This window comes from Phacochoerus africanus, chromosome 6, assembly GCF_016906955.1.
Source record: "Phacochoerus africanus isolate WHEZ1 chromosome 6, ROS_Pafr_v1, whole genome shotgun sequence".
Classification (NCBI taxonomy): Eukaryota; Metazoa; Chordata; class Mammalia; order Artiodactyla; family Suidae; genus Phacochoerus; species Phacochoerus africanus.
Genome location: NC_062549.1, coordinates 38,900,700 through 39,044,878, shown reverse-complemented (window position 1 = coordinate 39,044,878; position 144,179 = coordinate 38,900,700). Strand labels below are relative to the sequence as shown.

At 41.6% G+C, this 144,179-nt stretch overlaps 1 protein-coding gene across 3 annotated transcripts; it reads left to right on the top strand.

The window, feature by feature from the left end:
• The first annotated feature begins 66,301 nt into the window (after positions 1-66,301).
• On the top strand, positions 66,302-127,264 carry MTDH (metadherin). 3 transcript variants are annotated; one of them, XM_047783556.1, is made up of 13 exons: positions 66,320-67,000; positions 79,452-79,553; positions 93,389-93,473; positions 94,196-94,372; positions 95,831-95,896; positions 97,517-97,753; positions 100,407-100,496; positions 102,892-102,990; positions 110,446-110,570; positions 118,339-118,446; positions 120,309-120,449; positions 122,838-122,994; positions 124,156-127,264. In XM_047783556.1, the coding sequence occupies exons 1-13, from the start codon at positions 66,620-66,622 to the stop codon at positions 124,224-124,226; spliced, it is 1,839 nt and encodes a 612-aa protein (XP_047639512.1). In that variant the 5' UTR covers positions 66,320-66,619; the 3' UTR covers positions 124,227-127,264. The 3 variants fall into 3 exon arrangements, with proteins under 3 accessions (XP_047639513.1, XP_047639512.1, XP_047639514.1); XM_047783557.1 differs by lacking the exon at positions 100,407-100,496 and having other exon boundaries at positions 66,302-67,000; XM_047783558.1 differs by lacking the exons at positions 100,407-100,496; positions 102,892-102,990 and having other exon boundaries at positions 66,321-67,000.
• Positions 127,265-144,179: the final 16,915 nt, after the last annotated feature.

Genomic DNA, 144,179 nt, shown 5'->3' with positions numbered 1-144,179 from the left:
AATCTGACTAGTATCCATGAGGACGAAGGTTTGATCCCTGGCCTCGCTCAGTGGGTTAAAGATCTGGCATTGCCGTGAGCTGTGGTGTAGTTCACCGATGCAGCTCAGATCTGGCGTGGCTGTGGCTGTGGCGTAGGCCAGTGGCTACAGCTCCAGTTCGACCCTTAGCCTGGGAACCTCCATATGCCACAGGTGTAGCCCTAAAAAGACAAAAGAAATAAAAAAAAAAAAAGAATCCGACTGCAGGGGCTGCAGAGGTGCTGTTCAATCTGTGGCCCAACTCAGTGGGTTAAAGGATCTGGCTTTGCTGCAGCTGCGGTATAGGTCGCAGCTGCCGCTTGGATTCAGTTCCTAGCATGGGAACTTCCATATGCCACGGGTACTGCCATTAAAACAAACAAACAAACAAAAAAAAAAAACCCTAGAACATACATTAATGAAAAACTCTCTTTGTCATGAAGGCATCATGCTCCATCTATTGGTGATGGAGAATGAATGAATGAATGGGTTAAACAAAGCCCCATCTTCTCTGCCCAAACAACCGCAGCTTCAGGAAAAGCTGAGGATGCTGCTGACCTTCTTAGGGCAACTAGGAAGCCATTCTTCAAGGGCCTGGAGTTACAGGGTGGGACCACAAACCAGAATCACAGGATTTGAAAATAGTACAAAGGGATCATCTTAACAAACTTTTTCATTTTAAAGATAAAATAAGACCCAAGAAGATTGAGTTACATGCCTAAGGTCACATAGCTTTTGTCCCTTAGCTGGGTCCAGGCTTCCAGACATCCTTCGGTGCTCTTTTAACTCAATCTCATTTCTTCATACTGTCATACACACATGCACACAGCCACACACGTATCTGTAACCCTGTGACATCAGGAGAAAATGATGTCAAGATGTCTAATAGGCATGCCCACTGAAGATGGCTAAAACAGATTTTTTGTTCCTCAAAATGTGTCTCTCCCCGTCTCCCTTATACCATACAGGGTCTGTCCACCCACACCCTGGAAATCCTCCTTGGTGTCCCTCTCACACCTTCCCATCCAATACTCCATCCATCAGCCAGTCTCCTTGGCTCTGCCTTCAGAGCATGCCCAGGAAAAGACCTCATTCCAGCACCCTGGCCTGAGTACCCTGGTTTCTTTCCTAAATGGCTGCAACAGCCTCCTGGCTGAGGTCCCTACTTCTAGTTTTCTCTTTACTGTCACAGCAGCCAGAGGGATTTTTATTTTTCCAAATGTGGAGTTCCCATCGTGGCTCAGCAGTTAATGAACCCAACTAGCATCCATGAGGACACGGGTTTGATCCCTGGCCTTGCTCAGTGGGTTAGGGATCCGGCATTGCCGTGGGCTGTGGTGTAGGTCGCAGATGCGGCTCGGATCCTGTGTTGCTGTGGCTCTGGTGTAGCCAGCGGCTACAGCTCTGATTCAACCCCTAGCCTGGGAACCTCCATATAAGACAAAAAAAAAAAAAGATTTTTCAAAATGTAAGCCAGATTATGTCTCTCCTCTGCTCAAAACCCTCCAGTGGCTTCCCATCACATTGAGAATAAAATCCAAATTCTTTGCTATGTTCCATGGGTCTCCACGTACACTTCAACCTCATCTTAAACTCTCAGACCCACTCATTTCACTCTACCCATCAATCTTTGAGCGGCTCTTCAAACACTTCAAGTTCATTCCTAGCTCAGAGTCTTCACAAATGCCGTTCTCTCTGCCTGAATGTGCTTCCCGGAGATTTTTCACATGATTTCCTCCCTTGCTTCTTTTACGTCATCTCTGCTGAAACGTTACCTCTTCCCTGGCCACATTATCTAAAATAGAGATCTCGGAGTTCCTACTGTGACTCAGCAGGTTAAGGACCTGATGTTGTCTCTCTGAGGATGCTGGTTCAAGCCCTGGCCTCGCCTAGTAGGTGGCAGATGCCACTCAGATCCGGGGTTGCCATGGCTATGGCAGCTCAGCTGCAGCTCCAATTCGAATCCTAGCCCAGGAACTTCCATATGTCACAGGTTTGGCTGTAAAAAGAAAACAAACAAACAAATAAATAAATAAATAAATGGTAAAAATAAATAGAGATCCCTGCAAAGACATAAAAAACAAACATGGAGGGATTTTGTTCACTAAAATATGTTCAATGTCTTAAAAGCCCCTGGTCCATGGGACGTATCCCAAAAATGTTTGTTGAATAAATCAGTTAGGATTGAATCCTAAGGTCCAGATATACTCAAATGGCATTATTATGTTTAGCCAAATAGAAGTTAATCCAGAGACTTAGCAGAAACTAAAAGCAGAAATGTCATGGTCACTGCTACATTCAATCTAGTCGCCTTTGGTTTTGAAGACAGTGCATCACAGCAGCCCTGAAAGCTTTGTTTAAGATGAAACCCCAGGAGTTTCCGTTGTGGCTCAGTGGTTAACGAATCCGACTAGGAACCATGACATTGCAGGTTCGATCCCTGGCCTTGCTCAGTGGGTTAAGGATCCGGCGTTGCTGTGAGGTGTGGTGTAGGTCGCAGACGCAGCTCGGATCCCGCGTTGCTGTGGCTCTGGTGTAGGCTAGCGGCTACAGCTCCGATTCAACCCCTAGCCTGGGAACCTCCATATGCCGCAGGAAGCGGCCCTAGAAAAAAAGGCAAAAAGACATTAAAAAAAAATATATGAAACCCCAGCCCACTAATATGCTCAGGAGCCAGTGACCCTGAAAAGACAGGAGGTGATAACAGGAAAACCAAAACTCATTACTGCTCAAAATTAACAGCTCTGGCCATATATCGATAGTATTTACTGAGCCTTTTCCTTTCCTAGACAGGCTGGTGGGACATTAGAGACGTCAACTCAGCCAAAAAGCAATAAAGGGCATTGTTATAAGGGATCCAATTCCTCTAATTCTTTCATTCATATATTGATGTTTTCCTTTCATTCAGCACTTTCACTGAGTGGATTGTAGGCTATCATCCTTTCTGGAATAAATCGTGGTTGCTGTTGTCTTTGTTCCAGAGATGACAGTTCTGGTCCATCCCCATCACCGTCATCTTCATCACTATCCATGCCATGTCGGAGGCATGTGAAGGCCATCGTGGGAGCCCAAGGAAAGCCATCTAGATATCTATCTGCTGGCTCACATTTCCTACCATGGGGAGGGATGGTGACATTTCCCGAGAAGTCTCACCTATGCCTCCCAGCAAGTTATTTTATCCTAAGACTCCATCTATCTTGGACAACATAACTTAAGTCACCTGAGTCATGGCGGTGAGGGGGAACAATTGGGCTTATTTCAGAGAAGAAACTCCTCATTTTGACAATATTTTCCCAGTTATAATTTAATCCTCAGCATCCATAAGAACCTTAGTTAGGATGAGGCTAGATAAATGAATGGCTGCAGTACATCCAATCCCTATTTTCCTTCCAAGAGTTTTTCCTAGGTGGGTACGACTTTTTAGCTTTTCGCATCATCTTTTCCAACAGAGCATGAGACAACAGAAACTACTTAGGAGACCAGAAGATGCCAACCCCGTTACGTGCCTTTAGAAATAGTCTGTTGATGACCCAGGAGAAATCAGACGATTAATTTTTACAACGTTTTTCAAAGACCTTCAGTATAGCCTCATACCTTCAAAACTAAATGAAAGAAAAAGGAGGATGTGCCTGTGCCAACACTTGGACAAAGGAACAACGGAAAGCAATCTTTGAAGCCATCAAACAAGCCACTCCTGACTGATCTCACCAAGAACTCCTTATAGATCCTCGGATTTCTGGCTTCCTTCCAAACAGCCACAGGACTTCCCTTTAGTCCCAGGTAGGCCTGTTCTCACCAAGAGTGCCAAACATGATGTATTCATTTCCTTGGGCTGCGGTCATAAACTACCACAAACCCGGAGGCTTAAAACAATATTTCATTCTCTCCCGGTTCTAATGGCGAGATGTCTCAAAGGAAGGGCCATGCTCTGGAGTTCTCATCGTGGCTCAGTGGTTAATGAATCTGACTAGGAACCATGAGGTTGCAGGTTCGATCCCTGGCCTTGCTCAGTGGGTTAAGGATCCAGCTTTGCCGTGAGCTGGGGTATAGGTTGCAAATACGGCTCGGATCCCATGTTGCTGTGGCTCTGGCATAGGCTGGTGGCTACAGCTCCGATTCGACCCCTCGCCTGGGGACCTCCATATGCCACGGGTGCGGCCCAAGAAATGGCAAAAAGACAAAAAAAAAAAAAAGGAAGGGCCATGCTCTCTTTGAAGGCTCCAGGCAAGAACCCTTCCTTGCCTCTTCCAGCATCCTTGGCATGGCTTGACTTGTAGGTGCATCACTCCAGGTTCTGCCAGTCATCACGGGGTCATCACAGGGTCACCCCCCTCCCCCCACTCTGGGTCTCTGTGACCAAATATCCTTTTCCAAATATCCTTTGAGTCTAGGGCCCATTCGAATCCAGTGTGAACTCATCTTAACTTGACCACCCCTGCAAAGACCCTATTTCCAAATAAGGTCACATTCGCAGGTACCAGGGCATTAGAATTTCAATGTGTCATTTTAGGAGTTTCTGCCATGGCTCAGCGATAAGGAATCCGACTAGTACCCATGAGGATGCAGGTCCAATCCCTGGCCTCACTCAGTAGGTTAAGGATCCGACGTTGCCATGAGCTATGGCAGACCCAGCTCTGATCTGGCATTGTTGTGGCTGTGGTGTAGGCCAACAGCTGCAGCTCCAATTCAGCCCCTAAGCCTGGGAACCTCCATGTGCCATGGGTGCAGCCCTAAAAAAAGACAATGTGTCATTTTGGAGGACACAGTTCAACTCCCCAAAATGCCCAAACTCCAAGTCTTCTGCTCTGAGAAAATTCTACCAGATGGCATTAGAAATGGCCTTCCCTCTTTGCTTCTTCTTTCTTTCCTTCCTCCCTTCTTTTTACAAAGATTTATATTTACCATGGGATCACCCTGTGTCACACTATGGAAAGTAGAAAGATGAAGTGAGATTCTCACGTTCAAAAGATTTAGACCCACGTAGGAGGAAGATTCTCCTGTACATACAAATCATAATACGATCGTGGTAATGGCCATGAGAGTCGTAAACACAGTGACCCCCAAAATACAGAGAAAATAAATCAATTCCTGCTGGGGAGAATCAAGCAAGATATTTGAGCTTGACCTCGAAGACAATCTTGGATGTGGATTTTCAGAAACTAGAAAAACAGTCTCCAACTGAGCGGGGTGAGCAAAGACACAGAGACAAGAAAACACAGCATGTTCATACATTTCTCTCTCTCTCTCTCTCTCTTTTTTTTTTTTTTTTTTGTCTTTTTAGGGCCACACACGCAGCACGTGGATGTTCCCAGGCTAGGGACTGAATCGGAGCTGTAGCCACAACCTACACCATGGGCCAGATCTGAGACCTACACCACAGCTCACAGCAATGAAATGCTGGATCCCTAATCCACTGAGCAAGGCCAGGGACTGAACCTGCATCCTCATGGATACTAGTTAGATTCATTTCCTCTGAGCCACGATGGGAACTCCAGGTTCATACATTTCTCAGTATGTCAAAGACCCTCCTATGTCACTGCTCCAGATACATTTCAGAAGGATTAATGGAAAGGAGATACCAAGATAAAGCACCAAAAATCAAATGAACAGTGATCATCTCTGGGAGGTGAATATTTCCATTGTGTTTTTAAATTTTTTTCTACTTGTCTTCAATGCTTATACATTATTTTCAATGTGGAATTTTTTTTTTTTTTGTCTCTTTGCCATTTCTTGGGCTGCTCCCGCAGAATATGGAGGTTCCAGCCTAGGGGTCTAATCGAAGCTGTAGCCATCAGCCTACGTCACAGCCACAGCAACTCGGGATCCAAACCGAGTCTGCAACCTACACCACAGCTCACGGCAACACCAGATCCTTAACCCACTGAGCAAGGCCAGGGATCGAACCTGCAACCTTATGGTTCCTAGTCAGATTCATTAACCACTGAGCCACAACGAGAACTCCAAGAAAGATTTTCAAATCACCTCAACATAGTTGTCTCCATAAAAGAAGAGAAATCAAATCTTCCCTGATATAGAATTATAGCAGCACAAGACAACTTCAATCATGTCACTTATGACGTGGACGGAGAAAATGACCAGGAGAGGTAGTTGATCAATCTGTGGGTTCCTGCAGGTCCTGGCATTGCCTACGTGGGCATACTTGACCGCCGAGGGAACAGTGTTTTCCTTTAGGTAAGCAATGCCTGCCCTCTGCTGGTGATTCAAAAGTTAGCTAACGAGAGCCCAGGTTTTTCTTACCCTGTCTTCCTAAAACAAAGTGATGAAAAGACAAGAAATATGAACTCATCATTCTGATGGCAAAGCCATATGTTTCATTATTTTGCTGAGTCTTGAATTACTTTACGTATAGGGGAGAAAAGTCTGTTGGTTCACTTTTCTTCTTGTGCCAATAGCACAGCCACTCTTCGGGCTGGAACTTTGAAACACCCTGTCCCCAAGTCAGAGGGATTTGCTCAGTTGGCAGGAAGGAGGGTATTCAGTTTGTAGGGTGTAAGGGAGCCCAGTGTCTGCAGGGGGTTAGGGGGTTTGCACAAAGTGACGAGGAGAAGCTCTGATAGGAGTTCCCATCATGGCGCAGTGGTTACCGAATCCAACTAGGAACCATGAGGTTGCAGGTTCAATCCCTGGCCTTGCTCAGTGGGCTAAGGATCTGGCGTTGCCATGAGCTGTGGTGTAGGTTGCAGATGCAGCTCAGATCCTGCGTTGCTATGGCTGTGGTATAGGCCGGCGGCTACAGCTCCGATTCGACCCCTAGCCTGGGAACCTCCATATGCCACAGGAAGCGGCCCTAGAAAAGGCAAAAAGACAAAAAAAAGAAAAAAAAGAAGCTCTGATACCAAAGGGGATCAGATGCTCTCCTAACTCAAGAAGTTTGATTCAGGCTTTTTCTGCTTTAAGCTTAAATGGGTGATTTAAGCTTTAAACCACCATTTCTCAACCTCAGCACCACTGACGTTCAGGGCTGGCTGATTCTTGGTCACAGGGCTGTCCTGTGCTTTGCAGTGTGTGGAGCGGCGTCCCTCACCTCTTATTAGATGCCAGAAACCCTCCTGGCAAGTGGTGACAACCGAAAACTCCTCCAGACATTGCCAAGGACGCAGGTTCGATCCCCGGCCTAGCACAGTAGGTGAAAGGATCTGGCATTGCCACAGCTGCAGGCGCAGTTTGAAGCTGCAGCTCAAGTCTGATCCCTGGCCTGGGGAAGCCGAAAAGCAGGGGGTCAGGTCTGATCCCTGGCCTGGGGCAGCCAAAAAGCAGCGGGGGTGGGGTGAGGGGGGGAGGATGTGTTTACTTTAAACCAGAGCTTGATAGCACATTGCCACCAACTGCAACTTCTCAACCTTCAAAGGAATCCTCACCTCCTTGCCTTGGTTCTCTACTCCCATTTATTCACTCGAAAGCATTTGCTGAACCTGCATTATGTGCCAAATGCTAGTGCCAGGTGATGAGAACAAACACATGAATTAGACGTGGTCCCGCCTTGGCAACATCTTGACCCTTGGACAACAGGCTGACATTTTTGGCTGTTGTTGTCCACTTTGTGAACAAAAGCGATTTTTGATTTCCCCTAAGTTTGTGGCCTAAAGAAGGGTGAGCTAACGAGGGCCTGCCAGCCAGTTACCCATCCTTACAAATAAAGTTTTACCAGAACACAGCCACTAGTGGTTTATGTGATGTCACCCGGGCTTTTGCACGTCACAGGCAGAGTTCGGTTTGCTCTGAGTACACAGAAGAAACCATATGACTCGCAAAGCGTAAAATATTTCCTAAAAGGCTTTTAAAGAAGAAGTTCCCCAACCGCTAGGTTGAAGGGTAGCTGGTGGGGTTGTGGCAGGGAAAGCTGTAAAAGGAGATAAAAGGCAGGAAATTGCTGATTCAAGCCCCTGAGAAGAACGGCAAACTTGGGAAGCATCGTGGTGCAGCGGAAACGAATCTGACTAGGAACCATGAGGTTGCAGGTTCGATTCCTGGCCTTGCTCAGTGGGTTAAGGATCCGGCATTGCCGTGAAGCAGTGGAGTAGGCCGGCAGCTGTAGCTCCAATTCGACCCCTAGCCTGGGAACTTCCATATGCCATGGGTGCGGCCCTAAAAAAAAAAAAAGAACAGCAAACTGGCAGTGTGTAAGCTAGCACACAGTTCAGCGGCATGTATCAGAAAACCCAATCTTAGGCTTAAACAAAATAAAGCCTTCATTTCTCCTCTGTAAAAGAAGTCCAAGGTCGTTTGGGTGGCTCCATGATCATCAGGGCCATAGTTTCTTTTACCATAGTTTCTTTTATCTCTCTGTTCTCCATCAGCCTTAGCAGGAGCTTTTCCTCCAGGTGGTTTCATGGCTCAACATAGCTACTGTAGCTCCAGTAATTATATCTGTGTTCCCAACCAACAAAGAAAGGGCAGGGCAAAAGGATCTACCTTCTACCTGAGTTCATTCCCTTTAAGAAAATGACCTGTGGGAGTTCCCATCATGGCACAGTGGTTGACGAATCCGACTAGGAACCATGAGGTTGTGGGTTCGATCCCTGGCCTTGCTCAGTGGGTTGAGGATCTGGCGTTGCCATGAGCTGTGGTGTAGGTCACAGACACAGCTCGGATCCTGCATTGCTGTGGCTGTGGTGTAGGCCAGTGGCTAAAGCTCTAATTTGACCCCTAGCCTGGGAGCCTCCATATGCCACGGGAGCGGCTCAAGGGAAGGCAAAAAGATGGAAAAAAAGAAAAGAAAAGGAAAATGACCTGGGGAGTTCCCTAGTGGCTGAGCAGGTTAAGGATCTGGTGTTGTCACCTGGTTACTGCTGTGGCACAGGTCTATTCCCTGGCCTGGGAATTTCTCCATGCCATGAGCATGGATTACAAAGAAAGAAAAGAAAGAAAGAAAGAAAGAGGGAGGAAGGGAAGGAAGGAAGAAAGAAAAAGGAAACGACCTGGACTCCCTACTCTACTCTTCCGTTTCCAGCTCAGTGACCACTCCTATAAGGAAGATGGAAATATCACCCACAGCTCCCTGCTCATGAACCCTTCGCATTTTTCCCCACTGAATTATAAAAGGGAGTATGGATGTTAACATGGGCATTGCTAGGATGCTCACAGGGAATAGGTAAATGCCTTCTCTGATCTTGCTATTAATGGATTTGTTCATTCCTCAAATATGTTAAGCCTCTACTGTGTACTAGATCCTGTACTTGCCACCATAACTTTTTCTTCCTTTTTTTCTTTTGTTTTTTGATATATCAGTATTCTTTTTTTTTTTTTTTGCTATTTCAGAAAATGGCAGGAGAAAAGGATTTTTTTTTTTTGTCTTTTTGTCTTTTTGTCTTTTTAGGGCTGCACCCACAGCATATGGGAAGTTCCTAGGCTAGGGGTCAAATAAGAGCTGAAGCTGCCGGCCTACACCACAGCCACAGCATATCCGAGCCGAATCTGCTTGCTGCAACCCCGGATCCTAAACCCACTGAGTGAGGCCAGGGATCCAACTGGAATCCTCATGGATATGAGTCGGGTTCTTAATCTGCTGAGCCACAAAGAGAACTCCAGAAGGAAAATTTAAAATATCCAAACCAGAGTTCCCATCGTGGCACAGTGGTTAATGAATCTGACTAGGAACCATGAGGTTGCGGGTTCGATCCCTGGCCTTGCTCAGTGGGTTAAGGATCCGGTGTTGCCGTGAGCTGTGGTGTAGGTTGCAGACTCGGCTCAGATCCCGCACTGCTGTGGCTCTGGCATAGGCCGGTGGCTACAGCTCCGATTGGGCCCCTAGTCTGGGAACTTCCATATGCCATGGGAGCGGCCCAAGAAATGGCAAAAGGTCAAAAAATAAAAAAATAAAAATAAAATAAAATATCCAAACCAATGAATGATTTGATAATTAACAGATGTGAGTTTACTTTCCTTTACATGATATACATGGGTAGTTATTAGCAAGTGGTATATGTCCTTAGATAGCATGACCAAGTTATACGGGGTAAAGTAGTCTTGTGTTATAGTTAATATAAAGTGCTCATCCACTGTAACTATTTGCTAATGTTTCTCTTTCCCCACTAGACTATCTCCTCTTTAAGAACCTCTTTGTGCTTGCTAACCGCAGGTGCTTAATAAATGTTTGATGAGGGAATGAAAGAATGATCTTCCCACCTTGCAGCTAAGGATTCTTTGCCTTTATAACTGTGCTCAGTGACTGCTTCCTATTCTCTTGAGCCAGATGGCAGGGATGCAGGTAAGACTTGCATATGGGCAGAACCTTACAATTTTCCAGGTATTCTCACGTATATTAAAAAATCATCTTGGGAGTTCCAGTTGTGGCACGGTAGAAATGAATCCAACTAGGAACCATGAGGTTGCAAGTTCAATCCCTGGCCTCGCTCAGTGGGTTAAGGATCCAGTGTTGCCATGATGGTGTAGGTCACAGACGCGACTCGGATCGGATCTGGCATTGCTGTGGCTGTGGTGTAGGCTGGCAGCTGTAGCTCTGATTAGACCCCTAGCCTGGGAAACTCCATTTGCCACAGGTGCGGCCCTAAAAATACCAAATATATATATATTTTTTTAATTTAATTAATCCAAAAAAATATACCTTGGCCACAGGTGTGGTAGCCAGTTTCCCTTTTACACTGACTCATGTTAGGAGAAGGTATCTCCTTCCCTCCAACTGGTCCACTAAATTGGCCTTTAAATGCAGAATTTGAAAGTGTGGATTTCAGGTGCTAGAAGCATCACTACCTTCTTCAACTAAAGAAAAACCAAGTAAAGAATTTAAACAGCATTAACAGCAGTCCAGGTTGGGACTTAGTCAAATTTTGTTGAACATAAAATATGTGAAGCTGTAGGATGCTTTCCTAAAAGAGGTACAGAATCAGAGTTCCCGTCGTGGTGCAGCAGAAACGAATCCAACTAGGAACCATGAGGTTTCGGGTTCGATCCCTGGCCTCGCTCAGTGGGTTAGGGATCCGGCGTTGCTGTGAGCTGTGGTGTAGGTCACAGGTGAGGCTCGGATCTGGCGTTGCTGTTGCTGTGGCTGTGGTGTAGGCCGGCAGCAACAGCTCTGATTAGACCTCTAGCCTGGGAATCTCCACATGCCATGGGTGTGGCCCTAAAATGACAAAAGACCAAAAAAAAGAGGGTACAGAATCACCGCAAAAATGATGGTTCCAAAATTACTCCCCTCACACGGTTTTGGTTTTGGTTTTTTGTGGGGAAACCTGCAGGAAAATATTTGGCCACCAGAGGGTGCGCTACCAAAAAAATCCAGCGGGACTCCCTCAGCCAGCTCCCTATAAAACGCTCAGGTATTGAAAACCTACCAAGGGCCAGTCTCAAAGCTTTCTTGGTAGTTTTCCCAAGTAATTCTCCTTAAACTCTATGGGAAAGCACCGTTCCTTCAGCTCTAAATTTCCAGATCAAGACACCATTTCTTAGAGGCAGGGAGTCACATGGGACCAGAGTTGCCCTAGACTGGAGCTCTGTGTTAGCTATAACGCTTTGTACTGAGACCAGCCCAATTCTTGCATCTGCTCATGAATATAGAAATTTACATATGGTTAATTTATGTTCCCCACTTCTCTTAAGTACACTGGTGATGAATAAATCAGAACAATATGAGAACATACGACGCTGTTCTATTTAATTTAGCAATTAATAGCTAAGATTAAGAACTGTTTGTCATTTAGAAACACCAGGATTAATCCTTTTAATTACCATCTGGATTTCTTGTAAATTATCTGATTTGTTTAATCCTTGTTTACTCTCATTCAAAAGCCCTCAAGTTTCACTAATTTGGCGCACCAGATATTCAGCTAATCGCCTTAGGAGAAAACAAAACAAAATATAAAAGAACTTAGCAGTGGAATCACTCTGGTGGTGGGCGAAGGATGGTGAGTGGGAGAGACCCAGCCTCCAATCCCCATTAGACTCCAATTACCGGTGGGATCCTGGGCGAGTCTCTTCCTGCCCCTAAACCTCATTCTCTTCCCTCGGAAAATGAGAGGGGGCTGGACTGGAGCAGAGGGGCTTACTTTCTAAGTGAACACTTCCTCTGTAATGGAAGGGGAATATGCTAACATTTCCTGGCTCTGGGGAGATAGCAAATGGGTTCCCGTCGTATTCTCCCAAATACAGGGGATTTTCCCTTCCACATCATCCCCCCTCCATCATGGGGGTGGGCTCATATGAGCAGGACAGGTATTCCCACTGGAGCTGTCCACACAAAGTGAGAGTCATGGGGCCCAAGTGTGCTCAATTACATGTTTCAGAAGCTACATAGTGGATAAAGTGAGGAATTTATTTTCCTCGTGCAACAAGGAAACTGAGTAGCAGGGAGCCAGCTCAAGGACCAGGCTCCCTCTACCTCTCGGCTCTGCCATCCTCAGCAAGTGGTCACAAACTGTCTGCAGCATCTCTGGGCATCATGTCTCCATGTCAGGCAGAAAAAGAAGGGAAAGGAGAGAGCAAAGAGCCCAGACCAGCTGAGTCCATGCATTTTTATTAGGAGAGCAATAGCTTTCTCGGAAGCCTCATCCAGTGGAAGATGGACACCTGTCATTCACATCTCATTGGCCAGAACCATTGGCATGACCCTTGAAGGAAGCTTGGGACTTTCAGGATGGGCACACGGCCCTCCTGAACCACGTTGGAAATATAGCAGCAAGGGAAAGAGGTGAATGGAAATTGACTAGGTTGCTAGCTGCCCATGCCACAGGAACGAGAAAGTATTGGGACATACAAGGAGGTCCTTGTGTTAATCACTGGATGACATGTAGATGGCTGTCTAAAAGAAGTCCTCACCATGGAGTTCCCATGGTGGCGTGGTGGTTAACGAATCTGACTAGGAACCATGAGGTTGCAGGTTCAATCCTTGGCCTCCCTCAGTGGGTTAAGGATCCGGCATTGCCCTGAGCTGTGGTGTAGGTTGCAGACGTGGCTCAGATCCCATGTTGCTATGGCTCTGGTGTAGGTCGGCGGCTACAGCTCCGATTCGACCCCTAGCCTGGGAACCTCCATATGCCGTGGGAGTGGCCCTAGGAAAGGCAAAAAAAATAAAATAAAATAAAATAAAAAATAAAAGGAATCCTCACCAGACACCAAGAAATCCATTACCAAAGCTCCTCCTTGTGGGGGATGCAGCTCACACTCCAGTGGAGTCTTGATTCCTTTGACACCCAACACAGATGAGTCGTTTGTCAGTGACTTAGATGCTGACGGGCCTGGCAGTTGCAAAATGCTGACTGATTCTGCACCTATCAGAGTCTGGCCCCTCACCCAGGCCCTGCTGACCTCCCCCCTATTCACTCCCCATCTCTCCCAGCTCCGAGTCCATCCTAAGGCAAGATTCTTTGCTTCCCCTCACCTCCTAAACTGCTGTTCTATACACAGGAATCTGCCCCAGCTTATGAAATTTACAACCAAAGAATGCGTTCCTTCCTTTGTCCCTGTTTTCTCTAAGTCATCTTCTCCTATAAGGCAGTGAACCCAGAAAGCCATGCTCCCTGAATGGGTCGAGGACACATTTATACCCTGTATACAAGGGTATAAGGAAAACCAGAAACTAAAAACAATTTAGACTTTAAAACACCATCCCTACGTTCTTCACGTGAAATCTCATCCAGAAACCGAAGATGTAAGACAGATTTAAAGAAAAAAACAAAACCCAGCATGGTTAAGGGGTGGATGGGTGATAGGAGGACCTCCCCATGACGCCTGAGAGAAGTCAGCCAAGGAAAGTTTGAAAATTCACCAAACTGGAAACATCTCTATGGTTTCCTCCAGCCTGAAAGTTCTACGATTCCATGTTAAAGGGTAAACTTTTGATCTCTTTTCCCCAAATTTGAAAGAGCCCCACATAAAAAGGGTGACAGGTGAAATAAAGGATGATGAAGGTGGGTGTGTTCCTAGCCTTTCCTTAATCCTGACCCGACTCTTTGGCCTGTTTCAGATGTTTCAGCTTCCCCAAGCTCACGGTAGGATTTTTTGATGAGGAATTGGCGTGGAAACATGAGAAGAGACACCAAAAGTTAAGCAAAGAAATACTGTTAGATCTAGCAATTCCACTCCAAGGTATAGACCCCAAAGCACTGAAAGCCATTCAAACCAACCTTGGACATTCATGTTCACTGCAGCCCTATTCACAATAGCTGAGAGTTCAAAAACAGCCTAAATGTCCATCAACAGATGAATGAATAAATTGTGGTACATAACAATGGAAGGTTATTCAGCCATCAAAAAGAAGAAAGCACCTGCCGGATGGACCTCAAAACCATTATTGGAAAGAAACCAGACCCAAAAGGCCACATATGGGAAGGTTCCATTGATATGAAATACCCAGAGGAGTGAATCTACAGAGACAAAGCCGGTCAGTGAGCGCCCGGGGCTGGGGGAGGGGAGGAAGGGGAGTGGCTGACTCCTGGATACCTGGTTTGGGAGGATGAAATGCTTCAGAACTAGAGAGAGGTAGCGGTTGCGCAATATTATGAATTTATTCAATGCCACTGAATTCACTTTAAAATGGTTTTGTACTGGAATTCCCGTCATGGCGCAGTGGTTAACGAATCCGACTGGGAACCATGAGGTTTTGGGTTTGATCCCTGGCCTTGCTCAGTGGGTTAACCATCCGGTGTTGCTGTGAGCTGTGGTGTAGGTCGCAGATGCGGCTCGGATCCCGAGTTGCTGTGGCACTGGTGTAGGCCGGCGGCTACAGCTCCCATTGGACCCCTAGCCTGGGAATCTCCATATGCCGCGGGAGCGGCCCTAGAAAAGGCAAAAAGGCAAAAAAAAAAATGTTTTTGTACTTATGTCACCAAGGAGCAGGCGGGGAGAGGGATGGACTGGAGGTCTGGGATTGACATATGCACACTGAGGTTTATGGAAGGATTGGCCTATGGGGACCTGCTATATAGCACAGAGAACTCTACCAAATACTCTGTGATAATCTATGTGGAAAAAGAATCTAAAAGAGAATGGATGTGTGTACACATATAACTGAATCACTTTGTACGGCAGAAATTATCACAATCTTGTAAATCAACTATACTGCAATAAAACTTTAAAAAATGAAAAAAAAAAATAGGAGTTCCTGTTGTGGCTCAGCGGGTTGAGAACCCAACTAGTATCTGTGAGGATTCCTGTTCAATCCCTGGCTTCACTCATTGGGTTAAAGATGCGGCATTGCCTCACGATTCTGCATGGGTCACAGAGGCAGCTTGGATTTGGCGTTGCTATGACTGTGGTGTAGACCGGCAGTGGCAGCTCCAATTCGACTCCTGGTCCAGGAGGGTCCATATTGCAGTGGGTACAGCAATAGAAAGGAAAAAAAAAAAAGAAAAGACAATGATTTTGTGAATTTCATCTCAATTTAAAAAAAAAAAAAATCAGTTGAAGAAAAGAAAAAGAACGAAGTTCCCGTTGTGGCTCAGTGGTTAACGAATCCAACTAGGAACCATGAGGTTGCGGATTTGATCCCTGGCCTCGCTCAGTGGGTTAAGGATCCGGTGTTGCCGTGAGCTGTGGTGTAGGTCATAGACACAGCTCAGATCTGGCGTTGCTGTGGCTGTGGGGTAGGCTGGCGGCTACAGCTCCAATTAGACCCCTAGCTTGGGAACCTCCATATGCTGCAGGAGCCGCCCTAGAAAAAGGCAAAAAGACAAAAAAAGGAGGGGGGGGGGGTAAGTGAATTAATCGGTACAAAGCCCTTGGAAGAGTGGGGCCATCACAAGCCTTCAGTGACCACTACCTCGTGTGTGTTGTTATCTGTTTGGCTCATGGATCGTTCTCGTTGACCAAACCATTCTAGAAATGAGCTGTGTCCATTGTGCTTTATAAATCTTATATCAACGTTCACCTATTCAACGATTTTTTTTTTTCTTTTTAGGGCTGCACCTGCAGCATATGGAAGTTCCCAGGCAAGGGGTCGAAACAGAGCCACAGCTGCTGGCCTACACTACAGCCACAGCAACAAGGGATCCCAGCCTTGTCTGCAACGTAAACCACAGCTTGTGGCAACACCAGATCCTTAAACTACTGAGTGAGGCCAGGGATGGAACCAGCATCCTCATGGATACTAGTCCACCACAACGGGAATTCCACCGGTCCTATGATTGTGTAATGCAAACTTTGAGATAATTATAAATACCATCACCTCCCAAAAAAGATGTTTAGTTTCCTAGGGGTGATGTGAGAAGGTACCACAATCTGGGTGGCTTGGAACAACAGAAATGTAATCTCTCACAGTCTCACAATACTGGAGGCTAGAAGTCAGAAGTCAGGGTGTCGGCAGGGCCATGTTCCCTCTAAAGCCTCTAGGGGAGGATCCTTTCTGGCTTCTTCCAGCTTCTGGTGGCCTCAGGCCTTCCGTGGCTTGTGGCTGCATCACTCCAGTCTCTGCTGCCACTTTTACATGGTCATCTTCCTGGATGTCTTCATATCACCTTCCCTCTTTGGGTGCCTGTGTTCAGATTTTTCTCTCTTTTTTCTTTTTAAGGCTGCACCCACAGCATATGGAAGTTCCCAGGCTAGGGGTTGAATCGGAGCTACAGCTGCCGGCCTCCACCACAGCCACAGTAATGAGGGGTCAGAGCTGCGTCTGTGAGCTACACCACAGCTCACGATAATGCCGGATCCTTAACCCACTGAGCCAGGCCAGGAATCGAACCCGCATCTTCAGGAATACTAGTCGAGTTCATTACCACTGAGCCACAATGAGAACACCCCAGATTTTTCTCTTAATATAAGGACACCAGAAGTTAAATAACTTGGACAACATCAAAGCTAGTGAGAATGAGAAACAGGATTTGAATCCAGACAACCTAACTACTTTTCTCCACATACATATCTTTTTAGGGCCGCACCCACGGCATATGGAGGTTTCCAGGCTAGGGGTCGAATCAGAGCTGTTGCTGCTGGCCTACACCACAGCCACAGACACGCCAGATCAGAGCCGCATCTGCCACCTACACCAGAGCTCATGGCAACACCAGATCCCTAACTCACTGAGCGAGGCCAGGGATCGAACCCGCGTCTTCATGGATACTCGTCAGATTTGTTTCTGCTGGGCCACGACGGGAACTCCCAGACAACCTAACTACTTTTAAGATAAAAATATCCAAAACAGGGAAACAAAGGACGGCTGCCCACCTTTCCAATGTCATGCATTACGGAGCCACTCCAGAATGATCCTAGTCTCCAAGGGGTGTACCTTAATGACTTGCTCTTAACTATTTTTTTTTTCTTTTGTCTTTATGCCTTTTCTAGAGCTGCACCCGTGGCACGTGGAGGTTCCCAGGCTAGGGGTCGAATCGGAGCTATAGCCACCAGCCTATGCCAGAGCCACAGCAACACAGGATCCAAGCCGCGTCTGAGAGCTACACCACAGCTCACAGCAACACCGGATCCTTAACCCACTGAGCAAGGCCAGGGATCGAACCCGAAACCTCGTGATTCCTAGTCAGATTTGTTAACCACTGAGCCATGGCGGGAACTCCAAACTTGCTCTTAAGTCTTGACCAGGATATTCTATAACTTTATAAGAGAAGACGTTCACCTGTAGAAAGCGGAGAGGGATTCAAATGATTCTGGACCTAGAGAAGTGCCAGTTTCTCTCCAGTGGAAAAAGATAATTCCAAAGGGTACAGTTTTATTGTTCTCTAGGAGATTAGCCAGTTTAGCAGTCTCATTCCTGCATTCTTTCCGTCAGTGACTGTAAATAGTTCTTTCTCAACTGTAATTCTTTGCATCCTGATTTGTTTGGTCTTTTTAATTTTTTTATGGCCACACCCATAGCATCTGGAAGTTCCTGGGCCAGGGATTGAATCCAAGCTGCAGCTGTGACCTGTGCCACAGCTAGAGCAATGCCAGATACTTAACCCACTGCACCAGGCCAGGGATCAGACATGCACCTCCATAGTGACCTGAGCCACTGCAGTCAGGCTCTTAAACCAGTGGGAACTCTCTTTGAATCCTGTTTACTGTCCTGCTAGCTCCCTCACTGATGAGTCAATTAAGTCTGTGGCACATGTTCATTCCCTATTTGTATGAGAGTTATATTTTTAATGTTCTGGAAATTTTACATGGCACGCCAAAGCCCACATGCTTAACCATTATACTAGAGTGAATGAATGAATGAAATTGAATCTGAGAATATAGGTTAAAAAAAGAAAATATATGTTGATTATGCTTAAGGGAATGCAGGGGGTAGGGGAGGGATGGATTGGGAGTTTTGGATTAGCAAACTAGTATATACAGAATGAATAATGAACAAGGTCCCACTTATAGCACGGAGAACTATATTCAATATTCCATGATAAACCATTATGAAAAAGAATGTATAGGGGTTCCCGTTGTGGCTCAGTGGTGAACGAACCACTGAGGATGCGGGTTCGATCCCTGGCCTCTCTCAGTGGGTCAAGGATCCAGCGTTGCCGTGAGCTATGGTGTAGGCCATCGGCTACAGCTCTGATTAGACCCCTAGCCTGGGAACCTCCATATGCCGCAGGTGTGGCCCTGAAAAAACAAAAAGACCAGAAAAAAATTAAAAAGAAAGAAGAGAAGAGAAAAGAAAAAGAATGCATATATATGTGTATAACTGAATCACTTTTGCTGTACAGCAAAAATTAATACATTGTAAATCAACTATACCTCAGTAAAGTAAAATTTTAAAAAGAGGGGTGATGAGTACAAACCACAACTGGAACCCATCAGTCTCTGAAAGAGCAATGAGTAAACTGATGTGAGAGAGAATTACGTGTATATATATTACACACACATATATATATGGTTTAAGATGTATATAATATATCCCACAAAAGACTGTTAAGCCCAGAACAGCAGAAAGTGCTCTGGGGAAATCTTGTCTGTTGGTTTTTTTGAGAACTTGGTAGAAGTGAGACACAACTTTGAGACCAAGACTGGGACTTACCAAAAAGCCAGATGCTTCCCAGGAGAGTGAACTGTGTGTCTTTCAAAGGGTGTGCTAAAAAACAAACTGAAGGGAGTTCCCATTGGGGCTCAGTGGGTTAAGAAACTGACTAGTATCCATGAGGATACAGGTTCAATCCCTAGCCTTGCTCAGTGGGTTAAAGGATCCAGCGTTGCAGTGAGCTGTGGTATAGATTGCAGACACGGCTCGGATCTGGTGTTGCTGTGGCTGTGGTATAGGCTGGCAGTTGCAGCTCTGATTGGACCCCCAGCCTGGGAACTTCCATATGCCGCAAGTGCAGCTGTGAAAAAGGGGAAAAATGAAATTAAATTTAAAACAAACTGAGTAAAGTTTAAAGACCTTATTGGATTTATTCAACAATATATGAATCAACACCATCCAATCCAGTAGACAGAAAAGAGCTTCGAGGAACTATACAGAAGGAAAGACTTTTACAGCCAGAAGGGAGCAGGAAGAAGAATGTTATATTAGGCAAAAAAAAGCAGGTTGGTTATTGTAAGATCACGTTCCTTCAGGGGACAGCAGGGAACATCAAGCAGATTACCTGACCAGTGCTGATCAGGCCATTCCTGACTGACTGATTTAAGATTCCACTTCGAGGAGAGCCGAAACTGTAATTAAGTCAAGTCTCAGTTTGATGATGTGGGGCTTAGCACAAGCAATTCCATTTTGGGGACTGTTGTCTTGTTTTTAACAGGTGTAACCTCCTGGGGAGTCTTAAAGGGGAAAATAATTAATACCTTTACCAAGGGCCTGGCTCAGCAAAAACCGAATACCCTAATTTGAGATGGCTAATAGAAGTTAATAAATGAAATAACTAAAACACAGTGAGTGATACTGCTGCTTGGAATATAGAAGATGCTTAATAAATATTGTATGGGTTGAAAAATTGACCCCCGATGCAAAGAAATCATTTCTGCAAAAAAACAAAGCTGAGTTGAACCAATTCAGTCAAAGACATCTTACGGAGTTATTAGTCATTTCTTTTATATGGGGAAAGATTATGAGACACATACTTAGCTCCAACTCACTACTAATAACTTGCTAGCAGTGCTAATGAAGTTTTTAATTATACGGGAAAGACTATGAATGACCCGTTTTCTAAGGATTCAAGAACGGAGCCATATATTAAAAATCCACTGTGTTTCTGTGTTTCTTCTGCTTCTCTTTTCCGGGATGGTTATGGGCATTTGTGGTTTCTATTTATAGAAGGACACCACCCGCACAGCAGAGAAGGAAGATTCCAGGCAGTATTGAGGGACAGCCTTATAAAAATGTTGGTAGGCTTCCTGAAATATGTCACTGGTTAAGCAACATACTTACTGATTCATCCAAGGGTCTCTTCTAAGCAGTAGGGATATAGCAATAAACAAAAGACACAAACTGTCGTGCTATCTTAGAGTTTATATGCTCACAGAAAGAAACACACATGAGAAAATAAAAAAGGAATGCACATAGTAAGATAGATGGTGACCAGCGCTGTGAACTAAAGTAACACAGGGACAGTGAAGAGGAATCTCCAAGTGGGGGCTGAGAGAGGAGCTAGCAATTTCAAATACGAGCTTCAAGAGTTCCCAGTGTGACTCAGCAGGTTAAGAACCCAACGGCATTGTCTCTGTGAGAAGGCAGGTTGGATCCTTGGCCTCACTCAGTGGGTGAAGGATCAGGTGTCGCCACAAGATGCAGGCATAAGTCAAAGATGTAGTTCAGATCTGATGTTGCTGTGGCTGTGGTGCAGGCTGGCAGCTGCAGCTCCGATTAGACCCCTGGCCCAGGAACTCCCATAAGCTGTGGGTGTGGCTATAAAAAGAAAAAAATTATGCTAGTCAAGGATAGTCTCAATGAGTAAAGACTTTAAAGGATGTGAGACAGCAGAGAATATGGATATTTGGGGAAAGGGCATTCTTGGAAGAGGAAAGAGTAAGGCAAAGCCCTAAGGCGGGAGCATGCCTGGTGTGTTTGAGGAATAAGCAAATCCGTGAGGAAGTAGAGGAGGGAGGGAAATAGCAGAGAGAGGAGAGAGTGGGAGAACAGATCGGGTGGGGTCTGGGGGAAGAGGACTCTGATGATCCGCTGATGTCTTACCAGGATCACCCTGGCTGCTGGATTGAGAACAGATTGGAGGTGTCAGGACCAGAGCAGGAAGATGGGTTAAGGGCTGTTGCCCTCACTGAATGGAAGCCCACCTTCCCAACAGCTTCTCCTCCAAACGTCCGGCGGCTTGAAAGTGTGTCCAGCCTGCTCTTGCAATGTCATCTTGCAGTGATCAGATTTAATCTCTGCTCCATAAGAGAATGTTCAAAAGAGAACAGAAAATAGGGTGGTATAGTTTCCCAGGAAATGAGGGGTATAGTTTCCCAGGAAATGAGAAGATAAATAAAATTGCAATTTGCATTTTTGACAGTTGGGGAAATGGAGTGGACTCATCCCCTCAGGAAGAAGAAAAGCTAATGTTAGTACGTTAAAAATAACAATGAGATACAGAGTGTGCTGGAATAATTAGCCTGGAAAAGGGGTTGCCCCAGTGATCTCATTACATTTCCTTGGATGACTTTCCCAAGCGGGGGCGGGTGAGGAATAGGAAGCCATTGGATGGCAGGCACAACGGTCTAGTTTTAAAAACCTCTAATTTGATGTTGAAATAAATGGCAGAGCCCCCAAACATCAAGATCAATTAGATGATAGTTAAAGAATCTGCACTAGTGTCCTATAAAAAACTCTCTTGGGATTTATAAATGCTATCATGCTGTCCTTTCCTTCAGTCAAGAGCATGAGTGGCCAGTATCCTTGGACACCTGCCAATTGCCTGGACATTCCCGCATGTTTAAATTGTACAGCACCCATTCAGCTTAGATACAGAAGGTCTGTGGGTTTTTTTTTTTTTTTCTACACGCACGTATGGACCAAAAAACCAAGACCCACTGCTTGGAAGGCTAATGCTTTGCTGCAGGTCAGTGCTTTGTTCGCCCTGCCTGCTGTCTTGGGTGAGCGGAAACAAAAACCAATTACTCTCCAAGATCAAAATCTTCAGAGGCCTCGGGAGCTGTTTTAATTTCATTTTAGAATTATGAGCTGGCTTTCTCCCTCACCTCTTGGTGTCAGATGGAGCCAAATTAAAAACATCGCCAAGGAATGGAAAGTTACTTAAATCTTTCTCTTATGACTGTTTTCTCTTTACAACCCTTATGGTCATTCTCAGGCTGGCCACAGACATTTCTTTTAAAACAGAATGCCCCTTGGCTCATTTTGAGCTATTTTCTCACCCTCTTTATTGACCTCTATCCCTTTAGCTCATTCCTTTGGAAGCCTGAACCTCAATTCTATAAATACATTAAAAAATAAAACTGATCTCGTTTGGCATGAGGTCATATCATTGACTTTATTTTCAGATCACATCACAACAAACAATTCTTGTTTGCTCCACAATGTGCTTAGAATCGAGGTGTGAGCGGGCTTAAAGCTCCTGGCATCCCTAGTGTTCAGAAGGGCTCACTCAAGCTGTACTATCCCTTCACCATCTCAGCTGATCCCTGCCTTGGTCCTGCCTGTGCCCCAGGATTGACTGTCTTGCCATCTCTCAGCAGGTGAGCTGGCTGCTACCCACTTAGCATGACAAGCACTCACCAAAAGAGATATTGGTCCCTGCCCATGACTCTACTCAATTCAGCATCTCAGAAACCAGCTTCTGCAGAATGGGCTGGTCTCCAACCTCAACCCAAGAATCCTTCTACATATATCTGCTCATTAATTCATTTTCTTGAAGACCTACTGTGGGCAAGGCATTGGGCCAGACCTAGGAGAGTCAATGGTCTACAGACAGCTCCATCTTCTGTTCCTCCCTGAGCTACCTCTAACATACACTGTTTTCCTGGAGCCCCCAGCTGCAACACCTTCCTCATCTCTCTTAGTGGTGACCTTGCCAATTTCAGAGAAGGACTGCTTCAACTCTGTACATATCCTGACATCTGCACACAGATCAGCACCTTGCCTATCTTTCCCTCCTTCCTTCCCACCTCATCGGGAAAGATGTGATCTGGGTTCCATTATTTCCACTGGAGACATAGTTTCCATTTCCTTCGGGGTCTGACTCCACCACCTTTCCCTTCTCTCTTTTCTACCTTCGATCCTGCCAGTAGTTCTTTTCCAAGAATATTTTTACATGTTCAGGCCTATCTCAAGTATAAAAATTCATAAATAAGTGATTTTCCCTCTAAGTCATTCATTAGCATTCGACCTATCTCTGTCTCCTCATGGCCAAGGGTCTAGAAAGAATCCACATATTCGACCCCCACGGCATCATCCCAGCAACAACATTGAGGTAACTGGTTTCTGGATGTGAATCTATGTCTTAGATTCTCCCATATGTGCTCAAAGACCTACTGGATGTATCACCCGTTGGCTGGCCTGCAAGTGAGCCCATCGACTTCCTTAGACTGTAAGGATTTGGATCCCATCTCCATCACTTACTGGCCGAGTGACTTTGGACAAGTTAATGAGCCATTTGTCTTTTAATGTCCTCGTTTGAGAGCATCAAAAACTGTGAAGAATCTGAGATGTTACCCTGCTTGCAAACCAACAAATTAGCCTGTCAGAGTTTCATAGACGCTATTCAAATATACAAAACTCCTGGGTCAGAAATGAATGACAGTAATAAACAACCGCAAGAAGAACCAGGGTGTCAGTGTCAGCATGTTTCCTTGAGCCTAAGTCCCACAGGAAAAATGCAAAAATCTGCACATTCAGTGTGATTACAGGAAAGGAACTTGAGTTTAGGGAAATTGCTCTTTGCTCCACAGAGACACAGTACACCTCCTAGGGCTGCTCGCTATATGTTCAATAAAATGTGGGCAATGTTATAGTAGCTCAATCCCAGGTTGTTGTATGAAATGTGTTTTTAAAAAGTAAAAGCCTTGAGGAGTTCCTGTCGTGGCTCAGTGGTTGGCGAATCCAACTAGGAACCACGAGGTTGCGGGGTCGATACCTGGCCTTGCTCAGTGGGTTAGGCACCCAGCGTTGCCATGAGCTGTGGTGTGGGTCGAAGACGCAGCTCGGATCCCAAGTTGCTGTGGCTGTGGTGTAGGCGGGCGGCTACAGCTCCTATTAGACCCCTAGCCTGAGAACCTCCATATGCCGAGGGAACGGCCCAAGAAATAGCAAAAAGACAAAAAAAAAAAAAAGTAAAAGCCTTGAACATAGTGCTGGGTGCATATAAATCCTAATACTACTTCATAGCCCCATCTTCCAAGCTTGCTGGTTGAGGGTACATGTTATGTATCTCTTTGTAAGCCTGTGTTTAGCACAACATGTGGTGTGTGTATACAGTAGTTGCATGATGCCTGCTAAATAATTGGTTGTGAAATACATGAATATCTTGAGATATTACATGTCCTGTTTTACATTCCAGGCTATAGTAAATGCTATCATGGCAGAAATGTTAAAAGTGGAAACTCTTTTGATCAGATATTTTTAAATTTTTTTGTGTCTCAGAGCCCTTTAGAAGTCTCATGAGGGAGTTCCCGTTGTGGCTCAGTGGTTAACGAATCCAACTAGGAACCATGAGGTTGCGGGTTCGATCCCTGGCCTTGCTCAGTGGGTTAAGGATCCGGCATTGCTGTGAGCTGTAGTGTAGGTTGCAGATGCTGCTCGGATCCCGCATTGCTATGGCTCTGGTGTAGGCCGGTGGCTATAGCTCTGATTCGACCCCTAGCCTGGGAACATCCATGTGCCAAGGGAGGGGCCCTAGAAAAGGCAAAAAGACCAAAAAAAAAAAAAAAAGAAGTCTCATGAACCAGGAGTTCCCTGATAGCCTGGTGGTTCAGGATTCAGTGTCGTCACTGCTGTGGCTGGGGTTCCATCTCAGGCCCGGGAACTTCTGCATGCCGTGGGTGTGCCCAAAAAAAAATCTAGCCATAAGTCTCATAACTACTGTAAATCCAAAGCAGGAGGGAGGAGTTCCTGCTGTGGCACAGTGGGTTAATGATTTGGCTTGTCTCCTTGGAGGTGCCAGTTTGATCCCCAGCCCCGTGCAGTGGGTTAAGGATCTGGCATTGCTGCAGCTGTGGCAGAGGTCGCAGCTCTGGCTCAGATTCGATCCTGGCCCGGGAACGTCCATGTGTCAAGAGTGCAGCCAAAAAAATTAATAAATAAATAAAACAAGATTTAAAATAAATCAATCAATCAGAGAGGGAGTAAATGATATTTGCAACTAGCACAATGTTAAATGAAAATGCTTGTGATTTCTATTGATTAAGAAAGTCGCAGATACTGCTAACCAAATGGTGGTTTGTGGCCTGTATTTGTAATTGAAGGGAATACTTCTTTTCAGTTAGAGGTTCACGAAGAAAGAGATGTGATGATTTCCCATCACAGACCATCTTGCTCTGCCTGTTCCTTTTGGAGATGGGAAGTCTCAGATGGAGGAAATCTGAGAAATTTAAGATAAGAGGTCTAAGAACTTTAAGCCCCAGGATCCCAACCCTCAGACAGAGCACGTAAAATCAGAGGACACTTGATGGCCAGCGTCAGACATTGAAGACTTGAATAAGTTATTTTGCTTATGTCTAGGAAGGGGTCAAGTTAATGGGGATTCAGTTCTCTCTGTATCCCTAAAGGACCACCTGCACTGCCCTCAAAAAACAAAAACTCCGCATTCTACTACTGAGACCTAACACTTTTTTTTTTTTTTCCATTTTAGGGCCACACCCAGGGTATATGGAAGTTCCCAGGCTAGGGGTCGAATCAGAGCTGCAGCTCAGCCTACACCACAGTCACAGCAACATGGGATCTGAGCCACATCTGTGACCTACACCACAGCTCACAGCAATACCGGATCTTTATTTAACCCACAGACCCAAGGCCAGGGATCAAACCTGAGTCCTCATGGATACTAGTTGGGTTCGTTACCACAAGGGAACCCCCCCCAAAACACTTTTTTTTTGTCTTCTTAGGGCCACACCCTTGGCATATGGGGGCTCCCAGGCTAGTGGTCAAATTGGAGCTATAGCCACCGGCCTATGCCACAGCCACAGCAATGCAGGATCCGAGATGCATTTGCAACCTATACCACAGCTCACGTCAACACCAGATCCTTAACCTACTGAGCAAGGACAGGGGTTGAACCTTCATCCTCATGGATGCTGGTTAGATTCATTTCCTCTGAGCCACAACAGGAACTCCTAAAACACATTTTTAATCCCTGTTTTTGAGTTTCCTCATCTGTAAAATGAGACCAGTAACTACTTACCATACTGGGATGTTATGAGGATTATATGAAATAATATATTTAAAGCTCTTATATGGGTGTATATATTTATATGTACATATATATACATATGTGTGTGCATATGTATATATATAGAGGGCCGGGCATGTTAAATTAAATAATACTTATGAAATTATTTCATGGTACATTAAACCTCAATTCTTCCTAATGTCCACAGGTAATCTGTCAATTCAGCTTCGAGAGTTAAACGCCTAGGAGTCTATTAAAGACACCTGATTAGGAGTTCCCGTCGTGGCGCAGTGGTTAACCAATCTGACTAGGAACCATGAGGTTGCGGGTTCAATCCCTGGCCTTGCTCAGTGGGTTAATGATCTGGCGTTGCCGTGAGCTGTGGTGTAGGTTGCAGACGCGGCTCGGATCCTGTGTTGCTGTGGCTCTGGCTGGACCCCTAGCCTGGGAACCTCCATATACCGCCGGAACGGCCCAAGAAATAGCAAAAAGACAAAAAAAAAAGAAAGAAAGACACCTGATTACATTTAGAAACGATGTTTTCTTTTTTCCAGGCCTCCTTTAACTTCCAAATTGCTGTCTCCCAGCCATCAGGGCCTCACTCCCTCCGCAGAGTCTGCTGCCACAATCTCTAGAAAGCATGCTTTTGGATTCTCTCCCAGCGTTCCTGGGTCTGGGGAGACAAAAGAACACCTGACTAGGTAGGCCTGGCCACTCTGCCCTCTGCCAAGGTGCACACACTGGATAGATGTTTTCTAACTTTCAGATTCTTCAGGCCTGGGCAGAAGTGTCGGGCAAAGAAAACATAAGCCTATACTGCAAAATACTTTAAGTATTAAGGTGAAAATTCTCCTGAATTCATAGGGTGGGAAAAAAAAAAAAAAAAACTCCTCTCTAAATGAAGGCTCCCCAACAATTTTCTTTCTTTTCTTTTTTTTTTGTCTCTTTATGGCCACACCCACAGCATATGGAGATTCCCAGGCTAAGGGTCAAATCAGAGTTGTAGCCACTGGCCTACTCCACAGCCATAGCAATACAGGATCCGAGCCACTTCTGTGACCTACACCACAGCTCATCACAATGCCGGACCCTTAACCCACTGAGCAAGTCCAGGGATTGAACCTGCATCCTCATGGATTCTAGTTTCCGCTGAGCCACGATGGGAAATTTTCTTTCTTTTTTTTAAATGTTTTAAAATTATAGTTGATTTACGGATTTCCCATCATGGCACAGTGGAAACAAATCTGACTAGCATCCATGAGGATGCAGGTTCAATCCCTGGCCTCGCTCACTGGGTTAAGGATCTGGCGTTGCCATGAGCTGTGGTGTAGGCCAGCAGCTACAGCTCTGATTCGACCCCTAACCTGGGAACCTTCATATGCTGTGGGCATGGCCCTAAAAAGACAAAACCCAAAAAATAAAGAAATATAATTTTAGTTGATTTACAATGTTGTGCCAATTTCTGCTATATGGCAACGTGACCCAGGCATGCCACACCTGCAGAGGCAACTACCAGGTGGGAGGGGGGTAACCATGCCCCTTTCTTTTCACATTCTGTTCTTTCTCCCCACCATGCCACCTCTCTCTTCTGTTTCCCCACCTCCATCCTGTTCCCTACCCAGGACCATCTACATAACTCCCCGGGCCCAGTGTAGACTGAAAATGTGAAGTCCCCTGTTCAAAAACGATTAAGCATTTTCAAGATGGCCCAAGCAGAACTTCAGTTAAACCAAGACCAGGGGCCTTCTGTGTGTTGGGGGGTGGGGTATGTGGGGGGGTTGTGCCACATTGCAGGTCACACACCCACACAGCCAGCCCTGTCTCCCCTTCTCTGCCAGTGCCTCATTCCATTCCCATCTGCCTCTACCTCCCAGATGACACTCACCCTTGACCCTGCTCCAGGCAAACATTAAGATCATAGACTCCCACACCCTTCAGGCCACAAAGGACCCCAGAGGCCAACACCCTGATTTTATTCCTGAGGAAACCAAGAGGCAACCGTGAGGACATGTGGGTTGAATCACCAGCCCCCAGATCTCCCCAGCCACCTGGCTGCCCACTTCTCTCTCACAGCAAGTTTTATTTAGTTAGCTTTCTTTTTAATGATTTTTATTTTTTTTTCCATTATAGCTGGTTTACAGTGTTCTGTCAATTTTCTACTGTGCAGCAAGGTGACCCAGTCACACATACTATATACATTTTTTTCTCACATTATCATGCTCCACCGTAAGTGACTAGATATAGTTCCCAGTGCTACACAGCAGGATCTCATTGCTTCTCCATCCCAAAGCAAGTTTTCTAATTACACTCATCTGGGAGTTTCTTCTGTTCCTCATGCCACCTAACTAGGGAAAGCCATCAGGGAAAAGAAGGAAGAGAAGACTAGCCCCAAATAATCAGCATATTAAAATAGGGAAACTATTTCCCTTAAGGAGGGATCAAGAGTTGTATAGCCTGGGAGACATAACTTCATAAAAATGGGGAGCAAAAAGTGGAAAGAAAAATATACACACTAATTTCAGCTCTTGGAGTTCCCTAGAGGTGCAGCAAGTTAAGGAACCAGAGTTGTCACTGCAGTGGCTTAGGTCACTGCTGTAGCATGGGTTCAGTCCCTGGCCTAGGAACAGGCACAGCCAATAATAATAATAATAGTAATAATAATAATAATTTCAGCTCTTGCAAAACTTGCTTGTTCAGCCAATACTGGCCAGACCTTGTTGCAGATGTTAATAATACAGCAGTAAATTTGGCAAAGTTCCTGATCTTTTATTTTTTCTTCTCCACCACACTCAGGGCATATGGAAGTTCCTGGGCCAAGGATCGAATCCCAGCCACAGCTGTGACCTACACCACAGCTGCCCCAACATAGGATCCTTAACCCGCCAAAGGGCCACAGTGGGAACTCTCAAAGTTCCTGATCTTAAGAGCTCAGGAGGAAGTCATATTAGCAAGAAATAGCCCCTCCCAAAATAATAAAACTTAAAAGGCTATCAAACTGTGTACACCTATAACACTAATTTTGCTTTTAAAAATATTAAAATAAAATTTACCTAAATGATCCCTAAAAAGCCGTTTTTCTGGTTGATAAAATGACAAATCATTTTATTTTTTATTGTAATTTTCATTCTTATATTTATAATATATTATTGTAATATACTTATAAGACAAAGTTACATTTATATCCTTGGACAATTACAGAATTTCTTTTTTTGTCTTTTTTTTCTAGGGCTGCACCTGCGGCATATGGAGGTTCCCAGGTTAAGGGTTTAATGGGAGCTAGAGCCCCCGGTCTACACCACAGCCACAGCAATGCCAGATCCAAGCCGCCTCTGCGACCTACACCACAGCTCATGGCAAAAGCCGGATCCTTAACCCACTGAGCGAGGCCAGGGATCCAACCCACAACCTCATGGTTCCTAGTCAGACTCATTTCCACTGCACCACGATACAGGAAGTTATTTTAAATGTGAATAAATTTAATCATCACAGTGTTACTTATAATAAGGAAAAATTGAGGACATTTTGCTTAAGAACCTTCCCTGGAGCGTTTTTCAATGATCTCAGAACGTTGCTACTACAATTTAAGAACGGTGCCACTAGATGGCAACAGGGAGTCTCTGACACGTGTGTCCATCTTGGAGGTTAGCTTGCAAAGCCCTCAGAACTTAATACTGGTGGAACGTTCATTAAAATTCTTTCTCAAAACGAACTCAAAATCTTACCCCCCCAAAAAAAAAACTCATTTATCATAGATATCACACTTTTAGGAATAAGCTATTAAAGTAGAATAAATTAACAAAGATGTATGTATGTAATAGCAAAAAATGTGAAACCACCTAAAATAGTCCATCAGTTGAGGATGTCCATTATATGTTATTTGTAAGTGAAAAGAAAGCAGATTATCCAATACTGATACAGAAGATAATTTACTATAATGATTAAAAGCCTCTAGAGTCAGTGATCAAATATCAGTGATCAAATATCAGCTACTAGCTGTGTGACTTTGAGCAAGTCTCTTAACCTCTCTGGGCATCACTTACAAAATAGGAATGATATTACTGCCTCACCAAGTTGTTGTGAGGATTAAATGAAGTATTACAGGGAAAGCCCTGACAACAGCACTTAACACATACTAAACTCTCAGCAGATCTTAGCTATCTCTATCACATACAGTGTGATACATTGGGTTTTTTTCTAATATCCAATATATCTCTATGTGGACACCTGCAATTTCCAGAAGGACACACATCAAAATGTTATAATGGAAGTTTCCATTGGGGATCAGCAGATTAAGAACCCAACATAATCTCTGTGAGGATGTAGGTTGGATCCCTGGCCTCGCTCAGGGGGTTAAGGATCCAGCGTTGCGGCAAGCTGCGGCGGAGATCACAGATGCAGCTCGAATCTGACGTTGCTGTGGCTGTAATGTAGGCCTGCAGCTGCAGCTCTGGTTAGACCCCTAGCCCGGGACCGTCCATATGCCACAGATGTAGCTATAAAAAGAAAAAAAGAGTTATAATGATTATAATACTAGGGTGACGCGATTGCAGATGATATTTTAGTGAAAGCTCTTAGTAATTGGGGGGGGGGATTCTGATCATGGCTCTATATGCTCAAATACATATAGCTCTGTAACTATAACTTTCTATACCACATTTTTTAGGAAAAAATTAAAAATTTTTCAATTTTTTACTTAATAACAAAAAAAATCACGGTTTTAAAAGAAAGTCTACAATAGATCTAATACCTTTCTCTTTTCTTTTCTTTTAAATTTAATTCCACCTCTCACCTCACCAGAACTTATTCTGCATGTTTCTCTATACCCACCTTAAGCCCACCCCCTGCCCCCACCCCAGGTGGACGATAAAGAGTTCTTTCTCTTCTATTCCTACTTCCTCTTTCGCCCACAGGTCCCAAACCACTCCTTGTTCAAGAAAACTGAACTCCACTGTCAGGTTCTCGCCAGTCACTGATTCTCTGGACATTTTTCGAAACCATTTTCCTTTTCATTCCTTTTAGATGAAAGGAGCGCCTCTCCTGCTCCGTCCACCCCATCCACCCCTCAAACCCCCTTCCCTATCTTGCCTGTTTGCTCTGATTCCCACTACCCAGGGATGAAACATTCCTCAGCTGCCTCTTCTTAGGTTGTCTCGTTCCAATCTTGCCGGCTCCTTTAGAAACCACGATTAAAATGTCAAAATCTTGATATGCACCAGAACGTTTTCTTTGGAGAATGAACAGCAAATTAAATTGCTTTTGTTGTTGTAACTCACAGCATTAGCTTTAACTGCACCCTACTCCGTTTCCCACATAAACAGGCTACTGGTTATGCAGTTATCTCAATTAGCTTTTTTACCTATGCCCTCATTCTCAATACTAACAACAAACAAATCGCCTTCAAATAGGAGCTTCTACATTTGCACGTTTGGAAGTTAGGGAATTCTCAGCAGACAGAAATCAAAACTGAAGCTGGCTCCCTCTGCTGATTCAAAAGGGCCCAAGCATTGCTGACACTGAGAATATGACGGGGCAGATACTGATTCCAGCATACGGCGATTTTTTGCATTGGCTTAGTGATTAAAGCAATTGGAAGCAACCGTTACTATAATTTTTTTAGGTGAAACAAGAGGCAGCTACCAAATTTAATTAATATACATGTATATTGCAGGTAAGATAATGGCAGAACTTTGTTTTTTGTTTGTTTTTCTTTTTCTTTTTTCTTTTTTTGTCTTTTTTTGTTTTTTGCTTGTGGTAGAACTTTGTAAGGTCAAGATACAGTAAATAAAAATAACTTCTACTCACGCAAAGAACTCACAACTTGACCCAACTTCCATAAATATGTTTAATAACAGTGGTTCATGTAAATTCACTGATAGTAATCTTAGAATATAGACCATTAAAAATAACAACTTTTGATTTTATTCAAAATCAACCTTAGAAATTTAGATTGGCTTTAAAATAACTTTTAAATTAGTTTTATATTGTTTTATGTTTAAATCAAAGCTCTCTCTCTTAATTGAAAACAAAGCTCACTTCGAGGATTTATTCATTCACCAAACATTAGCTGAGAACTGATGGCCAGCATGGTGTGGGGAGCAAAGTGGGGGAGAGGTGAACTACAAAGGCACAGTTTCCACTTTCAAGGCATTTGTCACCTACTCAGAGAGCAAAACATACGTACTGAGTAACTCCTGAAAAAAATTTTTTTTTTTTTTTTGCTTTTTAGGGCCACACTCGCGGCTTATGGAAGTTCCCAGTCTAGGGGTGAAGCAGAGCTACAGCTACCAGCCTACACCACAGCCACAGCAACATGGGATCCAAGCCGAGGCTATGACCTACACCACAGTTCACAGCAATGCCGGATTCCAGACCCAGGGATCAAACCCCCATCCTCGTGTATACTAGTCAGATTCGTTTCTGCTGAGCCACAGTGGTTAAATCCCAAATTTTGCAAGTAACATAGTCCACAATGTCTGAAGATTATTTGTTTTTAAGACCTTTAAACTTGAGTTGCCAAATAAAGTGCAAGACCTCCAATTACTATTTGTAATTTTGAAAGGTTAGTATAAGAATGTCTCCTGCTAAAAAGAAGAAGAAAAAAGGTATTCATTATTTATCTGAAATTCAAGTTAACCTGGTGCCCTGTGTTATTGTTTTCTAAATCTGGCAACCCTAAATTGGAAGCATCTGGGGTACAGAAAGGGTCCTAATAGAGGGGAGGTGGTCAGATAAGCTTCCTGGAGAATGTGAGTTTTAAGCCAACTGCTGATGAAAGCAGTGGATAGAAACAGAAGACATTACAAATGTGGGACAGGCGTGTCCATGGCACTGAAATCGAGATGAGCAAGTAATTCCTGTTAGGATGGCAACCAGATTAGCTGAGCCAGAGGAAGATTTTCAAGAGGAATGAGAGAGCTGAAAATTGCTGATGTTCCCTCTTGACCTGATTTTTTCCTATAGAGTTTGTGTAAAGGATAATACTCCTACTCCCAATTAGCCTTTTTTTTTTTTTTTTTTTTTTAGGGCCATGCCTGCAGCATTTGGAAGTTCCCAGGCTACAGGCTGAATTAGAGTTGCAGCTGCCAGCCTATGCCACAGCCACAGCAACACTGGGTCTGAGCTGCATCTGTGACCTATACCACAGCTCACAGCAGCGCCGGATTCTTAATCCACTGTTTGTTACCACTGAGCCACAGTGGGAACTCCTAGACTTTTTTTTTTTTTTTTAATAATTTTTCTCTATATAAGCTAAGACCACAGGTTTCAATGGCTTGGACACATAAGATTTTAAACTCTGTTTATCTCTACTGGTTATTTACATGGGCTCTACAATTTGAGTTTTGCTGTTACACATCTTAAAGATTTTTTTATGTGTTTGAAATATACATCCAATTGAAATATATATTTGTCTTTTTTCTTATTGACTTATTTTCCAAGTGGCTTTCAATAGGAGAGTCCTGATCCCTGAATCTTTGCTGGGTGAGGACAGTCAGGAGCATTGGTCAGAGGAGGGGGTAAGCCCTAAAGAGCTCTGCATAGTGAAAAGAATGAGCAGAGGGTAGGGAACCTGGAGCCTGTAGAGTGCTCCTGTCTAATGCTTCTATCGCTGTAGAGAAAGATACTGGGGAGAAGAGAAATACAGAGGGGAATAATGAGGAGTTCCCGCCATGGCGCAGTGGTTAACGAATCTGACTAGGAACCAAGAGGTTGCAGGTTCGATCCCTGGCCTTGCTCAGTGGGTTAAGGATCCAGCATTGCTGTGAGCTGCGGTTCGGATCTGGTGTGGCTGTGGCGTAGGCCGGCAGCTACAGCTCCGATTTGACCCCTAGCCTGGGAACCTCCATATGCCAAGGCAGCAGCCCAAGAAATGGCAAAAAGACAAAAAAAAAAAAAGGGGGAATAATGAGATAAAACTTCTTGTCCTTCTGCTTTCAAATCTATATTTCCTATATCTAGGCAGCCCTATTTCTAGAAATCTATCATAAGCTCTGGGATATATTGCTAAGTGAAAGATGGTATGCTAAGCTTATGAGAACACAGTATAAAAATATATGTGCTTATATGTTTTAAATAGATATAATTATATTTTAAAACAACAAATAATCATAAAATAAAAATAACAGGGAGTTCCCATTGTGGCTTAGTGGTAATGAACCTGACTAGTATCCATGAGGACACGGGTTCAATCCTTGGCCTTGCTCAGTGGGTTAAGGATCTGCCTTTGCTGTGAGCTGTGGTGTAGGTCACACACAGGTCTCAGATTCCGAGTTGCTGTGACTGTGGTGTAGGCTGGCAGCTGCAGCTCCAATTCAACCCTAGCCTGGGAACTTCCATATGCCTCGGGTATGTCCCTAAAAAGACAAAAATCAAATAAAAATAATAACAATAGGAAATGAGGTAGAAAAGAAACAAACACAAACTAGACCACTTTGGATGAGCCTTGTTTGGTAAATTTAACTTTAGGATCATGTAAATATCTTAAACATTTATACTTAAATTAAGAAAAAGAAATCCTTAAAAAAAAAAAAAAGGAAACAAATGAACATAAGTGGGTACTCAGATGGTGGTTCAACCACCAGAGAACAATTCTAAATGACTTAAAAACACAGTAATATGACTGGCACCCCCTGTGGGATACACCCTAGGGATAGAAGGAAAACAAAAACTAATAAGAAAATCTTTAAAGTTTTGGAGTCTGAACTGTCAATATCTGAGATTAATATATATATATATATAATTTGGGATAAAGCAAATGAATAATTATGAGATGTCCAAATTCTCTCATACCCAGCATTATTGAGAACTGAGACTCTTGGCATAGATGAAAGGAAGGAAATAAATAAATTAGAAGAGATTAAGTAAAAATCCTATACTTATTAATTTAAATATGAAATATCAATATGAACAAATGATTAATTTTATCTTTAAAAGAAAAACTACATTTCCTAGCTCTGTCTGATGGAAAGCTCTGGAAACAATAACAAAAACGTAGCAAGGAGCACCCTCGTGCCACAACTGTGACCTTGAAATACAATTTCCGCTAAAAGAAATAAGGGCTCCATAGAAAGGACTAATTCTGGGAGCAGAGAAATAAAAAATGAGTTTGGGAGTTCCCGTCATGGCTCAGTGGTTAACGAATCCGACTAGGAACCAAGAGGTTGCGGGTTTGATCCCTGGCCTTGCTCAGTGGGTTAAGGATCCGGCGTTGCCATGAGCTGTGGTGTAGGTTGCAGACAAGCCTCGGATCCCGTGTTGCTGTGGCTGTGATGTGGGCCAGCAGCTGTAGCTCCAGTTCGACCCCTAGCCTGGGAACTTCCCTATGGCATGAGTGCAGCCCTAAAAATCAAAAATAAAAATAAAAAAGATATACCACATTAACAAACTGAAGAATAAAATCCATGATTATCCCAATAGATACAGAAAAAGCTTTTGCCAGAATTCAACATCTATTAATGATAAAAACTCTCAATAGGAAGTTCCCCCGAGGCACAGCAGGTTAAGGATCTGGTGCTGCCTCAGCTGTGACACGGGTCGCACCTGCAGTGCACGTTTGATTCCTGGCCCAGGAACTTCCACATGCCGTGATGTAGCAAAAAAAAAAAAAAAAAAAAAAAAAAACCTCTTAACAAAGAGGGTAGAGAGAGAGGGAACATAGCACAATAAAGGCCACATATGACAAACCTATACTTAACATCATACTCAATGGTGAAAAGCTGAAAGCATTTCCTCTAAGATCAGAAATGAGGCAAAGATACCCACTCTCTCTTCAACATAGTATTAGAAGCCCAACCATGATAATCAGACAAGAAAAAGAAATAAAACGAGTCCAAGTGGGAAAAGAAGAAGTAAAACTGTCACTGTTTGCACGTGATATGATACTATATATAGAAAGTCCTAATCAGCCCATGAAAACACTATTAAAATAAGAAATTCAGTAAACTTAAAAACATTTTTAATTCAAAAAACTGTTCTTATACCAACATTCAAATAAAATAAAAATATTTACAGTTAAGAACAAACAAAAAATAGATACAGAGAACAAATGCATGGTTGCCAAAGAGGAGGAGGTGTGGGGAGGATGAAATAGGTGAAGGGGATTACAAGGCACCAGCCCCCAGTTATAAAGTAAATAAGCCACGGGGATATAACACATAGCATAAGGAATATGGCCAATATTATTATAATATTTTGTATGAGGACAGATTGTTACTAGACTTGTGATCACTTCTATTTCAATTAAACAAACAAGCAAAAAAAGATCCAGTTCACAAGAACCATGGGAGACAAAAGAATATGCTACACACTATGGGTGAGCAATGTGCAAAACTCGGGCAGCCAATTTCTTCAACAATTCAATTACAAAGGGAGGGGTTCCCCAGTGGCCTACCAGGCTAAGGATCCAGCGTTGTCACTGCTGTGGCTTGGGTTACTGCTGTGACATGGGTTCAATCCCTAGCCCAGAAACTGCTGCATGCCACAGGTGTGGCCATTAAAAAAAAAAAAAGGGACTTAAGAGAGCCATATCAACTACATATCAACAATAACAATGTGTAGATCTTAAATGGATCCAGATTCAAACAAGTAAACTGATTTTTTTTTGTCTTTTTCTATAGGGTGGTACCCACAGCATATGGCGGTCCCCAGGCTAGAGGTTGATTTTATTTTTTTTTTTAGTTAGGACTTCCAGTTAGAAATGTGAACAGTGGATTGATTGTTGATGACATTGAAAGTTTTATGAATTTTATTAATTTAATGAAATCTATTAAAATTTATAAATTTTATTAATTTTAACCAATATTAACAATGGTATTATAGTTTTTATTTTAAATAGAAAATAGATTTTCTATTTTATCAACTTTTCCCACCAAAGAGAACACGTTAATATTTTGTATGCCATCAGCAGAATAATACATGTTGAATTTGCTGAAAGAAAAGAACTCTATCTGCAAATCAAGCCTACCATCACTTTATGAAATCACTGATCATATTTTAAAACATGAGGCTTCTCTTTATCTTTTAGAAACATATACTAAAATATTTGGAGGTAAAAAGATATGAAATCTGAGATTTGTTTCAAACCAACACTGAGGAAAGGAATGGAAAATAAGATGAATCAGATTGGCCACAAAATAACCATCACTGAAACTAGAAAATACATGGGGGTACATTGTACTTCACTCTCTACTTTTACACGTTTCAAATCTTCTTTAGTAAAAAATTTCTAAACTCTATACTTCCCACTAATAAACAGCCACAATTTATGGAACACGTAACATGAATTTTATTTGACGTTGACAACAACTTTGTGAGTGAGGTACTATAACCATCATCTCTATTTTAGCGATAAGGAAACTCAGGCTTAGAGTTGGTAATTGACATACTGAAGGTCCCACAGCAGGAACAAAGACTCAATTCACCCTATTAACCTGGGTTTTCTAAAGACTGTATACTGGTGCCGAGTTATGTGTCTAAGCTGGTATGAAATGAGAACAGAAGCAGTCCTGGGGGACAGTTGGCATCTGGGTTTCAGCCATTTAAAAAATTTTAAATCTCCAAAATACACAACAAAAATAATTGAGAACACAACAGTGTGACCAAGCCAGGCCAAGGAAAATGTATCACTACTTCTATTCACAACAAAAAGCCTATTTGAGACAACACATTATCCCCCCCAAAAAAAGTATTACCAAGCCTTTCAGGGAATGAAAAAGCAGGCATAATACTTGTAGACAGGCAAAAGGACATATGGTCCTTAAGGGAATATGAATTTGAATAGAAAAATTTGAACAATGGAGAACAGTCTGCTTCTCAGATCCCCTGATGGATGAAGTTTGGTCCATTTCCAATAGCAATCAGAAGATGCTGGCACTAGCCCAGCTGGCCTGCCTGTGAGACCATCTGGAAGAAAGAAAACTGTTGGCCACACACTGGTCAGGCTGACACCAGCCCTGGATTAGTGGTCCATTTTTATAGTACCTGGGAACTACTAGTCAGGCTAAAGTCACCCACAACTTCAAAGGAATTAAAGTGTCTCATTGAGATATTAAAGAAACAGAATGAATCAAAATTAGAATGAGCTATTGCTAAGTTTTTAAAAATTTGTCTGGAGTTTACTCTTCGTCTAATTTAAGGCCAATATTATCTTTTTCCCCTGAATGAAACTCAGGAAGGTTATCTTTAACATTCTGCTCGTATCTAATGACCCAGACATTAAGTCTTCCATTTGAACATACAGCTTTGAGGTTGAAAACTGTTATCTCCCCTAAACATTCTGTTCTGGGAGGAAATAGCTTTTTCCACAGCAAGAAACTGGCCTAGTTCTTTACTCGTTTCTAAGAAACAAAGATACAGTATTCACAAAGATTCCTCAGACACCAAGAGATAAAATACTTGCTTATAAAGAGGTGATTTTTAGGTCTTGTTAGATTCATGGAGAAAGTGCGTGCAGTATAGATTTTCAATAGCCATTTCCCCATCATGAAGCATCTACAACTAGAGTCATTTTATCACAGTTTTACTGAATTTCAAGCCTGTCACATAGTAACAAAAGGTAAAAAATTAAGAGTAGAGAAAATTCAGAATCAATTGCTGATTAATTCAAACACTCTTTGTGAAAAATAAAAACCTTAGAGGGATAAAACCATACATAAATTCTCTAATAATATCCAAAGGGATTTAAAAAGAAAGAACAATGAAAAACTGAAAATATCTATAGTAACATAAATGTAGGTAATTAGACATCTAAAATTGTTGTAGTACTATTATATATAGAATGGATAAACAACAAAAATCCTACTGTATAGCCCAAGGAACGACATTCGATATCCTAGGATAAACCATAATGGAAAAGAATGTGTGTGTGTGTGTTTGTGTGTGTATCTGAATCACTTTGCTCCAAGCAGAAATTAACACAACATTCTAAATCAACTATACCTCAATTCAAAAATAAATAAAATTTACCTTCAACGTCAAAAAATTGTAGATTTTTCTCTTACTGTTTTCCACAAAAAGAGTAGGAGCCATAAAAGATGCAGGTTTGATCCCTGGCCTCACTCAGTGGGTTAAGGATCCAGCGTTGCCATGAGCTGTGGTGTAGGGCACAGACACGGCTCGGATCCCACATTGCTGTGGCTGTGGTGTAGGCCAGCAGCTACAACTCCAATTAGACCCCTAGCCTGGGAATCTCCATATGCAGTAGGTACAGCCCTAAAAAGACAAAAAGACAAGAAAAAAAAAATCAGGCCCTGATCTGTAGCATTTGCAGGTTTTGTGGTCTGAATTCCTAAGAGTACATGGCCAATTTCAAGCTACCAATGTGACATCCTGTACAGACAACAGAGCTGAGTTGGAAAGAGACATGCAATAGTAGCATACTGTTACCTAATTCTCTTCCACATGAACATAACAGACATAAATAGCCTCAAAAGCATAAGTAACGGGATAATGTAGTAAAATAACTATGGAGTGAGAACAAGGTCCCTTCATATAGCACAGGGAATTATATTCAACATCCTGAAATAAACCATAAGAGGAAAAAATACATAAATATTTTATAAATATTTAAAAGATAAAAAATAACTAGCAAGGGAGGAACTTTGAATATTACCTTTGTTTTACTATAATTTAATTATATGTAAATATAATTAAGTTTTTGGTATTGGCTGTGTTTAACAACCATCTCACAAAATTCTTGAAATTTTAACAATTGGTATGCACACAGCACTGCCTGAACCCAGCAAGGATTGGAGAGAGGACAAACTGAAGATAGGGGAGGATCTCAAGGGAGAAGCCCTTTCTTATCGGTCTTGGGACAAAGAGGGCTTGGTCATGGAAGAAGTTGATGACAATGGGACAGAAGCCCAATGACACCAAGTGTAGCTCCCAGGAATTCTTCTCCATCAACACCACAACTACGGAATGAGCCTCTCCTGGCTTCTCCAGAGTTGAGAAAATGCTGTCTGTGTAGATAAACAGCTATTTCTAAAAATCATTCCCTCCCAGCCTCTTCTCCTCAATGTTTTGCTCTCCCCAAAATGCTTGAATTGTGATATTTTAAAATAAGGCATGGACTTCAAACACAATCTCCAACATCTCTCTACCAGTTTATTGAAATCTCTTTAGCAGCAGAAAAAATCCTTTTGTTCAAAAGTTAAAAGCCTAACAAGTATGTTCAAATAACACAGCGACGGAAATGCTACCTGGTAGGGATAGGCATGCAGTCTGTCAATAAACATTAAGAATGACATACCAGGAGTGCCCGTTGTGGCTCAGTGGAAACGAATCTGACCAGTATCCATGAGGACGCCGATTTGATCCCTGGCCTCGCTCAGTGGGTTAAGGATCCAGTGTTGCCATGAGCTCTGGTGTAGGTGGCAGATGCAGCTCAGATCTGGTGTGGCTGTGACTGTGGCGTAGGCCAGTGGCTACAGCTCTGATTCAGCCCCTAGCCTGGGAACCTCCATATACTGCAAGTACAGCCATAAAAAGACAAAAAAAAAAAAAAAGATGACATATCAGATCCTTTCTTAGTTGACAACCTAAAGAGAACATAAAGGCTACTGCAAGGAAGAAAAAAGCCAGACTTAAAGTGCTAAAGTTAGCAATTTCACCAACTTACTTGGACAGATGTTAATGGGGTAACTTGTTCTCTAGAGCTGTGCACCTTTGCATCATGGTTTGAGAACACAATAATGTGTGTATAACCTGAGCCTTTATTTTTAAACATAATCTATCATAATAAAGGAGTCTCCTCCTCAGAAGATCCATGAAGCACTAAAAAGGTTACTCACAGTAGTTTTGACAAATAACTCTCCACCTCACTAAAAATTCATGTGCATAGCTTTTTATTGCTTTCTCTCACATTACATTTAATTATCTGTGACCATGTTTGCTTTACCCAGAGAAAGGATTCTATTTTGTGTGTGTTTCTGTATGTGACACCTAAGAAGTACCAGCACAGAAAAGGGACTCAAAAGAAGTGTCTTGGAATAAGAAGGGAAATGTACATTGCATGTTTTTTGTTTGAAATCCTCAGACCCTCCCTCTGGCTTGACTCCCTTCTCTCTATAGCCCCAAGGATCATTCATTCTCCCATTCCCCTGCTCACAGGATTCCAGCTCACATAGCAAACAAACATCCAGAGCCAAATAAATATTCAAGAGGCTTCCCTGCCCTCATTATTCAATAATATCTGCTCTCTGCTAGATTCACTGTTTCCCAATCATAGCTTTTTTTAAACAGCTGTATTCCATCCAGCCGTGCTTTTTAGGGCAGGGAAGGTGAGGAGAGACCTGATGTGCAGCATTTACCTATTTCCTTGGTATAATAAACATGCTCGCTGTGGCTGATTTCAAGCTACCAATGTGACTTCACTGAACACAGAGATCTGCTCTTTCGAGCAACTTCAGTCCACTCTGATTTACATCTCATCAGTTGGCTATGGCTACCAGTCTACTTTGGAGTAAGACAGAGCTGGAGTCTAGACCCAACTCTCCCACTGGGGGACTCTGGATACTTTCTTTAACCTCTCTACACTTCCATTTCTTTAACCATAAACTGGAGATAATAATGGCAGCCCACTTTATGCTTATTGAGTGTTAAAAATGAGATACATATAAAGCGCTCACCACAGTGACTAGCACATAATCGGCGCTCAAGAAATAGTAGATACTATCATATTTATTAATCTGTGCTTCAAGGGTCACCATTCACTGCTTCCACAGGTCATCAGGACACTGCTGTTGCCATCTGCACAGGCTGATGGTTGTAACAGGGGACCCTACCCTATCTGAATTCCTGTACAAGTATTTGCCTAATCATTACTATACCAAAATCTGGATATACATTTTTTTTTTGTCTTTTGTCTTTTGTTGTTGTTGTTGTTGTTGTTGTTGTTGTTGTTGTTGTTGTTGTTGCTATTTCTTGGGCCGCTCCCTCGGCATGTGGAGGTTCCCAGGCTAGGGGTTGAATCGGAGCTGTAGCCACCAGCCTACGGCCTACGCCAGGGCCACAGCAACGCGGGATCCGAGATGCGTCTGCAACCTACACCACAGCTCACGGCAACGCCGGATCCTTAACCCACTGAGCAGGGGCAGGGACCGAACCCGCAACCTCATGGTTCCTAGTCGGATTCGTTAACCACTGCGCCACGACGGGAACTCCTGGATATATTTTTTTTATTTGACTTCACACAAATAGGAGATAGGTGTGGAATGTTATGAATGGAGCTGATTTACTTCTGTAACAGGAAGAGAAAGATGGAGACTGGTTGTTTTGCTTTGAAGCATAGCTGATTTATAATGTATTAATTTCTGCTGTACAGCAAAGCGATTCTGATAGATATATATATACATTCAGATGTGTGTGTGTATATATATATACATGTGTATATATATACACACACACTCACTTTTAAAATATTCTTTTCCACTGTGGTTTATCTTAAGACATTGAATGTTGTTCTCTGTGCTAAACAGTAGGACTTTGTTGTTTTTCTGCTCCATGTATAATAGCTTACATCTGCCAACCTAACCTCTCACTCTATCCCTCCCCCAGACTCTCCCCCGCTTGGCAACCACAAGTCTGTTCTCCTTCTCTGTGAGTCTGTTTTTGCTTTGTAGATAGATTCATTTGTCATATTTTAGATTCCACATATAAATGATGTCATACTGTATTTGTCTTTTTCTATCTTACTTCACTTAGTATGCTAATCTCTAGGTGCAACCACATTGCTGAAAATGGCATTATTTCTTCTTAATGGCTGAGTAGTATTCCATGGTATATATGCACATCTTTGACCACTCATCTGCCAGTGGACATTTAGTTTGTTTCCATGTCTTGGCTATTGTGAAGAGTGCTGCTATGAACAGTGGGTTGCATGTATCTTTTCAGATTATAGTTTTATCTGGATATATGCCCAGGAGTGGGGTTGCTGGGTCATATGGTGGTAACGCTATCCTTAGTTTTCTGAGGAACCTCCATACTGTTTTCCACAGCGATTGTACCAACTTACATTCCCATCAATAGTGTAGGAGGCGTCCCTTTTCTCCACATCCTCTCCAGCATGTTATTTGTTGGTTTATTCATTTTTTTTTACTTTTTTTTTTTTTTTTTTTTTTTTGCTTTTTAGGGCTGCCCCCATGGCATATGGAGATTCCCAGGCTAGGGGTTGTATTAGATTTGTAGCTGCTGGCCTATACCACAGCCACAATAACTTGGGATCCAAGCTATGTCTGCGACCTACACCACAGCTCATGGCAACGCCAGATCCTTAACCCACTGAGCAGGGCCAGGGATCAAACCCATGTCCTTATGGATACTAGTTGGGTTAGTTATCAACTGAGCCATGATGGGAACTCCAAGCCTGCGTTTTTTGAGTACCTATTTTGGCCCACAAGGTACTCTGTAGGGATTTTGTTTGTTCTCTCATTTAATCCTCACAAAAACCAGAAGATATAAAATCTTAGTCTCATTTCAATGGATGAGAAGATTTAGACTCAAAGAGACTAAGCAATTTGCCTGAGGTCGCACAGCCAGGGATAGACAGCCAGGATTCTTCTGCCAGAAGCCAGTCTTTGCCCTCTTTGTACCATGCCATTAACCTCTTCAAAAACACTCACCTAGAAAGTAGCAAATGTATCAGACAAATAAGAGTAATTTTAGCCTGCATGTAACAGAAACTCAGTTACAGCTTCTTAGGAATTTTTTGTCTCATGTAACAAGAAAGTCCCAAGGGAGGTAGATCAGGCCTCCTGCATGTACTCAAGGAAATCAAATCCTCAGTGTCCTTCAGTTTCCTGCTCAGTCTATAGCAGGTGGATTCCTTCTTCATTGTCATAAGAAGGTTACCCCATCTCCAGGTATTACATCTACATCCCAGAAAGGAAAAAGGAAAAAGACACATATTTTCTAAGTGCACTCTTTTTTTTTTTTTTTTAATAAGGGAAATACTTTCCCAGAACTCCCACCTATGGATTTCTGTATACATCTCATTGGCCAGAACTAGGTCAGAGGCCACCACTAGTTGCAAAGGATCCTGAGAATTCGTCATTTTAACTGGACATGGTAAGATTCTAACACAATTGGGTTTCTGTTACAACGGGAAAAGACTGAATATTAGGAAAGAGAACAGATGGCTTGATCTCTCATGGCCCACAGAGCAACCTGCAGTCTTTCAGGGTTGAAAGAAGAAAAGAACAGAACAGAATCTTGAAATCCTTGGTCAAGTCCAATTTCCTGCCTAATGAAGGGGTTAACTGCTACAATGTCTCTAACAAATGGTCATCCAGCTTCTGCTGAATAAAGACAACAGTGTGGTATCTGGATGTTTGACTCTTACATTCAAGAAAATAGGACTGTAGGCCCTAGCTGTAAACTGACAACAGAATTATGGTCAAGAGTCAACCAAAAAAAAATATATATATAGGAGTTCCCTGGTGGCACAATGGTTTAAAAATCCAGCATTGTCACTATAGCAGTTCGGGTCACTGCTATGGGGAGGGTTCAATCCCTGGCCTGGGAAATTCCACATGCCGTGGGTGCAGCCAAAAAGAATAAAACTGGAATTCCCTTCATGGCTCAGTGGTTAACGAATCTGACTAGGAACCATGAGGTTGCAGGTTCGATCCCTGGCCTTGCTCAGTGGGTTAAGCATCCAGCATTGCCATAAGCTGTGCTGTAGGTCACAGACACGGCTCGGAGCCAGTGTTGCTGTGGCTGTGGTGTAGGCCAGTGTCTACAGCTCCAATTAGACCTCTAGCTTGGGATCCTCTATACGCTGTGGGTGCGGACCTAGAAAAGATTAAAAAATAAACAAAAAGAAAAAAACCAAACAAGACAGCAAAGACGACTATTACAACTGAGATGAGAAGAGTCAGGGTTCAATGAGTTCTAATTGCACAGTAAAAAGATTTCCATCTTCCTAAAAGAGCTGATAAAAAATTGAGAGAAATTAAAGAAGGATGAAAACGAAAAGATGCCAAGGGGACTCCTGATGAAAGACACAGACTTTCCCCCACAGACAAATCTACTATGAGGAGACACTCAGCATGTTAACCTGTAGCTTGGGTAGAAGTATCCCAGGTCCTGGCCTGATTGTTTAACTCATTAGTATCTAACTTAGTCATTCTCAAAGTGTGGTCCAGGGGTGACTTACAAGGTCAAAACTATCTTTATAATAAAACGAATAAATACTTGCCTTTTTCTCTCTCATTCTCTTATTAGCATACAGTGAAGTATTCCAGAGGCTACATGATCTATGATATCACTGCAGAAGCAGATATGAAAATCCAATTTTCTTTAATTAAGGCAGACATTAAAAAGATTTACAGGGAGTTCCTGCCGTGGCACAGTGGTTAACGAATCCGACTAGGAACCATGAGGTTGCAGGTTCGATCCCTGGCCTCACTCAGTGGTTAAGGATCCAGCATTGCCGCGAGCTGTGGTGTAGGTAGCAGAGGTGGCTTATATCTGGTGTTGCTATGGCTGTGGTATAGGCCAGCAGCTACAGCTCTGATTAGACCCCTAGCCTGGGAGCCTCCATATGCCACGGGTGCAGTCCTCAAAAGACAAAAGACCAAAAAATAAAATTAAATTAAATTAAAAGATTTACAGGAGTTCCCGTTGTGGCTCAGTGGAAACAAATCTGACTAGCATCCATGAGGAGCAGGTTCGATCACTAGCCTCGCTCAGCAGGTTAAGGATCTGGCGTTGCTGTGAGCTGTGGTATAGGTCGTAGACACAGCTCGGATCTGGTGTTGCTGTGGCTGTGGTGTAGGCCAGTGACTACAGCCCCAATTTGACCCCTGGAGCCTGGGAACCTCCATATGCCATGGGTGCAGCCATAAAGAGACCAAAAAAAAAAAAAAGAAAAAAAAAGATTTACAAATACGTAAAACAATGCCACTTTTCTCACTAATTTTTTTAGAATTTTTTTTTGCTTTAGAAAAAATTAGTTTTTTCCCCCATAAAATGTACTATTTTAACATGTAATGGCTTTATTACTATTATTATTTTTTTTTGTCTTTTGTTGTTGTTGTTATTGTTGTTGTTGCTATTTCTTGGGCCGCTCCCTCGGCATGTGGAGGTTCCCAGGCTAGGGGTTGAATCGGAGCTGTAGCCACCGGCCTACGCCAGAGCCACAGCAACGCGCAGGATCCGAGCCGCGTCTGCAACCTACACCACAGCTCACGGCAACGCCGGATCGTTAACCCACTGAGCAAGGGCAGGGCCCGAACCCACAACCTCATGGTTCCTAGTCGGATTCGCTAACCACTGCGCCATGACAGGAACTCCTATTACTATTATTTTTAAATTAATCACCTTGAGGGTTAGGATTTCAACATATGAATTATTGCATGGGGGGACAAATATTCAGGTCATATCATATCATGTATATTAATTTAAATGTATACAGATTTACAAGAGTGCTTAAATGCTTAAATTTTGTCTCAAACCTAACAAGCAGTATGCCCTGTATTTGTCCTGTTTATAAAATATACAATATTTTTCCAATTCCAAGATGCACTTCTTTCTTCATATTAACAAGTCTGCAACCTGAGTGTGCCTTACAATCAATGTAAAAAGAAAGCATTGGCAGTATTTTTCCTTTTGTGATACTACATGAAATAATGGTGCATCTCAGATTTGAGCTATAGTATTAAACTTGTAACAGCACTTTGAAATGTTTAAGGAAACACAAACCAGTTTTATTTAGGGGAATTTAATCCTTTGAATTTGTAAATTAATGGAACATTGATTTGAAAAGCAAGCGAAAGCAATTTTTCTTAACTTTTAGAAAAACTCACAAGATTTATTAACAAAATAACAAAGTACTTTTAGAGGCTTACGAAAAACAAATGTTCTCCATTTGTACTTATAATAAATTGGACATTATTTACAAGCAAATGTGGATAGTACTTTGCATGCATGACTCCACCTTCAGATTATAAACTGAAAGGATGTCATAGAAAGGCATGTAGAATGGGGGGAAATTTCTGTTAAAAATTTAGTTAAAAAGCATGTAATTGTCTATATATGCCTGAAGCACTGCAGTAGCAAGCAATTTACCTTTCTCAGTGTGGAGCTTTGAAGTTAATCAATGGTTAACTGTGATAAGCTTTAAGCAAATTCATGAACTTTTTTTCTATAACAAAAATGTTAAGTACAAGAAGCCCATCGGCACTGGATCATTTGCCATGGTGCTTTCAGAGGTGGTGCTTTTATCCTAAGAGACCCGTCACTGTAAGCACTACTAGGACAGAAGGGAGAGTTCCCATTGTAGCTCAGCGGTTACAAACCTGATTAGTACCCATGAGGATGCGGGTTCGATCCCTGGCCTCACTCAGTGGGTTAAGGATCTGGTGTGGCTGTGGCGTAGGCCAGAAGCTGCAGATCCGATTTGACACCTAGCTTGGGAACTTCCATATGCAGCAGGTGCGGCCCTAGAAAGCCAAACAAAACAAAACAAAACAAAAAAACAACAAACAAACAAACCCAAAAACCCCCACAAAACAAAAACGAAACAAAAAAAAAGAAATTCATCTTATTAGACGAAACACTCCAATTATAATAGTGTTCCCTGCAAAAGCAATAAATGTAGAAGTGAGACCATACTGGGATTTAACCCCTCAACTTGCCGTGGTTAATATTATCTGCCGTCCAAGTGATCAAGCCTGATTCCTTCTCTGTTTCCATATCCAATCAGGAAGCAAACTCTGGTTCTTCCTTTGATATAGAATAAGCCTTTCACATGGTCTGAGACTCTGGTTCTTCTCTTCACACGGATGGCTGTGTGATGATGGCAGTGAGAAGGCGGTGAGGCTCGCACCTACCCTCCCAATTCTCACTGCCACCACAACAGTCTCGTCTTTTCTCTTTCCCGTGAAATGCCTTCTAAATATGGAAATCGAGAAGTGTGACAGGTAGGCATCTCTCTATTGATTACTGCAGGATTTAAATTAAAAGGCTAGTTTTGCCAGATTTAAATCAAAAGGCTAGTTTTGCTTTTCGAAGGTGGCAGTTCTTCAACAGATTGTTTGTATATGGAAATTCTAACTTAAGAATTCGGCGGTTCTGGCGTTCTCTTCTGGCACAGTGGGTGAAGGATCTGGTGTGGTCACTGCTGTGGCACATGTTCAATCCCTGGCCTGGGAACACCCGCATGCCACGGACATGGCCCTAAAAAAGAGAGAGAATTCTTCAGTTCTTTTTCAGTGCCTCATTCCTGGTCTCCTGGTACCAGTCCCTCCAGTGTCCATCAGATGCTCCTCCAACAGCCATCAGAGTAGACCCTGGGGCTGCCCACACAGTTCTTAGAATGACCAGCTCAGTCTGTAAAGCCAGCACCAACAACTTCCAAGGAGGCCTTCACAGCCAATCAGCTGTTTCTTCTGGCTCGGTTTCAGTCTCAATCTGTACTCTATTTAAAGGACTAAAAGTTAAAACTGAGCCAAAGAAATAGCTAGGAGGTGACAGCCGCTAAGCCCCCAAGACTTTAAATAGAGTGAGATGCCACATAAGGAGAAGTTTCCCTGGAGTGTTCCTACACGGTGAAACGGGCCTTTCATGAAAGTCACTCCCTGGGTACCACTCACGACTGTACTGGAGTCAAAGGCTTGGTCACAGTCAGTTAAGAAAAAGGTGGGGCTACAGTGCCAAGAAGCAGATTTCTGTCTTTATAAAGTAGGGGAAATACTATTTGTTACACCAGAGAATATATGTTCTACAAAACAAATGAGACGAATGTACCTAGGGTCAATTATTATTTCATCTTACCCTAAGACTTTCAGATAAATGATTCTTCACCACAGGAAATTTTAGCTCCTAAAGAGTCTTCCTGGAGTTCCTGTCGTGGCTCAGTGGTTAACGAATCTGACCAGGAACCATGAGGTTGCGGGTTTGATCCCTGGTCTCACTCAGTGGGTTAAGGATCCGGCGTTGCCGTGAGCTGTGGTATAGGTTGCAGATGCAGCTCGGATCCCGCGTTGCTGTGGCTCTGGCGTAGGCTGGTGGCTACAGCTCTGATTAGACCCCTAGCCTGGGAACCTCCATATACCAAGGGAGTGGCCCTAGAAAAGGCAAAAAAGACAAAAAAAAAAAAAAGAACTCTTCCAACAGCAGAGCCAGGTGGGCCTCTAAAATGTGAGTGAAATAAGAAGGCGGAAAATAAGGGTTTGATAGGCAAGTCTGCCCCCACCTAAAGATATTTAGATTTTAGAATATTTTAAAACATTGAACCATGCTTACAAAATAAAAATACAGCTGCAAGCGATTCTGGCACACATATGCAGGCCTGTCTTGCGGGCTCTCAGTTTAAACAAAGAGATTTTTAAAATCATCAAAGGTTTGGAGACCTTTTTTAACTACCAGGTTAAATTTTAGATAGCATGAATTGACTCTCTGCTGTGAACAATGAGATAATACATTCTTATTTCTCCTTCCTATACTTTCCCTCATTGCACTTCTCAAGGCTTAAATTACATTTTACTTTGCCAGGTTATAAACCATCACAATATATTCTGTAATAGTGATATTCCTAGTAATTCCATCTTTATTCTTTAAGGTGGATCCAGTGTTCATTTCCAGTTCTTTTACCAATTTTAAATTCTTATCTCCATTCATTTCTTTGGCTGGATTTCAACATCGAGGGGTTTTTTATTTGGTTTGTTTTTTGAGATGGGATCGTGGGTTTTATATCTCTTACACACTAGATTCTATAACTATTTTCCCTACATTTTCATGTCTGAGAAAAACCTACTTGTTGACTTTATAACCAAGCAATTATTTGGCTGGGTCACGTTTTCTTTTCCTCAGAAGTTGGAAATACCGTTCCACTGCATCCTGCTCTTGGGTATTGCTGAGAAGTCTAAGGCAAGCCTCATTTTCCTTGGAAGTGACTTAATTTTTCTTCCTGAACAGCTAAAACTTTCTTATCTTGGAGTTCCCATCGTGGCGCAGCGGAAATGAATCCAACCAGGAAACACGAGGTTTCGGGTTCAATCCCTGGCCTCGCTCAGTGGGTTAAGAAGCCGGCGTTGCCATGAGCTGTGGTGTAGGTCGCAGACATGGCTCGGATCTGGCGTTGCTGTGGCTGTGGTGTAGGCTGGCAGCTGTAGCTCCTATTAGACCCCTAGCCTGGGAACCTCCATATGCTGCGGGTGAAGCCCTAAAAAAAAAAGCCAAAAAAAAAATTTCTTTTTTTATCTTGAATGTCAATAACTTAACCAAAATATGTCTTGATGTTTTATGGTGCTGTGCCAATTTTTTGTAGCATTACAATGTGCCCTTCCACCTAAGGATTCAGTTTGTGAATTTCAGAGGAAGTTTATTTTATTATGTGTCTACGTGGGACCTGTGACCTTTCTAATCATCTTTTGCTCTGGTCTACTTGGACCCAGGCTGGGGAAGTAGCCCTGGGCTTCCTGGCACATCACTAGCTCTCAGGTTGCTCCCACCCCACCACCCCCCAACCCAGCCAAGGCTCACAGACCCCAGTCCAGCACAGGCCTGGACACCAAAGAGTACTACTTTCTTCCAGAGCAGCTCTGGTTAAGGTGGATGCTAGGGACGCCTGATGACAGTCTTCCCTGTGCACAAAGTCAAGGCACTTTCTAAGGTTCAAAGGAGAAGCTCCAGCTAATGAAACCCACCACACCATACTCTTAACTGAACCTTGGCTACTCAAAGCATTTGGCTTTCTTAGAAACACTGATTCTACCATAACATTCCAGAACAAAGGGCAAGCCAGAAATTTCCATATAGAAAAGTTCTTCATTGTTTTCATACAAAGTATGTTATTCTAAATAAATTCAAAGGCCAAATCTTTGAAAGTCAAAGAGACTTGCAAGTTAGGAGGAGAGCTTCCACTGATGAAACCCATAAGACATGGAAAACAACAAATCAAACTTCATCTTCTAGGCTCAGTTTTTTTATATATTTTCAACGTTTTGCTTGTGATGTATAATTTTGCTTTTCTTTTTTCTTTTGCAATTGAATTCACAGTCAACCAGCTTAGTCCAGTGAATGCATTTGAGACTGAAGCGTCACAATTTTTGCCATGGCATACCTGTCTTCTCATGTTCCCTTAAGAAGTAAAATGCTGAATTTTAGCTTATAAAACTTGTACCTAAGCGTGGCCACATGACTAAGTTCTGGCCAACACTATGTAAGCAGAAATGACATGCAATTTCGGGTTGTGCCCCTTAAATAGAAGATGTGTCTTTTTATCCTACTCCTTCTCCTCCCATCTTAGTGCCTGGAAGTTAGACATGGTGATAGGCCACCTGGGACGAAACAAATGACACTAATATTTTAGGGCCACTGCTAAAACTGCAGGATGAAAGGAGCCAATTCCTTCCATAATCCCCTCCAATTGTGTGAGAAATTAATCAGACTGTTAAATTCTATATTGTTCTATATTGTTTAAACTCCTGGTAAGTCTTCTTTAAAGCAGTTTACTCTGTGTCCTAATTGAAACACTTTACAATTTCAGTTGTATTACATTTAGAATTTATGCTTTTGGAGTTCCTGTCATGGCTCAGCAGAAATGAATCTGACTAGCATCCATGAGGATGCAGGCTTGATCCCTGGCCTTGCTCAGTGGGTTAAGGACCCAGTGTTTCCATGAGTTGAGGTATAGGTTGCAGATGCAGCTTGGATCCCATGTTGCTGTGGCTGTGGTATAGGCTGGTGGCCACAGCTCCAATTGGACCCCTAGCCTGGGAAACTCCACTTGCCGCAGATATGGCCCTCAAAAGACAAAAAAAAAAAAAAAAAGAATTATGCTTTTGATAACTAATTGCTATTTCATTTTCTCTATCTGTTGCAGAATATTTAAATCAAGGAACAACAAAATACTCAACAAACTATACACATTTCTCCGTACAAAGAGGGATGGAGGCTCTGCTAAAGTTGGTAGATATTAACATCATGCAACAGATATTTCAAAATGGTCATTTTCTCAGCTAACTATAAAAATCCAAATTCAGTAAGCAGACCCTATTCTCACGGTTATGCACAGTGTTTTCTATTCATAAAGAACATGAACAGTCTGTCAGGAAAAGGTAGCCTGAATATTGAACTTCTCATCCTTTTGGAGCAACTAGGGTACAAGCCAGAAGAAACCATTCCAATCATTCAAGATAAATGATTTCCTGTTGCTAAATCCTCTTAGCAGATATAAACAAATTACTCTAAATCTATATTTAACAACCGTTTAAGTTTAGGTTTGAAAGTTGGCTAAGAATAGTCTCCTCCTAACTTGCAAGTCTATTGTTCAGAAGAGATAGTGGACATGGTTCAAAAAGTTTCTGATATAAGCTGAGACTATTGTAACTACAAACAATTTCAGAAAGATTACTATTAGATGCAAATTTGCACTCATAAACAACTCGGCTGGAGAACTAAGTAAGAAAGTTTCAAGAATTATAAAGACAAGGAAACAGGAAAAGAAATAATTTTAAAATAAAGAGCACTAGCGCTCGAAGTTTTATTTCACAGTGATACCCAATATGACCATAATTTCTGTTTCTACTCTGGCTATGGCAAATAAAAGACAGTAAAGACAGAAGCGAGTTCCCGTCGTGACGCAGTGGTTAATGAATCCCACTAGGAACCATGAGGTTGCAGGTTCGGTCCCCGCCCTTGCTCAGTGGGTTAAGGATCCAGCGTTGCCGTGAGCTGTGGTGTAGGTTGCAGATGCGGCTCAGATCCCGCGTTGCTGTGGCTCTGGCGTAGGCCAGCAGCTACAGCTCCGATTCAACCCCTAGCCTGGGAACCTCTATATGCCGCAGGAGCGGCCCAAAGAAATAGCAAAAAGACAAAAAAAAAAAAAAAAGACAAAAGCAGTATCATTAGAAGAGAAGAAGAAATGTGTGTTTCTAGTCTATCTAATTCTCCATGGGCTACCAAAATTGGGTGAGCAAGGTAAGTCGGTAGCCCTAAATTTTGATGGATGAGCAGGCAATCACCTGGCCTTCAGAGATGCCTCAGGGAGCATCTGGGAGAAGCTAGAGGACTTTCAGTTTTACAAACTATGAATAAGTCTTAAGAGGTATCGAATCTTCAAATGAGGATTTGTGGGAATAAGTCAATGTCTCTCAACCTCTCCGTTTTCACTAATGAAGAGTGATCACCCTGTGGCTCAAAAACAGAACATCAGTCATCCATGATTCTTCCCTCCCACCTTCTTATTATCACTGTCACTTTCACTTCATTTCCACCAGTACTGGGTTTAGGCACTTGGTACCTCAGATCTCAGACATGGACCATTCCACCCCACTCTCCAGTCACGTTTGTTAATTGATTAGTTGAACAAATATTTATATTAAGAGGCCCTCAGCAAACTCTGAGCAACAGAGTACACAAGTCAGATACCCTTCCAGATACCCTGGCCCCAACCCCACTCCACACATACCGATGAAAGGCCGTGTGAAGACAGAGCAAAAAGGCAGCTGTCGGAGTTCCCGTCGTGGCGCAGTGGTTGATGAATCCAACTAGGAAGCATGGGGTTGCGGGTTCGATCCCTGACCTTGCTCAGTAGGTTGAGGATCTGGCGTTGCTGTGAGCTGTGGTGTAGGTTGCAGACTCAGCTGGGATCCCCCATTGCTGTGGCTCTGGCCTAGGCTGGTGGCTACAGCTCCGATTTGACCCCTAGCCTGGGAACCTCCATATGCTGAGGGAGCGGCCCTAGAAAAGGCAAAATGACAATTAAAAAAAAAAAAAAAAAGGCAGCTGTCTACAAGCCAAGGACAGAGGCTTCAGGAGAAACCGACCCTGTTGGCACCTTGATCTTAGACTTTCAGTCATGAGAAAATAATTTCTGCTGGGTAATCTACCCAGTCTGTGGTCTTCTGTTAAGTAGGAGTCCAAAGCTGATGACGACATCCTGCTACCCTTCTTCTCTCACCAAACAGGCACTATTCTCCAATATTAGCCCTCAGCTCCAGGAAAGTAAAATTCTCCAAAACCACATATCTTTTCTATTTTAAACCTTTGCCCATGTTATTTCCTCTCATCACTATCCCTGACTGTTTCAGTAAAGAACGCCATTATTTCTTTCTTTCTTTTTTTTTTTTTTTTAAATCTTTTTAGGGCTGAGGCATTTGGAAGTTTCCAGGCTGGGGTGGAATTGGAGCTGCAGCTGCCAGCCTATGCCACAACCACAGCAACACTGGATCCTTAACACACTGAGTGAGGCCAGGGATGGAACCCACATCCTTATGGATACTAGTTGGGTTTGTTACCACTGAACCAGGACCAGAACTCCTAGAACACTGTTATTTCTTTTTTTTTTTCTTTTTTGCCTTTTCTAGGACTGCTCCTACGGCATATGGAGGTTCCCAGGCTAGGGGCCTAATTGGAGCTGTAGCCGCCAGCCACCGCCACAGCCACAGCAGTGCCGGATCCGAGTCGAGTCTGCGACCTACCTACACCACAGCTCACGGCAATGCTGGATCCTTAACCCACTGAGAAAAGCCAGGGATCGAACCTGCAACCTCATGGTTCCTAGTCAGATTCATTAACCACTGTGCCACAATGGGAACTCTGAACTCTGTTATTTCTTAGAGCGTAAGGGTAGGCAAAGTTTGTTAATCTCTCTCTCTTAGATTCTTGTGCCTATGACTGAAGTCTGTTTGGAAGAGGAGACCATAACTGAAGCACTAATGGGGGTTTTCTTACTCTAATTGCAGAGCGGGAACAAAACAATCTTTGAAGATCAGGAATCATAAAAATAAAAGCACTCTGTCCAGCACTTTCATATACACAATTCACTTAATGTTCACATGAGAAGAGTAAAAGCTGAGAATTCTCTTGGCCAAAACTCAGACATAGCTATGAAATTTTATTTTAAAATAATTAGATATCCCATATTACAGTTTTTTATGTTTCCGAGAAATAATGATCTAACATATTTACCTGAAAAAAGACATGGTGTCTATCAAAAATATCTTTTTGGTGGAGTTCCCGTTGTGGCTCAGTGGAAACAAATCTGACCAGCATCCATGAGGACACAGGTTTGATCCCTGGCCTCACTCAGTGGGTTAAGGATCTGGCGTTGCCATGAGCTATGGTGTACATCACAGACACCACACACACACACACACACACACACACACACACACACACACACACACACATATTTGGTAAAGGCGGCAGATCTGTACTGAAGCAAGCAAAGCTCTCCATGTAGTCACAAAACAGCTCATCAGAGAGGTCCCAGCACAGACAAATGGAATTTCTCCAAACAGTAACCATACTTTAAACTTGCATTCACTTGCACCATGTTCTAAGCCAAGTAAAAAACCAAACAAACAAAACCTCATTGAGTCAAGTATTTCATCAAATGTAGGATTTATTAGATGTAGCAAGGCCACAGTGGAGTAATAAACTTACTAACTGCCAAGCTTAACTTTTATTTTTTTTTTTTGGCTTTTTTTGTCTTTTTGTCTCTTTTTGTTTTGTTGTTGCTATTTCTTGGGCCGCTCCCTCGGCATGTGGAGGTTCCCAGGCTAGGGGTTGAATCGGAGCTGTAGCCACCGGCCTACGCCAGAGCCACAGCAACGCGCAGGATCCGAGCCGCGTCTGCAACCTACACCACAGCTCACGGCAACGCCGGATCGTTAACCCACTGAGCAAGGGCAGGGTTTCGAACCCGAAACCTCATGGTTCCTAGTCGGATTCGTTAACCACTGCGCCACGACGGGAACTCCAACTTTTACATTATAGTATCAGTTCTCTGGTCAGCTTTTGAGTATCTGAGGTTATGAATTTCCATAAACGCTTTGGCCCTTCCCAGCAAAGACACCTGTGTCTTTCCTTTCTGCTCAGTCACCAGAATAGCTATGCATTTTTTACGAATATTAGGTCTCGAAAGAGGTCTGAGGGTTCTTTTTCCTCTCTTTCAGCAGAGGCAACTTAGCACCTTCTAAAGAAGTTTTACTTTTAGTAATAAAGGTTTCACAGGTTCAGAAATACAACCTAAAATTTGACTGAAACTTTCGAAGCCACTAGTTATGACATGATATCTTCAAGTTTAGGGGTGGCATTATTCAGCAAAAATAGGCCTCAATGAAACAGAACACTTAAATATTACAACTTAAGAGCATTTCCCAGGGAGGAATTTTCAATTTTAACTATACTAACACCTAAGAGATGTCTTCTGGGAATACTCCCAGACTTGGGGAGTAAGTCCTTCATTACTGAAGCAGAACATGGGAGGTATACCGTAGCATCCAATACAATCCTCATGCTCAATCAATTGACTGTAGCAATACTTTCTTTCTTTCTTTCTTTTTTTTTTTTTTTTGGTCTTTTTGCCATTTCTTGGGCTACTCCTGCAACATATGGAGGTTCCCAGGCTAGGGGTGGAATCGGAGCTGTAGCCACTGGCCTATGCCAGAGCCACAGCAACTCAGGATCCAAGCCATGTCTGCAACCTACATCACAGCTCACGGCAACACCAGACCCTTAACCCACTGAGCAAGGCCAGGGATCGAACCAGCAAACTCTTGGTTCTTAGCCAGATTCGTTAACCACTGAGCCACAACGGGAACTCGGCAATACTCTCTTTCATTGAAGCCATTTAAGAAAGGACCCATCGTCCTTACTGAATTCTGAGATTTTTGAGGACAAATAGCATGCATTTAAACCAGAGTTTGGATTTAACAAAAGTCCAGTGAAAAAATGACTGGGTAAACGACCTAGAGAAACTGATAGTCAAAACCAAAGGCCAACCTCACACCATGCACAAAAACTCAAAAAGGCTAAAGACTTAAATGTAAGACAAGACACCATCAAACTCCTAGAGGAGAACATAGGCATAACATTCTCTGATAGCAACCTCACAAATGCTTTCTCAGGTCAGTCTCCCAAAGCAACAGAAATAAAAGCAAAAATAAACCAATGGGACCTAAAAAAACTAACAAGCTTTTGCAAGGCAAAGGAAACCATTAAAAAAAACTCCAAAAAGACAACTTACAGAATGGGAGAAAATAGTTTCAAATGATGCAACTGACAAGGGCTTAATCTCTAAAATACACAAACAACTTATACAACTCAACAGCAAAAAAGCCAACAACCCAATGGAAAAATGGGCAAAAGACCTGAATAGACGTTTCTCCAAAGAAGATATACAGATGGTCAACAAGCACATGAAAAAATGTTCAACATCACTGACTATTAGAGAAATGCAAATCAAAACTACTATGAGGTAGCACCTCTCACCAGTCAGAATGGCCATCATTAATAAGTCCACAAAGAACAAGTGCTAGGGAGGGCGTGGAGAAAAGAGAACCCTCCTGCACTGTTGGTGGGAGTGTAAATTGGTACAACCACCATTGAAAACAGTATGGAGGTACCTTAGAAAACTATACCTAGAACTACCATATGACCCAGCAATCCCATTCTTGAGCATATATCCGGACAAAACTTTCCTTGAAAAAGACACAAACACCCACATGTTCATTGCAGCACTATTCACAATAGCCAAGACATGGAAACAACCCAAATGTCCATCAACAGATGACTGAATTAAGAAGATGTGGTATAACTGTTGGTGGGAATGTAAATTGGTGCAACCACTGTGGAAAACAGTATGGAGATTCCTCAGAAAACTAAAAATAGAACTACCATTTGATCCAGCAATCCCTCTCCCGGACATCTATCCAGAGAAAACCATGACTCGAAAAGACACATGTCCTCCAATGTTCACTGCAGCACTATTTGCAATAGCCAAGACATGGAAACAACCTAAATGTCCATCAACAGAGGAGTGGATCAAGAATATGTGGTACATAGACACAATGGAACATTACTCAGCCTTTAAAGGAAAGAAATAATGACATTTGTAGCAACATGGATGGACCTAGAAATGATCATGCTAAGTGAAGTCAGGCAATGAGACACCAACATCAAATGCTATCACTAACATGTGGAGTCTAAAAAAAGGACACAATGAACTTCTTTGCAGAACAGACACTGACTCACAAACTTTGCAAAACTTATGGTTTCCAAATGAGACAGGTTAGAGGATGGGGGAAATGCACTGAAGGTTTGGGATGGAAATGCTGTAAAATTTGGTTGTGATGATTGTTGTACACCTCTAAATGTAATAAAATTCATTAAGTATATATATAAAACTTTAAAAAAAGAGTTCCCATCGTGGCTCAATGGTTAACGAATCTGACTAGGAACCATGAGGTTGTGGGTTCGATCCCTGGACTTGCTCAGTGGGTTAAGGATCTGGCATTGCCGTGAACTGTGGTATAGGTTGAAGACGCAGCTTGGATCCTGCGTTGCTGTGGCTCTGGTGTAGGTTGGTGGCTACAGCTCCAATTAGACCCCTAGCCTGGGAACCTCCATATGCCATGGGAGTGGCCCTAGAAATGGCAAAAGACAAAAAAAAAAAAAAAAGAATTAAGGCTGAAAGCAAAAAAAAAAAGTCATGATATGTATACACAATGGAATACTACTCAGCCGTAAAAAAGAACAAAATAATGCCATTTGCAGCAACATGGATGGAACTAGAGACTCATACTGAGTGAAGTAAGTCAGAAAGGAAAAAGCAAATACCATATGATTTCACTTATATTTGGAATCTAATATATAGCACAAATGAACCTTTCCACAGAAAAGAAAATCATGGACATGGAGAACAGACTTGTGGTTGCTGAGAGGGAGGGGGAGGGACTGGGAATTTGGGGTTAATAGATGCAAACTATCGCCTTTGGAATGGATAAGGAATGAGACTGCTGTATAGCACTGGGAACTATGTCTGGTTACTTGTGATGGAGTATGAAAATGTGAGAAAAAAGAATGTATATGTGTATGTGTGACTGGATCACCTCGCTATGCAGTAGAAAACTGACAGAACACTGTAAATCAGCTATAATGGAAAAAACAAATTTTTTTTTTTTTTTTTTGCTTTTGAGGGCTGCACCTGTGGCATATTGAGGTTCCCAGGCTAGGCGTCAAACTGGAGCTATAGCTGCCAGCCTAGGCCACAGCCACAGCAATGCCAGATCTAAGCCACACCTGCATCCTACACCACAGCTCATGGCAATGCCAGATCCTTAACCCACTGATCAAGGCCAGGGATCAAACCTGTGACCCCATGGTTCCTAGTCAGATTTGTCTCCACTGTGCCACAACAGGAACTCCTGGAAAGAATAGAAATCATTATTTTAAAAAAATAAAATAAAGCCTGACACACACAGTGCCAATTTCTCCTTTGGAGCAGTATTTCTCAACCATTTTTTCAGTTATCGCCTAAGGGCTTTTTTAGATATTTTTCCATATGCAATTTTAATGCCACAAATCTATTGTATATCTGTGCATGTAGTATATATCTGCACTTTATACATTAAAAAAGGGTTTTCTGCCCCAAAACCAATACTTTCATCCTCATGGGAACAATATTGCCCCACCCTGAGAATGCATAATTTACGCTAATAAACCTAACTGCAAAGAGGATCAGATTACTGAAGATTGGGAGTTCCCACTGTGGCTCAGCAGAAACAAATCTGACCAGTATCCATGAGGACACAGGTTTGATCCCTGGCCTCACTCAGTGGGTTAAGGATCTGGTGTTGCCATGAGCGCTGGTGTAGGTGGCAGATGCGGCTCAGATCTCATGTTGCTGTGGCTGTGGTATACACTGTCAGCTACAACTCTGATTAGACCCTTAGCCTGGGAACCTCCATGTACCGCACAGGTATGGCACTAAAAAGTCAAAAAAATAAAAAACAAACGGATTACTTAAGATTACCCACTCTCCTATTTAGTAAAGTCTACAGGAGATGCTCATTACAAGGTGGGTGTGGTGTGCTGAGCATGAAATCATGGCAAAGGGGGTTAAATGACCTTAGGGGATATCTACTGATAAGGTTCAATATACCTTTCTCCACTATAAGATTACAGCAGCAGCAGCGTTTCTTTCCTATGAAAAGGTTTATTTGTGCTCTATATTAGATTCTGGATATAAGTGATATCATAGGGTATTTGTTGTTCCCTTTCTGACTTACTTCACTTAGTATGAGAGTCTCTAGTTTCATCCATGTTGCTGCAAAAAGCATTATTTTTTCTTTTTTATGGCTGAGTAGTATTCCATTGTGTATTGTATGTGTGTGTATATATATACATGTCTGACTGGGCCACTTTGCTGTACAGTAGAAAATTGACAGAATACTGTAAACCAAATATAACGGAAAAATAAAAATAATTTTAAAAAAGAAATACGTAAATAGCCTTCAGAAGAAAAAAAATTACAGCAGCAGAGCTCCCATTATTGCTCAGCAGAAACAAATTTGACTAGTATCCATGAGGACGCAGGTTTGATCCCTGACCTTGCTCAATGGGTTATGGATCCAGCCTTGCCATGAGCTGTGGCATAGGTCACAGATGCGGCTCTGACCCTGTGGCATAGGCTGGCAGCTACAGCTCTGATTTGACCCCTAGCCTGGGAACTTCCATATGCCATGGTGCGGCCCTAAAAAGACACACACACACACACACACACACACACACACACACACACACACACACACACACACACACACAAAACAATGTTACAGCAGCAATTGCACCTCCATTATTTTACCCCGCTTCTGTGCAAACTATTGCTTTTTTCATTTAATTTTTGTCGCTTAAATTTAACTACAAAGTATTTTGGGCATAGAGAATGTAGAGATAAGGAGCACTCTTGTACCCATGACCTAGTTTAAGAGATAAAAACACTATTGATGTTTTTAAACACAATCTTGAAGGCATTAACCTGCTGCGACTCACTTTGCCTGGCAAAGCAATAAAGCTATCTTTTTCTCCTTCACCCAAAACTCTATCTAATTTTTATTTGGCAATAGTGGACAGAGGCCGAGTTTCAGCAACAATACCAGTTGGGTTCATAACCTACTGAGCCACCATGGGAACTCCAGCACTATCCTAAATTTAGTGTTCATTATTCCCATGCATGGTTTTACATTTTTATCTATACATCTTTTTTTTTTAATGTTATGGTTGTACCTGAGGCATATGGAAGTTCCCTGGCCAGGGACTGAATCCAAGCTGCAGCTGCTACAACACCGGACCGAGGATTGAACCCTCACCTCTGAAGCAACCCAAGCCACTGCTTGGGTTGCTTAACCTACTGCACCACGGTGCGAACTCCTTCTAAGCCTCTTTTTTAAACTTGACATGCACAGTATTGGAATGAGTATCCTTGGACATGTTCATTGCTGCATAACATTCCACTGAATGAATATATCACAACTTTCACTTTTGTTATCATAGTCGTTTCTGCTTCCCCTGGCCTCTACCCTCATGCCCCAACCAGTTTTTAGTGCTGTACAAGTTCTTAGCAAATCTTCCCTTTTTTTAAAGAGGCTTGGAAGTATCCTGGCCCTTTCAGCAACACATGTATAAACTATCTTTCAGCTTACGATATGTTTGCAGAGAATTTTTTGGCCACACCCACAGCATGTGAAAATCCTGGGCCAGGGATCAGACCTGAGCCTACAGTGATATCAGATCCTTCACCCCCTGAGCCACAAGGGAACTCCTGCAGAGAACTTTATTTACTAATTCTTACTGTTCTGAGAATAAGACCTTTCCTGACAGTATCTCCAAATTCTTGGCATACTCAACTATTCCCTGCTTTACCATAAACCCATCCCCTTAGGGGTCCCACATCAACATTTTTCTTGCATGGGCCCTCAAGAAGTAAGCTACTTGAAGGGAGGCTTCCTGTACTGTTACGAACTGAATATGTCCCCCCTCCAAATTCCTATGTTGAAGCCTTAACCCCAACATGACTGTAATTGGAGACAGGGCTTTTAAGGAAGCAATTAAGGTTAAATCAAGTCATAAGGGTGGGGCCCTGATCTGACAGGATTAGAATCCTTATAAGAAGAGCTACCATACAACTCACTTGCTCTCTCTCCACCATGTGAGGACATGGCAAGACAGTGGCAATCTGTAAGTCAGGAAGAGAGCCTTTACCAGAACACAAACCATGCTGCCCCCCAGGATCTTGGAATTCCAGCCTTCAGAACTGTGAGAAAATAAATTCTAATTGTTAGAGTTCCCTTTGTGGCTCAGGGGTTAACGAACCCGACTAGGATCCATGAGGATGTGGGTTTTGATCCCTGGTCTCGCTCAGGAGGTTAAGGATCCAGCGTTGCCACGAGCTGTGGTGTAGGACAGACAAGGTCCAGATCTAGCGTTGCTGTGGCTGTAGCACAGGCTGGCAGCTGTAGCTCTGATTTGACCCCTAGCCTGGGAACCTCCACATGCCGTGGGTGCAACCCTAAAAAGCAAAAAAAAAAAAAAAATTTTTTTTGAAGCTACCTAGTCTATGGAATTTTGTTAAGGAAGTCTGAGCAAACAAATGCGCACACGAATCCCCAAACCTATCACAGAGTTTACTGAAAAAAAAGGACCAACCAAGGGGTAAAGAGCAGGAAAGACTGGGTTCTACTAACAGTTCAGCCACTCTGACTCTAAGGGACGACACTTAACCCTTTCAAGCTTCCTTTTTCTCTCCTATGAAATGAGAGGCTTTAGGTAGAACTTCTTCAGGCCCCTTAAAACTTCCAAACTAGAAGTGTTAAATTACATACTGTGGGCTATGGCTCAGGCAATCACAGTGGCAGGATGCCATCCTCAAGATGGTATTATGGATATTCACAAAAACAAGCATGTTCATGACAGAATTACAATTAACAGCAAAAAGCAAAAACACGAAGACCTGTAAATAACCTAACTATCCAACAATAAAATACGTTAAATAAATGACAGCAGAGCCAGAAAATAGAAAAAGCAAATATTTATTGTGCAAACTTTAAAAAAAAACTTTTTTGATAATTAATATCAAGAATATAGTGTTGAGAAACCTCATTTTTTAAATCATAGACTGGCCAAAAACCTTATTAAAAACTGTATGTTAGAATGGAGCATGCCACTCCAGTAAGCAGCTGGATCACTTTTCAAAAAATTCTGTGGGCGTGCCCGTTGGGAGCCCCCAGCAATAAACCTGACTAGTATCCAAGGGGACGTGGGTTTGATCCCTGGCTCCACTCAGTGGATTAAGGATCTGGTGTTGCTGTGAGTTGAGGTGTCGGTTGCAGATGCAGCTTGGATCCCACGTTGCTGTGACTGTCGCCGAGGCCAGCAGCAGCAGCTCTGATCAGACCCCTAAACTGGAAACTTTCATGTGCCACAGGTGCAGCCCTAAAAACTTAAACACAAAAAAAATTCTGTGAACTGTTTATTGAGGTATATTTGACACAAACTACAATATCTAAAGTATACAACCTGCTAAGTTCATAGCAATAAAGATAACGCATCTCTCACTCTGCAGTTTCCTCTGGCCCCTTCATAATCCCTCCCTCTCACCTCTCCTTGCTCCCCATCTCCCCTGCCAAGTCACTACTGATTTGCTGTCACTATACATTAGTTTGCATTTTCTAGTTTTATGTAAATGAAATAATCATACAGTACATAGTTTTTTTTGCCTGGCTTCTTTCACTCAGCATAATTATGTTGAGATTCATGAATATTGCTGTATGTATTTATAGTCCACTCCTTTTTATTTCTGAGTGGTATTCCATTGTATGTATCACTCTGACTCTCAGAATAAGCAGTCTTCATTTTCAACCTACCTGCTTCAAGGAAAGAGTTTCAGAAATGACATTTCACATTTGTATTAACTTTGCCATTTCCAAGGAGTTAGGATTCTGAGTCTACTTAGGCCAAGCCTGATGTTAACTCTTTTAGACACAGCTTGTTTTGCTTTGAGTCCTTCAAAGCATTGCTTCATTTAAATTCTACCTAAATTTCACTCTGCTCCAAGTTAATAAACCTAACTTTGTGGGGCTACCAGACATCCCTCGCGAGCTTTATCAAATGGGCTTTATTAAATTAACATGAATGTTCATGACCACATGAAATGCAAAAGAATATAAACAGTGTTTTAAGGTCAAAGGAGAGTAACAGGAAAAAGAAGGAACAGTGATAGGATTTAACATAATCAATACTTGACAGGCTGCCAAAGGAATAGGCAAACCCAGCTATAATTACTGTATAATAGCTTAATTCATAAATCCTTAGGGGTTAGAGTTCCCGTGTCGTGGCTCAGCAGTAATGAACCCAACTAGTATCGGTGAGGACACACATTTGATCCCTATCCTTGCTCAAGGGGTTAAGGATCCAGCATTGCTGTGAGCTGTGGTGTAGGCCGAAGACGAGGCTCAGATCTGGTGTTGCTGGAGCTGTGGCGAAGTCCAGCAGCTACAGCTCAGATTGGACCCGAAGCCTGGGAACTTCCACATGCCATGGGTGTAGCCACCAAAAGACAAAAATAAATAAACAAATAAATCCACAGGTGTTAACCTAGAAAGGGCAGTGGGACTTCTTAGGAACATCACCACCCTTCATGTCTGTGGAACCAAATATAGAATTAAACACCACTTTCATAAATATAAATGGAACTTGGAACCTTGTAGAGATAAAGCAATTCTGATGACATCGAAGTTTTGTGCTTTGTAATTTACACTGTCTTTAATTATGTCTGTATAAAGCTTAGCAAGAGTCGTTTATTTATTTTTTTTATTATTTACCAAACTCCTTTCCACCCATTAATCACAACATGCATTACAACGCCACTGCAAAAGTAGGTCAAAATACTCCTAAATACATTTTTGGCACTCTGTACTTATTAATATTACCCCTTTTCTAGTCTTTGAAAAAGTCTGTATTTAGTTCACTTAGGACACTTGCTTACACGCTAATTATTAGCTAATGATAAAACACCGAGTTTCCTTACAGGGAAATGTAACTTCAAAAATCTAAAGCTGGAGTTCCCGTCGTGGAGCAGTGGTTAACAAATCCGACTAGGAACCATGAGGTTGCGGGTTCAATCCCTGCCCTTGCTCAGTGGGCTAACGATCCGGCGTTGCCGTGAGCTGTGGTGTAGGTTGCAGACGCGGCTCGGATCCTGCGTTGCTGTGGCTCTGGCGTAGGCTGGCAGCTACAGCTCCAATTAGACCCCTAGCCTGGGAACCTCCATATGCTGAGGGAGCGGCCCAAGAAATGGCAAAAAAAAAAAAATCTAAAGCAGCCCCCAAATATAATCTTTGTAATTAAAATCTGAAAATTCATTTCTACCCAGATATGGTCAGCACAGCATACAAAAGTAGAAGTTTTATGTATAACTGAGTCACTTTGCTGTACAGCAGAAATTAGCACAATGTTGTAATTTACCAAGAATTTTTTTTTTAATTTTTTTAAATAGAATTTTTGGAAACTCCTTTTGTGAACTTGCATAAAAGCTTAAAGCACAAGGAAACTTACCTCTATATGTATAATACAATCTAACGTGTTTCTCTTATTATTTCTTGTGGAAGCTCGAAATGAGTAGGAAAATAACGCTGTCCATGGGCTTTCCAACTTTTGAGTTCCGCTAACTGACAGCACGAAGAGCAAGAGTGGAGTGAAACCACGCGAAAGCGCCCTGGCCGGACAGGCAAATGGTAGGCACGCAATGCGGGTAAGCTGGCCCTGAAGAATACAAACCCCATTTGACAACTAAATAAACTCAGGCCCTCGAAGACGAGTGCCCAGCTCCAGACTCAGCTGAGCCCACTCTGGAACCATTTAGTCCCCCCAGGGTGAAAAAAGCGCTTCCACTTCAACACCTCTCCCAGAAAAAGAACGAAGAAAACAGACACCTACTGAGGCGACTTTGACCTAGAACCTGTGACCCGGTTCCTCGCTCTTCGCCCTCTTCCACACCCCCCGCAGCCCCCAGCCTTCCTCGAGAGCCCCTCCCCTGGACTCATTCAAAGCGCCACGTCTCCTAGCTCCGGGCCACCAGCCACCCCGAAAAGGCTTCCTCCAGTTAACCCCTCCTAGCCTTCCGCCCAGAGTCACCCGTACCCAAAGCGCGGCGCCTCCACCACGACCAGATGTGTCACCACCAGCCGCCGCCACGGCGGCTCCCTCGCTCCAACAGCTCCCGCCCAGCCCGGCCTCGCTCGCGCCCACGTGACACCCACGCCACGCCCACCTGCTCCCACGTGACCCGCGGCCCTGCTCGACGTCTCTGCGCGCGGCGTAGGTCGCGGCCGCAGCCGCCATTGTTCCGCCGAAGGAGGACAGCTGGGCCTGGCACTGGCGCCGACACGCCGCTTAGCGGCCGCCACTGGAGACACTCCCTCCCGCCGCCCCCCTCCTCTTGGCGGCGGCGGAGTGAGGCTGACAAGGGGGAACTGGGAGCCCCCTCTCCTGGCGGCAGGAGCGGCCGATCCCTGGCCCCGGCGCGAGGGGCGGCCGCGATGCGCTCGGCCTGAGGCAGACCGGCCCGGCCCTTCCTTGCTTCCCTTGACTGTCCCACGGCGTCTGTGCGCCCCAGCGTCATCCCGAGAGTCCCCCTGACGGGAGGGAAGATGGCTGCACGGAGCTGGCAGGACGAGCTGGCCCACCAGGCCGAGGAGGGCTCGGCCCGGCTACGAGAAATGCTCTCGGTCGGCCTAAGCTTTCTGCGCACCGAGCTGGGCCTCGACCTGGGGCTGGAGCCGAAGCGGTACCCGGGCTGGGTGATCCTGGTGGGCACGGGCGCCCTCGGGCTGCTGCTGCTCTTCCTGCTCGGCTACGGCTGGGCCGCGGCTTGCGCCGGCGCCCGCAAAAAGCGGAGGAGCTCGCCCCGCAAGCGGGAGGAGGCGGCGGCCTCGCCAGCCCCGGCCGCTGATGACCTAGCCCTGCTCAAGAATCTCAGGAACGAGGAGCAGAAGAAGAAGAACCGAAAGAAATTGCCCGAGAAGCCCAAAGTGAGTAGGGGAGGAGCGGCGGGAGAGTGAGGGCGAGGGGCCGGCGTGGAGCCCCGTGAGCGGAGCCGGAGGCCGAGCTCCAGTAGCTCCAGTCGGGAATGGAAAAGGGAAGGAGTGAGATCAGTCGGGAGCCGGGGCGCAGGTCTGCCCGGACGGAGGAGGTGATCGGTGGACACGTTACTTGGAGAATGGTGGAAACTCAGGAAGTATAGGACGGGTGGATACGAGCAGTTTCAAGGGAGGAAGTTAGACGGTATGGGGTAGGTTCAAATAAAAGCGCCTAGAGGTCAAGTCTTTTTCGGGAACCCAGACCGCCGGAATGACATACCAACTCTCTGAGGCCTACTAGGCAGGCTGCATGTGTGTGTGGAGGGCGATGGGACCTTAAGGTGGTCCTGGGAAGTTGTGGCAAGACTGCGCCTGGGCACGCAGAGCCAGGTTCAAGTCACATTGAGGTGGTTGTCAGGGGAGGAGATACGGTGACCTAAAAATGCGGGAGGGATCACACGAGGATTAAAGGTACCCAGGTCTAGACGCGCTTCCATTTTAGTTGGGACTGTTGAAGGGAAATGGTTGCCCACTCTCACTCTGGTGAATGTGGCCAATGGAGGCCGGCACAGGAGCAAGGCAAGAGGGAGTCTAGTCTGTTGGCTAATGTACTTCGGGGGGACGTGGTCCTGAGAGAGCGCTAAAGCAAGTGCAAGTCCAGCTAAGTGGTCAGAGAGGATTTGAGAGAGTAAAGGGATGACAGAGCAGAACCGTGAAGGCTGCGAGAGGGAGTCAAGGCACCGACTTACCGGAGCACGTGTGGAAATGCGGAGAGCATCGCATCCGTTTTATCCGGCCTTCGCGTTTTGTTTCTACAGTCTCCCGTCTTTATTGCCATTTCCCCATGGTTCTCTCATCACAACGTTCATACTTTTATTTATCTTGTGAAAATCCTGTACAGTTGAGCAGAGTATGGAGGGTGTGCAAAATTAGAAACAGCTCCTAACCTATTTTTATATCCACTGAATTTAGCTCTTCACCTTTTCAGTACAATAAAGTGCTGTGTGAAATGCACTCTGGTGTTGGCCGGACAGTGGGAGGTATACACATGGGAGTTAGAGTCAGTCATGGAGACTAATATAGGAGACAGATTCAAAAATAACGCTAATATGTTTTAGACTGATTCCTGGGTACCATAGAGGTGTGAGCAGTGTAAATGAGGTTTGGCAAGTGGGAAAGTCATTCCATAGGAGGGATTTAGGCAAGTTATGGGGGGAAGTGGGGTTTGAGTTCAAACTAAAGTAATGAGGGTATTGTTGGGAAGAGTACAAAGAATAAGACTGTATTAGAAAATGACAGATCACAGTTACTTCTGTATTAGGCCTAGATTAGACCTGCTGATTAAGATAATGCAGGGTACATACCTGACCTGGAAAAGGAGACAACTTTGCCAGTGTGAATACTACGTTAAGTTGGGAGAAGAGAAAATAGAACTGATTTGGAACATACGTAGTTCTATTTAAATATGTAGAGAGCATCAAGGATTACCAGAAAGTAATGTTATGGTAGAAATAAAGAACCTGGCTCCAAAATAGGAAGATGATCTTGGGGGAAAAAACAAAAAAAAACACGTTAATAATCATAGGCTCTGTGTGGATGAAACAGGTTGTGAAACCTTCAGAGCTCTGTTTGGGACATCTAGAATTTTAGGTAAAGTTGGGTTGAGAGACTAGTGTTCCACGAGCCCATCCGAAGAAGTGCATCACAACTTCTTCTGACTGGTACTCCTCAATCAAAAATGAAACCAATTTAGTGGGTCACAAATACTGCTGAAGAATGACTTCGGTAATCCATCTGAAGAGGGAGCACAGGCAGGCTCCTGTGGAACTTGTCCTGTGAAAAATGCTCAACAGACTTAGGACTTCTCCCTTCTCCTTTTCATTTGGTTAAGGAAGGGGAATGGCTCAATCCATCTAGTTTCACTTTTGGGGATTGAAGAAGAGGAACATTAACGGGATGGTTGAATGTTAGTTGCCTGAGAAAATGTATTTGCCTACGTGATGGTGAAGATGTGTTGGAAAATCTTATCAACATTGATAAAACTGTGGCTCTCAAATGCTTTTGACTGCAACCTACAGTAGAAAATAACATTTTACATTACAGTACCCCCACACATTTTCTTCAGCAGTATTTGTGACCCACTAAATTGGTTTCACATTTGATTCTGAGGCGTACCACAGTTAGAAGAACACTGCTTTACAGGGTTGAAAGGTATAAGCTGCCATTTATTTAGTACTTATGCTTTGCACTGTGCCAGGTGTTTACTTGCGGGGGAGAAAAGGAGGATACTGCTTGCAATTTGAAGGCAGTAAAAAGGAATACTCATATGTCTCACAGTGAAAGGGATACAAAAGTAAAAGCTCAGTTTCTCCCCAGGGAGCTTTTTATTCCAGTCGTGGAAAAAGATATCAAAAACTTAACAATGCAACCCCAGCGTGGGCCCAGGTGGCCAGGAAAGACCTTATCACAGAATTTTGCTTTGAAAGTGGGTAGGAACAAGGTAGTGGGAGGAGCTGAAGAAACCGTGAAGGCTCTGGGGATGAAGACTCAAGTGTCGGCCTGGCAGGAATTGGGAACTCTAAACTTGAGTAAAGCATTTAACCTTGCTCCGATTAGCTTATCTTGTTTATAGATTGAAGATCTTAGTTGAGTTAAAACACTGTAGGAGTTTTCAGATGTTAACCGAATCTGTAGAATTGGGTCTGGGAAATTTGCCCTTTAAACAAGCTCTCTTGCTTGTTTGAAAATCATTCACTGCAGTAGGGCCATAAGATCCATAGTATAAGAGAGATTTCTAAGTGGAGTCATGATTAATCTTGTAATCCAGTTTAGTTTAGTTTAGTTTAGTTTTTTAATGACTGCACCCACAAGCAAGTGGAATTTTCTGGGCCCAGGATTGAATCAGCTGCAGATGCGACCTACAGCAACGCCAGATCCTTTAACTCATTGCACCAGGCCATGGATTGGACCCAAGCTGCTGCAGTCAGATTTTTCACTTGATTCTGATTCAGGTGGATTCAGTGATGTAAAGTACTACAGTTTTTTGGAAGGACCTTGCATATTTGTTTAAATATTTTCATCCTTTTAGTCCATTCTTTTCAGTTTTCTCTTAAATCATTCCAAATTTCACAACTCAAATTTTCAAGAAAATTCATTTCTAATTGCCTGTTTTTATTTGTTCAGCTTTTAAAAAATCTATTCAGAAGCATTTTTTTTTTTTTAATTCTTGGGGGGTTTTTTTTGCTTTTAATCCCGTAATATCTTTGCCATGAGTCTTTTATGGCATGAATTGCAGTTCCTTCCCCTATTAAAAGTAAAAGGAGTTCCCATTGTGGCTTAGCGGGTTAGGAACCCTACATAGTGTCCATGAGGATGTGGATTTGATCCTTAGCCTCGCTCAGTTGCCTCAAGCTTCAGCGTAGGTTGCAGGTGCCGCTCGCATCCAGTGTTACCACTGCTGTGGCACAGACCTGCAGCTGCAGCTTTGATTCCACCACTAGCCTGGGAACTTCCATAAGCCTGGGAACTTCTATATGCTGAGGGTGCAGCCATAAAGGGGGCGGGGGGCGTGAAAGGGGTGGCACTTTTCACTGGGCTTACTGTGTGGCATTTTTGGAAATCATTGTTTTCTTGTATGTATTTTTCATGACGCCTAGTTCAGTGTAAGAAATAGGCATTTGGTAAATATTTTTCACTTAATCTGCACAGTGATTTAGATGGAGGTGAAATCTCAGATAACTGGTCTTTAACAATTGTTGCTTTAGGATTTCCCTTGTAGCTCAGTGGGTTAAGGATCATTGTCACTGCTGTGGCTCTGGTTACAGCTGTGGTGCAGGTTAGATCCCTGGCCTGGGAACTTCCACATGCCTTGGGCACAGCCAAAAAAAAAAGGTTGCTTTAAATTTCTACTGGAAGCAGCTACCCAAGCTCATTGTCAAAGAAATTTCATTTTGATGAACATGTTATTTTTATATTAGTATAGGAATTTTCATAAAGATTTGTCATAATGCAATTGTAAATTATAAGTTCAGTAATGTTTTGTTTGGTACTGTATAACCTTGCACAGTGCTTGGCACTCATATAATTATTGAATGCATAATATAGTCCTACCAAACTATCTATGCAGCTTATTTCTATTTTTCATGCCCACTAAACAGCCGTATTAGCCACCTTTTTGTTTTTACAGTGGAAAATGGTCGTTTGCTTCATCTGACTAAAATTTGGTAAGGTCTATCTTTCTACAGCCAATAAATCATTGTAATAGTATGCTGTGTCTTTTGTAGTTATTATTTTTTTTCCAGTTTCACTGCCACTGCCCTACTTTTGGACCTTATTACCATTTACTTAAGCTATTCTAACCTCATCCTAACTGGTTTTCCTGCTTCCAATCCCTTTGTTGCCAATCCTTTCCACCCACTCATGCCAGTTAAATCTTTTAAAGCCTAACTCTGATCATGTGACTTTCAAGTTCAATTCTTTTCATAGTTTCCCCATCACCTGTTGGTGACATGGCACTCAACCTTTTTCATGATCTAACCCCATCTAACAGTTATCTCTTACCATTACCCCTAAAACACTACCATTAGCTAGATTTCTGTGTCTGTTTATTTATATCATTTTCTTCTATTCATATTATTTTTTCTAAAGGCCCTTCTTGGGAGCTCCCCAGGTGGCCTAGCACGTTAAGGATCCAGTGTTGTCACTGCTGAGGCTTGGGCCACTGCTGTGACTCGGGTTCGATCCCTGACCAAGGTACTTCTGCATCCCTCAGGCACAACCAAAAAATGAAAATAAAAAACTTTCTGTATCTCTAATTTCTACTTATCATTCAAGGCCCAGTTGTATTACTACCTCTACTGTAAAGCCTTCTCTAGCTCCTAGGCTATAGTTAGTCTTTTTCTTTTTTATGTGTTTATTTTATTTTTTTTAAGAGTACTAAAACAAGCAGGCAGAGCATTGCCTGGGAATGTACTTGTAGGGTGACTCAGATTTTTTCACAGTTCTTTGCATTTCCAAGAATGACAGGTATTGATTTGGGGGTTAGAAATAAATTTTAGTCGGAGTTCCCATCGTGGTGCAGCTGAAGCGAATCTGACTGGGAACCTTGAGGTTTCAGGTTCGATCCCTGGCCTCACTCAGTGGGTTAAGGATCCGGCATTGCCGTGAGCTGTGGTATAGGTCGAAGTCGAGGCTTGGATCTGGCATGGCTGTGGCCAGCAGCTACAGCTCCAATTCAACCCCAGGCCTGGGAACCTCCCTCCATATGCCTCGGGTGTGGCCCTAAAAAGCAGAAAGAAAGGAAGGAAGGAAGGAAGAAATTTTATTGAGTAGGCAGATTTGCCAATATGGAATCACCAAATAATGAGGATCACCTGCTAGCCTGTATCTGTAACTGGACCATTCCTCTCGTCTCCAGAACCTCATTTCTAGTGTATACTTGTTTCTTCAACTGGAAATTTCCAAAAACTATAACACCTCCAAAACAGCACTCATAATTCCCTACCCTCTCCCAGTCTTCCCCATATAAATGGTAAATTATTACCATTCCATTCTCAGTCTTCCCCATTATAAATGGGAAAATGACTCTGACATCCATTCAGTTATTCAAGACAAAATTCTAAGAATTATTCTTGGCTCTTCTGTTTTCCCTACCTCCTCCTCTTCTTCACCTTATGCCTAATCCATCAGCAAGTACCATCAGTTTTATCTCCAAAGTATATATTCAGTTTGGCTATTCTAATTCTACTGTCACCTTAACTCACTGTACAGCAGTAGCTTCTGTCGGTTGCCTCCAGTCCTTTCTCAATACCCTAGTAAGGAGTATTGGGGAGGGGGCAGGGGCTGCACCCCCTGCCTATGAAAGTTCTCAGGCTAGTTGGATTCATTTCCACTGTGCCACAGTGGGAACTCCACAAAAAAGGAATATTAAGGTTCGGAGAGATTAAGCGACTTATTCAAAGTCATAGAGCAAAGGCATTTCAGAACAAAAGAGTATCCTGATTTTTAGTCTAAGAACTCACTGTTACTTCCCCTATACCTCTCTGGTATTGATAGCATGTTCCAGGACATTGCATTGCATTCACAGAACAAATCTCGTTTTCTCAGTGAATTACAAACTTAGTGCTTTTAAATTTTATTTTTAGAATCGGAATTTTCTGTTGAAAATTATAATGACCTTTATAGAAGCTCCAGAATTTTGGCACCATTTGTTTGGTTATAAGACAGGATTTTTTCATCTTGTCATTTTATTCTTCCTGAGGCCTAGCGGAGAAGACCCTTAATAATTCTGACATTGAACATTTCTAATAGCTATGCTCATCTTATATGCCAGAAGCTGCTATACACCTTCCGAACATCTATTTTTGTTGCACTTTGGCATCATTGAGTAATGTACTACTTCTCAAGGTTGTGAAAGCCTTGTAGTTTTTTGGGGGGTGGGGAGCCCACACCTATGACATGTTGAAGTTCCCAGGCCAGGGATGGGCCATAGGGCAATCAAGCCATGCAGTGACAATGTCAGATCCTTAACCAGCTGCACCTGAAAGAGAACTCCCCTTGAAAGTATTATTATTTTTCCAAGTCAAGAGACCTATGTGAGGAATTGGTGTTGCTTGACCAGTTTTTAAGTTTACTCTGTTTATGGAGTTCCAGTTGTGGCTCAGTGGGTTAAGAACCCGGCTAGTAGTTTAATTTGGCCATGTGATGGGTATTGAATGTCATCTCTCTAGTCTATGAAAGTAGCCCTGAGCATCCCTGATGCAGTCAACGTGTTGAGATATTTTGGAAACCTTGAAGAGGGTTTGGTTTTGATAAGCTGTTTAGACGGCACAAGGATCTTTACATTAAAGAAATATCTCAGGATATATAGCAGGGTTTTTGCAAATTTGATTTGTAGGCAAATTCCATTTGTAAGATTATTAAGAGTGTAAAATTGGGGTTGAATTTTAAAATAAGTTGGTAAATTACTATGACTGAAGCTGTCATTTATGCATATGTTTAGTTTACATAATTGATAATGTGCACAACATTTGGCAGAAAAAAAAACCCACACAGTTTGTGTTTTCAAATAAATGATAAGAAATTGTTCTATTTTGAATATGTATCAGCTCTTTTCACAACTAAGAAATGGACCAAGACTAAGTCTTGTCAGTTAAATGAGTTAGTGCATGTGCTTAGCACATGGCACATACTTGAAAACAATTAGTTAACTGTCAGGCTATCTGGTAGCTAAAGATGGTATCTTATGAATTTCCATGTCTTGCCTTTTATCTTTTTTATCATGGACGTAATATATAGCCTTGTGCTTTCTGTGTGCTCAGTATAATTTCCAGCTAAGAAAATAGAGACTCCAGTGTGGAAGTAACTGGTTAAGGATGATACACATTTGACAACTCAACACTAGTCTCAGCTCGTCTTCAGAATCCATACTATTTTCCTTTAAGAGGTCAAGGGACATGTCAGGGGCTGGGGGATGGGGGCAGAGTACACCTTTTGCCTGGCATTTAGGTGTGTGCTATCGTATACCTGTCTTCTTCCTTTGCTGGGGTCTGAGCTTCTTGAGGGCAGGAATTGTCCCTCACTTGTCCTTGTTTCTAGGTTTTAAGGGTTCTGCATTTTACTCTGCTGGGTTCACATACTGGATATGAAGTGAATGAACACAAGTGAATATGGTATAATTTTCTTAGAAAACGGTGAAACTATAAGCAGGTTTTTAAAAAGAAAGCTAGCAGGACATGTCTTTAGAAGAAACCTGGACTATTTCTCGCCTCTGGGAGAATATATTTACTCATTATTTCTATTCTGCTAACTTGCCAAAAGAATTTGTATTTGGAGCACTGGGCTTGGCAGATACATGTACAGTTGGTTGGCCCTGTTGGCCACCAGGACTTGCTAGTTTAAAAAATGACTTGAAAGCTGGAACATGGGATGAGAATGTGGGCTGTTAGAGCTTTGGAGAGAAAAGGATATTGAAGGAAAGACACTGTTTCTTGAGCAGGCAAAGTGTGCTTTTACATATTTTCTCATTTACTGTCATCTAAACAAGAAACCTGCATAAGACAAATTACATATTTTCTTCATGTTTAGAAATGATGAAGTTAAGGAAAATGCTTAAAATCACAGTGATTAAATACAGAAGTTGGGCCTTAATCCCAGGCTTGTCCAACTCCAAAGCCCATGTGCTCCTATTTCACTTTTTTGGTAGTGGGTAGACTGCCCTTCTTGTTTCTAAACTTAAGTTTCCAAGTGGAGTTCCTGCTGTAGTGGAGTGGTTAATCACATGGCTTGTCTCTGTGGAGGTTTGATCCCCAGTCTAGTGCAGTGGGTTAGGGGTCTGGTGTTGCTGCAGCTGTGGCCTAGGTCACAGCTCTGGCTCAAGATTCAGTCCCTGTGCCTAGACTGAGAATTTCCAAAGTGGAGTTCCCGTCGTGGCACAGCGGAAACGAATCCAACTAGGAACCATGAGGTTGTGGGTTCGATCCCTCGTCTTGCTCAGTGGATTAAGGATCCAGCGTTGCCGTGAGCTGTGGTGTAGGTCGCAGATGCGTCTCAGATCCTGTGTTGCTGTGGCTGTGGTGTAGGCCGGTGGCCACAGCTCCGATTAGACCCCTAGCTGGGAACCTCCATATGCCGTGGGTGCGGCCCTAAAAAGCAACAACAACAACAACAAAAAATAGAGAATTTCCAAAGTGATTTGAAGTCGCGGTTTTTACATTTTGTGGGTTAAGGATCTGGTGTTGTCACTGCTGTGGCATGGGCTTGATCCCTGGCGGAGGATCTTCTGCATGCCATGGGCATGACCAAAAATAAATAAATAAAACCCAGCTTGGAATTCACATTGGATTTGCAGTGTTAGTTTGTAGTTAGGTCTTTTCTACATAGTATGCTTCCAATTAGGGATTTGCTAATTTGAAGTGGTTAATGCTTTTCCAGGACAAGGCCTTCTTGACCAGCTAGTAGCAGAAAATGAGGGCAGATTAGTGCTCTCGATGGGGTAGGAGAGGCACAACCACCATAATATAATATATATCCTTTTTTTCCTGCTATCCAAGAATTCTGTTGACTTTTCCCTTGGGATAGAAGGCTTATTGTTTCATGGTGTCAGGCATTTGCGGGGAGTTGTTGATGACTTAATGAAATTCCAGTAGCTATGAGGCCTGTATAAAGCCCAAAAGTTAGTGGAAAACTGGCAAATCTGCATAGACCAGAGGGGATAGCTGCAGTTCTAGACATTACATGAGTTAGTGGTGCAAAGAAGGAAGTAAAATTCGCACAGGTTGGAACATGGGACCACCTTTGGCTTGGTTATCATTGCAGAGCCTATGAAATGGGAGCTGAGTGTTCCTTCCTGCTGTTGGTCACTGAGGACCTCAGACTTGGTATTTGTTCAAAAGGAAAGATTGTTTCATCTTTCATTTGGGAGGCTCTATCAACAATGTTTGCAGTTGTTTCTCCATGTTTAAAAATGATGAAGTCAAGGAAAATGCCCAAAATCTCAGAGGAATTGCTTTGAGCTTTTAGTAGGTTTTAAGGGTTTTTTTTTTTTTTTTCTTTTTACTGCCTCATCTATGGCATATGGAAGTTCCCGGGGCCAGGGATCAAATTACAGCTGCAGCTGCAGGTTTACACCACAGCCACAGCAACACTGGATCCAAGCCACATTTGTGACCTACCTTGTGCAACAAGGGATCCTTAACCCATTGGATGAGGCCAGGGATCAAACCCGCATCCTCACAGAGACAATATTGGGTCCTTAACCTGCTGAGCTACAATAGGAACTCTTTAAGATAGTTAATTTCACCTTTTTACAGTTGGTATGTAAATTAAAAATTAGTCAGTGTATGGGAGTTCCCTTCGTGGCGCAGTGGTTAACGAATCCGACTAGGAACCATGAGGTTGCGGGTTCGGTCCCTGCCCTTGCTCAGTGGGTTAACGATCCGGTGGTGTTGCCGTGAGCTGTGGTGTAGGTTGCAGACGCGGCTCGGATCCCGCGTTGCTGTGGCTCTGGCGTAGGCCGGTGGCTACAGCTCCGATTGGACCCCTAGCCTGGGAACCTCCATATGCTGCAGGAGCGGCCCAAAGAAATAGCAAAAAAAAAAAAAAATTAGTGTAATCATTTACATGAGTAAAATGAAAGTGTTATATAAGTGACTATGATGGAGAGTTTCCTGAAGGGATTAGTTAAATGAGGTTTCACAGATGTAAGCCTTGTGAGCTGTTAATTAAAGAGATGGGAAACTGGATCCAGTATTGTCTCTGAGAGGATGCAAGTTTGATCCTTGCCCTCACTCAGTGGGTTAAGGATTGAGCATTGCCCCAGGCTATGGTATAAGTTGCAGGTGCAGCTCAGATCCTATGTTGCTGTGGCTGAGGCCTCAGCTGCAGCTCCAATTCAGCCCATAGCCTGGGAATTCCCACATGCTTCAGGTACGACTGTAAAAAAATTCAATTAAATTAAAAAAATAAATGGGAAACTGTGGACTTGGAGCTGTAAAATAGTTCAGTTGGAGTAAAGCTTACATAGAAAGGTGAGGCTGACCCCAGGAAATCAGGAAAAGTTTGGCTAGAAAGAGGGCAACCTGGGAGTTCCCATTGTGGCTCAGTGGTTAATGAATCTGACTAGGAACCATGAGGTTGCAGGTTCAATCCCTGGCCTTGCTCAGTGGGTTAAGGATCTGGCGTTGCCGTGAGCTGTGATGTAGGTTGCAGATCCTGCATTGCTGTGGCTGTGGCGTAGGCTGGCAACTACAGCTCCAATTAGATCCCTAGCCTGGGAACCTCCATATGCTGAGGGTGCAGCCCTAGAAAAGAAAAAAGAGAGTCTGAAATAAGAAATAGCATATGGGAATTGACAAGTAAGGTGGTGCTATTGGAAAGTAGAATTAAAGTTTTATGTTGCTGATGTGAATACAGCTCTAAATCCAAATTCCTTTCTGGGGTTTCTTCTACTTCTCTGTGCATTGCCTCCCCTGCTCCCTCCCCCAGCTGCCCCCCCCATACTTAAATAGAGGCGAGAAGAGGCAGCATTAAAGTGGCAAAACAACATAGAAGAAAGAAAACCAAACCAAGAGTGAAGACACCTGATTTTGGCATTCACTGTCTGACTTTTAACAAGTTGCTTAAGCCTCAGCAGATTAAATTTGGGTTAATTAGGAATTTAATCTGCTAAAAGACAGCTTTTGTTGATTTTTCTGCCGTAAATCTTTGGGAAGCCTGCAAATTGGGTTTTAGGATATTAATGGGTCACTTTTTCCAAATGCATATCCTTGATAATTTTGTGCAAATGCAGGTAATGGCACATTAGAAAAACTTCAAACATTTTTACTTGTTTTCTTGAGTATAGCTCTACTGTAATAATCTGGTGGAGCTCTGTTTTGCAAGAACTGGAAAGCAATTGAAACTAGTATATTGATTTATTAACTTAATGTATTGAATATGAAAGAAATTAGAAAGTGAAAAGAAGTAGTAGACTCCTGAGAGAAGAGGTTAGAATACAAATACCTAGGCCCCTTCACATTCCTGAATTTAAGTACATTTTTGCTGATAGGGCTCAGAAATGTTTTATTAAACAAACAAACTTATTATTCTGATTAAAAGCCAAATCTGGAGTTCACAGACTTAATTCTGCTTATGAATACCTCTGAATGCTATCATTTTATTTGGGGAATGTTAGGAAAGCCTAGGTAGTCTTTTTAAACTGTGGCGGTGGGGTTAGTAAAGCTTCTTAATCCCAGAACAATAGAGACATTAGGTTGAAGAGTTACAGGGAACATTAGAGATTATCTAATACAGAGACCAAGAAACTGTAGTCTGTGGACCAAATCTGGCCCTCCACTGTGTTCAATTATTTTGGAACAAAGGCACACTCATTCTCTTATGTATCATTCACTGCTGCTTTGTGCTACAGTAGCAGAGTTTTGTAGTTGAAACAGACTGTATGGCTCACAAAGCCTAAAATATTTTCTGTCTGACCCTTTACCGAAAAAATTTGTGGACTTTTGAATAGATCAGACTTAGTTTTTGTAGATGTAGAAATAAGAGTTAAAGATAACAAGTGAAATATTCTGAGATTACACAGCTAATTGGTGGTCAGCATGCAAATACAATTTAGTTTTCCTTTTTCCTGTTTCCATTCCACTATTTTTTCATTGGAGATACTGATGCCAGTAGAAAATAAATTCATTGTACAGAGAGTTTTGCTTATAAATTCATTTTTTATTATATTACAAGACATAATTCCTAGGGACAGTAGTCCATCAAGTCTTAGGGAACACAGTTACAAAAATCTTTTTAATTTGGATCGGCGGTAGAATTTGATTATTGTCTCTTCTGTTTCATGAGCACAAATCTTTGGTTTGATCTGCCAAGCAGTTTGGTAATGGAATCCGTTTTTGTTGCTGTGCAGCCAAATGGACGGACTGTTGAAGTAGCCGAGGAGGAGGTCGTCCGAACTCCTCGAAACGTAACAGCAAAGCAGCCTCCAGAGACAGACAAGAAAAATGAAAAGGTAAGTTGGGGAACATAGCAAATTATGTGCAAGGCTCTTTAATAAAGAGAGAAACTTATAAAATCATACATATACCCCCTCATTTAAGGAAAACTGAGAATCTGAATTTATCATAGCAGATGAATGGACGGGTGGTGAAAATTTAAGTAAGGTTTTTTTGTTTGTTTGTTTGTTTAAGGAATGTTATATCACCAGGTATTTTAAACACTATTGTGGCATTGTTAAGTATTCATTTTGCCAAAAACAGTTTATTCATGACTTGAACATCTTTTATATGAGTCAGGTTCCAGAAAGGTAACATACCTCTTATTTGAAAACAGAATTGTGTTGCCTTTGTTAATAGTGCATATCTGGCATAAATCGTCCCATGATATTAAGTGTTAAAATTGATTTCGGTTTTTTTATGATAGAGACATAATTATCTACTGATTAGATACAATTTGACTTTGTTTAACACAGGAAAATGTTCTATACTCAAGTCATAATTAAAAGGTTTGGATGGGCATCTTAGGTTTTCAAATAAGACAATCTATTGTACCCCATAAATGGTACATTCTTGGGGTTTTATTCATTTTTCTTTTGGTACATTACAAACTATATCCTCCCCTCACCTTTTTTTTTTTTTTTTTTTAAACCCTGTGCGTGCATAACTCCTTTTCAGGGAAAACAAACAACCCCTCCCCCCCCCCAAAAAAAAAACAACCACAGGTTAAGTGATTTATAGGAACCAGGGTGCCACAGCCCCAGCCCCCTAGGATAGTGGTATGAAATGGTTGGTACAGTTACTTAATGCTTGTAATTTCAAAATATCTTTCACAAACTGGTGAGATCAGTTCTGCCCCCGTAGCCCAGTGCAGTTGGTCTAGGGCCAAGACAGCTGCAGGTAGGATGGCTCAAAATGAAGGATGGTTGTGGGAAAGATTAAATTTATGTCTGACTTTGCCTTTGACAGAAAAACAAATAGTAAATTACTTGAATTACAAATTAAGCATACGGTTTAGAGATTGAGAATTTATACTGTAAACAGTTTATATGCTTAATATAGATTATGCTTTTCCCATCTAGTGTTTCCTTTGTTCCTGGGCTTTCTCTCTACTAGTGAGCATTGAACTCCTATTGCCACTCTGAATCATCCTGAAAATTTTGTAGTTGGAATAATTAATCAACTACCATTTGTCTCTTGTTGATTAAATCATAAATAGATTGGCTGTATCTGGATATAAAACCACACTTTAAAGTTTAAAATCATTCTGAAATCTCATATGTTGGAAAATAATTGCAGTAGTTGACATTTGTTAATCATGTTTAATATGGCAGGCACTGTGCCAGGTGAGGTGTATATCTATGTATGAATATATTTATGTGTAGTGGGGACTACTTGTTGAGCACTCACTGGGTGTACTCTTAAGATTTTGTAGAATATTTGTACATGTTACTGCAATTATCCTCACAAGAACACTGAGGAGGTGGTATTATGCCTGTCTTACAAATAAGAAATCTAAGGCTTAGGTTACCTATGCTATTAAGAGTATAGTCAGTGCTAACCCAGATCCATCTGACTTCAAAGTCTGTGCTTCTTACTGCTCTATGTTTTATTTCTGATCCTTTCAAAACAACTTGCAGGCAAATAGTAATAGCCCCATTTATAGATAAGGACTCTGAAGTATAGAGGGACTTTGTAATTTCTCATATAGTTTCTGAACTAGGATTTGAACCCAGCTCATTCTGATGCCAAAACCCATGTACTTTTTAATCACTTGACGAAACCACCTCCTTTCAGTTGCTGTTGCTTTTTTAATACAAGGCTTCTACCTTTGGTTGTTTGCCTCTTTGATTTTATTTTTGCCAAATAATAAATGCTACAACTCATGGCTAGTGTTTCTTTGTGTCATCCTACATCTTGAATTTATGGTTTTTAACTTGGTTCAGTCCAAGTGACTCTCATTTCAGTTAATTTTTTATGCTATTGTGCTATATGCTTTTATGTGTTTTAAATATGTGGCTTTTTAAAAGACTTTTAAATTGTTTTTTTTTTGGTGAATAAACATCTCAGATGTATCTACTTATACACCTTAATATATATTATTATATAGTTGTTTTCCTCTGAGCCACATCTTGGGTACTTTGAGGAGTACGATTTGCCTGTAGAGCAGCTGCACTCTATGCAGTGATGTTGAGTACTTTGTCTTGTCACTTGCCTTTTAGATAAACCTTTGTCTAAAAGCCATATATGGCAGGAGCCATAGATCTTGGGTCTGTAAAGCAAGTTAAGCTACCAGGTCTTCATTTGGATATGAAGGTTGATGTGTCACTAATGCTCGTCTCTAACACAGTTTACATTGGACCATTAGCCAGGCTGAATGCATTGTGTTAGTAGATACTAAAGGGAATAAAGAGAAGTGTAAGATGTGCTTACCCTCAGAGAGATTACAGTCTAGCTGAGGAAAGGCAAGCATAAGAGAAGATATCAGGGAGTTCCCATTATGGCTCAGCGCTAACAAATCTATTATCCATGAGGATGCGGGTTTGATCCCTGGCCTCACTCAGTGGGTTAAGGATCTGGCATTGCCAAGCCTGTGGCGCAGGCCAGCAGCTGCAGCTCCAATTTGACCCCTAGCCTGGGGTGCGGCCCCAAAAAGCAAGAAAGAGAGAGAGAAGATATCAGGTAATATAAGGCCTTGGGTGCCAGGTATTCGGAGGAGTAAGATAATCCTTTTCAGGTAGCTGGAAAAGATTGACTTCAGTGAACTCTTCAGGATGGGGATTGACTTCAGTAAGTAGAAGCAGGGAAGCCAATTTTGGCAGAGAAGAGAAATGAACACAGTTATTCGTTGTTCATCTGAAACAAAATAATGCATTCAGACATTCCTCAAGGAAAAGCCCTAGATAGGTTTGACTGGTCAGGTTGGGGTGAGGATGTGGTAAAAACTTAGAAATGTTCAGCTGGCAGCAACATCTTTGATTAGAATTGATATTGCATCTATGATTATGAAGGTCTGAATTAGGATAGAAGTATCAAGATTGTTAATAAGAGAAACAGTGAAAGCTAAAATATATAAAATTGAATCACCATCAGGTTGTTCAGGATGAAGTCAGTGGTCTTCTACTTAGGTCATTCATCATAAATATTAATAAAGGGAGTTCCCGTTGTGGTGCGGTGGAAACAAATTCGGCTAGTATCCATGAGGATGCAGGTTTGATCCCTGGCCTCACTCAGTGAGTCAGCAATCTGGCATTGCCATGAGCTGTAGTGGAGATTGCAGACGTGGCTTAGATCCCAATTTGCTGTGGCTGTGGTGCAGGCCAGCAGCTGCAGCTCCGATTCAGCCTCTAGCCTGGGAACTTCTAAATGCAGCAGGTGCGGCCCTAAAAAGCGAAGAAAAAAAAAAAAGGATGTATATATATCAATAAGCTCTTACATTTTTATGATCACAGCGCAGAATATTTTCACATCTTTAATTCTAATGCACAACTTTGGGGATGGGAGCATTTTATACATATATATACGTGTGTGTGTGTGTGTGTGTGTGTATAATTGAAGAGGGCTTAATGAATTGCCCAGGATCACATGGCTAGTAAATAATGCTCTGTCAGTTTCTCTGAAGCAGCAGTTCTCAAAGTGTGGATCTTGGACCCCTGGGAAGGTGTTCCAGGGACCCTTTTGTTAGGTCCCAGAAGACAAAACCGCTTTCATAATAATTAAGACATTATTTGTCTTTTTCACTGTGTTGATATTTGCATTAATGGTGCAAAAGCAATAATTGGTAAAACTACTGACTCCTTCGTACAAATAAAGGCAATAACACCAAACTAATAGTAGTTGAATTCTTTACTGCAATCCAGTCACAGTTTTAAAAAAAAAGAGAGAGAGAGCGCTAGTATACTTGATAAATCTGTAAAAAAAGATAATCGTTAATTTTCTGAAATCTCGACCTTTGAATACATGCTTTTAAATTATTCTATATGATGACATGAGAAGTATGCATAAAGGATGCTGTGTACTGAAGAACAGCAGTGGTCTTGAGGAAAAACACTTGTGCAGTTGAATTGCAAACTGGTCTAGCCACTTATCATGGAAGTCCATTTTTCCTTGAGAAAACAACTGATAGACAGGTCACGGTTACTTAGGCTTGGGCACTTGCAGACATTTTCCCAAAAATAATCAAGATAGTTCGAGGAAAACAACTGATAGCATTGTTGGAAATGATAAAGTGATTTGTTGCCAAGAGAAAACTAGAAATTTTGGAGTTCCCATTGTGGCTCAGTGGAAACGAATCTGACTGGCATCCTTGAGGACACGGGTTTGATCCCTGGCCTCACTTGGTGGGTTAAAGTTCCTGAGTTGTCATGAGCTGTAGTGCACATCACAGACAAGGCTCAGATCTAGCATTGCTGTGGCTGTGGCATAGGCGGGAGGCTGCAGCTCTAGTTCGATCTCTAGCCTGGGAACCTCCATATGCTGTGGGTGTGCCCCTAAAAATAAAAATTAAAAAAAAAAAAGAAATTTGGAAAATTTGTGACTACTACATGAACTTAACAACATCCCCCTTCATAAAGAATTTCTGAGATCAGTGATAAAACAAATGTGTTTTTTTTTTAATATTGTATATAATGAAATGTTTTAACATTTTGGAAGATGCATATAACTCAATGAATTAGTATTTCCCAAATGACCAATATTTGTATGTTACAAAATCAGGCAAGTGTTAAAATTCATTTAAGGTGCTAAATAGACCAGTGGATTTTAATGGAGTAGAGTATAGAAAGCTCATTGATGTAGTTTCAGATTTTCATGTCGCAACAGTTTTTAAGAAACTATCATTTGACAAGTTTTGTTGTAATATCACTTCCTTCCTCTACCTGAAATCCTTCCTGATTTCTCATTGCTCTTACTCCACAATCTTGAACATCATCCAAAGGCACTGTGACTCAAGTCCCTTTTCCTACTTCTTACCTTCTCTAAGCTCCAGACATACTGGTTTTCTTTTTTATTATTGTTAAATAGCTTTTAAGATAAACCATAGAATTCACTTCTTTCAAATGTACAATTGTAGGGTATTTACAGAGTTGCACAGCTATTACCACAATCTAATTATTAAACATTTTCCTCTTCCCAAGAAAAAATCTTGTACCTGTAAGCAGTTGCTCCGTTTTTCCCCTTTCCTCCCCTTAGCAACCACCAGTCTTTGGTATACTATCAGTAGTATCACAATTACCTGAAAAAACTACTGAAAAAATTCCCTTTTCTGATTACATATCTATGTGTACATAGCCAGGTATCTTCATATGCTTCAAATAATATATCTCAGTAAATTAATGCAAAAAGAGATATGCAGATCCTTATGGACATTAAAATGTAAAACATGAAACTCCTTTCACTAAAATGTTTATTTTGAAAAATATAATTATATAGGTGTAATTATATAATGTGTAATTAGTTATTATTTTGAAATAAATCAATTTGTATCTAAACAATTTCTTACTTTAAATTTATGTTAGGTCGATAGCAATAAATATAACCCACATAAAGGCTCTGATATCCTCAATACATTTTAAGAATATAAAAGTATCCTATGACCAAGAAGTTTGAGAACCACTGTTCTAGGAGTGATCAGAGTTTAGAAAACCAAAAACATTATTCAGAAGCAACATGGATTTTATACAGGCATAAGCTATAGCAGGTCTTAGCAAAATAGAGAATACCTGAATGCCCTGGGAGTTTACGTACATTTGTTCTATCTTCCATAATACATATCAGAAACTATAGCCCATAGCAGTTTAAAACCAGGGACTGGCAGACCATGACCATAGCCATATCAGACTCTCTGCCTATTTTTGCAAGTTTTATCCGAACACAGCCACATTTATTCATTTATAAATTGTCTGTAGCTATTGTCTGTGGCTGCTTTTGCACTACAACAGCAAAGTTGAATGGCTGCAATAAAGGCCCTATAGTTTGCAAAGCCTAAAATATTTACTATCTGGTCCCCCCCTCCCCCCGAACTCCTGTCTTAAACTCCTAGTATTATATTTTGGATTCATTAAAATGTTTCATTATCTCGAGTGCTTTAATATGATCTAATTCTCTAGGTCTTGGACTCTTGATCTTCCAGGCTCGCTTGTGCCACAGTCTATAGCTTTGTGATTTCTTGGGTTCCACCCAAGGAATTAGTTTTCAAAGTCTCCTTTAAGGTAAACTAAATAACTTATTATAAAAGAGGAACTATCTTACCAGAGAAACCTCATTTCTGACCCTAGACTTTTCTGTCTAAACTCCTAACAAATAGTGGAACAGAGACCAGAACCAGGACCTCTGCCTGGCACATCATTTTTCCATGATACTCTGGTTGTATAAGACAGGAAGAAGGAAGAGAGGATGGAAATACAGTGAAATAGTGAATTTGTTTTTTAAAATGCTAAGATTGAAATGAGAATGGGATCTCCAATTGGAATTAGTTTATTAGGCTATTGGAAAAGTGAGAGACAAATCTGGGAGAGTTCAGGGCTAGATAAAAGGGGCTTTTTTGTTTGTTTGTTTGTTTGCTTTTTAGGGCCAAACCTGCAGCATGTGGAAGTTCCTAGACCAGGGGTCATATTGGAGCTGCAGCTGCTGGCCTACAGCCACAGCAATACCACATCCGAACCTCGTCTGTGATCTCCACCACAGCTCATGGCATTGCTAGATCCTTAACCCATTTAGCGGGGCCAGGGATTGAACCTGCGTCCTCATGGATACTAGTCAGGTTTGTTACCGCTGAGCCACAACAGTAATGCCTCTTGTAAATTTTTAACATTATGATTTGATAGCCATGCTGCTTGTGCAGTGTACCATAACTTATGCTTGCACACCAAACATAAACAATATAATGATTTGGATGATGGATCAACTATATAAATGTAATAGCTCAAAGGTTGTATTTGTGGGGACAGTGAGAGTTGGGCAAACAGGCCAATTTAATGCAGTCTAGCTTTAGACTTCTTCATTGATTAACCAAATATTAATGGAATAACTTCTTTGTGCAAGATACACTATTCTAGGAAGTAGGAATATAATGTTTGATAAAAGAGTCACTATTCTCTTGAAGTCGAGTGGGGAAAACAACTGAAAACAAGTGAATATAGGCTCTAAAGTCAGGTGCTGTGAAAGACAATAATCAGGGCGAGAAGAAAGAGGTAAAGTGCAAATTTTGGGCACTTAAATGCGCTGCAACTCTACTCCTTCCGTTTTTTTAAATGTATCAGAATAGTAGTGACTGGAGTAATCCTGAGTCTAGTTTAAATCACACACCCCTCCCCCAAATGGGAAAAATCAATTGCAAGCCTCTCGACTTTCTAAAAGCTTTATGACACTTTTCATAATTAAGCTCATCCTAACGTGTATCACCAAGTTGCTAAGATTAAGAACTGCAGGTTTAGGCAGAGTAGAGAAATGGAATTCATATGCCTCTTGAAGGGCCATTCATCCTTTGCCATTTAACCATGCCTAACTTGTCTGTATGTTTGAGACAAGTGAAAAAAATAAATCATGCCAAAATGTGAAACCATGGAAAATAGGGACTAGTCTTATTTGTTTAGGCAGAAAGTGGACAAAATTGATCCTAAAGCAGTGGTTTTCAGACTTCTCAAGTGGCGGTTGCTAAAACTTTTCGAAATAAATTTCACTAACAGCTTTTAATTTTGTCACCATTACCAAAAAAAAGAAGGGAATTTTGACCCAGTGGAAGTGTAGAAAGAACAAAAATCTCAGAAAAAAAGACAGTTTTTTTCCACAGATTAATGAAAAGCCTTATATACATCAGCCACTAGTCTGCAGGCCAGAGCACTCCAGTATTCATTTCTAACCTCTAGAAAAGACTTAGCTTTCTTCTTTTTCATGCTCCGTTTACTTTATCCCTCCTGACATTACTAGCAGATACTTCAGATGATTATAAGGTTCTAAATATGAGAGATGTCAGTTTGCCAAAATTTTAAGAACCAGTGCCTTCTGATTAGAGAATTCATAAATCAAATAAGGATTATTCAGAACCTGGCTACTTACGTTGTGTATAAATAATAGCTAATTGCAAAATAAAGTATCATTGATTTAAAACTTATGCAGTATCCCTCTTATGATAGTTTTGATGCAGTACAAATTTTAGATTATACTCCTTAAGATAATTTTTCCAGGAGTTCCCGTCGTGGCTCAGTGGTTAAAGATTCCGACTAGGAGCCATGAGGTTGCGGGTTTGATCCCTGCCCTTGCTCAGTGGGTTAACGATGCGGCATTGCCGTGAGCTGTGGTGTAGGTCGCAGACGCGGCTCGAATCCCACGTTGCTTGGCTCTGGCGTAGGCCTGTGGCTACAGCTCCGATTCAACCCCTGGCCTGGGAACCTCCATATGCTGCGGGAACGGCACAAGAAATGGCAAAAAGACACACAAAAAAAGATAATTTTTCCAGCATTAATTGGGCACTGCTCTGCCTTTCTTTATACTTAGCAATTCTTTTTTTTTTTTTAATACTTGAATTCTAACCTGGGGTGGGGGGAGGTGCTCAATCTGTGGCATGCAGACCTTCCTGGGCCAGGGATGGACTCTGCTCTACAGCTGTGACAATGCGGATCCTTAACCCACTGATCTACCCGTGGCATATAGAAGGTCCCAGGCTAGGGGTCGAAGGTCAGATCAGAGCTGCAGCTGCCACCTATACCACAGCCACAGCAATACGGGGTTTAAGCCACTCGTCTGCACCCTACACCACAGCTCACGGCAACACTGGATCCTTAACCCACTGAACAAGGCCAGGGATCAAACCTGCATCTTCATGGAGACTAGTCAGATTCGTTTTCACTGCACCACAATGTTACAGTTCTTTAAAATAGCAAAATCTTTTTTTTTTTTTTGTCTTTTCTAGGGCTGCACCCATGGGATATGGAGGTTCCCAGGCTAGGGGTGGAATCGGAGCTGTAGCCGCCATCCTACGCCAGAGCCACAGCAATGCATGATCCGAGCCACCTCTGCAAACTACACCACAGCTCATGGCAATGCTGGATACCCAACCCACTGAGCAAGGCCAGGGATCCAACCCTCAACCTCATGGTCCCTAGTCGGATTCGTTAACCACTGAGCCACGACGGGAACTCCTAAAATAGCAAAATCTTTTAAGAAAGCAGTTAAGGAGTTCCTGTCGTGGCGCAGTGGTTAACGAATCCGACTAGGAACCATGAGGTTGCGGGTTCGGTCCCTGCCCTTGCTCAGTGGGTTAACGATCCGGCGTTGCCATGAGCTGTGGTGTAGGTTGCAGACGCGGCTCGGATCCCACGTTGCTGTGGCTCTGGCGTAGGCCGGTGGCTGCAGCTCTGATTCAACGCCTAGCCTGGGAACCTCCATATGCCTCGGGAGCGGCCCAAGAAATAGCTAAAAAGACAAAAAAAAAAAAAGGAAAGAAAGAAAGCAGTTAATCATTTGACTAGATCTACTTTTGCTGTCAAGGTGTACCTTTTCCCACTCTAATAATTTTTTTTTTGTCTTTTGTCTTTTTTGTTGTTGTTGTTGTTGTTGTTGTTGCTATTTCTTGGGCTGCTCCCTCAGCATATGGAGGTTCCCAGGCTAGGGGTTGAATCAGAGCTGTAGCCACCGGCCTACGCCAGAGCCACAGCAACGCGGGATCCGAGCCGCGTCTGCAATCTACACCACAGCTCACGGCAACGCCGGATCGTTAACCCACTGAGCAAGCGCAGGCACCGAACCCGCAACCTCATGGTTCCTAGTCAGATTCGTTAACCACTGCGCCACGACGGGAACTCCCCCACTCTAATAATTGATAGCACTTATTTGTTGGGTATTGTCTAATATTAGGAATATTCATTTATGTTAAGCTTAAAAGATGAGCTTAATATGGAAGTCATTTTTTGTGTGTTTGATAACCAGCTCATAATTTTTTTTACATTCAAGTTTTATGAATTTGAGAGTGACTTACTAAAACTACTTCAGCATGTGCTTTTAAAAGACCATAATCTCGGAGTTCCCGTCGTGGCGCAGTGGTTAACGAATCCGACTAGGAACACTGAGGTTGTGGGTTCGGTCCCTGTCCTTGCTCAGTGGGTTAAGGATCTGGCGTTGCCGTGAGCTGTGGTGTAGGTTGCAGACGCGGCTCGGATCCCGAGTTGCTGTGGCTCTGGCGTAGGCCGGCGGCTACAGCTCCGATTAGACCCCTAGCCTGGGAACCTCCATATGCTGTGGGAGCGGCCCAAGAAATAGCAACAACAACAACAACAAAAGACAAAAGACAAAAAAAAAAAAGACCATAATCTCCAAAGTAGAGTACAAGAAGATCCATTGGGATAAAGGAATAAAATACTAGGCTTTCTATTTATACTTAGTTTCTTTATCAAAAAAAATTAATCTTTCCTTACATTTTATATATGGCTCATCATTGGCATCCTCATTTGGGATGTTAAAGGGAATTAATTAATTACAGGCAGGGGAAAGTGGGAGAGTGACAGCGATAAAGCAAATGGAGTGGAACCTGAGCTGGGTTAAAAAAATAATAATAAACATCATTTTAGGCATTGGCCATCAGTAGAGGGGGTGGGGCACACATTAAGGGTGTAAGAAAGTCCTACTCAACATCCTGGCTGCAGTACTTTATTTTGAGAGATGATTCGTGTATAGTTGGGGCAAAGACAAATATTTAGAGATGACAACAGTTTTGTTGGAACCAAATGATTGTATATGTGAAAAAAAGAATATGAGGTTGAGATTAATTTGTATGAGACCTTATATGTCATATAAAGAAGTTATTAGACTCCATAGATGGTAGGAAATGGCGGGAGGTTTTCAGTGGTAATGTAAATTAATTGGGCTGGTGTAGATATGTTGGGAGGGAAGCTCTTGAAGATAAGAGTATTTCCTAATGCCCCATTTACATGTCTGTTTCTCCTATTAGGTAACAGGGAGGCAGACCTTTGTGGTTTTAGTTTTCCTTTAAGTATTAAATGTAGTGTACATTTATAGCCCCAAATCACATAGCTAATACATTATTAAATTTAGATTTGCTGTTAAATGTAGAAAGAAAGAGTATTTGTGAGAACAGGCTCTGTAGTCTGAATTGGGTTTTAGTCCTGGTTTCACCACTTAATAACCTTTTATCTTCAGGGATTTATGTGATCTTTATGGCCTCAGTTTCCTTATCTGTAAGGTGGGGGTACTTACTTTAATTAGTTTCTATAGGTATCTACTGTCCAGTATGGTAGCTACTTGTCAGATGTGGCCATTTAGCATCCTTTTTCATACTATCTTATTAATAGTTTTTTATATTAATTACACTTACATTTTGAAATGATAGTATTTTGGATGTGCTGGGTTAGATATATCTGCTAGAAAAAAAATTTTTTTTCTGTCTTTTTTTTTGTCTTTTTCTAGGGCCGCACACACGGCATATGGAGGTTCCCAGCCTAGGGGTCTAATCGGAGCTGTAGCCACCAGCCTGCGCCACAGCCACAGCCACGCCAGATTCGAGCCATGTCTGTGACCTACACCATAGTTCTAGGCAATGCAGGATCCTTAACCACTGAGCAAGGCCAGGGATAGAACCCGAAACCTCATGGTTCCTAGCTGGATTCGTTAACCACTGAGCCACAACAGGAGCTCCAGAAAATTATGTATGTTGCTTGCATTATTTTTCGGTTGGACAGTGCTCCTCTAGACCAGGAGTTGGCCAACTCTGGCCCCCAAATTCAACCAGATGCCTATTTTTGTGAATAAAATTTTGTTGGAACACAGCTACACACATTTTCATGCCACAGCAGCAGAATTATTTGGTTACTGCATGTAGAACCATACGACCTGCAAAGCCTAAAATATTTACTGTTTGATCTTTTATAGAAAAATTTGCTGACCCCTGCTCTAGATGAATAACTGATAGATGTTCAATGTGTATATGTTTACTCGAGAGGATATGAAAGACAGACAGAAAGTAGGTTAGTGGTGGATGCTGGTAGGGAAAAGGTAGTGAGGAGTGACTGCTAAAGAGTACCAGCTTTCGGAGTTCCTCTTGTGGCTCAGTGGTTAACGAATCCGACTAGGAACCATGAGGTTGCGGGTTCGATCCCTGGCTTTGCTCAGTGGGTTAAGGATCCAGCATTGCCATGAGCTGTGGTGTAGGTCACAGACATGGCTCGGATCCCGCATTGCTGTGGCTGTGGCGCAGGCTGGTGGCTACAGCTCTGATTAGACCCCTAGCCTGGGAACGTCCATGTGATGCAGGAGCGGCCCTAGAAAAGGGAAAAAGACAAAAAAAAGAGTACCAGGTTTCTTTTTGAGAATGATGAAAATGTTCTAGAGTTAGGTAACAGTGACAGTTGTGCAACTTCAAAAATACTAAAAACCACTGAATTTTGCACTTTAAAAAAATATCGTCTCAATTTTTTAAAAGTGGATATGAGCCTGATCTGCTAGATGTAATAAAGCAGTACATTAAACATGATAGGTATTAATGATAATGAGAACTTGAAAAGAAACACTCAGATCAGCTACAGGGAACACAAGAAAAGAATTTTTTTTTTTTTTGTCTTTTTGCTATTTCTTGGGCTGCTCCCTCGGCATATGGAGGTTCCCAGGCTAGGGGTCCAATTGGAGCTGTAGCCACCGGCCTACGCCAGAGCCACAGCAATGCGGGATCCAAGCCGCGTCTGCAACCTACACCGCAGCTCACGGCATCGCTGGATCCTTAACCCACTGAGCAAGGGCAGGGACCGAACCCACAACCTCATGGTTCCTGGTCAGATTCATTAACCACTGCGCCACGACGGGAACTCCAAGAAAATAATTTTAATAGTTTTTTATATATTCCCATTGCCAAAGACAATTTTTAATCACCTTTAAGAGATCATACCACTTGGGAATATTTGCAGATAGTTTATTGATAAGGAAAGTAGCTGTCATTTATTGTTTACTCAAACTGTCATTTACTGCTTACCCTATCTCTTTTTAGTTGTCAACTCTTAAGATAATGCCTAATAATATATAGCCAATTTCAGTAAATATTAAATGAGTAAATACAAAGTATAAGTAAAAATCACTATTTTTTTAATATTAGTTTTCTGTGGGAAACATCTAAAGATAAAAATCATGGCTTTATGGAGTTTGCTTTAGCAAGCTTTTGAGAGGAAAAAATATTAGTGGAAGGGAGTTGGAAGACTGTTCCAAAATGTCCATATCTTGTATGTGTGTAGGTGTTTTTTCTTTAATGAATTACTGAACATCTACCACATACAAATCTTAGATGTTTTCACACTGCTTTGAAACTGATAAAATATTATTTGCTTTGTACAGCTGATTCATCAATATGTTATACATAGGGTATGCCAACAATCTGCTTTATGAAATCTAGAAACCAATAATTAGTGTTATCATTTTCCTTCTGAACACTAGCAGTAGGTTTTTATTTTATTTCTCTGAAAACGCCATTGTATAGTACCTTATGATAGCATGATGTCCAAGGGCACAGACTTTGGAGCCAGATAGACCTATTACCTAATTTACCAACTTAATATGACCCAGAACAGCCTATTTAATATTTAACAAGTCTTCGTTTCCTCATCTCATAAAATGGGAATAATACCTTCTCTAGTGAGTTTTTTTAAGGAATAAATAATGAGTGTAAAGTATTTAGCATATAGTAACCACTGAATAAATGGTAACCTCATACTATTATTGCCATTTTAATGTTAAGTTTTTTAATCAGACATTAAATTTTTTTGGTTGTCAGCATCATACATTTCATTATGTATTTTACTGACTCCTACCTTTTCAAAAACATAATGAAATATTAAGTAACATTCTATTTTACTTTCAGTCAAAGAAAAATAAGAAGAAATCAAAGTCAGATGCTAAAGCAGTGCAAAACAGTTCACGCCATGATGGAAAGGAAGTTGATGAAGGTACTTGAGCAAGTGAAAGGACTGTAGAAAAAATTTTAATCCTTTTGTACCAAGGTGCATTATATAAAAGCTGCATTTCTCTTGCTTAACTTTGTATCTGGCTCTTCTTTTTAGTGACTAGATTTTAATGTACACGTCTGTGACATTGTTAGGAGATACTTTTTTCCCTAAATTATTTAAGGATTTAATAGCACTTTCCTTGAAGGAAACTGCCTTGAAATTTAAGGTCTAGCCCAATATCCTGAGCAGTTGAAAAGCCATTCATTTGTCTTTGTTTCCTAGAAGCATGGTTTGGGTTTTTTCCCATTGTTCTTAAATATGCCATCCCTAGAAGTCTATGTATAAGATTCTTGAGTAAGCCATTTATTGTCCTTACCTAACACACCCACTTGTTAGTAAGTATATGTAACACTCTTCTACTAGTTCTATCCAGGAAGATAAAAAGATATACAAGATAACTTATATCAGTTTTTCTAAACCATAGATGACAGATGTGACTAAAATTACCAAAATAAATAATGGCAATTAGCTGCCTAAAACAACATAATGAAATTAGAATAACTTCATAGGATAAATTAATATAATCAGCACTCTTGGTTCTTAGTTTAACATCTAAATTTATCGTGATACTTCAGGTGCCCCACCCCATTTTCCCCAAAAAACTACAAGTTTTTTTGTCTTCCCCTTACTGAATAACATTTTTTTTTCTGGGGCTATGTCAGGAGCCTGGGAAACTAAAATTAGTCACAGAGAGAAACGACAGCAGCGTAAACGTGATAAGGTGCAGACTGATTCTGGTTCATTGGATTCAACTATCCCTGGGATAGAAAATATCATCACAGTTACCACCGAGCAAGTTACAACTGCATCATTTCCTGTTGGTTCCAAGAAGAATAAAGGTATATTAGTGGAACATACGAGTGATACATCAAATCCAACTCCTTTTAATCAGATGTACAAAATATCATTACGTCAAAATCTGACTATTTTGAACTGTTTACATCATTGTGCTGATATACCCTTCTTCATGAGAGCATTGTGGACCACATTTTGGTTTCCCTGATACCAGCAGTGTTTCTGGTTACATACTGCCTAATGAATGGCCTATTAAGTTAAAATTGCCTTCCTGCCTTGAGTCACATGAGAAAATGCTGCCTTTTTCTCATGTTTTTGCTTTGCCCCACCTCTCTTACATATCCATTTCTTACAGTGGATATTTATTAAGTGGAATTATTTGTCACCATTCTGCATGTTGGGTCCTTTCATTCCAAGATGAAAGAAGCATGTTTTGGATAGTACAGGTTCTGTTTGGATTTCTTATCACCAAAAATTTTTGAGAATGTTATGGGTGTTTGATAAACCCTGACTGGAATTTCAAAACGCCTATTGAGCTAATCTTATTCCCAAGTATTTCAGATGCTCAATACTGATGACTTCTTGGTGGCTCTTTATGTCACCATTATTTTCGGAGAGATCTATGTATAAGATTCTTGAGTAAACCATTTACTGTCCTTACCTAATACCCCCACTTATTAGTAAGTATATATAATATGTCACCTTGGAGACATCAGTCTGCAGAGTGATTCTGTTCCTCTTGCTTCAAGGCATTGTCTTTTTTTCTTTCAACTTTTTATTAATTGCCAGCACCTCCCGCTTGTCTCCAAACCTCTGTCTTAGCCTTGGTACTTTTTACTTTTTTGCTTGATGATTTGGTGGGATTTATTGCTGTAGTACAACAATGACTCGTGTTTATCATTTGCGCTATCACATGCTAGCCATGCTTTAGTGTTTCTGTTAGTGACCTTTTATTTTCTTGTGCATGCCCTCCTTGCTAGCACAATCCTGTCATGCTAGTTTTTTGATACGTTGTAATCATTTTGCTTCTTAGTGTCAGAACAATAGTATCTTCGTTATAACATGTAGACTCACCTCTTGCCATATTTCCTAAGTCCTGGTTCAAATACTGGCAAAAATCTTCACAAGTTGTTGTGTTTGCTTCCAGGATTGTTGAAAAGGCAGCTAGCTGGTCTTGTTAAGAGGTGGCAAAGTTGAATCCAATTACAGAGCCCAGTTCTCCAATTCTGCTTTAGGGAATCTTGATAACCATTACAGAACAGCAGACTATCCATATACTTGGGCAATTTTCCAGGTCCTTTATTGGCGTTGTAGTTGACTAAGAATATGGTAACTAGAACATGTGAAATATGTTGTGCCTTTTTTCCAATGTAAGAATTTAGTAACTTAAAGGAGAAATTTATTATAAACAATTAGTAAAAATTAATTTGTATGTTACACCTAATTTAATGTGCATAGTGGCCTGTTTAGTATTAAATAAATTTTATTTCTATTTCAACCAGGTGATTCTCATCTAAATGTTCAAGTTAGCAACTTTAAGTCTGGAAAAGGAGATTCTACACTTCAGGGTGAGAGAAATTACGTGTAACTTAAACTGAAGGCCCATCAAAATAGAAACTTATATGTCGTCTTTGTCACATGAATGACAAAAAAAAAAGCTTAGAATTTTTTTTTTTTTTTTTGGCTGCACCCGCAGCATGTGGAAATTTCCAGGCCAGGGATCAAACCCGCACCACAACAGTGACAAGGCCAAATCCTTAACCACCAGAGAACTCCAGAAATGATTTCTAATTACTAAAGTAGCATAATCACAGTCTAGAGATTTTGGAAAATAGATAAGAAAAGTCACTCCCCATTTCTAACAGTTTTTGGTATATTCTAATTGTTTCTCCCTCTTCCCCATGTGTAAAAACATTCTTTTGGTAATAATTTATATGCAATTTTGATTGTTGTTTGCATTGTTTAAACCAATAGAGAAAAGGATTTTTTTTTTCTGGACTAGGGTTTAATACAGGTGTATGTGGGATAAAAGACTTTACCTCTGCTTATTAAATAGTCTTAATACCTATAATCTTCTAAACTGCTTCTTGAACAGTATCAAATATTTTTTAATAAATGGACTATAGTCTAAAGTTGTGCAGAGTTTTACAAATAGAAAATATATTTTATTTATTTGCTTATGATAAAGATTGAATTAAGTAGAGAGTGGTATATCTGACTTTAAGTTGTTTCTAGTAAAACATAAAATTCAAAAATGAAGTACCTTCTTATTTCAGGCTTGTTCTTAACACTGACAGCTTCCTTCATTCCCATGGTTCTCAATCCTGGCTACACATTACAACCATCTAGGAAACTTAGAAAAAGCCACACATATATATGAAAAGAAACGTGTGCTTACAGACACACGTGTCTGTGTGTGTGTGTGTGTGTGTACAGAGATACACACATACATACACATACATACCTATACCTGCATGTAAATATATACACACATACATATTGATCCCTGGGCTTTATCCCTAGAGATTCTGATCTTGATTGGTTTGGGCCAATATCAAAGTGAGGACTTAGAAATTTTTCCATTTATTTTATTTTTTATTTTTTGGCCACACCCCCAGCTTGCAGAAGTTCCCAGGCCAGGGACCCAATTTGCACCACAACAGTGACCGAAGCTGACAATGTTGGATCCTTAATCCATTGCACAAGAGAACTCATTTATTTGATTTTAATGTGCAGCCAGGTTTTTGGAGTAATGATTTTAAATACACTTATTATTCTAAATACCTTATACATTCTATATCTATATATAGAGAGAGAGATAAGTATGTATGGAAGGAGCATGTAACTAAGGAGAAATCTTTATGTTCTTAGTGGGTGAGTATTCTGTGCATATCAAAATATGTATTTTCCTGTTTGCTCTCTTGTACTTCTTTTGAGCAAGTCAGCCTGCTTTTGAAAACATTTATTAGTATATATTAAGTTCAGACCTACTCATTTTTTAATTAAAAGTCATCCATGATGGTCATGTCACTTTTTAAATTAATTTATCTTTAAAGCTCAAGCTATTTAGAGGACAGTAGAGGGGGAAGAATGAATTATAAATCAAGCAATTATAGAAACTTGAAAATATCCCAGTTTTAACAAGGAGTCACGTATCAGTTTTTAATCTTTCTTTTCTTTTTTTTAAGTTTCTTCAGGATTGAATGAAAACCTCACTGTAAATGGAGGAGGCTGGAATGAAAAGTCTGTAAAACTTTCCTCACAGATCAGTGCAGGTGAGGAGAAGTGGAACTCTGTTTCACCTGCCTCTGCAGGCAAGAGGAAAACTGAGCCATCTGCTTGGGGTCAAGACAGTGGAGAGGCTAATGCAAATGGAAAGGACTGGGGAAGGAGTTGGAGTGACCGTTCAATATTTTCTGGCATTGGTAAGAACCATTAGAAAGTTTTAAGTTTGTTTGCATGCTTATCTGGTATATTTAAAAATTTTTAGGAATGAGGAACAGATCCATGAATAGAAAAGTTAGTGATGCTGTACAGAAATAATATGACTAACTCAACTCATCTCAGATCCTTCACATGGAGCAAAGTGAGGACTTAATAAGTAAATAATAGTATTTTTTATTTACTCAATATTTTCACGTAGTTGTATTACATTTGATTATCAGTGCAGCTAAATGGTATAATTGTGTGTTTTTAATGATACAATATGTATAATGTGTGAGCAGATTTTGATAAATTTCAACAATTCTGTGGAGTTTAAATAAAAATAGTAACTGGTTATACAGTTTATAGTATCAATTTATATCCTGTTTTACAGTCTACAAAATGCGTATTTATAATTAATTGTTCCCCTGAATTCCAGAGATAAAGACCAGTAGTGGAATAGCTTTTTTCTGTTAAGAGCCATCAAGTTAAAGGCAACTTAATTTCAGGAGTGTGTGTGTGTTACAGAAAAGAAATCTATGTTTAATATGGAGAACTTCAAATAGAGAAGGAAGAACCCACTGTTTCCACACTACCCATTAAATTTCTTTATGGTCTTTTTTTTCCCCTGTGTACAATTTTGTTTTTGTTTCTTTACATTATCTAAATCATATGTACGTTTTTGTGTTCCCATCCCTCCTTTAATATTGTAACAAACATTTTCTTTACTTTCTGTAAGTATGTTTATTTAATGGCCCTATAATATAATTGTGTAAGCATAGCCTAAATTATTCCACTATTCCCATATTACGGGAGAAATAATTTTTCTTTTTTTAACCCTTGTAGATGACATTGCATTGAGTATATTTGTTAGGGAGATGTTTCTTTAGGACAGATTCTGGGGAATGATATTGGGTTAAAGGGAATATGAATGTTTACAGTGTTCTATGACATGTTGTCAAAAGTATTTTCTAGGAAAGTTGTATTTATTGTCAGCTTCATCATGAGTGCCATTTTATATTCTTACCAAGGTTGAATATTCTTACTTTCGTTAATCTTTTCTAATTTGATAAGCAAAAAAATACATAAATCATTTTGGTTAACTTTTTAAAATCACAAATGAGGTTGAATATTTTTTACAACTTTCTTGATCATTTCTATTTCTTTTACAAATTGTCTGTTCATGTTCTTTGCTCATTTGTGTAATGACCTTTTACTGTTTTTGTGCTTTTTTAAAGTTATAATTCCTTGTGCATTGAACATAAAATCTTTTCTGTTGTGCTTATTGCAGATATGTTTCATTAGTTTGTTTTACTTTGGGGAGTGATAGACATGACAGAGTTTTTAGTATTTAAGTAAGAAAGAGTTGTGTCTTCCTATGTTATTTGCTTTTCCCATCACTTTTAAGCCTAGAAAGACTCATGTCAACTAACATGCCTAAGAAGTAGACTCTTAGTAGATCATTTATTAATACTGTTCTTATGCTTATTTTCCCGTCTTCCCCTGCAGTGTCCAAAAATGGTGTAGAAATATCAAAATTCTTTTGGAAGAAGAGACAATCCCTAAATTCCCAGTCTCATTTTCAGCAGTGATTGAAAGCATACATTTCTGTAAAGCATCCTTTCACATTGAATAAAAAAAAAAAAAATGAGGGTTTTTTTGTGGCATAGTAGGCTAAGGATCTGATGTTGTTACTGCAGCAGCTTGGGTCACTGCTATAATGTGGGTTCAGTCCCTGGCCTGGGAACTTCCATGTGCCACTAGTGCAGCCAAGAAACTTAAAAAATAAAATAAAAAGAAATGATCAAGTTTATCAAGTAATCTTAAGAAGCATGACCTTTTGAGATACTGCAATTTACTTATAAAAGCTATGTATTTTCATAATTAGAACATAAATTATTTGGCAGTACTTGCTTAATGTGGCTATAGATAAAATTCAGCAGGTTAGGGTTCCTGCTTAGGTAGATTAGGATGTCTGTCGAAATCAAAAGGGAAGTGTATTAGATGAGGTTTGCAGTGAGTCACTGAGAAAAGATAAATGTGACTGGTCTCATAGATGTGTATGTTCCTTAAAATACTCATCTGTAAGAAGGAAATTGCTTTAAAATGTTGAAAAGATATCATGGTACAGTGGAATGAGCATGTTCCTAGTTCAGACAGATCTATTTGGTATGAACCCCTATTCTTCCACAAACTAGCTTTTATGGTATTAGGGTAGTTATTTAAGCTGTGTGAACCTCCTATCCAAGTAGTTGTTAAGGATTGGCTTTAATGAATGTCAGGTTCAGTGCCTGCTCCAAAGTAGTGGCTTAATTGTGGTAGATGATAAGGTAGGCAGCTATGTTAGAGAAAGAACATGGGCTTTGGAAGGAGAACTAAGTTCCAGTCATGGCTCAGCTGTTTTCTGACAGCAAGTTACTTAACTGCTCCGAAACTTGCCCTAAGGGTTAGAAGTAGCTAGAAGGGTTAGTAGTTAGTAAAGAGCCCAGTTCATAATAGACACTCAATAAATAGTAGCTATATTATTGATATATTAAGCGATTCTGATTTCTAAGGTTGTCTTTAAATATTGTTATTGTAGTTTTAAATCTGTACATATCTTTTCAAGTTAAATTGCAAATTGAAGGTTCCAAGTGACGTTCTTTATTTTAACAGCTGCTTGGTCTAGTGTGGATAGGGGAATGAATACCTCTGAACAGAATTCTGCTTCTTTTGCATCTCTCACACTTAACTCTGCTGGTTCTGGTATGTGAAAACAGTCTTTCATTTAGTTAACCAAAAAAATTGTTTAATGTTAGCACTTGCTCTTTGAAACAATAATCAGAGTCAAGTACTGCTATCGACATAAATAATAGATGTACAGTATAACAGCAAGGGCCTTAATAAAAGAGAAAGAAAGACCTAAATTCTTATCTGCAGGTGGCGTGGCTTAGTTCCTTTCTTTTGTGGAGATAAGGAAGATTCTGTGTCCTGATGTAACTGAAAGTGTGTTGGTACACAGACGAATGCAAATACAAGGCCTTCCCTTCCAGGTCATGACACTCTTCTCTTACTGCTGTGCTCCTACCATACTTCTACTTCCAATTTGGCATTTTACTTCTCTTTGCCCTTATCATGAATTTATAGCTAAGCCTTTCAGGTTCAGTGGACCCTCACATAATAACTCTCCTTTGAGTATCTTTGAGTTACTAGAAAATTCATTATTGCTAATAAACCACTATCAATGTAGCATGACTTAAGTGGTTATGCCTTTTATTACTAATATAGAAGCTCTATGTACTTAACAAATACTCTATAAGTGTGGGACACATTTAGTTTTGTAATGCTTGGTTCACTTGGGTTCATGGACCCAGTACTACTTAAGTAGTTCTGCAGTGTCTAGAGTTTCTAGGCTAACCTAGGGGTCAGCAGACTTTTTCTGTAAAGAGCCCAATAGTAAATATTTTAGGCTTTGTGGGCCATGCTGTCTCTGTTGCAACTACTTAATTCTGCCGTTGTATCAGGAAAGCAGCCAGAGGCGATACATAAACCAGATGAGTGTGTCTGGTTTTGGAGTATTATTCTTTTGATTTTTTTTTTCAGCCATTTAAAAATATAAAAACTGTCTTTTGCTCACCAGCCATACAAAAAAGGGGTGGCTGGATTTGGCCTATGAGTTGTAGTTTGCCAATCCCTGTTCTCTTAGACTACATTTCAGTTGCAGAGGTACAAGTTAATTTCTTACTTCATTTGTTGACTTCATACAATACAGATGCTATTCTCTTCATATCTTCAGAGAAAGCAGCATGGGCTGCTAAAGAAATAGCAACAGTGTTAACCGTAGCGTTTCTAAGCAGCGAATATGCTAATTATGTATGAATTATGTAAGTCTTTATACTAATAGGTATTCTTTTTAACTGTTTCTTTATATAGGTGGCTCTGAATCCAAAGTGAATATCAGAGTCACCTAAAGACTCTAAAACATGCAAATTCTGATTCAGATGGTCTGGTGTATATACTACCTGAGGTATATACTACTGCTTTACATTTACATTCTAAAATGAATTTATGGCGGAGTTCCCATGGTGGCTCAGTGGGTTAAGAAAAATGGCCTTTAAAAAACAAAAAAATCCGGGTCCCACTGTGGCTCAGTGGTTATGAACCTGACTAGTATCCATGAGGATGCCAGTTTGATTCCTGGCCTCACTCTGGGTTAAAGGATCCAGCGTTGCTACGAGCTGTGGTGTAGGTCACAGACACAGCTCGGATCTGGTGTTGCTGTGGCTGTGGCATAGGCCAGCAGCTGCAGCTTCAATTCGACCCCTAGCTCAGGATCTTCCATATGCTGCAGGTGCAGCCCTAAAGAGGAAGAAAAACATAATAAAATGCATTTATGGCTGTAGAGTCAAGGATTTTTGACTTGGCATCCTTGAACTTATATGCCCCCAAAACTATATGCAAAATTTTGTGCAAGTCCTAGGTAGTAGTCCACCACAGCTTCATCAGATCACTGAAGGACTGTGACTCCTCACTCACTCCACCTGTTCCCTACCTCCCCAAAAAATAAAAACAGAAAAAACCTAGAAAATAATATTCTCTCCTCTTTAAGTATACTTAAATTTAACTTAGTCTCTAAACCACCAGCACAACTCTCCTATTCTCTTTGGCTTCTTTCTGCCTCACCTCTCTAGGTAATCATCTTTCTTTTATTTTTCCTTAAGCAGAAGATTGTAGCAAACCTCAGACATTTTCTAGTTCCCTCCTTCAGGGTTCTAAGGATATAGGCATAACCTGAAACATCCAGGATTTCTTTTGTGCTTTATTATTTTTTTATTAAAAAGAAAAACAACTTTTTTTTACTTCTTGCAATATATAAATAACCAGTTTGAGTATATATTATAAAAGACAAGATCTAATGGATTGGTACTAGGGAAAAAATATATTTCTGATCAGTGAAGTTAATCAAGTAGTTATCATGCTTAATCAAAAATTACCCTCAATTCTACTTTTCTTTATCTTAACTCTTTCTAATGTTTGAATTTTTCCTTTTAGGAGAAAAAAAAACATAATTAAATCTTCGTGTGCAAAGTATAGAACTATTGTTATGAAACATCATTAGAAAATTCCATTTTTAATTTTATTGCATTCGTTTTCATTTAAGGGTCTACTGCTGAGCCAGTTTCTCAGTCTACCACTTCTGATTATCAGTGGGATGCTAGCGGTAATCAACCCTATATCGATGATGAATGGTCTGGGTTAAGTATGTCCTTTTAAAATTATCAGCTTGTTTTTGTTTTTGTTTTCATAATTTTCTTTCTAGCACCCTGAAGTCATACTTGTTTTAATTTTAATCCTAATTTTCACCTGTTAGGTCATAGTAATATAATTTAATACCAAATGTGTACTACTTTAAACTGATTATTGAATACCTGTAGAATTAAAACAAAATTCACTTTTCATGGTTGAGGTAATATTTAAACATAAAGGTTTCTTATAGTTGCTCTGTAGTTTTTCTGGTTTTTAAATTTTTTTGTTTTAAAACAATGTCCTGTTGTGTCTTCCTTGGTTTAGTATATTAGACTAGAATATACAGGAATGGCTTTGAATTCTTGAAGTGTACAAGTTTTTATACTGATAAAAAGCTGTTTTCTTAGTCTGATTTCCAGTAGAAGCACAGGAAAGTTAAAGGCAAAAGTCACAAAAAAGAGGGAAAAGGAATATGGTTTTTGGTTTGTTTGTTTTTTCTTTTTTTGTCTTTTTAGGGCTGTACCTGCGGCATATGGAGGTTCCCAGGCTAGGATTCTAATCAGAGCTGTAGCTGCCAGCCTACACCACAGCCACAGCAGTGCAGGATCCAAGCCACATCTGCGACCTACACCACAGCTCACAGCAATGCCGGAGCCTTAACCCACTGAGTGAGGCCAGGGATTGAACATGTGTCCTTGTGGATGCTAGTCGGGTTCGTTAACCACTGAGCCATGACGGGAACTCCAGGAATATGGTTTTTATGTTCTTCATTTTTTAAAAAAATAAGATCCAGAGTTCCCTTCGTAGCTCAGCAGTTAACAAACCCAACTAAGATCCATGAGAATAAGGGTTCAATCCTGTCCTCGCTCAGCAGGTTAAGGATCTGGCATTGCCGTGAGCTGTGGTATATAGGTTGCAGACAAGGCTCCGATCCCGAGTTGCTGTGGCTGTGATAGAGGCCAACAGCTATAGCTCCAGTTCAACCCCTCTGTATGCCAAGAGTGCGGCCCTAAAAAGAAAAAAAAAAAAAAAAAAGATCTCACACACACACACAATTTCAAACCTTAGAATTTAAAACCTTTTGAAATCAGGAACTCATTGACTGTTTCTCTGTCCTCCGTACCTAATGCAGAGCTTTATACACAGGTGTTCAGTAGAAATAATGATAAAAGCAAACACATGACTGTGCCAGGCACTGCTCTAAATGGTCTAGATCTTATGCATATTAGTAACTTATTTAATACAATTCTATGAGGTAGCTAGGTATTTTTTTCCATACTTGCCAGATGAAGTATTATCGAATTTTCCCCAGCCACACATCTAGTTAAATGGAGGAGCTGGTATCAAACTTTGGTAATCTAGCTCCATATTTCTTACTCTTAATCACTACATGGTACAGTCTCGGTGATGATTGTAATCAAGAAAGTAAGCTTGCACACAGTTCAAAGATTAGTCTTTGATTAGTCTCTGTTAGGTTAATTGAAGCACAATTTTTAGAGACTAGGGGGAAGGTGAGGTTGGGAGGGTAGATTGGGAGGGGCCATATTGTGAAAAACCTTGAATTGCTGGCTAAAGATTATCGACGTAAGGGTCAGAATACTAGTTTAGAAGATAGATCCTAGTTCTAGTTCTGACTTAAGACATAGGTGCCTCATATGGCTTGGCCTTCGTCTTTGTCACTTACCTTGGAATCTGGATTAACTGACCTGTAAAATAGAGCAAATAATCTCTCATATCTTCTTCCATAGATTGTTGTGAGGTTTTAATGAGGTATTAAAGGAATATGAAAGTTCTTTGTAAATCACAAAGTATCAGATAAATCCAAATAATACAAGACATGAAAGCACTGTTTTAGAAAAATAGTCTGTCTGTACTTTGGGGAGAACAATCAGCTATGTGCAAAGTAGAATTGAGGAGTGATTGTAAAAAAAAAAAAAAGTAGCGGGTGTCTTGAGCATCTGTAGGTTGAAGATGAGGAATCCTGAGCAAACAAGCAAACAGAGCTCTAGGCTTCCCTGCCTGGACAGAATAGCTCCACCTTTATCTTTTTATTCTTATGATGTGAAAAATATGGTTGGGTGATTAAGTAAAAGACTGAAGTAAATAAATACATCCACAGGACTCTATACTTAAAGTGGTAAGTGTCAGGAACACCACCTTTTTCAAGTTGGTTGTGCTGTATTGGCAGTCTTTGTGGTCCAAAGTTTCTCTTTTTTGTTGTTGTTGTCTTTTTGCCATTTCTTGGGCCGCTCCCACGGCATATGGGAGGTTCCCAGGCTAGGGGTCTAATTGGAGCTGTAGCTGCCAGCCTACACCAGAGCCACAGCAACGCCAGATCCAAGCCGAGTCTGCAACCTACACCACAGCTCACGGCAACGCCAGATCCTTAACCCACTGAGCAAGGGCAGGGATCAAACCTGCAACCTCATGGTTCCTAGTCGGATTTGTTAACCACTGCGCCACGACGGGAACTCCCCAAAGTTTCTCTTTAATCTCATTTTCTCTGCGAATTTTGTGTGTGTGTGTTGTCTTAATGTCACTAATTTTGGTACTAAGTGAGTTTAATTATTCCTTCTAATGTGATAGGATGCATGAAATAATCAAGTTTACTAATCCACAAAATGTGTGTGTGTGTATATATATATATATATATATACACACACACACATATACAAAATGTGTGTGTGCATATACACATACTCACTATCTTTACATTTATCAATGTGATATAATTAATGTATTGACCCTCTGGTATGAAGCATAGATGTCATTATCTGTCAGAAAGGCATCAAATTTACCCAAACCCTTGAATGTAAAGTTACGATGCTAAAGTACTGAAGGTAATTTTTTTTAAGACAGATGTTAACCTATCAATTACCTTGACTGTAAAGGAACCACATTATCATAACCCCTATAAAAATTGAGATTTTTGAATACAACTTTGTTTTTGTTGGCACACAAGAGTGATTGGATTAACAGCAGCATAGTGAAGGGATTAAGAGCTTGAGCTTTGAGGACCTGGGTTTGAATCTTAGCTTCCTTGTTTTTCTGTGCTTCAGTTCCATTATCTGTAAATATAATAATTCTTCCCCCACAGAGTTGTTGAGAGGACTAAATGATATAAGGACTAAATGTATGTGAAGCCCTTAGAACACTACCTGATAGATACATGGTAAATATTCAGGAAGTGCCGTTGATGGTACTCTTTTAGGGACAAAATTAGTATACTCAGTGGGGTTAATTTGTATTAATTTGTATTAAAATACTGAAGGATGTATTTCTGATGTAATTGTTTTGTTTTATTAAAGTTAGTGCTGAATTAAGTTCTGACCAGAAGCAGTTGACAGCCATTTTCTTACTGAGATAAAATAGAGAAGAGCTATGAGATGCTTTAACCTAAAACATTATTTCAGAAGCACATTAAATGGTGAGATAATCTCTTGCCATTTTGAAAAGACAACTAATATAGCTCTTTGAAGAGTTTGAAAAGTTTGGCAAACTGATGGGAGAATTTTAAGAAATGAGAAATTACTATATAAATGAAGAGAACTATACTGTAAATAAAACTATACTGCTGCTTCATTTCTAAGAAACCATGTCTGAGAAGTTTATTAGCACATTATGCCCATGAACCTTAAGGATTATGCATTGAGGAGTCTCCTAGTGACAGTTTTTAGACTTGGGTGTTTGATCTGTTGTTTTAAAGAGGTTTTCTTTGTTAATTAAAAAAAATAATAGAAAAACCAACCTGAAACCAATAAACATGGAAGAATCACCATAAAATTTTATGAAGCCAGTAGAGATCTATGCTTCTGTTAATGTTCTGATAGAAGTTAAAATATAGGCCACGGATATTCCTCAAACTTTATGGCTATCTAAGCCTTTTTTAAAAAATATAATTTTACTAAGTGCTTTACTAGATTTTTATCTCCTACCCCCACCACCATATTTACTAAGAATATAGTTTGTATGATAATATAGTGCCCATTAACTTGCTTAAATTTTTTAATTTAAAAAAATATTTTATTTTTTATGGCCACGCCCACAGCATATAGAAGTTCCTGGGCCAGAGATTAAATCTGAGCTACAGCTGCAACCTACACTGCAGCTGCAGCAATGCCACATCCTTTTAACCCACAGTGCCAGGACAGGGATCAAACCTGTGCCCCACAGAGACCCAAGCCACTGCAGTCAGATTTTTAACCCACAGTGCCACAGTGGGAATTCCTTAAATTTTTTTTTTTCATTTTGTTTTTATTACTCAAATGAATTTATCACATCTGTAGTTGTATAATGATCATAACAATCTGATTTCACAAGATAATTTTTTTATTTTTTAACAAAGTTTCTTTTTTGACAAGAGACCTGAAGAGACCTGGTTCATGGACAGCAGTTTTGTAAATCTGGGTTTCTTATTTGTGAGGTTTAAAGCAAAACCATTGACAGCTTTGGCATTCAAATATCTTAAGAATATTGTTAGTGAATGTTTGGTGTAAGATGAACAATTGGTTCTAGACGTATACTAGATCCATTTTTACTTGTAAAAATGACTTCTGCATTGACATAACCAATTGTATTTTATTGAGAGATTTATTGGGATTGTGAGAAATAAATTCTTAATTTTATATGCCTGATAACTTAGAAACTGGCTTTCTGTTATTAATGTCATCAATGATAAATTTAAAACAACTGGGGAGTTCCCACTCTGACACATTGGGTCAGGGATCCAGTTTTCCTCTGTGTGGGTGCCAGTTAGATCCCTGGCCTGACACAGTGGGTTAAGGTTCTGGTGTTGGTGTGGCTGTGGCGTAGGTCACAGTGCCGGCTCATATTCAATTCCTGACCCAAGAACTTCCACATGCCGCAGGTATGGCCAAGAAATAGGGGATAGGGGGACAGAGTTATCATTTATTGAGCACTTACTGCATGGCCCTGAACTGCTTTACATGTATCTCATATAATCCTCAATCCTCTCAGCAGTCCTATGCAATCTGTCTATAGCCCATTAAGATCAAGGAATTAACCCACAATCATGTAGTCATTAACTGGTAGAGCAAGATTCAGTTGTAGGTCTGTTTGACTCTAAGGTCTGTGCACTTAACTTCTGTGTTAATACTACATAATACTGGCTCTGGATACCCGCTCATGGTAGTAAATATCAGAATATAGGCAGAAACTTCCTTTTTTGTAACACATTTCACACTTGTAATCAGCTGTCCTGTGTTTTTCCTCTGCTGAACTGTAAATTCTTGCTTATATTTTCAGTCTCTCCCTATCCTCTTCTGATTTAGCCCCTCTTCTTTCTACTCCTCCCGTAACAGAACCTGTCACTCTGTACTTAATTGTCTGTTGAACTTATTTATCTTCATCCTTGAGTAAACAGACTGTAAGCTCCATGTGGGGAGGGATTATATCATACTAATTTTTGTATCTCTGTTACATATCTAGCTCAAGTTCTGGTGCTTAGTAACTGCTTAAGAAGATGAAATTCCTATGACTTCATTGTTAAAACATATCTGTTATATGGAGTTCTTGTTGTGGCTCAGCAGTAATGAACCCAACTAGTATCCATGAGGACTTGGGTTTGATCCCTGGCCTCACTCACTGGGTTAAGGATCCAGCGTTGCCATGAGCTGCATAGCTCGGATCTGGTGTTGCTGTGGCTGTAGTGTAGGCCAGTGGGTACAGCTCCGATTTGACTCTCTTAGCCTGGGATCTTCCGTATGCCACACATGTGGCCCTAAAAAGACAAAATATATATATTTTTTTGTATAGTATTTATATATATATAGTATTTCTTTTATCTCTCAGATAAAATTTAGATTGGGATCTTTCATATGCCGCACTTGTGGCCCTAAAAATACAAAATATAGTATTTATGTATATATGGTATTTCTTTTATCTCTTTCTCAGATAAAATTTGGTTCAGGTTGCAGACAGTTTTGTCTGTAATTTTTTCTTTTGGCATTTTCCCAGATCATTGTATATTTTTTCAAAACATAGGTTTGTAAAGCCTTTGTGCGTATGTATCATAATATCTCCCCCTCTACACAAAAATAATAGAATTTATGTGGAATAATAAGAATAGTGAAGAAAATAAGAATAATGCAAGCAGTTTTATTGTTCTAGATATTATGTTATATTTGGCACTATCCCAAGAATAGATCAGTGGAATAGAACAGAAATTTCAGAAACAGACTGAAGCATATAGGAAAGAATTTGGCATTAACTGGAGAAAGGTTGGATTTTTTTTTTCAGTAAAGCAGTGTTAGAATGACTAATTAACCATTTAGAAATAAAGCCTAACTTGTATTATCTTGGCTCTAAGCAGTCATTACAGGAGTATATATGGATGCATATGATGTCCAAGAAGAGGAGGGAAAAATTAATTTTGAGAGCTACCTATTTAGCCAGGGTAGATTGTTTTTCTGGCTTATTCTTTTTGAGTAAGCTAGTGATAGCTTCCTAAAGAAGGTAAAAATTCAGTGCGCCTCAGCACAAAAGAACTCAGAAGTCTAGAATAAAAATTTACTCTTGAGAATAGGGTGATAGAAGCCCTGAAAGTGGCCCACGTATTGTATGTAGAAAGGTAAAAAGTAGCATTGAAAAATCTGGGAAAAAATGCAAGAAGGTGCAGGTTAAATATTTCTTTAAAAAAGAGGAGGAGGAGGAGTTCCCGTCGTGGCACAGTGGTTAACGAATCCCACTAGGAACCATGAGGTTGCAGGTTTGGTCCCTGCCCTGGCTCAGTGGGTTGAGGATCCAGCGTTGCCGTGAGCTGTGGTGTAGGTTGCAGGTGCAGCTTGGATCCCGAGTTGCTGTGGCTCTGGTGTAGGCCGGTGTCTACAGCTCCGACTCGACCCCTAACCTGGGAACCTCCATATGCCGCAGGAGCAGCCCAAAGAAATAGCAAAAAGACAAAAAAAAAAAAAAAAAAGAGGAGGAAAAGAAGTTGACTATTCTGCATGACTTGGGAGTTTGAAGAAGAACCTAATCTTGAAAAGCTCACAAGGAGGGGAGGAGCGTGATATTGGCACTACTGTTAAAGACTGAGTCCTTCTATATCCTGGGTGAAAAGATCAGTTACCAAATGTTATAATAATCAAGACAGGAAAAATTAGCAAGTCCTAGATGAAGTTATACATCCACATTAAAAAAACAGCAAATTCAGGAGATCAACTTCCTTTGATAGTAAAGGAAGTAGGAAGAGTGGAATAAATGGTTATTAATTCATAACCTTTCTGGAGTTTCTTAGACATTCCATCTATTCATATGATGTGCCCAGCATACATTGGGTAAAGGTTTTTAACATCATGTTACTGAGTTTTTTCCCCTAGCTCTTAAAATGTGCCTGAGAGAGAGAAGAGCAGTCATTTAAAATTTACTTGTTCAAAATTAGGAATTTTGGGTTTTGCATTTAGTTTTTAGTAGAAATGACAGATACCTAATTCACACTGTTAAATTTTAGATGGTCTGTCTTCTGCTGATCCCAGCTCTGATTGGAACGCGCCAGCAGAGGAGTGGGGGAATTGGGTAGAGGAAGAAAGAGCTTCACTTCTAAAGTCCCAGGAACCAATTCCTGATGATCAAAAAGTGAGTAAAGGAACTGGTGGGCATGTTTATTTCTCTGTGCACCCAGAATTATTGAGCATTACATTCTATATTATAAATATATCCAGGCGTAGAATTGCTTCAGAGAGGCCTTTAATCCTGTATGCTTCTGTCATCATATGTCCACGTGCTTTCTCTATATCACTGTTCCTTTTTTTCCACCAATCATTAAGGATTGTACTATATGGAAAGCACTATCAGACACTGATAAGAAAACAAAATGCACAATTCCTATTCGCTTATCAAAATTATTATAACAGCCTACCACCTCTTTGTGTGTTTAGGGAGGAATAGTTTTGTTCTCAACGAAAGATTAAGGAAAGCTTCCTAGTAACAGACAACACCAAGAACATTATGAGAAGGGAACCAAGGGAGGAAAGTTGGTAACACGTTTAGTGGAGGAATATAATGCAATTGTGGAATAAGTTGGTGCTATTTTTTCTTTTTCTTTCTTTCTTTCTTTCTTGGCTGCACTCACAGCGTGTGGAAGTTCTCCTGGGCCACAGCAGCTGTAACCAGAGCCACGGCAGTAACAATGCCCAATCCTTAACCCACTGAGCCACAAGGGAGCTCTAGGATCAGTTCGTTATATGTCAGTCTTCCCTTTCTGGGCTGCATTCCTTAAAGAAAGGGACTGTGAGGAGTTCCCATTGTATCTCAGCGAGTTAAGAAAGCAACACAGGGAGTTCCTGTTGTGGTTCAGCAGATTAAGAATCCAACTAGTATCCAAGAGGATACAGGTTTGATCCCTGGCCTCAATCGGTGGGTTAAGGATATGGCGTTGCCACGAACTGCGATGTAGATTCCAGATGTGGCTCCCATCTGGTGTGGCTGTGGCTAAGGTGTAGGCCAGTGGCTGCAGCTCTGATTTGATCCCTAGCCTGGGAACTTCCATATGCCATGAGTGTGGCCCTAATAAGAAAAAAGAAAGAAAGAAACCAACACAGTGTCCGTGAAGATGTGGGTTCCATCCCTGGCCTTGCTCAGTGAGTTAAGGATCCAGCATTGCCACAAGCTGCAGTGTAGGCTGCAGATGAGGCTCAGATCCAGCATTGTGTGTCTGTGATGTAGGCTGGCAGCTGCAGCTCCAATTCCACCCCTAGTCTGGTAACTTCCATATGCCACATGTGCAGCCCTAAAGAGAAAAGGAGGGGCGGGAGAAGCAGGTGCAGCCATAAAAAGAAAAGACAAAAAGGAACTGTGAAAGTTTTTATTTTTGTAGCTCTAACACTGTGCTTGGTACTCATTAACTGAATAATAAGATGAAACAGGTGATGTGTATACCTTGCTACTTTTTTTTTGTCTTTAGGGCTCACATGAGGCATACGAAGATTCCCAGCCTAGGGACTGAATTGGAGCTGCAGCTGCCAGCCTCCATACACCACAGCCACAGCAACACCAGGTCCTTAACCCACTGAGCAAGGCCAGGGATCAAACCCATGTCCTCATGGATGCTAGTCACATTCCTTTCCACTGAGCTATGACTGAAACTCCAACCTTGCCACATTTGTATGGAATTCTCTAAATAATGAAAACCCACTGACAGCTCTTAAACTAGAGATAACATAATCATTGCTAGGGTTAGAAAAATTAGACTGGATATTGCATATAGAAGAGAAGACTGGTTTGGGAGACTATTTTGTACTACTTTGGTTAAGTGTTGAAGAGGGCACTACATAAATCAGGAAAGGAGGTAATGAAACAAGTCGATAGCTTTGAAAAATAAATGGAAACAGTTATTTACAAGAGACCTTAAGCTACCAATCAGACTTTTCTACTGCTTGGTTATAGAAAAGAAGATGAAATGTCAAAGAGGGCTCTGAGATAATAAGGCCATTGATATTCAACGAACATTAATTGAGCATCTGCCAAGCTTCAGCTACTGTGCTAGTGGAGAAACAAAATAAACAAGACACAGTTACTGTCTTTGAGGAGCCTGTGATCTAGTTAGGATGGAGAGGAAGGAGACAGGCACATTGATAGATAAAAGTAATGCTGTATATGTGTTAGATATTATGGAAGCACTTTGGAGTTTTAGCAGAGTGGTCAGAGTGAGATTGGAGAGGTAAGCAGGGACCAGATTCCAGAAGCCCTTGAATTTCATGTTTTTTAAAACTTGGATTTTTTTCCTATAAATAAGGAAGAATTTTAAGCTAAAGTGAGGTTTTGGGGAGGTTTTTTGGCTACTCTGACAACTCATATAGAAAAAGGAGTGGAGGGATATGAGAATAAAGGCAGGAATACCAAGTCAGAGGTTATTTAATAGTCCTCTACAGTAGTAATAAGAATGATATACAGAGTAGAAGAGAGATTTGAAAAGTAAATTGAAGCAAAATCAGCAGAACATGTGGTTAGAATTGATTGGAGAAGGAGTCATCAAAAATGACTTCTAGGGTTATAGCTTAGATAACTGGGACAGTAAAAATGGTGCTTCCCAACAGAGAAAGCAAAAGCTAGATAACTGGGGGGAAGATGGTTGGTTCAGTTTGGGATATGTTAAGTGCAGGGTGTTTTGTAGATATGCCTAAGAAATGTTGTAACAAGTTAAAGCTTAGGGAGAATATTTGTGTTTGGAAGTTATTAGTATATAGTTGTGAAAACTTTGAAGGTAGGAGTTCCCATCATGGCTCAGTGGTTAACAAATCCGACTAGGAACCATGAGGTCGCAGGTTTGATCCCTGGCCTTGCTCGGTGGGTTAAGGATCTGGCGTTGCTGTGAGCTGTGGTATAGGGTGCAGACTCGGCTTGGATCCCACGTTGCTGTGGCTCTGGCGTAGGCCGGTGGCTACAGCTCCAATTGGACCTCTAGCCTGGGAACCTCCATATGCTGTAGGAGCGGCACAAGAAATGGCACAAAAGACAAAAAAATTAAAATAGAAAATAAAAAACTTTGAAGGTGACTGAGAGATCTAGGAAAATTTATAGAGTTGAAAAGAGCAGTATAATTAGCACAGAAATCTGGGGAACTCTCAACTTTTAAGGAGAAACAAAAACCCATGAAAGAAACTGAGAAAAGAGAGTTCTCAGTCACAGAGGCTCAGACATATGCTATCTGGTAATTTTGAGCAGTTTCATTAGAAATCTTGGAATAGTGGCCCTATTGAAGTGAGTTGAGTAAATGATGACTTAAAAATAATAATAACAAGGAGTTCCCGTTGTAGCTCAGTGGTTAACGAACCTGACTAGTATCCAGGAGGGCATGGGATCGATCTCTGGCCTCGCTCAGTGGGTTAAGGATCCGGCATTGCTGTGAGCTGTGGTATAGGTTGCAGTCACAGCTTGGATCTGGCATTGCTGTGGCTCCAATTCGACCCCTAGCCGGGGAACCTCCACATGCCAGATGCGGCCCTACAATGAGGGGAAAAAAGTCTATTTAAAAAAAAAAAAAAGAAAGAAAGAAAACACTTCCTAGTACAGTATCTTAAAACATAGTAATCATTCTGATATTTGTTGAATGTTTAGTGAATGTGCAATTGAAAGTCTGTGTTTCTAACTGAAACTTCCCTGTGCCTGATCATCAGAATTAAACCATAGAACCACTGAATGGAGTAAAGACTATCAAAGTATAGTTCTTTTTCTGAGTATGTTCAGAGATCATTTTTTGTGTTTGTGAACAGAAATGAGACGTCATCTAAATGCTCATAAATCGGGGAATGGAGATATAAAATGTGTCATGTTTACAGTGGCAAATTAGACAGATATTAAAAATAAGTGAAATGAAACTACATTAATATCAATATGAATAGAATCTCAAAAACATGCTGAATCATGAAGGACGCACTACAGAAAGATACAATGTGATACCACTATGTGAACTTTCTGTGTGTGAATACACATAAATTACAGAGAATTGATTGGATGCAAACCAAAGAAATTCATGGTATTTACCCCCTAGGGAGGTAGTGTGGGAATAAGATTAGGACGGGGCTATAAAAAAATTTTAAATTTAAAAAATCCACAGTAATTTCTCAAAATGTTAATGTTGATTTCAGGAGGTCTCTTGCAGCACAGTGGGTTAGAGATCCAACATTGTCACTGCAGCAGCTTGGGTTGCTGCTCTGGCCCAAAAAGTTATGTCACAGGCACAGCCAAATAAATAAAAAAAAATTTTTTTTAAAAAAAAGGTGTTAGTTTCAGCCTTCTTGCTGTGAACAAAAGTAGTGTTTTGCCAGGCAGAACCACATTTCTCTTATGGTTGGACTATAAATTGGCTGAGAAGCAGACGGTCCTTGTGACCTGAATATCCTTCATAGGATGCATGTTTTCGTATGGTATTTTAGTCATTGTGAGTCTATATTGAAAACTTCTAAGGAAGTTTCTCCACAACAGGCAACCAACTTAAACTAAAATCTCTTAGCTAGGTTTGTGGAGATTTGGTGGTGGGGGGGGTTGTTTTTCCATCTGCTAGTAATTTCTGTAAACTATTTGGTGGCTCATGAGACCTCCAGAATCATCCTAATAACTGTGGTGCTGAGGAGAGAGATAGCAAGTTAGCCATATCATCTCTTTCTTTAAGTAGAGTCTAGGAGTCTTGGCTGTCATCTGTACAGACAGAATAAACAAAAAGCACTTTTCCTATAGAAAGCTCAGCTGTGTGGTATGTGTGAAGAAATATCAAGAATACTAATTTAACAATTCTAATTTGCTATTTTTATCATGCAGAATATAATTTTCAATGATATCCCTTCTCAAATGCAATTTTTTTTTAATGACACAAATGAACTTACTTGCAGAACAGAGACAGACTTGTAGAACACAATGTCAGACTTACGGTTGCCAAGGTGGAAATATGAGGGGAAGGGATAAATTGGGAGTTTGGGATTGATACATACACACTACTATATATAGAGTGGATAACTAACACAGACCTACCATACAGCATAGGGGACTCTGCTCAATTATCTATTATAACCTAGATTGGAAAAGAATCTGAAAAAGAGTGGATGTGTATATACGTATGGCAGATTCATTTTGCTGCATACCTGAAACTAACACAGTGTTGTAAATCAATCAGTTGTACTCCAACCAAAATTTTTTTTAAAAGAACAAGAACAACTTTCTCTGAAAGCTGTCAAGAGTTTGTGTCTTTTCTGTTTGTTTTGTTTTGGTTGTTTTTGCTTTTCAGGGCCACACCCACAGCATATAGAAGTTCCCGGGCTAGGGGTCAAATCAGAGCTGTTAGCTGCCAGCCTCTGCCACAGCTGCAGCAGATCCGAGCCCCGTCTGTGACCTACACCAAGGTCACAGTAAAGCCAGATCCTTAACCCACTGAGCAAGACCAGGGATCAAACCCACATCCTCATGGACTCTAGTCAGGTTTGTTAACTGCTAAGCCATGACAGGAGCTCCCCAGTTCGTGTCTTATGAGCATGAGGTGCCCTGCAATAAATGCTGTACTTTCCTTCACCCCCCCCCCGCCCCCCCATTTAAAAAAACTTTCTAGGAGTTCCCGTCATGGCGCAGTGAACGAATCCGACTAGGAACCATGAGGTTGCGGGTTCGGTCCCTGCCCTTGCTCAGTGGGTTAAGGATCCGGCTTTGCCGTGAGCTGTGGTGTAGGTTGCACACCTACAGACGCGGCTCGGATCCCGCGTTGCTGTGGCCCTGGCGTAGGCCGGTGGCTGCAGCTCCGATTCAACCCCTAGCCTAGGAACCTCCATATGCCATGGGAGCGGCCCAAGAAATAGCAACAACAACAACAACAACAATAACAACAACAAAAGACAAAAAAAAAAAAAACTTTCTATTTTTTTTTAAGGCTGCACCTACTCCATAGCTGTGGCAACACCGGACCCTTAACCCACCTCACCAGGCCAGGGATTGAACCTGTGTCTTTGCAGTGACCCAAGCCACTGCAGTCAGATTCTTACTTAACCCATGGCACCACAGTGGGAACTCCTCCACCCCCTTCTTAACTCCTAGCAACCAGTGATCTGTTCCCCAAGTCAGTGATTTTCTCATTTCAAGAGTTTATGTAGTATATAACATTTTGGTACTGGTTTTTTCATTCAGCATAATTCTCTAGAGATTCATTCAGATTATTTTGTGGATTATTAGTTGGTCCTTTTTTATATGTGAGTAGTAGCCCATGGCCATGATACTCCTGAGATAATTTAACTATTCCCCTGTTGAAGGACAGCTGAGTTGTTTTCAGTTCAGGGCTCTTGTGTATAAAGCTGCTGTATACATTCATATACAGGTTTTTGGGTGAACATAAATTTTCATTTCTCTGGGATTAATGCTCAGGAGGTCAGTCCCTGGGTTGTATGGTAGTTGCATATTTAGTATTTTAAGAACTGCCAAACTATTCTCCAGAGTATCACTTTACATTTCCTTTGGCAATGTATGAGTAATCTAATTTCTCTGCATCCTTGCCAGAACTTGCTATTGGTCACTATTTATTTTAGCCATTCTGATAAGTGTATAATGGCTACTCATTGTGGTGTTTTTGTTTTTGGCCTCGCCTGCATCTTGCACAAGTTCCTGGGCCAAGGATTGATCCAGAGCCACAACAGTAATAATGCTGGGTTCTTAACTGCTAGGCCACCAGGGAACTCCTACTCATTGTGGTTTTAATTTGCATTTCCCAATTGGCTAATGGTGTTGAACATCTTTCCATGTGCTTCTTTGCCATTTGTCTATTCTCTTTTGTAAATGTCTGTTCATATCTTTTGTACATTTTCTGATTGAATTTGTTTGCTTACTGTTGAACTTTGAGCGTTCTTTGAACAAACTAGATACAAGTACTTTGTTGGATATATGGTTTGCGTATGTTCTTCCTACTGCGTAGCTTGTCATTCTCTTAACAGGTCAAATTTAATTTTAATGCAAGTAGTTCTACATTTAAATAAATAAAACAGGCATTTCCATCATAGTGCAGCAGAAACGAATCCAACTAGGAACCATGAGGTTGCGGGTTCGATCCCTGGCCTTGCTCAGTGGGTTAAGGATCCAGCGTTGCCGTGAGCTGTGGTGTAGGTTGCAGACGTGGCTCGGATCCCGCGTTGCTGTGACTCTGGTGTAGGTCAGTGGCTGCAGTTTCTGTTGAACCCCTAGCCTGGGAACCTTCATATGCTGAGGGTGTGCCCCTAAAAGGCAAAAATAAATAAATAAAACAGGAGTTCTTTTGTGGCACATTTAGTAAAGGATCTGGCATTGTCACTGCAGCAGCTCAGGTTGCTGCTGTGGCTTGGGTTTGATCCCTGGCCCAGGAACTTCCCTGTGCTGTGGACACGGGCCTCCTCCAAAAAAAAAATAAATAAATTATCTATGAAATTACTTTTTGTGTGTGTGTGTGCTTTTTAGGGCTGCACCTGAGGCATATGGAAGTTCCCAGACTATGCCACAGCCACAGCAACTTGGGATCTGAGCTGCATCTGCAACCAACACCACAGCTTAGGGCAGTGCCGAATCCTTAACCCACTGAGGCCAGGGATCGAACCCACACCCTTATCGTTCCTAGTCAGATTTGTTAACCATTGAGCCGCAATGGGAATTCCCTGCAATGACCTTCTAAAAAAGGTTTACACAGCTCTCTGACCATGAAGTGAGCGATGAAAGATGGAAGAGTATAGTTCCATGTAACCTTTGTTATTTTTGAATATGTGATTTCAGATCAGTTTTATTGTTACTAATTCTTATTCATGATTTGGGAGAAAAAGACTGAACTTAAATTATTTCATAATAATTTTCTGAATAATGGAAACTTAACCAGTTGGTTCACTCCAATACTTTTTACTTTTAACCTTAGGTTTCAGATGATGATAAAGAAAAGGGAGAGGGAGCTCTTCCAACTGGGAAATCGAAAAAGAAAAAGAAGAAAAAGAAGAAGCAAGGTGAAGATAACTCTCCTACACAGGTAGAGTATCAAAACAACAGACATCATTCATTAAGCTCCTACTGCTGAGTTGTACAAAGATAATATGCAGATGATAAGAAAATGTAAAGCTCTAAGATAGTGTGAGGTGTCAGATTTACCTGAAAAACGTTTGAAAAAAAAAGTATGAAAAGTCATAGAATGTTTTAAAGATTTTATACATCATGCTGTAATAAAAACATTGCTTGAAAGAAAATCATATCAAAGGTATAAACCTAAAAGTAAATAACTAAAATTTTAAATTAGATGCATTTTGGTTTATATTATGGTGAAATGGAAAAGGAGGAATACAGTATTTCACACAGAAATTCTTTGAGTAATGGAATTCAGCAAATTAAAATTTTAGCACAATTAGAAAAACTATGTGCATAAGAAGTAGAATCTTTCACTTGGCTGTGAGTTTGCTGGCTGTTCCACTCAAGTATTCTTTCCTGCTTTTTTGGCTTCCAATAGAAACTTTCTATTTATTATCACTTTTATATTTTAATTTTCTTTTCTTTGGTCTTTCCTATAATCTATTACTAGATTATAATACAGATGAAAACAAAGATATTTTAAGGCATACTAGATTCCTCGAAATGTGCAGGGATTTATTTTTTAAAACACTTACCACCATAACATTACAACCTTATGAAAGGCTTAGCCTTTATGTATAACCACGTGGCTACTTGTTTTCATTCCTTTAAATGTAGGAGATTGCCAAAATTTCTAGGGGATTGGCTACTGTAATTTTCCTACTTAATTCTATTTGGGGAAATTTTCTGCATGGCTTTTTTTTTTTTCTTTTTCTTTTTCTTTTTCTTTTTTCTGCATGACTTTTTAAAGTATGTGTGCAGTTCTCTTGTGGGAAACACACCCCTTCATAAATGATGCCAATCCATTATCAGTATTAGTTTTTTCTCAGTAGTAATAGTAGGTGAGCATTTATGTTAATATAACTAAGATCAATGGACATAAAAAACAAAACTATGTAATAAGTGCGCTTTTCTTATTAGCTGAACTAGCTGATGAGAAATGTTATTGATAGCTGTCCTTCATTAGTAATACTATCCGAAATCCATGTAGCCAAACTTTTCATGGATTTCTGTGATTTAAATTCTGGCCTTTACCAATACTAGTTTTCTGGCTTGTGGAATAGGTGAGTTCCTTTTAAAAGAAATTATAGAAGTTCCTATCGTGGCTCAGTGGTTAACGAATCTGACTAGGAACCACAAGGTTGTGGGTTCGATCCCTGGCCTTGCTCAGTGGTTAAGGATCCAGTGTTGCCATGAGCTGTGGTGTAGGTTGCAGACGCGGCTCGGATCCCACGTTGTTGTGGCTCTGGTGAAGGCCAGCAGCTACAGCTCCGATTCGACCCCTAGCCTGGGAACCTCCATATGCCGTGGGAGCGGCCCTAGAAATTGCAAAGAGACAAAAGAAAAAAGAAAAAAAAGAAATTATATATAAGTACTTCATTCCCAGAAGTCGTCATTAAGTGAAATGCTAGTTCTAAAAACTAATTCACTATGTCTTTTTTCTAACAGGAAAAAGATACTAGTTTATCATTTGGTTTAGTTAATTAAATGGTTCCCATTTACAGATGTAGTGTGTTGTTTTTTAATTTACAGTTGATTTAGATTTAAATCCCTGAGGAAAGCAGGAACAATGATTGTATATATTCCAAATGTACCTGTGATTATGCGTCTTTAATTATTTTTTTAGGCTCTTTTAAGATATCCAGGCAGTTTCTGAAATAAAATTATCTTCTGGGACTATCTTCTGGATATTAGTACTACAAACCAAATAGATTTTAATTAATAAAAATGAGTGATTTATATCATCTAATACACTACTTTTCTCTGTAGGACACAGAAGAATTAGAAAAAGAGATTAGAGAAGAGCTTCCAGTGAATACCTCGAAAGTCCGTCCAAAACAGGAGAAAGCTTTTTCCTTAAAGACCACAAGCACTAGTGATCCTGCAGAAGCACTCATCAAAAATAGCCAGGTAATTTTTTATATTTAAGAATGAAATTTTGATGACTTGAGAATTGTATTATTGCTAATATTTTTTTTGAAGCACCATGCTAAACATTTTTAATATACCAAAATGTCCTCAAAACTCCACAGGAAAGATGAGACCCATTATATAAATGAGATTAGAGAAGTTGGATAATTTGGTCCACGTCCCATAGCTATTAGAGATGAAACTAGAGCCACTAGACTATATCTTTCCTCATTAAATATCAAGGCTTACAGGGGATAGATGGCTTACAGAAAATCATGACTTACAGAAAATGTGGCTGGTTGCACCTTCACAAAACCATACACATAGTATGACTATGGTTTGATCTCTCAAAGTGTAGTATTTGTATAAAATTTGGAGACTGTAGTTCCAGTTGTGGCACCTCAGAAATGAATCCCACTAGTATCCATATCCATGAGGATTCAGGTTCAATCCCTGGCCTCACTCAGTGGGTTAAGGATCTGGTGTTGCCGTGGTCTGGGGTGTAGGACACAGACGTAGCTTGGATCTTGAGTTGCTGTGGCTGGGGTGTAAGCTGACAGCTGTAGCTCCAATTTGACCCCTAGTCTGGGAGCCTCCATATACCACGGGTGCGGCCCTAAAAAATAACGGGGGGGGGGGGGGGGGGGCAAAAAATAAAATAAGATAGAACTTGGTGACAGCATCTTGAAGTATGTGCCATCTCTGAAAAATTTTGGTATGTTAGAAGGGACCATTTTACAAAAGGTAACAGTGACACCTAAAGACCGCAGCTCTTGAAAATCTTATTTCTGGGAGTTGCCTTGAGCTGTGGTGTAGGTTGCAGACGTGGCTCAGATCCTGCGTTGATATGGCTGTGGCGTAGGCCTGAAGTGTGCATAACCACAAAATTCTGCCTGATTATTTTATATACTCATCCAAAAAAATGTATTGAGAATCTACCACAGTGCCACATACCCTTAAGGTTCTGGAGATGGATACGTTAGAGAACAAAGCTCTTTGTGGAGCTTACATAATGAAACAGCTTATACAAGTACCTGAGTTATTGCTAAGAGAAAGAATTTGTAACAGATTTTTGGACTAAAAATCTTAACCATACTTCCTGTTTCAGTTTGATGTTTGTAATTCCTTGAGAGTGTTTTGAGATAAAAGGATGCAATCTCAGTACATGCATGGGTTTAATAGTAAGACTGCAAAGGACCGTATGACGTTTTGATGTTTTTCTTAGTTGTTTTCAGAAGCCATCTTGTAAAGGATATTAGAGTCTTTTTGTGATTTAATATAGATAAGTGAGAGAACTGGGGCGGGGGGGGGGGTGGATTTTAGATGAGTACTAAAACTTCTGGGTATGAGATAAATACAAGGAACATTAATAAAGCTGAATCGAGCAGCATGAATGCAGCTTCAGTTACCTGAAATAGTAAGGAGTCCTGGTAGTTACCTGGGTACACATCCTCCTCTTGTTTCCTTTCCCTATTGTGCTTTCCCCAACCCTTGGAGCCTGGAAGAACAAGGGACAAAACAAGCATTACTTACCCTTAGTTTTGTATTCAAAATAATCATCACAGGTAAAGCCAAAGGGTGAAATGGCAGCTTACTCATCCATTACAGCCTCAGGTTACTCCAAGTATTGGAGTTTGTGTCATTATCTGCCCTGACCTGAACAGGCCTCATTGACGCAAGTCAATTAGTTTACGTCTCTGCTCCCAGGTTGGAGAGAAGCTCGGCTCAAGAATCTAGGCCCTAAATAAGCAAGTTTTCACTCCCAGACTGGATAAAACACTGAAGATTTAGACCTGAGTTTTACTAGTCGCTTTAATCGATTAGGCTGATAGCCATAATCTGCTTTTTCTGAGGTTATCTTATTCTTTGGGAAGGAAACCGACGTTCTTGCTGCTGCTATTTGAGATATTCCTGCTCTCCTTGAGAAGGAGAAAGGGGGAACTCACCTATTGGTAGTGTAGAAATTCACTGTTTCTTTTGCCTTTCACATGAAAAAGTTTTGAGTTGAGAGTTGGTGGAAAGTGGACACAACCATTGAACAAATAACAAATCCTGCTAACAAAAAACCCTGCTATTTGTAATGAGAAAGAAAAATGTAGAAATTAATGAAAATGGGAGGATTCGTTCCCATTTGAGAATCAGTAAACATCTTGTAACATTACACTCCCCTGTTTTTATCTCAACCCATATTTGTAGATATTATAGGTAAAGATTTATTTGGTTATGTGTCACTAGAGGGCAGTGTAGTTGTAGTGCTTCTGCTGGTAAATTATTGGGAAACCATCGTCATATTTACTTGCTGCTAAACAAGCCTCTTGTTATTACTGTGATACTTAACTTTATTTGAACTTTTTAATGAAAATCTAAGATAATTTTATTTCACAATAGCCTATCAAGACTCTTCCACCTACTATTTCTACCGAGCCATCTGTTACTTTATCAAAAAGTGATTCTGACAAGAGCTCTTCCCAAGTGCCACCGATGCTACAAGAAACAGATAAATCCAAGTCAAATACTAAGCAAAATAGTGTGCCTCCTTCACAGAGTAAGTAGTCCTCATTTTTTATGCTTTCGTGTGTTCTCCGTAGTGTTTGTAAGTATTAATATCCTAGCAGTCTAATAATCCATTAATAGAGCAGCCCTTCCCTCCTTTGCAAAGCCAGATCCTTGGAACCTTGTGGACCTCAGTTGTGAGGGCCAAGAGGCTGCAGTCACTACAGGCAAGAATAGGTGGACCAGGCCATGCACCAAGGAGGACTTGACTTGATACCTACCCTTATTGGCCTGGCCCCTCCCTTTTTCTGTCACATGTTCTTGAGTACAGATTGTTCTGTCCCTTTTCTTCCCTACTTTTTCTCCCTTCAGCTACCTTTAGTTTCCATTTTACTCATTTTCACATTTATTACTTAGATTGAGTCATATTAAATGATGGTCAAAACTAGTGAAATATCAGAGTTCCCATCGTGGCTCAGTGGTAATGAACCCAACTAGCATCCTTGAGGACCTGGGTTCCATTCCTGGCCTCGCTCAGTGGATTAAGAATCTGGCGTTGCCATGAATTGCAGCATACGTGGCTCAGATTCCAAGTTGCCATGGCTGTGGTGTAGGCCAGCAGCTGCAGCTCTGATTCAGCTCCTAGCCTCAGAACTTCCGTATGCCTCTGGTATGCCCCCCCCCCCCAAAAAAAGAACTAGTGAAATATCATCTGTATACATTGGGATTGAAAGGAAAATAGGGGAGTTCCCGTCGTGGCGCAGTGGTTAACGAATCCGACTAGGAACCATGAGGTTGCGGGTTCGGTCCCTGCCCTTGCTCAGTGGGTTAACGATCCGGTGGTGTTGCCGTGAGCTGTGGTGTAGGTTGCAGACGCGGCTCGGATCCAGCGTTGCTGTGGCTCTGGCGTAGGCTGGTGGCTGCAGCTCCGATTCAACCCCTGGCCTGGGAACCTCCATATGCTGCAGGAGCGGCACAAGAAATGGCACAAAAGACAAAAAAAAAAAAAAGAAGAAGAAGATAGGAAGGCAGCCAGAGAATAACCTAAAAACATGTAACTAAAACCTGAGAATATAAACATGTAAAATTTGAGGCATAGTTATTGAATTTCAAAGCATATTTTAATTGATGCTAATTTTATATTTTTGAAGCAGAACAGTATTCACTGCCTCCTAACTTTTTTTTCTTTTTCCTCCTCCCTCCCCCCCTTTAGCCAAGTCTGAAACTAGTTGGGAATCTCCCAAACAAATAAAAAAGAAGAAAAAAGCCAGACGGGAAACGTGAATATTTTTTTTCCTGAATTGGACATGTGTTTGTAAACACTGTCTTGAAGATTATGCTGTTTATGCAATAATTTGTGAACATGTACAGAGTTTTATATAAATTTAAACCAATTTTTAAAACAAGACTGTGAACACAACCACCGTAAAAATGGAATCAAAGGAAAGTTAATTTATGAAATTAAGAGGTCAGCAGAATATACTACAGTGCTGGAAGACACTTGGGGGAAGTCTCTCTTCAATTTAACAAGAACGATCTTAATTTAAGAATATTATCCTGGTTTTATAACAGTGCCCTGTTTACAACAGATTGTGCCCTATCTCATCTGCAGCTGAGGAATAAAGGATTCTGATTAGAGAGAAGGTTGCCTACAAATTAGTCGGCAGCTTCTTGGATCTTATGCACGGAACTTAAACCATTTGAATACGTTTTATGCTTAAATCAAAGTGCTTTGATCAAATGCATAATCTGCCATATCTTTACATATTTGTTGGTAGCAGTTTGTATTAAAGGAATCACAAGTGCAAATAAAAAGTCATTTATTCTTTGTTTAACTAAACTCTCATGGTTTGGTTTACAATTTTTAAAAAGTTCTTAAAACATTCAAAATGCAATTGACACTTGTATGGCTTATGAAGTTATTTTTGATGAAGTCTTACATTACTTGAATTGTTCAAAGTACAGTGTATTTTAAGTTAAGAAAGGTAAACTATATATGTATTTGTCGTATACTTTTAAGGTTCAGACTCACAAATAATGCTCTTGTTTATGATTTGAAAACTTTCAGGCAAAATCCAACTTATGTTTTTCCTTTCCCTAGCAATTACTTTTTTCCAGTGTCAGCTCTTCTTCATTACTAATACTTTTTGACTTTAAAAAGGAAGTCTTTCACAAACTAGTTATACAGACAGAACTTTTGAGTCTATGATGGAGAATGAAAAACTAGAGTCAGACAGCTTTAAATTGACATTGTCAAGACCTCCAGTTATCAGGAATACATTTTTTTACTGCCTTAACCTGTAGTGCGTAGAATATGCATCAATTTCTTGAAGGGGAGTCATGTTTTTATAAGAATTTTCATGTAACTATTGCAATCGTGGTCAAATAAGGAACGTTTCCTGCTTGAAACTGTATGGATTTAAACGACGTGTGAGATGTTTCACCGTTTTCAGGCACTGTGTAATTCTATTGTAATAAACTGGCAGGTATCTTTGTAACTATAACTAGTGCATGCTCAGCCATGTACACTGTAAATAGCCTTTACCAAACGTGTTTGACAAGGACCATAATTAACATCACTTAGTGAATTGTGATAAAGAAAAAAAGCCATGACTTATTTGATGTGATTGGCTTAATTGTTTTTCTGTGGCGCCAAGAATGAAACTGTTTAACAGCTGTAACCAATGGTACTGATCTATCCATCCAATCTTGTCTTTATTCTATTTGATTGTGGTTTGATAGTATTGCATTGTCACACTGGGAAAGCTAAAGAGACAAAATGGTTTTGGTTTCGCTGAAGACTGGCCTTATTAATGGACAGCTTTCCTAAAAGTGATTATTAACTTTTATCAGGTGTTAACATCTGTTTCAGGAACATGGCAGTATGTTTACATGTCAGAAGTTTTGTTTTAATTCTATGATATTTCTAAATTGATTTGTTTAAATAAATTCAGCAAATGGATAGCATTGTTTTTATTTGCTTCAATATCGGGGTAAATATTAAGCTAAAGTGCCAGGAGTGGATTTCTTCAAATGACTGTATTCTGTTAGCTTTATATGGATGCTTCCTAAAGAGATCCAAGGATGCCTACATTGCAGCACTTTGTAAAGATATCACAAAGGAGGCTTGAATTAGGGAGTCTGTGTAATTTTAGAATGTGCCAAAAGATCTATGCTCAAAAAATTTGATTGAACTCTCTCAACTCTACCTCACCATTTCTTTATCTTAGAGTTGTGCTGGCTTTGTCACATGTGGGATTTTATTTCTCCAGCTTAGTAGCTATCACTCACTCAACTGCCGCTGCCAGGCATTAGAGACACCATCTTTTGAGGGGAGATTGAGTGTGGAGATGGAGAGGTGCGCTCTTAAATCGGGGTGGATCCAGGATGGAGATACCTGTCCCTTCTCTCTGGCTCAAGAGCCGGGACATGGATTTTCTGTTTTGAGAGGAGGCAGCTATGAACGATAAAATCAGTAAGTTCATACTCTTACACAGGCATAAGGTGCAGACTCTTGCGCAGTTAATCATTGTTCATTGCTCTTGTTCCCTTAAGAACTTTATGTGACATGAGAGCAGTTTCTGGCGTCTGAACAGAGGAACGGTTATCCAGCCTCAACTCAGAAGGCACTAAAGTCAAGGTAGCGATTTGGGGAGGAGGGGAGCCTGTTGTCCTTTGGAGGCGGGGACGAGGTGCCCTCCCAAACTAAGACTAGTGATCCCTTCAGACCTGGAGGAGACCCTTGTTCTGACTAGCAAACAAGGCCTCAGAGAAACTCCTAAAACTCTCCCTCGTCATGACCTGTCTCCACATACTGAAAATCCTTCCCTGTTCTGGAGCTGGACGTAGCAGGTTAGGATGTCCCCAGACGAATCCTACCTCTCTATACCCTGAATTGAGCAAAACAGTAGTTGAGAGAGTCCAAAAATCCAGGATTGGAATAAAATGTTGATGTTATTGACCATGTTTACTCTGTGCATGCGTTGTCTTGGGCGGGCAGTGGGAGTAACTCATCGGAATCTAATGATATGATTTCGTAGATTAATCCAGTTTGCACTTGGGTTAAAGATATTGAAGGGCAATATTTAACTACAGAGTTTAGTTTTTCTTAATTAAGAACAGTCCTCTATTAACATAGTGTGAAATATCTTTCAAAATTTAGAATTTAGGTTTAAGATGTCTAAGAGATGTCTTAAGACTTTCCTGTAAACTCATTGCACAAACTGGAATTACTTTCCAAAAGACTTAGGGAATGCAAATATGTTATTTGTAAAATGCATTGAGTATTGTAAATAAAACAAACCATTTTTGTTTTGTTTAAATTGCTCGTGATAGTTCTCTTCTGGGAGGGGATTTTGCATCCTAACCTAGTCTAAAGGCAATTTCTTTTTGATGTTCTTGATGTTTCTAAACCATGGTTTCCAAATGTTTCAAATGTCCGGGATGCTCTGAAACCTTAGGTGCGCTTGAAGGATTTACCACAGGGAAATCAAATATTTGGAGTTAACTATCTCTAGAAAACATCCCTGTTTGCGACACAGTATTTTCTGTGGGAAACAGCATCCACCTTATATCTTTTTGGCAGTGATGTTAAGGCCACCAGATGCAGTATATATATCCCTCATGTGAACCTTTTCAGTTAAGGAAATTAGATTCAGATTTGGCATTATATGTTAGTATGGCTGTGTCCCTAAACAATAGCAACTTAAAGTAGGAGCTTATTTTTCTTGCATGTATAAGTCTGGGAGAGCAGTCCAGGGGTAATTTGACACCCTGCAGGACCAGGCATCCGGGGTCCTCCTGCGTTACTCTTCCCTCTCCTCAATACATGGCTTTTATGGCACAGTTGCAGACAGCTGCACCCGCTAGAAACACCCTGTCAGCATTTCTGCCCGCTTCCTTTAAGAACACTTCTTACAAGTTCTTCACACCACACAGGCTTATCCACCCAAACGTAATCACTTGATCCTGCTAGTACACAGGGGGATGGGAAATAAGAGTCTTTATTCTGGGCTGTCATTACAATTCAGGATTTATTACAGAGGCAGCAGCGGAGAACTGGCTATCGGGAACAGCCAGCCATCTCTGTCACAGGATCGATGTACCCTGTGTATATCTTGCACCCAAGCATCACTTTTCAGGTCAGGTTAGAGCTTTTCCCCTTGAGCAGAAATTTTGAAATGTCTTGGATGCTGCTCAGAGTAGCAACCAATGATGTTTCAACTTACCTGTAATAGATTCTGGAAGAAATTTCTGCCATCTGATGTCTGCTTTAAATTCCAGGCTTAAAGAAACTTAGTAGCCTGCTATCACGCCTACCCTGCAAGGATAGGTTATAACGAGTTTCAATAGAAGAGTTACTCTGGTATATAGTGTACTTTAAAAAGTAAAAAGCATTGCTGCTATTCTAAGGACTTTAACAGGAGAATGATTTCTAAGCCAGCATCAAGACAGGTATGTGAAGTGCCCTGGAAGATGTTTGCTACCTACCAAATAATAATTAATGATGATGAGGTTCATGAATAGGCTAATTTGAAAAGTTTAAGCCGATTCAAGGTTGTCCCCATGATAATGGCATTCTTACTTGTATGTGTGCTTTCCTTTTTTATTTATTGTTAAGTATTCAAAATGAATATATGTAACATGTACATAAATTACAAAGCATAATAAAATGAACACCTCTGAAATCACCATGCTGCTTAAGAAATAGAACATTCCCAGTAGGGGATATGGGGCGGGGAGGGGTGAGCTCGATTGTTATTTGGCAACAGGATTGGGGTAGGGGTGGGCCGTTGGGGCAGGCTGCAGAAGCGTGGATGAACGTAGCTGCTCTCAAGTGCCCCAGCGTGGCACAGGCCCTTTTTGATGCCAGAACTGACTCTGGGGCCCAGGTGACACGAAGCCTGGTCTTGGAGAGGGGTCACGGCAGCCTCACTGGTGCTCCTTTCTTAAGTCATCCCACTGACGTCTGTTGGGAAATCGTATCAAATATGAGTAGGCACAGTGAGTGTGGACAGGAATTGTGCCCTCAGCGTTGTGTAGTGCACACTACCTGGTAGCCTTTCCACGAGGAGGGAAGGATAGCAAGGCTTTTTTCTATTCAGGAGCTTCCCCCCAGGATTGAGAAAAGCAGCTTGCCTCCTGCTTAGGGTGAGGACCCCTTGTGCACTTTGTTGGTGGCTCACTTTCTGACAAATGCCACAAGGGTGTTTAACAGCAAAGGCTGTTAGCTACTTAGAACACTGGAATTACGAATGACTTCTTTCTTTTCTAAAAGGGTCTTCGAAAATGTTTTAAATAGTACCTGAAAAAGTTGGAGCTATTCTCATTTCTCAAGAGAACTCAAGGAACCACAATAATGAACAATGGCCTTAAAAAAAAAATCTGGGCATTCGCATTGTGGCTCAGCAGAAACGAACCCAACCAGTATCCATGAGGATGCAGGTTCCATCCCTGGCCTTGCTCAGTGAGTTAAGGATCTGGTGTTGCCACGAGCTGTGGTGTAGGTCACAGACCGGGCTTGGATCTGCCGAGGCTGTGGCTGTGGCTTAGGCCTGCAGCTGCAGCTCCGATTTGACCCCTAACCTGGGAACTTCTAATGTGCTGCAGATGTGGCCCTAAGAAGAAGAAAGAAAAAGAGGGAGGGAGAGAGGAAAAGAGGGAAAGAAAGAAAGAAACGAAGCAAGACTGGAGTTCCCATCATGACTCAGTGGGTTAAGAACCCGACTGGTATCCATGAGGATGTGGTTTTGATCCTTGGCCTCACTCAGTGGGTTAAAGCATCTGGCCTTGCCTCAAGGTTGCAGATGAGGCTCGGATCTGGTGTGGCTGTGGTGTAGGCTGACTGACAGCCTTAAAAAGCCAAAAAAAAAAAAAGACAGACACAAGACCAAATGAAAACTAGCCTTTTTGAAGGACAGAAAACAAATGAAAAACTATCATTTTTTACAAAACAAAAATACTACTATTTCCCAAATATAAATTGAGTTCGGTTCCAATTAGAGTGCAACAGATTTTTTTTACTACTTCAAAGGCATGAAAAATAATTTGAAAAAGATGGAAGAAAAGGGAGTAGGCAGCAGCACAAGAGGGCCAGGGGCCCCATTTCATGAATATCAGTTATCAGAATAAACTATTAAATGGCTTGTATTCATCACCGTTCTTAGTGTTAGAAACCTGGAATCCCCTCTGGCTAGTTTAAGCAGAAAAAGAATCCGGAAGCACAAGAGATCCATGCTCTTAACCCACCAGGAAGAAACCCGGCCTCAGTAGAGGCTGCTCCGGCGAAAAACATCCTGATCGGAAGGAAGCTCAGGACTAAATGACTAAATTGATTCCACCATCACAGCCTCCGCTCTGCTGGAGGCCCCGCCAGCCTCTGTGTGTCCACAGCCGGGTTGTGCCCAGGCTTCCTCTTTCCGGACTCCTTTCTAAGTGTTTGGCAGAGTCAAGGTCATTTCCATGTCTGACAAGCAGCAAGGGATAGTGGAGAATGAATTTGGGCTGCGTGAGGAACTCCAAACACATCCAAAATTTATTGAGCACTATACAAATACAATTGAATAATTTGTCAACAAAAGGATAGTTAAACAGGTCGGAAAACCGGGCAGGGAATCCAGAAATACCTTCCTATATTGGTGGGAATTTCGTATACAATGTAGGTGGTGTCTTAGTTCACTGGTAAAAGGTTGATTTCCTTATGAGATGGTACTGGCTCCGCTTATTTGACTGGAAGAAAAGAAAGCTGGAACCCATCATACCTTATAGGAAAATCAATTCCAGATGGATTAAAGTCAGAATTTTTTTTTTTTTTAATCTTAAAAGACAATACAGGAAACTACATGTACAACCCAGGAATGGAGAAGACTTTTTTTTTTTATTTTATTTTCTTATTATCATTATTTCCCCAATACAATTTTTCCCCTACTGTACAGCATAGTGACCCAGTTACACATACATGTGTACATTCTTTTTTTTCCCATTATCATGCTCTGTCATAAGTGACTAGACATAGTTCTCATTGCTTAACAGCAGGATCTCATTGTTATTCCATTCCAAAAGCAATAGTTTGCATCCATTAACCCCAAATTCCCAATCCATCCCATTCCCTCCCTCTCCCCCTAGGCAACCACAAGTCTGTTCTCCAAATCCATGATTTTCTTTTCTGTTCAAAGGTTCATTTGTGCTGTATATTAGATTCCAGATATCAGTGATATCATATGGTTTTTGTCTATCGCTTTCTGACTTACTTCACTCAGTATGAGAGTCTAGTTCCATCCATGTTGCTGCAAATGGCATTATTTTGTTCTTTTTGATGGCTGAGTAGTATTCCATTGTGTGTATATACCACTTCTTCCTATTCCAATAGTCTGTCAATGGACATTTGGGTTATTTCCATGTCTTGGCTATTGTGAATAGTGCTGTAATGAATATGTGGGTGCATGTGTCTTTTTTAAGGAAAGTTTTGTCCAAATTTATGCCCAAGAGTGGGATTGCTGGGTCATATGTTAGTCCTATGTATAGTTTTCTAAGGTACCTCCATACTGTTCTCCATAATGGTTGTACCTTTTTCCTTTTTTTAATCAAGGAAATTTTTCTTCCGGTTTCACCAAGAAATAATTGGCATACATCACTTTATATATGGGAAGACATTCTTTTATTTTATTTTTATTTATTTACTTATTTTTGTCTTTTTTCTATTTCTTGGGCCACTCCCGTGGCATATGGAGGTTCCCGGGCTAGGGGTCGAATAGGAGCTGGAGCCGCCAGCCTACGCCAGAGCCACAGCAACGCGGGATCCGAGCCGCGTCTGCAACCTACACCACAGCTCACGGCAACGCCACCGGATCGTTAACCCACTGAGCAAGGGCAGGGACCGAACCCGCAACCTCATGGTTCCTAGTCAGATTCGTTAACCACTGCGCCACGACAGGAACTCCTATATATGGGAAGATATTCTTAACCAAGAACTGGCAACCTGGAAGCTATAAAAGAGAAGATAGACATTTTTAACTGCAGAGAATTTTGTCAGCTTTTGGAGATCCTGTCATGGCTCAGTAGTAACGAATCTGACTGCTATCCATGAAGATGTGGCTTCAATCCCTGGCCTCGCTCAGTGGGTTAAGGATCCGGCGTTGCCATGAGCTGTGGTATAGGTCGCAGTTGTGGCTCAGATCTGGCATTGCTGTGACTGTGGTGTACATAGGCTGGCAGCTGCAGCTCTGATGTGACGCCTAGCCTGGGAACTTCTATGTGGCAGGTGCAGCCCTAAAAAAGAAAGAAAAAAAAAGATTGATTTTGAAGTAATCACAGACTAACAGGAGTAAGTTGCAAAAATAGTTCAGAGAGGTCCTGTGTCCCCTTCACCCAATCCCCCCCCAGCTGTACCATCTTACATAACTGTAGTACAACATCCAAACCAGGAAATAGATCCTAGTGGTACAAACGACAGATTTTATTCAGATTTCACCAGGTTTTGCTTAAGTATGCATGTATGTGCATACTTACATGTGATTTTATCACATGTAATCACTGCTATGATCAAGATACAGAACTGTGTTGTCCCTGCTGTGGCTCAGTTTCGTTCTCTGGCCCCAGAACTTACACATGTTGCTGATGCCACTAAAAAAAAAAAAAAAAAAAAAAAAAAAAACTATCTGCAAAACAGAAACAGACCATGGCCATGGAGAACAGACTTGTGGTTGCCAGGGGGGAGGGAGGAGAGAGTAGGTAGGCAGGGAGTTTGAGGTTAGTAGATGCAAACTGTTACATTTGGAGTGGAGAGGCAATGAGATCCTACCGTACGGCACAGGGACCTATGTCCAATCTCTTGGTTTGGAACATAATGGAAAATAGCAAAAAAAGAATTTCCTGTCATGGCGCAGTGGTTAACGAATCTGACTAGGAACCATGAGGTTGCAGGTTCGGTCCCTGCCCTTGCTCAGTGGGTTAACGATCCGGCGTTGCCGTGAGCTGTGGCGTAGGTCACAGATGCGGCTTGGATCCCGAGTTGCTGTGGCTCTGGCGTAGGCCGGTGGCTCCAGCTCCGATTCGACCCCTAGCCTGGGAACCTCCATATGCCGAAGGAGCGGCCCAAGAAATGGCAAAAAGACAACAACAACAACAAAAAAAAAAAATAGCAAGAAAAAAAAAGTATGTACTCATATGTGTGACTGGGTCACTTTGCTGTACAACAGAAATTGAAGAAACATTGTAAATCAATTATACTTAAATTTTTTTTAATTAAAAAAATAAAAAGACACAGAAGTGTTTGTGGCCACAGAGGAACTCCCTGGTGCTTTCTGTTTCTGCTCACCTTTCTCCCACTCCCCACCTGTCCTCATCCCTGCCTCCTCCCCAGGAGGCAACTGCTGGAAGCACTGAATTCTGGAGCACATTGCCTGAAATACAAAATGTCTTCGATCCTGGGTATTTCCTATAACATGGAAGACTGGGAATAGCCCAGCTATTCATCCAGAGGTGCTGGTTGAATAACTCCCATTACAGGAAGTGACTTCTCTGCCGCTGCAGAAAGAAAGAAGGAAGATCTCCACCTCCTGCTCGGTCATGATCACCAGGATATACCAGTAAATGAACAAAGAAAGACGCTCTCTTCTTCCTACGCCTAAACCCTCCATTCAGGTCCTTCCCACTCTGATTCTAAGCTAGCGTTCACCTCCACCCTGAACTGCTCCCCTTCACACACCCCTTCCTGACTGGTCTTTGCCTGGGCCGCCCAGACTACCCTTCCCTGGCTACACAGTCGAATTCCAGGCGAGCACAAGCTATGGAATTTCCTCGATGGAAGAAATGTCCCATATCCATGCTGCCAGATATAGAAGCCACTAGCCTATGAAGCTATTGAGCACTTAAATATGATGAGTGCCACTGAGGAATCACGTTTGTTTGTTTGTTTGATTTCTTTTTCACAGGTGCACCTGCAGCATACAATAGTCCCAGGCTAGGGGTCGAGTCGGTTGCAGCTGCTGGGCTACATCACACATCCATGGCAACACTGGATCCAAGACACATCTGCAGCCTACAATCCAGATCCTTAACCCACTGAGGGAGGTCAGGGATCGAGCCTGCATCCTCAGAGAGACAGTGTCTGGTTCTTAACCTTTTGAGCCACAGCAGGAATGCCCAAATTTATAACTCAATTGCATTTAATTTTCAAGAGCTATATAGGCAATCACCTCAAGATCATGGCTCTTTAGCTCTTTTACACACACACACACACACACACACACACACACACACACACCTGTATCTATTACACTCCACATCACTGCTGCCTGTCTTCCTCAGCAGACTCCCGTACTTCTTTCAGACTTTCTTTGTCCATTATCTTTCTGCAGCCCCCACAGCACCTCTGCAGAGAAGCACCATAACAGCCATTTGCTGAATAGACAGGATAGTTTTTGTGTTTTGTTTTTTGGGTTTTTTTGGTCTTTTTGGTCTTTTTTGGCCATTTCTTGGGCCACACCCATGGCATTTGGAGGTTCCCAGGCTAGGGGTCGAATTGGAGCTGCAGCTGCTGCCCTACACCACAGTCACAGCAACTAGGGGTCCGAGCCGCGTCTGCAACCTACACCACAGCTCACGGCAACACTGGATCCTTAACCCACCGAGCGATGCCAGGGATCAAACCCGCAACCTCATGGTTCCTAGTCGGATTCGTTAACCACTGAGCCACGACAGGAACTCCAGGATAGACAGTTTTTAAGTGTGACAAAAATAATTGTCACCATCCAAACACAGATACTGGCTTCTATGCATATCTCCAGTCTGGGCTTGCCTCAGTACAGAGCCCAATTCTGAGCTTAAAGAATGAGAAAGTTCATTAGAAGCTCAAGTTTAGGGAGTTCCCTTCGTGGCTCGGTGGTTAGCGAACCTGACTAGGATCCATGAGGATACAAGTTTGATCCCTGGCATCGCTCAGTGGGTTAAGGATCCAGGGTTGCCGTGAGCTGTGGTGTAGGTCACAGACACAGTTTGGATCCTGCGTTGCTGAGGCTGTGGTGCAGGCCAGTGGCTACAACTCTGATTCCACCCTAGCCTGGGAACTTCCATATGCCTCGGGTGCAGCCATAAATAAGCAAAAAAAAAAAAAAAAAAAAAGCAGCCACAGCAGCTCATGTTTAGAATGTGTTGAGAATTTATCTACGTTGCTTTCATCCTATGCCCTTCTTATCCTTGCATTGACTTCTGCAGGGTATTGATACCAAATTTCCTTCTCACTAACTGAAAAGATTTATAACTTTCCTGAGGCTTATACTTCTATTTTGCAATGGATGCCATTCCTCAGGAAGAACTGATGAAAATTTTCTTTGCCTTGTAAGAATCTATGGAAATGAAAGAATTGCTTGCTCTGCAGTATATTCAACTTCATAAGCAAAGCCTTTTTCTCAATGAAACTTTTTTTTTTGTCTTTTTGCCATTTCTTGGGCCACTCTCACGGCATATGGAGGTTCCCAGGCTAGGGGTCGAATCAGAGCTGGAGCCTCTGGCCTACGCCAGAGCCACAGCAACACAAGATCTGAGCCACGTCTGCGACCTACACCACAGCTCACAGCAACACCAGATCCTTAACCCACTGAGCAAGGCCAGGGATTGAACCTGCAACTTCATGGTTCCTATGTGGATTTGTTAACCACTGAACCACGATGGGAACTCTGAAACTTTTTTTTATTTTGAGATCATTGTAGATTCATATGCAGTGCTAAGGAGTTTCCTGGTGGCCTGGTAGGTTGAGAATCCAGCATTATCACTGCTGTGGCTCAGGTCGATGCCTGGGAATTTTCACATGCCCTGGGCACCAAAAAAAAAAAAAAAAATGCAGCGGTAAGAAATAATACAGATCCCTTAACCAGTTTCTCTCAAAAGCAATAGCTTGCAAACTCTACTACCACATGGCAAACAGGAAATTGACATTGTAATGATGCACCATCTTATTCAGATTTCTTCAGTTTTACACGCCCTTCTCTGTGTATTTAATACCATGCAATTTATTCATGGATTCTTGTAATTAGCACCAGTTAAGATACACACAGCCTCATCTTACGAAGCTCCCCCTTGCTTCGCTTCTCTAATCACACACACTTTCTCTAGCCCCATCCCGGTCCCTAACCCATGGCGACAGGTACGCTATTCTTTATAATTTTGTCATTTCAAAAATGTTACTGGAGTTCCCGTCGTGGCTCAGTGGTTAACGAATCCGACTAGGAACCATGTGCGGGTTCGATCCCTGCCCTTGCTCAGTGGGTTAAGGATCCCGCGTTGCCCTGAGCTGTGGTGTAGGTTGCAGACGCGGCTCGGATCCCGCGTTGCTGTGGCTCTGGCGTAGGCCAGTGGCTACAGCTCTGATTCGACCCCTAGCCTGGGAACCTCCATATGCTGTGGGATCGGCCCTAGAAATGGCAAAAAGACAAAAAAAAAAAGTTACAGAATTGCAATCTTACAGCATCAGCCCTTGGGGATTGACTTGTTCTCTCAGCATGATTCCCTTCAGATCCATCCAAGCTGTTACATCAATAGCTCATTCCTGTTGTTGCTGCTCTGCAGCATCCCGTGGCATGTACATGCACGTACACGCATATACACACAGGTACACACAGGTACACGCATGTACACGCACAGTTTATTTAAACCCCCCTCCGCTGAGGACATTTGGACTTTTTCCAGATTTGCGCCATGAGGAATAAAGCTGCAGTGAACATTTGTGTACATTTTTTTTTTTTTTTGGTCTTTTCTAGGGCCACTCCCGCGGCATATGGAGGTTCCCAGGCTAGGGGTTGAATCGGAGCTGGAGCCACCAGCCTACGCCAGAGCCACAGCAACACGGGATCCGAGCCGCATCTGCAACCTACACCACAGCTCACGGCACCGCCGGATCGTTAACCCACTGAGCAAGGGCAGGGACCGAACCCGCAACCTCATGGTTCCTAGTCAGATTCGTTAACCACTGCGCCACGACGGGAACTCCTGTGTACATATTTTTGTGTGAACACAAGTTTTGGTTAATCTGTGATAAATGTTCCAGAGTGAATTGCAGTGGTATGGTGATTGCTTGTTTGTTTTGAAAGGAAACAAACTATTTTCCAGAGTGACTATATACTATTCCCTAAAAGCAAAAATTTTAAAACCAGGGCCCCTTTGAAAAGGAGTTCAAATCCTGTTGAAAATCAAGTGTTTTATTAAAAGAAATTTGATTTAGGAGTTCCCACTGTGGCGCAACAAGATCAGCAGTGTAATGAGATCAGTGGCATCTCTGAGGCATCAGGGACGCAGGTTTGATCCCCAGCCCGGCATGGTCGATTAAAGGATCCAGTGTTGCCACAGCTGCAGTGTAGGTCACAACTGCAGCTTGGATCTGATCCCTGGCCCAGGAACTCCATATGCCAAGGGGCAGACAAAAAAGAAAGACAAATGAAAAGTAAATTTGCTTTAGGCTTAGGTAAGCTCTGGTCTCTGCATTATATTCTGCCACTGCATAACAGACCAGAAAACTTGGGAAGAGTTTATTATCACCTAGAGACTGATCATGCCAGAAATAGCTGAAGGGACCAACCCTGAAGTTCTGAAGAGTCATTTCCTCAGGCTCCCAAGGGATAACTGATTTTTAAAATGGTGCAGCCAGGAGTTCTCATTGTGGCACAGCAGAAATGAATCCAACTAGGAACCATGAGGTTGCGGGTTTGATCCCTGATTTCACTCAATGAGTTAAGGATCCGGCATTGCCATGTGTAGGTTGAAGACACAGCTCGGATTCGGCATTGCTGTGTCTGTGACCTAGGCCAGCAGCAGTAGCTCCAATTAGACCCCTAGCCTGGGAACCTCCATATGCCGGAGTGCAACCCTAAAAAGACAGGAAAAAAAAAAAATCACATTAAGGAGGGTAAAATGCTTTATTCAATATGTACTGATTTAAATGTTAATCCCACCTGAAAACTGCCTTGGAGTTCCCATCGTGGCTCAGCGATTACAAACCCGACTGGTATCCATGAGGACACAGGTTTGATGCCTGGCCTCGATCAGTGGGTTAAGGATCCAGTGTTACCATGAGCTCATGAGCTGCAGTGTAGGTTGCAGGTGCAGCTTGGGTCCCTTGTTGTGGCTGTGGTGTAGGCTGGCAGCAGCAGCTCCAATTTAACCCCTGGCCTGGGAAGTTCCATATGTCACAGGTGTGGCCCTAAAAAGGCAAAAAGACCAAAAAAAAAAAAAGTATAATTTTTAAAACGCAGGTAAGCAGAGAAAAACATTTTTTAATGTATATGTGATTAAAAATAAAAAATATTGGAGTTCCCGTCGTGGTGCAGTGGTTAACGAATCCGACTAGGAACCATGAGGTTGCGGGTTCGGTCCCTGCCCTTGCTCAGTGGGTTAACGATCCGGCGTTGCCGTGAGCTGTGGTGTAGGTTGCAGATGCGGCTCGGATCCCGCGTTGCTGTGGCTCTGGCTTAGGCCGATGGCTACAGCTCCGATTCGACCCCTAGCCTGGGAACCTCCATATGCCGCGGGAGCGGCCCAAGAAATAGCAACAACAACAACAACAACAACAAAAAAGACAAAAGACCAAAAAAAAAATAAAATAAAAAAATAAAAAATATTACTTTTATTCCAGTAAAAATAGTTGGAAGTGAACTTTTTTTCTCAGGCATCAGGCTTAGGGAAAATGTCTTTGAAGAATCTGCACAGAGAAATATGATGGTGGCTGAGGGCTTTAAGATTTAAGTTGTGGCTCAGTGGTTAATGAATCCGACTAGGAACCATCACGTTTCGGGTTTGATCCCTGGCCTTGCTCAGTGGGTTTAGGATCTGGCATTGCCGTGAGCTGTGGTGTAGTTCGCAGATGTGGCTGGGATCTGGCATTACTGTGGCTGTGGTGTAGGCCGGCGGCTACAGCTCCGATTAAACCCCTAGCCTGGGAACCTGCATATGCCAAGGGAGTGGCCCTAGAAAAGGCAAAAAAAAAAAAAAAGATTTAAGTCGTTTAGATTTAAGACTCTGGGACCAGGAACGATAACACTGTGTAACGCTCTATGGCTCAATTCACTCCAGAAACCTATTCTGCATGAATTTCTACAACATCTGAGGTTCAAAGGAAATAGTACAGAGTGTTACAAAGGTACATTCCAGGAAAGAGAATTAAAATTTATATCCAGGCTTTATTATCCAATTGTTCCTTTCTTTAGGGCCATAAAACTTAAAAGGGAGGAATGACCAAGTAACATTTTCGAGAGGAAATTGGGATGATAATGAGGACATTTAAAATCTCCCACTTTGTCCTTGTTCCAACCAGCGGCTCCACTGAGATTTATTGAATACTTAGTGTAAAAAGCACAGAATTAAACTCCGAAGGAAAGAGGAAGGTGAGCCCAGAGAGGCTTAGATCTGCTGCCAGGAATGTAGTCTAAACTTATTACCTAATAAACAGCCATGTCGGTTTAGCTCACTGCCGCATTTCTGGAACCTAGAACTAGTAATCAGCCTGATTTAGGTGCTCAAAAATGTTTTGGCAATGGCTGCATCAGTAAACAGATCCATGTGAATTGTGTTGACATGGATATCAAGAGGGCACACTTAGGAGTTCCTGTCTTGGCGCAGTGGAAATGAATCCGACTAGGAACCATGAGGTTGTGGGTTCAATCCCTCACCTCACTCAGTGGGTTAAGGATCCGGCGTTGCCATGAGCTGTGGTGTAGGTCGCAGATGCGGCTCAGGATCTGGCGTGGCTGTGGCTGTGGTGTAGGCCGGCGGCTACAGCTCTGATTAGACCCCTAGCCTGGGAACCTCCATATGCTGCCAGGGTGGCCCTAAAAAAATGCAAAAAAAAAAAAGAGGCACACTTACGCTAATGATGCAGACAAGTGTCGCCTCTGTTCCTTGACTTGAAAGCCAACAGTTAGACGTCCCCATTGCAGTGCTGAGCACCTCCGATGTTCAAGGCTTTGTGCTGGGTGCAGGGGTACAACAGTCAACAAGGAACCATGACAAATCATGTCGTCGTTTTACCGGCTTGCCCTTAAAGAGTCAGCACACAAGTAAGCAGGTAATGATTGGACAAGAGGATAAAGGCTAGCACAGGAGGAGCAGAGAGAGTCAGGAGAGCACCTGTCACCAAGACAGAACCCTGACTGACTTGGGACAAGACTGTCCCCTCCTAGCCACCTCTGGAGCTAGTTGTGGGGAGCAGACTAGTCATGGCCATGCCCTGCAGTGCAAGGTTGTCCAGAAAAGGCTGCTTGAAGGGACCTGGCTCTGTGATGTCTGTCTGCATCTTAGTTTATAGAGGATCCTGCGTGATGACCTGGAGAGGTTAATGCCATGGCAAGAAGAACTTATTTCTCACCGTTCCCAAGAGGAGGGGGCATACTGTGCCATGCAGGGCCGTGTGGGGAAGCCCCAGGTCCAGTCAGGATGCAGAAGCAGGAGCAAGGGGAAAGCACAGGTCTTTATTGTGTTTTCCCAGGGAAACGCAAGCTCAGGATCAGCTCCTTGAATAATTCCAGCAGGCTTGGGGGCCGAAGGGCTGTCCTAGTTGTCTGGCACCTGGGCCTGGGTTGATTAGGGCAGGGGAATCATTGGCTTGTTGTGTGAGAGTGAGATAAAGGTAATGGTTCCCAGTATGGGCTCTGGATCACAGGGGAGATGCCAACATCTTCAGTCTTTAGCTTTGGCTCAGGGTTGAGAGATGTCAGTTAGACAAATATAAAATCTCATACACTGCACCTGCAATGTCAATGTTATGACTGCCGTGGTCAGCCTGGATCATGAGGGTCCTTGGATGGGGGCTGTGGAAAGTAACATAATGTCTTTTCTATCAAAGGAAATCTTGGTTACTCCATTTTGCTCCTGTTCGCCGTCCTTCAACCCCCGCTTCCCTCTTCTCCCAGTAACAATTTGTTTCAAGTTAGCCAACCAGGAAGAATGTGCGCCCTGACCTGACCCATGGGAAGGGGACAGCTCCATCGCCTGTGTTAGGGATAAATAGGGGAGGGTCCTTTGTACGGCATGCATGCTTTTTGGAGTACCTGCGCCCTTCTGCAGAATTAAAGAGACTTGTCGAGGAGTTCCCGTCGTGGCGCGGTGGTTAACGAATCCGACTAGGAACCATGAGCGGGTTCGATCCCTGACCTCGCTCAGTGGGTTAAGGATCCGGCCTTGCCGTGAAGGATCCGGCGTTGCCGTGAGCTGTGGTGTAGGTTGCAGACGTGGCTCGGATCCTGTGTTGCTGTGGCTCTGGTGTAGGCCAGCAGCTACAGCTCCAATTCGACCCCTGGCCTGGGAATCTCCATATGCCACGGGAGCGGCCCTAGAAAAGGCAAAAAGACAAAAAAAAAAAAAAGCCTTGTCGAGATCTCTCCATGTTCATGTGTCTCATTTTTTGACACTGACGATCCAAGCCATGTCCCCAACAGGGTTCAGAAAAGAGCCTGGGTCCCCAGTAAAGGCAAAGCTGCCAAACTGCCTTGGACCATCCTATTTCTTTTTTTTTTTTTTTTTGAGTTCTATTGAATTTATTTTTATTTTTTTATTTATTTATTTTTGCCAGTTTTTAAATTGGATTGTTTGGTTTTTATTTTTGATTTTTGAGAGTTCTTTTTTTTATAATTTTTTTATTTTCCCACTGTACAGCAAGGGGGTCAGGTTATCCTTACATGTATACATTACAATTACATTTTTTCCCCCACCCTTTCTTCTGTTGCAACATGAGTATCTAGACAAAGTTCTCAATGCTATTCAGCGGGATCTCCTTGTAAATCTATTCTAAGTTGTGTCTGATAAGCCCAAGCTCCCGATCCCTCCCATCAGGCAGCCACAAGTCTCTTCTCCAAGTCCATGATTTTCTTTTCTAAGGAGATGTTCATTTGTGCTGGATATTAGATTCCAGTTATAAGTGATATCATATGGTATTTGTCTTTGTCTTTCTGGCTCATTTCACTCAGTATGAGATTCTCTAGTTCCATCCATGTTGCTGCACATGGCATTATGTCATTCTTTTTTATGGCTGAGTAGTATTCCATTGTGTATATATACCACTTCTTCCGAATCCAATCATCTGTCGATGGACATTTGGGTTGTTTCCATGTCCTGGCTATTGTGAATAGTGCTGCAATGAACATGCGGGTGCATGTGTCTCTTTTAAGTAGAGTTTTGTCCGGATAGATGCCCAAGAGTGGGCTTGCGGGATCATATGGAAGTTCTATGTATAGATTTCTAAGGTATCTCCAAACTGTTCTCCATAGTGGCTGTACCAGTTTACATTCCCACCAACAGTGCAGGAGGGTTCCCTTTTCTCCACAGCCCCTCCAGCACTTGTTATTTGTGGACTTATTAATGATGGCCATTCTGACTGGTGTGAGGTGGTATCTCAGGACCATCCTATTTCTACATTCATTTCACATGAGTGAGAAACTGAACTTCTACCCTATTAAGCCACAGTAGTCAGGCCTCTATAATGAGTACCCCCAAATCATCCTAACGCTCAAGGCCCCCAACTCAAAATGGGGTAAGTCGAAGAAGACCTGCCTGGGGAGGCAACGTTGAAGACAAGACACGGAGTTCCTGTCGGGGCTCAGCGGAAATGAACCTGACTCGTATCCATGAGGATGCAGGTTCCATCCCTGGCCTGGCTCAGTGGGTTAAGGAATCTGGCATTGCTGTGAGCTGCAGTAGAGAGTGCAGCTGTGGCTCGGATCTGGCATTACTGTAGCCATGGAATAGACGGGCAGCTGCAGCTCCAATTCAACCCTTAGCCTGGGAACTTCCATATGCCTCAGGTGCGGCCCTAAAAAGCTAAACAAAAACAAAAATGAAGGCAAGACACTGGCAGACAAATCTGAGGTGGAGAAGAATGTTCAGTTTAGGGGGACCAGAGTGAGTGAGGAAGACCTGGGGACCAGAGTGTGCCTCAGGCAGAGTGTACCTCACTGAAGCAGGGCGGGGTGGGGTGGGGGGTAAGGGGGTGGAGCAGATGGGCGGGGGGTGGTCTTGAGCAAGGAAGGCAGGGAGACTGCAAGGGCAGAATCATAAAGACCTGGGATGCCCGGTTAAGGGGCTCAGCTTTAATGATGCTAGAAAGCCCCCAAAGACTTTCCATCATGGGAGTGACATGACCAGATTTGCCTGCTCTTTCTGGCTGTTTCGTGAAAAACAGATCAGAACTGAATACAAGGAGACCAGGCAGGAAGCTGCTCAAGGTGGCAGACTCACCCCCTGTTTGCCCAAGACTTTCCCCAAAAGTTCTGCACGCTGAACACCACTCTCTCTACTCCCGACCCCTGACCAACAGGGACAGCTGGTCACCCTCAGGCAGGACCCCAGCAGAGAACCATGGGGCTAGGGATGAGGTTTCAGGGGAGGCTCCAGTGACTGCACAGTGAGACAAAAGCCACCTGTCTGCTCTTGCTCAGACAAAGCTCCGTCACTCAGATATCACACCGTACTCAGTCATTCATAAAAAGGAAATGGAGTCATGCCATTCGCAGCCACATGGGTGGACCTAGTGAGTATCATGCTAAGTGGGGCGAGTCAAAGAACGACAACTATCATATGATACCACTTATATGTGGAATCTTAAAAAAAATGATACAGATGAACTTATTTAGAAAATAGAAGCAGACTCATAGACAGAAAACAAACTTATGGTGAGTAAAGGGGAAAGGGCAGTGGAGAGGGATAATTAGAAGGCTGGGATTAACACATACACACTAGTGTATACAAAATAGATAAACAACAAGGTCCTACTGTAGCACAGGGAACTTTATTCTTTTTTTTTTTCCCCTGTCTTTTTAGGCTCACACCTGTGCCCTATGGAGGTTCCCAGGCTAGGGGTCGAATCGGAGCTGTAGCTGCCAGCCTACACCACAGCCACAGCCACACCAGATCTGAGCCGAGTCTGCGACCTATACCACAGCTCACGGCAACGACGGATCCTTAACCCACTAAGCGAAGCCAGGGATCGAACCTGCAACCTCGTGGTTCCTAGTCAGATTCATTTCTGCTGCACCACGACGGAAACTCCAAACTCTTTTTCTTTTTTTTTAACTTTTTTTTAACTTTATTCTATACTCATGCACACACATAAGACTCACTTTGCTTGCACACCAAAAACTAACACAACATTGTAAGCCAACTATACTTCAATTTTAAGAAAGAAAGAAAGAGAGAGAGGGAGAGAGAGGGAGGGAGGGGATGGAGAAGAGAGAGATATATAGATATATAAGAGAGATAGAG

Excerpts from the sequence above, each read along its gene's own strand:
- MTDH (XM_047783556.1), top strand. The coding sequence starts at position 66,620 with ATGGCTGCACGGAGCTGGCAGGACGAGCTGGCCCACCAGGCCGAGGAG. Across the intron at positions 79,554-93,388 it reads CAGACAAGAAAAATGAAAAG|TCAAAGAAAAATAAGAAGAA; the intron begins GTAAGTTGGGGA and ends TTTTACTTTCAG. Across the intron at positions 93,474-94,195 it reads TGGAAAGGAAGTTGATGAAG|GAGCCTGGGAAACTAAAATT; the intron begins GTACTTGAGCAA and ends GGGCTATGTCAG.